A 144,179-nucleotide genomic window follows, 5' to 3' on the forward strand; every position below is an offset into this window, starting at 1 on the left:
GGGGACAGGCAGATACTCCTATAGTATCACAATCCCACTCCTCCCTGCTATCTTTCTGTTCTTAGAACTAATAGCATGTCGGAGGCAGTGTAGAATAGGACGATTGCCACGCGGGGGGAGCGGACTTCGCCCCCCCCCCGAAAAAAGTAGCGTCCGTCATTAGTCAAACGGAAGGCGTACAGTGAAGAAGTAAAATGGATAGTGAACAGTGAGGAGTCGAAAGGATGGAGAGGCCTCAGTGAGTCATTAGTCAGTGGTCATGGGGAGAGTGAGGCCACAGTTGGGCTGTCAGTGCAGTTGGAAGGAAAGGATTGCCATGAAGTCATAGAAGGATAGGCTTGCCATGAAGCCATACAGGACAGACTTACCGAGAAGTCATCTAGATGGAGAAGAAGCAAAACGGATACATCACCAAATTAGGCTTGATATATCTACAGTAGACACCAGATCAAAGGAATACGTCGTAATTACACTCATAGTGTTGAAGGTACAGTCAAGTGAACCAGTGAGGGATGAATTTCATGTATAATTGTTAAATGTCCGGTAAAGAAGAATTCAAATTTAATGCCGAGTTTCTTTCAGTTGCAATGTCATAATTTTATATTCTCATCTGTTTTATCGCAGCAGTTTTTACTATTTTTATCGAAATTATTTCAAGCATATATTTTGTTCTATCAAATTAATTTATCGTTTTATTTCAAGGGCAGAATTAGATAGCCTCAAATTGAATGGGGAAACCGAACGCCAATCTCCTTTTGCCAGAACTTATATGGTATGTTGTCAAAAGTAAGCTTATTACCCCACACCCTAGAGATATTCAAGATTCTCATTCTATTATTGCTGCACTGAGTTGTAGTTGGCGCCCACCAAATAACGTGTGTGTAAGTAATCAGGTAAGAACTAAGTGTGAGTACAAGGTCCGACGATTGTGTATTTTATTTAATGAATATTAATTTTCATATTTTTCAATTTAAATGCATTTGTATATATTCAAAGTAAGTAGGAGATGTAGGAATTCCTCACTACCTATATACGCGGAGTAAACTGAGTTAACTCGAATACATTTTCTGAACACCTTATAGAGTTAACTCTTTGCTGCTGTGAACGGATAGAGTGAACTCTGAGTTTACTCGGAGTTAGAGAGTAGTATTTTGGGAACGCAACCTTAAGGGATAGATTTCCAAGTTCTTTGAAATGAAATGAAATGTCGTATGGCTTTTAGTGCCGGGATATCCCAGGACGGGTTCGGCTCGCCAGGTGCAGGTCTTTCTTCTTTATCTGTTTACCCTCCAGGGTCGGTTTTTCCCTCGGACTCAGAGAGGGATACCACCTCTACCGCCTCAAGGGCAGTGTCCTGGAGCTTCAGATTCTAGGTTGGGGATACAACTGGGGAGGATGACCAGCACCTCGCCCAGGCGGCCTCACCTGCTATACTAAACAGGGTCCTTTCGGAGGATGGGAAGATTGGAAGGGATAGACAAGGAAGAGGGAAGGGAGTGGCCGTGGCCTTAAGTTAGGTACCATCCCGGCATTTGCCTGGAGGAGAAGTGGGGAACCACGGAAAACCACTTCCAGGATGGCTGAGGTGGGAGTCGAACCTACCTCTACCCGCCTCTGTGGTGTAGTGGTTAGTGTGATTAGCTGCCACCCCCGGAGGCCCGGGTTCGATTCCCGGCTCTGCCACGAAATTTGAAAATTGGTACGAGGGCTGTGACGGGGTCCACTCAGCCTCGGGAGGTTAACCGAGTATAGGACCACAAGGCCTCTTTTCAGCATAGCAGGTGCGGCCGCCTGGGGGAGGTACTGGTCATCCTCCCCAGTTGTATCCCCGGACCCAGAGTCTGAAGCTCCAGGACACTGCTCTTGCGGTGGTAGAGGTGGGATCCCTCGCTGAGTCCGAGGGAAAAACCGACCCTGGAGGGTAAATAGATTCTAAGAAGATGAAAGTAAAGAATCAGCTGATAAGAAAACAGGGCTTGTACAAATTGTCTCTTTTTTAATAATTCCTATTAGTCCTAGTTTGAACCGGATAAAATGGAATAAAAATGTAATGTTTTCTCTACAAAGTAGGGGGTCGACGGCTCTCCGTCTCCGCGAGAGGCTGGTGTGACCCTTGCAACTCAAGGGAGCATTCATGTTCAAAATCCTGCAATACAATACCGATCACTGTTACGGTATCATGCTTTTATCAACATAATACGCTAATTTAAGCTGCATGACACCAAAAATACAGATAATAATGTTCAGCTCTCAAAACTTGCCCGGCAGGTGAAGTCTTATCGGACCCTCGAAGTGGCCGATAAATTACGCGCCGGGTAACTACGATTTATGATGCCGATAGCGCTATACGGGAGTGGTCGACCGGAAATATCCTTTACGCGGTGGGCAAGGTAAGCGCTACTTTACCCGTAGTTGGTAGAACCAACTCTACATTTGTTATGGGTTCTTGACTGTTATAGTGGGCATGAACTATGCAGCGCAGGAAGTCTGTGGGGAAGGGAAGGGGTGTGTGTGACAAGTAAAGGGCATTGCTTGTTTTTTAATATATATTTTGTAGAAGTGAAAGCGCAAAAGATTCCCTTGTGTATTGGTTTCATGTATTTACACATGCTGAGTTGTGAATTGGAACTGTCCGTCGAGAATCGTGTTCGTCTTCATTTGACTCTCTGGCAGGTTTGGAGCGAGACTTGCCCAGCCTGGTGTTTGTAAGTACGAAGAATTACTGCTAGTGTATGTGACCTTCTCTTAACTTGCACCAGCCTTCAAGCTGGCGGTAAATATCCCACTTTCGTCATGAGCTGGACTGTATGTGGCTTACAAAGCTCGAAAATGTGCTTATAGTACTGATGGGCTGCGAATGGACTCGCGAAGACTCGAGTCTGGGATCGTAAAACTCGAGGTACTCGAGTCCGGACTCGAGGCCGAGGACGCTGGCAGCGTTATCTGCGAGCCGTGTATGGAAACAACACGATGCTTAATACTGTAGGTAGGCCAAGGACAAGTATTGGGTCCGTTTCCCAATAATGCACAGTGATATAATGTACAAACTGATGTTGCGATGCGGTACTTAACATCACTTTAAAGAAGTGTGTACACAGTCACCCTTTGAAACAGTCGTTATTCCCGAAGCATACACACAGTACCTTACCGAAAATATAAGTTCGATATTATACGGCAGAACAAAATACCGGAGTTGGAAACAATATAATCGTTATTCTTGGATACCTCACCAAATGCCCAGAGCATTCCTTCAATCAATTGAACGTTGTGGACGTTTAACTAAGGCATTCGTTGTTCTACTGCACTACAATATATTGCAACCGTTAGGGCTTTAATCGTCGCACCAAATTAAGTATGAACCAGCTCTGAACACAACAGGCGACAAAATGAAACTGGCCCCGTTAGTTGGACAACAAATGAGGCTTACTCTGGGTATAATTAGGGCAATATTATTTAACTTGGTTTCACAAACAGATGTACAGATGGAACATTTGTATGAGAACCGCCAGAAGTCACTTACCAGGCTTGAAGTCTCATCCTCCCTACTTTCATAAGATCACCGGCTGAATTCGGAGAGCAATATGGGTAATGGAATGTTCGATAAAGAAATAAAATAGGCACTATCTAAAATGCCGCCTCTGTGGTGTAGTGGTTAGCGTGATTAGCTGCCACCCCCGGAGGTCCGGGTTCGATTCCCGGCTCTGCCACGAAATTTGAAAAGTGGTACGAGGGCTGGAACGGGGTCCACTCAGCCTCGGGAGGTCAACTGAGTAGAGGCGGGTTCGATTCCCACCTCAGCCATCCTCGAAGTGGTTTTCCGTGGTTTCCCACTTCACCTCCAGGCAAATGCCGGGATGGTACCTATCTTAAGGCCACGGCCGCCTCCTTCCCTCATCCTTGCCTATCCCTTCCAATCTTCCCATCCCCCTACTAGGCCCCTGTTCACTATAGCAGGTGAGGCCGCCTGGGCGAAGTACTGGTCATACTCCCCAGTTGTATCCCCGATCAAGAGTCTGAAGCTCCAGGACACTGCCCTTGAGGCGGTAGAGGTGGGATCCCTCGCTCAGTCCGAGGGAAAAGCCGAACCTGGAGGGTAAACAGATGATGATGATGATGATGATGACTATCTAAAATAATGAAAGTAGGATTCTATAATATGAGAGGAATATGCTAATATTCTATCTCAACATATGAGCAAGAAACAATTAAACTGACACAATTATATACATTATATGCCTCCTTTCCTTGAAATTATCCAGGCATAATTAATTCTTGTCGTACACCAATTCATTCGATCAACATACTGCACCCGTCCACCTCCCGAGTCCCAGACTAGCATTTATCTCAGGGGTGTCGGTTCATTATTTAAATCATCAAATATAAATATAACGGCATAATAGAACACGGGGATGAACGGAGCAACTTAAAATTAAAATGGGGAAGGCTCGATTGTAACTTGAATTTAAGGACTCCATGATAGGACTAGGAAGTGACTGTTACTTTATAAAGGGCATTATCTAACTACAATAAAAAGATTATGAGAGTGGTTTCCTTTGAAATAATTTGCCAGAAGGAGCGGTTTATTACGCCATTTGACGTATAAAACTTTGATACACGTGGCAACAATATTTGAATTTACACACATGTTACATATATAAATCACTTGCCATACCGCAAGTGGTATCAATATCTTGCTGCGTTGCTTCTGAAATAAAATGACATTTTGGAGGTATAATTTACGGATCGATTCCATTTGAATCGAACCGTTACTCAAGGATATAGCTTCCTTCTATCGGGAGCCCGAGCATAACCCATGTTACGGTCGGCTTCCCGATTTAACTAAGATGATGTACTCCGGCTATATACATTTTTCCGAGACCGGTACTCGGACTGGGTAATGTTTCTCGTGAAGTGCGAAAACTGGATTCCACGGACAGTCCCTATCTTACGATATCCAGCTGATGCCATACCAATGAATTAGCATTTACATTTTATTTACATGTGATCTGAATTGTCACCAGTTAGCCTCAGTAGACTACTGCCACAGATGAGATAACGAGGAGCGGAGGGAAATACCGTGCCAGTGACCCCCCTCGCATCGCGAGCGAAGTAAACAAACACGCAAGTATGACTGTAACATCGTCCCGTACGGAAACCGTACAATAACGCGGTAAAAAAAAATGATTCTAATATTATCACTCTCATTATTCAACATACGAATAGAGGGATATCGTCACCAAATAATTTAATCCACGCTCGTCACAATCTTCATGAAATTATTATTATTATTATTATTATTATTATTATTATTATTATTATTATTATTATTATTATTATTCCTCAACGGTTCCTGGCACTGTCACGTTGATTAATATCGTCATTATTATGCGGGATGCAAACACCAAGTGGTTATTACTGTTATTATTATTATTATATCCCTCTCGTGGTTATTATTATTATTAATGAATAGGTGACCCAAGATATTATTATTATTCACGTCACTTAAAAAGGTTATTATTATTAATGGACCGGTCACTTCCGCCAAATTATATATTAAGATATCGGTCGCAATTACAAACATTCACTGATCAACCAACGACATCATTACAGTTATTATTATGACAATTATTATTAATCCGACCGCGGTGATTTAACATCGTCCTTACATTGTTATTATTATTATCGGTTGCATATTCTCAATTAGATTCCCGTTTAACATCGTTATCAACGCTCAATTAATTAAGGCGGTCCAATCCTTTATCTGCAATATTTATTATTATTATTATCACGACATCATGATTGTCCTCACTCGTTATTACAATGAATACAATATACGACCATTTCTGTGGAATCTGAACTCTCATTATCCTTAGATCCGTTGTATCTCAACGAATAACTGTGCCGTCTATTTATTTCGTACATGCTGTCACGGGTTCGAATTCTACCCGCTGCGTAACTCAGTATTTCTCTGTGACACTGCCCGTACATTTTACACTCATATCAATATCCTAAGTGTCTCTCGTACGGAATTTATTTTCCTCTCTATCTCAATATTCCTCGATTCATTTATTTATTCCTCACAGAATTATCAACTGACTTATTTATTCATTTCGGACATCGTACGACCTTTTATTATCTGACTGCAAATTCTTTCACATTTTCTATCTCATTTGGATCTATGCCTTAGTTCATTCTCCACAAATAATCGTAACATCTTGAAATTATATTTACCAAAATTTGACAATCATGGTCTCGTAGTATTAGCACTACATGTTCCGGCTAATGAATCGCAACTTCAAAACGCGACATTTATACGTAACAAAAAAATATTGGACCGTAATTTAAACCACACGTTCATTAACATGTACGGATTATTAACACCGATCTACATTTCAATATTATTAATCGATCAAATTAAATTATCACGCACTTTAATTCCAAATTAAAACGACCTCCCGTCATTAAATGATTCCCAATAAACTCAACACTTGATCACATAAATTATTATTATCCCCGAACCATATAAAAAAAATATCTTCTTTAAAAAAATAGTTATATTATTTATTTATTATTATTATTAATATTTAAAAAAAAATAATAATTTCGCCTGTAATACGGTAGTCCGCTCTTATTATGTTTAACGCATAACCCCTTGTACAAAGTCAACTTATTCTGGCACTAATCACTCCAGATATGATTTACTTGGAAATATTATATTAATCGCATCTCACAAATTTAACAACTTCACTTTGAAAATATGACCATATTAATTTCAACTAAACACACTTGGTATGGCGAAGCTGGATTTTCCTTCCATGTCATTAAATGGCCCGTTAAAATTGACAAAACATAAAAGCACATATCGGGTCTTATTTAACTAGCATAATCAAAATCAAATGTAAAGAAAATTATCGACTAAAAAGAAATTAATGAATGCATGCATGACTTAACGTACTACACTATATATACAAATTTACATCTCCAACAAACTGAATACATAAAAGACCCGATTATTTACATTATTATGATTTACTACTGTCCGTGCTACAAATTTAGGATGGGGTCGTTAAGCGACCCATCTTGTTACAGAAGGTAACCAAGTATAATCAAATTATTCCCATTTTTCCCATCACGATAACATTTCCCAAATATATTTTACAGTTTAGTACTCATCTTAGTTATCGGTATTCCATTGCAGCTTTGCAGACGAGAGGCTTCATCCAGCCCCTCTCTGCGTTTTACTCCTCCATCCTTGATGGCGTAGTTTCACAAAAGATTTCCTGGCACATTATCATTTTATACTCATATCTTGACTACCACAAACCTTCACCATTTACTACGTTAACACAACAAATTTCTATCCTAGACCCAAGAATTTAATATATTTACACTATTTAATCTTCGTCCACCTACCGCACAATGGACCTGGACACGTACGACGAGGTGTCAACTATTTCGCCCGTCGCGATACGCCCGATTTATACGGCATTCTTGACGTGTTCATTACATCGGTTCGGTATAGCTAAGTACAGGCTACTACTTCCTTAAAGTACTGTTCGTCACACAGTCTATTATGTACGTACTTATGGTGATATATTTTATACTACTCTCTTGCAGGGTAATTACTTTACGTCACTGATTATTCATAAATAACAAACACTATCCTACGTTAACTATTTCCAGATTTAACATGTTGCTTGAGCGCGATCACACTTTACAAACACTGGCGGATGCTCGCGCCATTAAATGACTGTACGTCCGTAGAATTCTAAGTTACCGGCGACCAACAGTTCAACTCCCGATATTCAATTCACGTGTGCTGGCGACCGTCAATTCAGCTCCAACGATTCAAGACAAGTGGCTGGCGACCGTCAATTCAGCTCCAACGATTCAAGACAAGTGGCTGGCGACCGTCAATTCAGCTCCAACGATTCAAGACAAGTGCTGGCGAGCGTCAATTCAGCTCCAACGATTCAAGACAAGTGTTTGGCGACCGTCAATTCAGCTCCGTATATATGGATGAAGCCTTTTTCCCGCGGATTTGTTGACGTCATGCCCCTTAGGGAGGGGGTGGATTTTTAATATCGGTACTTGCACTCCGAATTGGAAGTTAAAATTTACATCAAATTAATCCACTCCGCTAGCATATCTGCTGGATAAAATATGAACTCCTGGTGATCACAGATTTAGGAGATATGGGTGGATTTCGCTCCTCACATTTCGCGCCTTCGTAAGCGTCTCTGACAACGTGGTCTTCTTTCAGCCAATGAGATTCAAGCTGTCCGGTTTCCAAGAAATCCAGCCTTCAATTTAATTAATTTGCCAATAAGTATTGATTATTTTTCCATGCGTGACATCTAATAAATTCATTACATTCATCCGCGTACTCATATTAATTTATTACTGAATACTTTTGTAATTACGAAAATATCTCATCCCTCATTCCTTAAGATGGTATCACTGAGTCTCCCATCAAATTTTTACTATTGGCCGGCAAGCGGTCACGTGATTTAAATCTCCACCTGCTCGAACTTAGGCTAGCGAACGTACACTCAGCCGCTGTAATTTTCCATGAGGTCATGGAATTTCCGTCCTACCAAAAATATCCCAAGGTCTTACTCATGTGGTGGGTTTTCTTTGTATGACTCTCCCCCCTTCCTCTTTCTGACCAAGACTTATTTGTGGACTCTGTATTTCCTTGTACGCCAACTAATGATATTCCCTGCTGTGAAGTAGCTAAAAGTTGTCGGGTTGAGCTAATCCGTCAGGCTCCAGTCTGTCGTCCTTCCTTCGCTCTGATTTCAACATTACCTAAACGAAATATTTTCAAATACACTCCTCTGTATTTCAATAAATGTCTCATATTATTTTACCGATCAAATCATGATTGATTATGGGCCTAAGTCACTCGGGTTCATCTTCCTCTTGCCCAGGTAAAAAAAATCTAGTGAGCATCATGAGATTTTTTTATGATGTGTCCATATCATCACTATCATGATTTGACATCGGATCCTCTGTTCTGCGACGGCTGTTGATTTCGTCTCTCAACATCTGGTTCCTGACCCTTAACTCCTCGTTCTGTCTTTCGATTTGATGGATCGTATTGACAAATTCCTGCACGTCGCTGTCTATCTCTCCACACTCTGGACATGGCCTTGCTTCAATTGGTGTATGGATTACTTGGACTTCTTCTTCCCTTCCGTCATCTTCTTCATCCTCTTCTTCGACATCATCTTCTTCCGTCTCGTCATCTGCTTCCTCTCGTTCATCCTCTGCTTCTAGTCACATCTCTTTGTTTCCTTGTCCCGAATCGAACGTCGGTGCAGTCGGGTTCAAGTCGCTGCCCCCTTTCCTTGCTCTTTGGAACTGCAAGCTCTCCGCTCCTGTCGCTTCCTCATCACGGCCCCGACCATGGATCGCCTCCTTCCATTTTCTCTTGTTCAGCTCTTCTATATACCGCCTAGACTCTTGGTATCTGTCATCCTTCTCCTGACGAGATCCTCCCTGGTAATATCTCGGGTTCCCTTGATTCCTAGCTGGATACGGCCTGTAATTACTTCTCTGGCATCCACGGTATCCCCTGTCAGCTCGAAAATTCCCTTGGTTTGTTTGCCGGTTGCCTTCCGCAAAATTCCTTGGTCTCGTCCATTGTCGCGGCTTCCACTCCGTATTATATGCTCGACGAGGTTCCGGATCCGTACTAGTTCCCTGGTTCTTCGTACTAGTGGTCTTCGGTTCGATTGTCCGTTCGATATTATTCACCTGTTGGTCCCTGCTCCTAATTTGTCTTGGGTTCGAATGATGCGTTGTGAGGTCTAATTGACGTAATAAAGCCTCCGCATCGACAGCTGTCTGGACATTTGACGCTATCATCATTCGTTGGACCTCGAATGGCAATTGCTTTCCAATGGCGCTAATCAATTCTGTTTCGCTCATTGGATTATCAAGCTCCCGTAGCTTGTGAAATTGTGCCACAAAGTAATCAGAGAATTTCGTTGGTGAAGATGTTGCATATCGTCTGGAGTATACTTCCAGCCTTAACTCCTGCTGTTCCTGAATACTCCAGAACTTTTGGAGAAAAGCCCGCCGAAATCCTTCAAAATCTTCAAAAGTATACAAGAAAGCCCTGAACCATACAGCTGGTGCTCCGTCTAGGAATTTCTCGACTGTTCGCAGTTGTCGCTCTACTGGTATTTTATTCTCACTTATATAACTGGCGATTTCCCGGATGAAACCTTTCGGGGTGACATGCCCACGGGCATCGAACTTTGGTGGCTTGTCATCAGACATCTTAATGACGTGTACCACCGATGTCGGGATAGCACTTGATGACGTAGACGACCCATCTCTGTTTTCAAACTTGAAACCGTGTGTATCAGCATGGGATAGGCCCCCTTTCTTATGAATCCCCTGGTTATCATGGGGTTCGTATTCGCGATATTGGAGGTTAAAATCTTGGCTAGACGCTGATGGTTCCAACCTAGCCTTCAACATCTCCAAGTCTTTTCGCATGTCATCCATTCCGTCGGGATTACAACTTGACATTTCTTTTGTGCCGGAATTTTGCCCATTATACGCCTTGCATTGTTCTAATAGGCGAACTTCCGTATCGGCAAATGATTGGCCCTGTTCAATTAAGTCTTCCGTCCGCTGGAATAACGCTAAGTTTGCGTCTTCGCACTTAGTTATTCTCTGGCTACGGTCTTCTAAATTTATAGTTAGTTCTTCGACTTTGTTTTTCAGTCCTGCTACGATGACAAGTGTACGTGCGGCTTCCCCACGTAACTCGTTCATGCCCTTGTCATGCTTGTCCAAGGTGCCAGCTATCTGCGCGCATTTTTCTTCTACTTGTCCCCGGACGATGTCATTCTCCTTCCTACACTCATCCCGAATTTCCTCTATGTGTGATTCTATGTCTTTTCTGTCAGTTAATCGTAGAGCGGCGAGTTCCTTGACACTAGCGTTCAATTTTTCCTTAATTTCTGCGCGTTCCATTTGAGCCTCATCTCTAACGCGGTCAACCTTTTCATTAACGATGGTAATGTACGCATCCATGTGCACTTTTAATTCGTCTTTCGCGAAGTGACATGCTTCCTGGACTTGAGTTAATTGGTCCCTAAGTTCCTGTCCCATCGCTACGCTCGCGGCCTGAACTGCATCTATTTGTGCCTTGAGTTCTGTTTTATTAACTTCGCACGCAGCCTGTACTTGGTCTATTTTGTTCTCTAATGAAGCACTATTAACCTTCATTTGTTGAATAATTTCCTGTCTATCAGAAACACTATCGGCCTGTACTTGATCTATTTTATTCTCTACCGAAACACTATTAGTCTGTAATTGATCTAACCTTCGTTCCATTGGACCAATACTTGCAGCCAATGCTTGCATCAAGTCCTCTAACGTGAGAGTTTTCACCTCTCCCTGTCCTTCTACCACTATGTCCTGGGATCGCTCCCTACCGTCGTCAGACATTATAACTTTTCTTGAGAAAGCAAAAGGGCCGATCGGCCTCTCGCCTTGCTGCACACGAAGGAATACGCTATTGGGTCTAGGCCCTATCCTATGACATTATACCCCTACACTAACTTTCATTTAACAAAAAAAAATTTTGACTATAAAACTTGTTTACATTTCCAGGTCATTCAACTTGAATGCTGGCTTGCGCCTAAGATTTCACAATAAACCGCTCCAATATAACAACAACAACAACATTAAAAACAACGATGAAGTTGGAAATCTCCTGCCCTGAAATACGTTAATTTTAAATTTATACCATCTCAACCTCTTTTTAAATAACAACTTGAACTGGTGCTCAGTAATATTTTTACCATTTCAAGCCTTCCTAAACAGCTGTTTATAATATTCATCTCATGTCCAATGACATTTAAATGGAGTCCTGAATAACAAAAAAAAATATTAAATTCCATATGGGAAAAGAGAAACATCAAATCTTCGAGCTTATTGAATTTTGAATCATTGCCAAACTTGAAGAGATTAGCAATGGATTATAATAATACACTAGTCAAATCTAGCTCCGTTCGAAACTAACCTTACTCTAGCATGATATTACGTTACAAGTGAACACACACTTGACCGTGATGCGGTCATCAATTAATAAAAATCAAAAATTTAAAAATATAAAATTTTGAAAAAAAGTATAAAAATATAAAAATTGATTAGCAATAAAATTGGCCTCTCTGCCGTTCTTAAAGCAACACTTTGCCGTTCTTAAAGCCCCACTTTGGGCCAGCCATTTTGCACCCGTCCACCTCCCGAGTCCCAGACTAGCATTTATCTCAGGGGTGTCGGTTCATTATTTAAATCATCAAATATAAATATAACGGCATAATAGAACACGGGGATGAACGGAGCAACTTAAAATTAAAATGGGGAAGGCTCGATTGTAACTTGAATTTAAGGACTCCATGATAGGACTAGGAAGTGACTGTTACTTTATAAAGGGCATTATCTAACTACAATAAAAAGATTATGAGAGTGGTTTCCTTTGAAATAATTTGCCAGAAGGAGCGGTTTATTACGCCATTTGACGTATAAAACTTTGATACACGTGGCAACAATATTTGAATTTACACACATGTTACATATATAAATCACTTGCCATACCGCAAGTGGTATCAATATCTTGCTGCGTTGCTTCTGAAATAAAATGACATTTTGGAGGTATAATTTACGGATCGATTCCATTTGAATCGAACCGTTACTCAAGGATATAGCTTCCTTCTATCGGGAGCCCGAGCATAACCCATGTTACGGTCGGCTTCCCGATTTAACTAAGATGATGTACTCCGGCTATATACATTTTTCCGAGACCGGTACTCGGACTGGGTAATGTTTCTCGTGAAGTGCGAAAACTGGATTCCACGGACAGTCCCTATCTTACGATATCCAGCTGATGCCATACCAATGAATTAGCATTTACATTTTATTTACATGTGATCTGAATTGTCACCAGTTAGCCTCAGTAGACTACTGCCACAGATGAGATAACGAGGAGCGGAGGGAAATACCGTGCCAGTGACCCCCCTCGCATCGCGAGCGAAGTAAACAAACACGCAAGTATGACTGTAACATCGTCCCGTACGGAAACCGTACAATAACGCGGTAAAAAAAAATGATTCTAATATTATCACTCTCATTATTCAACATATGAATAGAGGGATATCGTCACCAAATAATTTAATCCACGCTCGTCACAATCTTCATGAAATTATTATTATTATTATTATTATTATTATTATTATTATTATTATTATTATTATTATTATTATTATTATTATTATTATTATTATTATTCCTCAACGGTTCCTGGCACTGTCACGTTGATTAATATCGTCATTATTATGCGGGATGCAAACACCAAGTGGTTATTACTGTTATTATTATTATTATATCCCTCTCGTGGTTATTATTATTATTAATGAATAGGTGACCCAAGATATTATTATTATTCACGTCACTTAAAAAGGTTATTATTATTAATGGACCGGTCACTTCCGCCAAATTATATATTAAGATATCGGTCGCAATTACAAACATTCACTGATCAACCAACGACATCATTACAGTTATTATTATGACAATTATTATTAATCCGACCGCGGTGATTTAACATCGTCCTTACATTGTTATTATTATTATCGGTTGCATATTCTCAATTAGATTCCCGTTTAACATCGTTATCAACGCTCAATTAATTAAGGCGGTCCAATCCTTTATCTGCAATATTTATTATTATTATTATCACGACATCATGATTGTCCTCACTCGTTATTACAATGAATACAATATACGACCATTTCTGTGGAATCTGAACTCCCATTATCCTTAGATCCGTTGTATCTCAACGAATAACTGTGCCGTCTATTTATTTCGTACATGCTGTCACGGGTTCGAATTCTACCCGCTGCGTAACTCAGTATTTCTCTGTGACACTGCCCGTACATTTTACACTCATATCAATATCCTAAGTGTCTCTCGTACGGAATTTATTTTCCTCTCTATCTCAATATTCCTCGATTCATTTATTTATTCCTCACAGAATTATCAACTGACTTATTTATTCATTTCGGACATCGTACGACCTTTTATTATCTGACTGCAAATTCTTTCACATTTTCTATCTCATTTGGATCTATGCCTTAGTTCATTCTCCACAAATAATCGTAACATCTTGAAATTATATTTACCAAAATTTGACAATCATGGTCTCGTAATATTAGCACTACATGTTCCGGCTAATGAATCGCAACTTCAAAACGCGACATTTATACGTAACAAAAAAATATTGGACCGTAATTTAAACCACACGTTCATTAACATGTACGGATTATTAACACCGATCTACATTTCAATATTATTAATCGATCAAATTAAATTATCACGCACTTTAATTCCAAATTAAAACGACCTCCCGTCATTAAATGATTCCCAATAAACTCAACACTTGATCACATAAATTATTATTATCCCCGAACCATATAAAAAAAATATCTTCTTTAAAAGAATAGTTATATTATTTATTTATTATTATTATTAATATTTAAAAAAATAATAATTTCGCCTGTAATACGGTAGTCCGCTCTTATTATGTTTAACGCATAACCCCTTGTACAAAGTCAACTTATTCTGGCACTAATCACTCCAGATATGATTTACTTGGAAATATTATATTAATCGCATCTCACAAATTTAACAACTTCACTTTGAAAATATGACCATATTAATTTCAACTAAACACACTTGGTATGGCGAAGCTGGATTTTCCTTCCATGTCATTAAATGGCCCGTTAAAATTGACAAAACATAAAAGCACATATCGGGTCTTATTTAACTAGCATTATCAAAATCAAATGTAAAGAAAATTATCGACTAAAAAGAAATTAATGAATGCATGCATGACTTAACGTACTACACTATATATACAAATTTACATCTCCAACAAACTGAATACATAAAAGACCCGATTATTTACATTATTATGATTTACTACTGTCCGTGCTACAAATTTAGGATGGGGTCGTTAAGCGACCCATCTTGTTACAGAAGGTAACCAAGTATAATCAAATTATTCCCATTTTTCCCATCACGATAACATTTCCCAAATATATTTTACAGTTTAGTACTCATCTTAGTTATCGGTATTCCATTGCAGCTTTGCAGACGAGAGGCTTCATCCAGCCCCTCTCTGCGTTTTACTCCTCCATCCTTGATGGCGTAGTTTCACAAAAGATTTCCTGGCACATTATCATTTTATACTCATATCTTGACTACCACAAACCTTCACCATTTACTACGTTAACACAACAAATTTCTATCCTAGACCCAAGAATTTAATATATTTACACTATTTAATCTTCGTCCACCTACCGCACAATGGACCTGGACACGTACGACGAGGTGTCAACTATTTCGCCCGTCGCGATACGCCCGATTTATACGGCATTCTTGACGTGTTCATTACATCGGTTCGGTATAGCTAAGTACAGGCTACTACTTCCTTAAAGTACTGTTCGTCACACAGTCTATTATGTACGTACTTATGGTGATATATTTTATACTACTCTCTTGCAGGGTAATTACTTTACGTCACTGATTATTCATAAATAACAAACACTATCCTACGTTAACTATTTCCAGATTTAACATGTTGCTTGAGCGCGATCACACTTTACAAACACTGGCGGATGCTCGCGCCATTAAATGACTGTACGTCCGTAGAATTCTAAGTTACCGGCGACCAACAGTTCAACTCGCGATATTCAATTCACGTGTGCTGGCGACCGTCAATTCAGCTCCAACGATTCAAGACAAGTGGCTGGCGACCGTCAATTCAGCTCCAACGATTCAAGACAAGTGGCTGGCGACCGTCAATTCAGCTCCAACGATTCAAGACAAGTGCTGGCGAGCGTCAATTCAGCTCCAACGATTCAAGACAAGTGTTTGGCGACCGTCAATTCAGCTCCGTATATATGGATGAAGCCTTTTTCCCGCGGATTTGTTGACGTCATGCCCCTTAGGGAGGGGGTGGATTTTTAATATCGGTACTTGCACTCCGAATTGGAAGTTAAAATTTACATCAAATTAATCCACTCCGCTAGCATATCTGCTGGATAAAATATGAACTCCTGGTGATCACAGATTTAGGAGATATGGGTGGATTTCGCTCCTCACATTTCGCGCCTTCGTAAGCGTCTCTGACAACGTGGTCTTCTTTCAGCCAATGAGATTCAAGCTGTCCGGTTTCCAAGAAATCCAGCCTTCAATTTAATTAATTTGCCAATAAGTATTGATTATTTTTCCATGCGTGACATCTAATAAATTCATTACATTCATCCGCGTACTCATATTAATTTATTACTGAATACTTTTGTAATTACGAAAATATCTCATCCCTCATTCCTTAAGATGGTATCACTGAGTCTCCCATCAAATTTTTACTATTGGCCGGCAAGCGGTCACGTGATTTAAATCTCCACCTGCTCGAACTTAGGCTAGCGAACGTACACTCAGCCGCTGTAATTTTCCATGAGGTCATGGAATTTCCGTCCTACCAAAAATATCCCAAGGTCTTACTCATGTGGTGGGTTTTCTTTGTATGACTCTCCCCCCTTCCTCTTTCTGACCAAGACTTATTTGTGGACTCTGTATTTCCTTGTACGCCAACTAATGATATTCCCTGCTGTGAAGTAGCTAAAAGTTGTCGGGTTGAGCTAATCCGTCAGGCTCCAGTCTGTCGTCCTTCCTTCGCTCTGATTTCAACATTACCTAAACGAAATATTTTCAAATACACTCCTCTGTATTTCAATAAATGTCTCATATTATTTTACCGATCAAATCATGATTGATTATGGGCCTAAGTCACTCGGGTTCAATACACTGATATATGAGTTTATTTATTTATAAAAAATGAATATTGAATGGTATCCTTTAATTGTTAAACTCTCATCACAAATGGATATTAAATATGGTTCCAGTACCGGGGATCGAACTCGAGCTTCCTGAGTAAGAACCAGGTATCCTTTATTTACTAGTCATGATTTGGATAGAAAGAAAAAAAATATAACACAATATAAGCACATCTGTTATACACACGAGATTTCATTGCCGAGTATCGAACATGTGATCCATTTGACCACGACAAATGTATATTTACATTGAACACTTACGATGAACATACACGCTGAACATATATGTGCGTATCCTGGGTTTACCTAACAGATTATATTTTTTTTAAATCAGTCAAAGCTGGAATCAAACCCATCACCACAGTATACTTTGGGAAATAATAAAACACACAGAAACATACATATAAAAAATATCAAATATATTTACACAACACATCTTGAAGATATGGCTTAACCAAGCCATAATATCTGGTTAAATCTTCGCTCCAGCATCATTCGAACCAACAGGCTTCGGCTTCCAAGGTAAAAATTTTTGAACTCCAATCAGAGGCTAATTTAATATCTAGCATGAGAAGGGATCTATCCTTCACAAAATCCGGAAATTATCCGTGTTACTCGCAACGTATAATTAGAATAGGATTGAGACTACTTTGGTGAATGAAAAGAGCTTGGCCCGTTAACATCGCTTTGCTGGAGACTGCAAAGTTTGCTCGGCCAACGGTCGACCGGCATATACCTGTCAATCACAATAACAGCTGTAACTAGTCCTGGGTTGCGGATACCATAAATCGTCCGTCACTCTTCCTTTCGTTTTCCTTACATATCGTCTCGGCTTATTGTCAAGTATGCACTCACTTGAAAGCCATTATTTCTTATTACTCGTTATCTGGCTATATATTCAGCCCAATTTAATATCTCACAACAGCTATAATTATTTATTCTTCCTTATCACTCCAACAACATAACATGTTACAGCTTCGCTCTCTCATGTCTTGCCATCGTATCTCAATCCGTTCATTTAATTCACAGAGAAGACTCCATTATTTCAGGCTATTTAATTCTTCTCACAATTTCATATATAATTATAAATTAATTACACCACGGTTTGGATCAACTCCAATGATTATCTAATATTATCCGGGATTACAAATACCTGGATCGCAAACGTATAAGTTATATCCAAACTACTCTGAAGATCTTTACCAGACGAAGAAATATAAATCTAGCTAACTTGCCGTTCTTCCCAAAGATAGTTCATATAAGCTAAGAACTTTGAAGTCTATATAATAATTCATGCAAATGAATTTTTGTTAAATATCAATGATTATCTTAAAAATCACTTGATGATCCTAACTAATAATAATAAATTTTTCCCAGTCATACGCGCATAATGTTCCCTACATATTTAATATATAATTATGACATTATAACATTTACAAATATTGTTATTACTGGCATGTATCTCTCGTGTTTAGGACATATAAAAGTATGTACTTAACACTTGGTGAGTAAGGCTTGCTGTCATCCAGGGTACATCTTAGATCTTTACACGAACATGATGAATATTCTTGTTCCTGGTAGTCCTCGATCCCTCTTCATACGACGATCCATGACTCGTGCTGTTGTTTTCTCAGTTGAATTGCTGGACGATCTTTGCAAAGCTGATCGCAGGCACTCAGGCGCGACTCTTGTAGGTTCCGAGTCTTGGGTTCGACGACCACTCACGAACATACAGAAAAATGGATAATGAGTTATCAAATACTGTTTTATGCACTTTCAAAGGGGGGCCTACTTGTAACAAGATCCACTCTTAAGTTGAAATAGATTAACGCAAGTAGTGATAAGTTGTAAAATTACTGCTCATTCCCTGGCCGTCACACAGACTATCACAACGAATGTCCCTGAAGGATGCGAATATTAATTTGTCAAGAACAGTTATTTATTTTTTGCTAAAATGTCACTCGTTCTTAAATACTCAGGAGCGGTGATAATTAACTCTCGTATATTAATTGACTGTCTCACCACGCCAAATAATCTGAAGCGTTGCCCTCCGTTGGTGATTGCACCATAAGTCATAACTAACTATCTTCCACGATTGTGATGTTAAAATGCCAAATTAAGGCTTCTATTCGGCAATTATGTACATTAACTTGTACTACACGGCTTATTCCGTAAAAATATTAAATCACATTGATGTGTTTCTTCAATGGCACAACACTTGGTACACTGATATCCAAGTAACTGATATCCAGGTCCGCTTCTAATATGTTGAGCTGCAACTACACAGACGACAACCAGGTAACGTGTTACCACTGCAGCTACACGGATGAGAATGAGATACAGTATCTGGGTCCAGGCTATATTTATAACCTCCGGAAAAATGGTCAGGGGGGAGATGAATTATGTTCCTGTTGAAAATGACGGTCCGGTAATCGGAGTCTTTGAACGACGTGATAACAGTCGAATAAAAGCTTATGACCTCTACTTTCTACTGAACATAGTGAAACCAAAGCGATCAGTAGGTTATTCATAATTTCCAAAGCGTCCTTTTGGAAAATCATGCGTCATGTTTCATCATGCAATATCTCCCACTTTTTTCCACATGTTGTCAGATTTCAGTAGTCGCCTTTGATCTGCGTACTACTGTATGATAGGCGTCATTACTGATTCATATTTAAAGTATTGTATTTATATGCATTGACAGTCAGCATAAAATACATTGGTTCGAATGGGACCTGATTTATAAATTTAGAAAAATTATTTCATATAGAAGTATTCTTTTTCTTCCTCTTTTTCGTAAATTATGGTGAAGTGATACTAATGAATGCGGTGTTGAATTTATAGTTAACACACCTTAATTCGGCCCAGTCTCCAATAACCTCCATCTCCGTGCGCAGCGTTATCATCCCTTCTCGCTCGCTCGCTCGGAAAGAGAGCGCGGTTTCAAGGTTAGCAATACTGCGTTGCCCTCTTCTCATTACAGCGTAGGAAAACGATCCTTCCGGACTGGCGCGTCGCGGATCATACCCCGGTTTGACATACAGAATGCTAACTACTGCATTATATGTCACAGGATGTTGCGGAAAACGGCATATATAATTAGCCAGACCTCCTAACATGTCCATAGCATGATGATGAACGGTCACAATATATATATATTACGCCGTATTTACAAGAATGGTCCGCCTCTATGGCGTAGCGTGATTAGCTGCCACCCCTGGAGGCCCGGGTTCGATTCCCGGCTCTGCCACGAAATTTGAAAAGTGGTACGAGGGCTGGAACGGGGTCCACTCAGCCTCGGGAGGTCAACTGAGTAGAGGTGGGTTCGATTCCCACCTCAGCCATCCTGGAAGTGGTTTTCCGTGGTTTCCCACTTCTCCTCCAGGCGAATGCCGGGATGGTACCTTCCAATCTTCCCATCCCTCCACAAGGCCCCTGTTCAGCATAGCAGATGAGGCTGCCTGGGCGAGGTACTGGTCATACTCCCCAGTTGTATCCCCCGACCAAGAGTTTGAAGCTCCAGGACACTGCCCTTGAGGCGGTAGAGGTGGGATCCCTCGCTAAGTCCGAGGGAAAAACCGAACCTGGAGGGTAAACAGATGATGATGATGATGATGATTTACAAGAATGTATAGGCCTACACAACAAAACCATATTGTAACGTAAACTAAGGAACGTGTGAACACAGGTGCTTAGGAACCACAGTCCGGCTCCATGGCTAAATGGTTAGCGTTCTGGCCGTTGGTCACAGGGGTCACGGGTTCGATACGCGGCAGGGTAGCGAATTTTAATCATCATTGGTTAATTTTGCCGACACGGGGGCTGGTTGTGTGTGTTGTCATCATCATTTCATCCTCATTATGACGCGTAGGGTGTCAAATCGAAAGACCTGCATCTGGCGAGCCGAAAATGTCCTCGGACACTCCCGGCACTAAAAGCCATACGCCATTTCATTTTACCGGCGCACAGTATGAAATTGTAGAGATCAGGCAGGACAAAAGTACATTTTTGTTTAATCTATTTATATTATAAAGGGCTTGTACGCTCGTGACTATACAAAGAATATCTGACCGCAAAGCTTTTAAAGCTGTGTGTGGTATATCTGACCTCTACAATATTGTGTGAACATTGCGCCCCTTACCGAACCTTGCGTCTCGCACTGGCAATTGTCTGCTGTGTGTTCAGATGAATATACGTAACTAGCGACTGTGTTAAGATATTTTAAATGTGAAATAGGGATACAGCTAGATTGTAATCTTCCTTTCTTAATCTGTTTACCCTCCAGGTTTGGTTTCTCCCTCGGACTCAGCCAGAGATCCCACCTCCACCGCCTCAAGGGCAGTGTTCTGGAGCGTGAGACATTGGGTCTGGGGATACAACTGAGAAGAATGACCAGTACCTTGCCCAGGCGGCCTCACCTGCTATGCTGAACAGGGGCCTTGGTGGGGGATGGGAAGATTGGAAGGGATAGACAAGGAAGAGGGAAGGAAGCCTACAATGAATAGTTAAATTATGTTCCTAATCTTCACTCCGTATCCCAAGTTACCAAAGGCTAACCTACTGGGCGATATAATGTAAATATGCAAACTCATATCCTCATCCCGAGGTGGTGCAGCTCCTTTCGGGAAAACCCTCATTGCAGGTGAGCTGCATGTACCATTTCAATCACATACCAGCCTTCCCGACATTCTAAAATTTCTGGCGGTACCGGGAATCGAACGCAGGCTTCCAAGGATGGGAGTTAATGACACTACACGTTACTCTACAGAGGCTCTGTAATGAGCAAGCCCAAGTAAATATAGACGAAGGAGAAAAGGAAGAATGTCATTGTGTGACAAACTAAACGAATGACATTTCGAAACAAATATGTCACGATCTTACACTCCCGTGTTTCACGGTATGGTCATCATTTACGTAGCTGTTGTAATAGTACTTCATGACTGGGGCATTTCTCCCGACTGCTCGGCAACAGGTCGCAGTTACGGTTCGTGACGTCACGGTGGAGACTCGAGTACTTCGCACGGGTTACTCGGCGAGGCTTGGACTCGCCAGACTCGATTCTCGCGAGTCCAAGCGTCACTCGCGCGCATCACTATCTTATAGAAGCTTCCCTCTTTATCTGTTAAATTTCTTTGCTGTTTAGATTGTATCTTACCTCCTTTTGTGTTCAAAAATCTTTTAGGGTAAATATCGTAATATTTTATTGAGATCTGCATCTGGTTTTCGCCTCCCTTGAAGGTTACGAAAACGGAATTTGTACCTTCGTGCCCTTTTCTGTTACACGCTGGCCGTGTCAATTGCTTAGTATTGTAAGATTCATTTTGTATTCTAGCCGTTGTTTCTCTCGATCTTTCAAAAGGCAATCTGTTCCTAGTTTTTATATTGTTATTCTGATCATGGTTTATAGATTAAATAAGGTACAGGTAATCTGTTTATTTTTGTTGTATGTGGGGGAATACAGTTTTTAGTGTTAACAAAAGCCCCGGTTTGTTAAAGATAAATTTCCTTCTCCTGTAAATGTTTTCTTCCAGTTCTCTCTGTACCCTTTTCCTTTGAAATATTCACAAACTAGAGTTGGTAAGATTATGTTTTGTTAAAACATATCTAAATTAAAGATTTCCTGGCTGGACTATTTCATGACTTGCGTTGGCCCAGTATTTGTACTGCGTACTCTGCTTTTCTGCTTTACTGGGATATCTTGTGAAATTTCTCTGATTTGTCTCTAACCACTAAATCATTAATATTCGCTCGCCATAACATTACGGAAAATGAAACTTCACAGTTCTGTAATTACTTTAAGCACTGTTTTATTAGAAATCGTATCTGACATGTTGAACTCCGCTGCACAGTGATTTTTTTCAAGTTGCTTTACGTCGCACCGACGCAGTTAAGTCTTACGGCGACGATGGGACAGGAAAGGGATAGGAATGAGAAGGAAGCGAGCATGACCTTAATTAAGGTACAGCCCCAGAATTTTCCTGGTGTGAAAATGAGAAACCAAGGAAAACCATTTTCCGGGCTGCCGACAGTGGGGTTCGAACCCACTATATCCCGAATACTGGATACTGGCCGCACTTAAGCGACTGCAGCTATCGAGCTTGGTCACAGTGATGTAAACACGGATAGACAGAGAGATCACAATTCAATGAATACCAAACTTAACGTCCGCCTCTGTGGTGTAGTGGTTAGTGTGATTAGCTGCCACCCCCAGAGGCCCGGGTTCGATTCCCGGCTCTGCCACGAAATTTGAAAAGTGGTACGAGGGCTGTAACGGGGTCCACTCAGCCTCGGGAGTTCAACTGAGTAGAGGGGGGTTCGATTCCCTCCTCAGCCATCTTGGAAGTGGTTTTCCGTGGTTTCCCACTTCTCCTCCAGGCAAATGCCGGGATGGTACCTAACTTAAGGCCACGGCCACTTCCTTCCCTCTTCCTTGTCTATCCCTTCCAAACTTCCCATCCCCCGACAAGGCCCCTGTTCAGCATAGCAGGTGATGCCGCCTGGGCGAGGTACTGGTCATCCTCCCCAGTTGTATCCTCCGAGCTAGAGTCTGAAGCTCCAGGACCCTGCCCTTGAGGCGGTAGAGGTGGGATCCCTCGCTGATTCCGAGGGAAAAACCGACCCTGGAGGGAAAACCGATTACGAACGAACGAACCAAACTTAACCCTGTTCAGTTGTTTCTCCGCCTGATTGCAACACTGTGGTTTCGTACCTACATACATACATTCCCACCTCAAGTAAGTAATCTGTTGCTATCACAATACTGACTGAATTATAGGATGCACTTAAATGTAGCTAAGAATACTATAGTACAGAGTTTTTAAAGATCAGATGACCAGGCCTCGAAAAAAAAATCTTCTGACCTAGTTCTGAAAACATACAAATAATACGAATACAGTGTGATGCATAGACCCTTAGTACATATTTTGGCTTTTATTTAGAGTTACAAACTTTGTGTACAGGCTATCCCTAGAAAATTACAGCAAATGGCGGCAATATAACTGAATCTTTACTAAGGAACAGTGTGCGCATTATGTCAACACATATGTCTTGTGTTTTGAGCACTGAAATACCAATTTCTCACTGGATGGATCAAAATTTACTAATGATAAGCCATTCATGTTAATGAACACCAAATTATTAAGGCTGTCCGACCCCATTGATGAACTCAATCCGTTATTTATTTAAAAGCTCTCGCACAAGAAACATTCAACGCCCGTAACACTGAGATAATACGAAGCAACTGGCGTAAAGTCGGAAATCTGTCTTTGTTTTGCTCAAAAGATCGCCTACTTTATTCCCTTGCCAAGCACTTTCAATTCGTATCACTCGTGAAGAGTGCTTTGATTTACTTTTTCAAAGTTATGGTAGAACCCACAAGTTGGATCTTGAAATGCTGCGACAATGTTTCAATCTATCTTCCAAATACCCTGGTGTGGAGCACATTTCGGTGCTATGTTCACTCTTGAGAAAATTGTCCTCTATAGAAAGCATCGCATGTTTTCGGTATATAACGATTGGAAACAAAAACTTCAGACCTTTCTGATGAACTCAATCTCGATTTCGAAAGACGATCCAGTATAAAACGGACAGCCTCTTACAAAAACAATAACAACTTTTTTGCCAAAGCGTTTAAAGTCATTAAACTTCAGAAATTTATTTATAATAGTGCATTACATAATCCACCTAAATTTCATGAAAAGCGGACAGTGCGTTTCCGTGTAATGGTACTACAAAGTTGTTGTTTACAACAAAAAAAAGGCAAGAAAACATTTACTTTTTGCATTCCGCCCAATATAACTTTCATAAGAAACATAATAAGAATATGTAAATAGCATAAAGAACGTAGAATAAAACACGCTTTACGATGGTGTGATTATATTTTATAATGGTGGACTGGTTCAAATTTTATTAGCATTTAAACTCGACCACAAATACTTTCTGCGTCGACAGTAGGTGTTTTGTTCCATCTTGCACCATCTTCCATGTTCCGTCTTCATTGTCAACTTGAGGAAAAGAACTGGTGTTACTATTCTGCCCTTGTAATTGCACACTCGTAATTCAACGGAATTAAATATGTTCTTGACATTCAAGTTAAATCTGAAATGTTGAACTTGTACGGTAACAGATTTATTATAATTTGTTTTTAATCCATCCGTCCATCCATCTCGGATCAGGTAAAAATTGGGAATACCAGCGTCAGAAAAACCTTGACGCCAGACTCGTATTTTCAGCCGCAATGGCGACCTGGCGCCCGGGATTTTTTGAAACCTGCAGATGACTCATTTTTCGGAGCAAGCAAATTTGCCTGGCATGTGGTGCCTGTACGGCAGTATTATGCAACAACTTGATACAACAAATGAATATTCAATTAATACTTCTGAAAATGAAATCACTCACATACCTGAAAGATGATCTATTATCCCCCTTTTTAAGTGTTTGTGATTATTGGAAAACAAATACAAAGTTTCCAAAGCTGCGAAAACTAGCTGTAAAATATTTATAGATACCTCCAGCAACAGTATTTTCTGAGCGACAATTTAGCACAGCAGAACTCATACGTGACAGAAAATGAAGTAGAATCGACTCCGGAAGAATAAGAATGCTTGTATTTTGAACCAAAACTTACAATACTATTGTTATTATTTTAAAAATAGTGTCGAATACTTTTTTTATCATTTGGCTTGTGGAATGATGCGCAATTAAGTACATACCCCAATCATTATATTAAAAAAAATTATGAAAATTAAAGTCAGTCAGTCAGTCAGGCCATTCTATACGGTCGATTTTCTTCATTTTTCTTTTAACTGAAAGGTATTCATGCACAGATTTGTCATCGGGTACTATGAATCACTTAACTTCTGCCTTCCTCAAATTATTTCACTTTTTCAATTTGTTGTCTCTTTGAAGTAATCATAGCTTTGGTTCTAATTGAGGTACGGAGTTCGTTTTGGCCTAAGAACACTCAGTGGATTAAGCTCTTTCATATCAGCTCTTAACTATTCAAATTGGTTGATTCTGAGGAAAGTTTTGAGAACACATTCAATTTGACGTCTCATTTCTTCAACATTTTTTCTAATTGAAGCAATCGTATCCTTCGTTCTAATTGAGGTACGCAGTTCTTTTTGGTCTAAAAACACTCGGTGGATGAAGCGCTTTCCTTTGAGGTAATAACTACTTAAATTGGTAGATTCTGACAAAAGTTATGGGTACATTATTTGTCTCCATGACGGAAGACCTTTGAAGGACTTTTTAACAGTTCGGCGCGTAGTGTTGTTCCAAGGAACGTTTAATTCAATTTGTTTGTGAGATGTATTTTCAAGTGTTTTGTTGGCATAATATTATTCTATTACCAGAGCAGATCGTGTGCTTTATTTCATTAACTCGAAATTTTGCAAATACATCCGTGAGGATAGTAACGAACAACACCATACTTTGTACATTGCGGGCGGAGCCAGCAGGAAACTGCTAGTATGTTTTAATTTAATTTACAATTATACAGATATTGAATTGTTAACATAAAAATGCCTGCTTAATAAATAAATAATCTTGTATTTAGAAATTTGTATTATACTATTTTATTTCAAGAATGAATATCGGAGTATCGAGACACAGAACGTGTATTCGTATCGAGTATCGACAAAACTGTGAATCAGTGGTGGAGTGTGAGACTCCAGATCCCAAAATCACGGGTTGAAATCTGGTAGTGGTTTCAAGGAGGAAATAGTTATTTACGAAATTGCCTCGGAAAGTGTTTTACTTTACGAGTTAGATGTTTTGAAATGAGTGACGTAAACTTATCACTTTAGTGGATGTTGCGTACAATATTTTATTTCGCATTAGCATGTACTTCAATCGTTAGGTGCATTTGAACCATTCATTTAAAAGCAAAATAAAACCATTATATTTATTAACACACATCGTTTTCGCATAAATTGCATAAAATACATTACTTGATATTTAATGATATAATTACTTCCAATGATTAAGATACCGGGTTGGTGGATGGTATAAATAGTGATAAAACAATTTAAATTACCATATTAAATCTATATAAATAAAGTTGTAGGGGGTCCGCTGTCTATAATTTAGTTTATTTTGCCAAATTTATCCGTTTTAGGTCAACTCAAGATCTTATCCGTGGTTTTTAGTTTTCGTGTCTGCCTGTCCGTCTGTTTGTCTGTCCGGCTATTCCACCATTACGGCGAAAGAGCTGAATAGATCTCGTCCAAACTTCATACTGTATTTACAGTATGCTCATCCAGGAGCAGGTTTAGTTATGCATAGGCCTATGATTTAAAAATTCAATGAATAGAGTATAGACTGGGGGTTTATAGGAAGACCAGAACAGGTTTTTTTCAATGTTCTCTTATGCTATTGATTGTCTGTCAAATGGGCACTATATGTGAAACGTCCCTTCATTTTGAACAACTTCTGTTATGGACATAATTTTGCTTACTCTTCAAATGACGGAGAAAATTCGTATTTTCTGCGGGTTTCTATCTCTGATTGAGTGATGGACACTCGCGCAGACCGACAACGAACCTACCGGTTACCATGCCAACGCCTCTGGCTACTTTCCAGCAGGGAAGTAATCTATATATATAAAAGCAAGTCGGGCTGGAGCGATGTATATATAAATATTTAAAAATGAAAAAAGACGTGAATTAATGAGGCACTTCCAGAATTCTCAGAAATTTGAAACTTGGTACGAGGGAAACTGATGACCCCAGGATCCCTAGAAAAATTGGAAATTCTCAAAATTCCCTGAAGGGGGCACGCTAGGGGGCTCAAATTTTGGGCTCAGCATAAGAACACAGTCGTATAGTATATCCAAAACGATAACCTATAGGTTTCGTGGGCTTAAAAATTTTCGGGAATTTCCTCATTTTTATCCCCTATCCCCCCAAATCAAGATGGCGGCACAACCTGCCAGACGAGGTAGACAATTGAAATTTGGTGAAATTATAGCTTTTGGTCCCTAACCGACGGGAAAATTCCAAGATGTTAAAATTTTTCACTTTTTACCCCCAAAAGATATCGAAATATGGAGGCAATTTTAATGACTGTGCAGACATTCCTTTTGAGCTATTTTTTGGCTAAACGGTAATTCGTATCACAAAACGGATGGCACAATGTCCCTTCAATTCGGAGTGATCTACAACTTTGGTCCTGTGACATTTTGTCGTATCTCTCTCCCTTATACGTTAAATTTGGCCGTATTTCTGGATTGTTCGTAAATTTGGTGATTTTTACAAGTATATTTCATTGTTTGACACACTTATAAGAATGATAGCATCATCGCGTTAGGTGCGCACATTGGCACGACTAAGGGACATATGTGTACCAAATTTCATGATTCTAGCTTATACATAAGTAGGCAAAATGTAATGTAAAATGTAAAAAATGCACCCAAATTTCACCCTATTCAAAATTTGAACTCAATTTACCCCCTTAATTTGGGAGATACGAGATTATGGTTTAGAAACAAACATTTAGAGCGATAAATGAGGCGTCTGATGGCGCAAACAGTTTCTTAATATCATAAACCGGTTAGGTGATATGAATCTCGAAGTGGAAGTCTGCACTTTTCAACGTGCTCATGCTTATCCGTCATCTATATATATAAAAGCAAGTCGGGCTGGAGCGATGTACGTATATATAAATATTTAAAAATGAAAAAAGACGTGAATTAATGAGGCACTTCCAGAAATCTCAGAAATTTGAAACTTGGTACGAGGGAAACTGATGACCCCAGGATCCCTAGAAAAATCGGAAATTCTCAAAATTCCCTGAAGGGGGCACGCTGGGGGGGCTCAAATTTTGGGCTCAGCATAAGAACACAGTCGTATAGTATATCCAAAACGATAACCTATAGGTTTCGTGGGCTTAAAAATTTTCGGGAATTTCCTCATTTTTATCCCCTATCCCCCCAAATCAAGATGGCGGCACAACCTGCCAGACGAGGTAGACAATTGAAATTTGGTGAAATTATAGCTTTTGGTCCCTAACCGACGGGAAAATTCCAAGATGTTAAAATTTTTCACTTTTTACCCCCAAAAGATATCGAAATATGGAGGCAATTTTAATGACTGTGCAGACATTCCTTTTGAGCTATTTTTTGGCTAAACGGTAATTCGTATCACAAAACGGATGGCACAATGTCCCTTCAATTCGGAGTGATCTACAACTTTGGTCCTGTGACATTTTGTCGTATCTCTCTCCCTTATACGTTAAATTTGGCCGTATTTCTGGATTGTTCGTAAATTTGGTGATTTTTACAAGTATATTTCATTGTTTGACACACTTATAAGAATGATAGCATCATCGCGTTAGGTGCGCACATTGGCACGACTAAGGGACATATGTGTACCAAATTTCATGATTCTAGCTTATACATAAGTAGGCAAAATGTAATGTAAAATGTAAAAAATGCACCCAAATTTCACCCTATTCAAAATTTGAACTCAATTTACCACCTTAATATGGGAGATACGAGGATATGGTTAAGAAACAAACATTTAGAGCGATAAATGAGGCGTCTGATGGCGCAAACCGTTTCTTAATATCATAAACCGTTTAGGAGATATGAATCTCGAAGTGGAAGTCTGCACTTTTCAACGTGCTCATGCTTATCCGTCATCTATATATATAAAAGCAAGTCGGGCTGGAGCGATGTATATATAAATATTTAAAAATGAAAAAAGACGTGAATTAATGAGGCACTTCCAGAAATCTCAGAAATTTGAAACTTGGTACGAGGGAAACTGATGACCCCAGGATCCCTAGAAAACTTGGAAATTCTCAAAATTCCCTGAAGGGGGCACGCTGGGGGGCTCAAATTTTGGGCTCAGCATAAGAACACAGTCGTATAGTATATCCAAAACGATAACCTATAGGTTTCGTGGGCTTAAAAATTTTCGGGAATTTCCTCATTTTTATCCCCTATCCCCCCAAATCAAGATGGCGGCACAACCTGCCAGACGAGGTAGACAATTGAAATTTGGTGAAATTATAGCTTTTGGTCCCTAACCGACGGGAAAATTCCAAGATGTTAAAATTTTTCACTTTTTACCCCCATAAGATATCGAAATATGGAGGCAATTTTAATGACTGTGCAGACATTCCTTTTGAGCTATTTTTTGGCTAAACGGTAATTCGTATCACAAAACGGATGGCACAATGTCCCTTCAATTCGGAGTGATCTACAACTTTGGTCCTGTGACATTTTGTCGTATCTCTCTCCCTTATACGTTAAATTTGGCCGTATTTCTGGATTGTTCGTAAATTTGGTGATTTTTACAAGTATATTTCATTGTTTGACACACTTATAAGAATGATAGCATAATCGCGCTAGGTGCGCACATTGGCACGACTAAGGGACATATGTGTACCAAATTTCATGATTCTAGCTTATACATAAGTAGGCAAAATGTAATGTAAAATGTAAAAAATGCACCCAAATTTCACCCTATTCAAAATTTGAACTCAATTTACCACCTTAATATGGGAGATACGAGGATATGGTTAAGAAACAAACATTTAGAGCGATAAATGAGGCGTCTGATGGCGCAAACCGTTTCTTAATATCATAAACCGTTTAGGAGATATGAATCTCGAAGTGGAAGTCTGCACTTTTCAACGTGCTCATGCTTATCCGTCATCTATATAAATAAAATCGTAACGACCGTGTGTCTGTACATTGATTATTTTGGCGAAATTTCCGTACAGTTATCCGTTTCAGGTGTAATAATGACCATCTGCATCATTTTTAGCTTTGGTGTCTGTTTGTCTGTTTATTTGTTTGTCTGTTTGTCTGTTTGTCTGTCCTTCTATAACTTGAAAACTACTAAATATATATTTCCACCAAACTTCATATTTAGAATCCACCTGTCCTTGGGTAGGTTTTAGCGCAAATATCGTTTCTAAATCCCTAAACTGAGTGGGGATTTTTACGAAACCGAAACCGTGATTTTGCACTCCCTCAAAATACACACAACCAAACTTAATGGAAATCTATCTGCCTTAATGGAAATTAATTTCTAAACCTTTTCTTCTCATGTGCATCATTTCAATCACTTGCAGGAAAGATAGTATGATCAAACTCTACACGAACATTGGCCCACCCAGTACCCATATGTGAGCCAAATGCTATGTCACATAATTATCCGAAAAGTAATGCAATGTAAGATAATCTTACACAAATTTCAACCTATTCAACGTTTCTGATTCAATCTGACCCATGAATAGATTAGATGCGAGAAAATACCATAGGACCAGCCATTTAGATCGCTAAATACTGCGCCTTACGGTACAATCCTTTGTCGATATGACGTACCGTTTAGCAGCAGTTAAACTGTAAATGAAGGTCTGCAATATTGTAAACATTCATATACTTTCGTATGTCCATCTGTATATATTCATTGATGTCGATTTGTAGCGATCGAGAAAGGATAAGTCTGCTATTGTAATCAGTACTCCCTACACCGACTTTGACTGCTGGCAGTAGGAATAGGGTCCTTTTCCAACTCCTGTGTAACTGGCATTAGTAAGGAGGGCCTACCATTTTAATGAATAATTCACTTTTCGATTTGTCTTGCAGAAGGCAAGGGATCATGCAGTTTTGCTCGAAAGTCCCCTACTCTATTGTGTTTGGCCCTAGGCCAGGGTGCCCGCCATTATAAACAAATGTTCCAATCTAAAATTTGACTAGCATTAGGCATAGTGGCCTGCTATTTTCATGGAAACTCACTAATTCTGTGTGACTGGCAGTAAGCTGGCTAGCAGCAGTAAAAAGGGACTGTCATTATAATGATAACTGCACAACTCAATTTTGACTGGTGGTAGGAAAGTTGCCTGGTATTATAATAAAAACTCCTCAACTGTAACCTGTCTGAAAGTAGGAAATGGGTCTGCCATTGTAACTAAAACTCCCCAAATCGATTGTGACCGCGCAGTAGGCATTAGGGCCTGCAATTATAATGTAAACTTGCCAACTCGATTGTGAATGGCAGTAGGCAAGTGAGCCTGCCGTTATCATCACAACTCCGCAACCTTCACTTTACATTGGAAACAACGTATGTGGACCTCCCCATGCTATTTCTCGGATAAGGCTAAGAGACATGCAATTTTAAAACAATCTCATTTGTTGCACGCACAGTATTTACGTCGATATCCGTATACAATGTAGAATACCGTAGCGAAGCACGGGTACATTTGCTAGTTAACAATAACATTTTCGTTATTATTCCGTTAAACTCGGGTTGTTCGTTGGATATAATGCGAGAGAGACGTCAAGCTGCCATTCTGCGGGGTATTGCGGAATACCGTTTTACGTTACAATCGTCTTCGAATAACACTAAGGGTGGTTGTTAATATTTAATAGTACGCGGAGTGTTGCCCATTACTTCACACCTTAAGGTGTTTCATGGCATTTGCTATCCATTTTACTGTATTTCTCTTTTACTTCCGTTTTCTGCTTTGATTTCTTACCTCTTTCTTGCCTCTTTAGGCTTATGTAATAACACCATAAGTCGTCCTCTTATCTAAAAATCCCTCTGCCTAAACTTCTTCTCTGTTACCGCTTTCTAAAATCCGTAACTAATTTCATCACAATTTAGTGAGGGACATTTCATTTTTCCACTTGGTATTTACATATTTGTCCTATCCGGCTGACCTCAGTTATTATCCTTTCTTCAATTAATGTCACCAGTCTTAACTTTATTACTTTCTTCCTTAATTTCTCCGTATGTATGCGAGTGCTAATTCCGAAAACTGGACACTCTTTCCTTTGAGGAAAAATTCCAAGGTGTTCAATTGTGTAACTTTCTGGCCACGAAATATGTCGAAATATGGAGGCAATTTTAATGATGGAGCAGACTTTCGTTTCGGGGTAATTGGTGGCTAAACGGTAAGTCGTATCACAAAACAGATAGCATATTCGCCATTCAGTTCGCAGAAATCTACAACTTTGTTCCTTTGACTTTTTGTCGTATCTCGATCACTTATACGTTAGATAGAGCTGCATTTATCGATTATAATCAAATCCTGCAACTCGATTGTGACTGGTATTAGGAAAAGAGGCTTTCTTTATAATGAAAACTCCCGAACTCGATTCTGAATGGCAGTCGACAAATGAACCTGCCGTTATGGCAGAAACTCCCGAACTCGATTGTGAATGGCAGTAGGAAACGTTGCCTGCCATTTTTATCAAAACTCCCGAACGTGCACCTTACATCTGAAACAACATATGGGGTCCTCCCAGTGGCGTTTCTCGGATAACGCTATAAAAACTGAAATGTAATAAGCCTGTAAACTAATCTTTCTCACAGCATGTACAGCAGTTTACGTACTGTAGAAATCCGTATACATTGTGGAATACCATAGCGAAGCACGGGTACATTTGCTAGTAAAAAAATCTAACTATTCCTTATACAAAACTTTCGGTTAAACTATATTATATTATATATTAAGGTGTATAGTTTGTTTGCTTTTCCAACTTTTCAACAATCCACGTACAGTTGACCATGAGAGAAGCACCGTTTCCAAAGATCGAGACCTAAAACTTTAAGGGATTGTCCTTCTGCCTTGGTGATTCACATAGCGAAACTCAAGAAAACTGAGCACTTCAGACGTCTAAATTGAAACGATATATTCGAATGGATGATTCGAATCCGAGGAATGAATATTATTTCGTCCGCGGCATGCCCTGAAAGTCTTGTTCCGTTGCAATGGGAAGGAGGATTCTTCATATTCCTGAGAAGTATAATCGGTGCCATAATCATTTGTTCCAAAATGTTCGAGTGTACTGCAGGTGACTCCAAGTTGTTCAAAAGCTCTGTCGTGTAGTTGATAACCTCATTCCTATTACAAGTCGTGTCGACAGACTTGTACATTTACAGACGACGGCGACGACGAAAATGTTTTCATTCCCCACCCGAAGGGCGGGGCGGGCCCCCTAGATCGTTACGCGATCTCTCGGGCCAAGAGAGGTGAAGATAACTGAGTGATGTAAATGAAGAACGTGGGTAATCGATTTGACAGATTGAATGAGGGGGGGAATGACTGCAGTGACAGGAAGAAGAGAGGGTTTGCTTGGGAGTGAAGTTTTAGAGCGGGGTACCAGGATGCAAATGGAGGGTTAGGAGATGCAGCGACGTTGTGATATTGAGGGTGGAAGATGTTAAGGATCGTAGGATTTCAAGCATCGAAGGTGGATAGCGGATGTAACTAGGGGGGGGGGGGAAGGGTGGACTGACGAATTGGTGAGGTTGAAAAGAAGTGGCTGGCCGGGTGCGACGATGAGAATTGTTGTTGGGATGGCGAAGAAGTTGGGGTGGAGAGATGGAGTGTTTCACTTTATGGCGATGACGATAGATGTAAACTCCGTTGTTAATTAGGTGCTGGGCATCGGCGGCGCTCGGGACGTGTAGACGAACCATATAGGTTGGGCCAGATGCGTTCTTAATTCGGAAGACGCGACGGACTGGGACGCCTTCAGCTTGGAGGTGACGGAGAATGACCCGGTCTGAGAGGGCAGGATCCACACCGCGGATCACACAGCTGGAAATAGTGTGACGAGTTAAAGGAGGCTGCGTCAGCGATGGTGGTGCGGAGGCTGTTAGTTCATCGGCAGGTAGAGATTACGAAGGCGGTGCTGCGGTTGTAGACCCTGATGATTCAGCTAGTAGGTATTGATGCGGGGGTTGTTCAGAAATGGGGGAGAGATGGAGGGAAGAACTCATGAGTGGGGTAGGATAGCAGGTGGCAACAGTTGTAATTGGAACAGAGGAAGAAAAATGGGTGTATGTTGTGGTGGTCGTAGTAACGACAGTGGTGATGGTGGTGGTGGTGGTGGTGGTGGTGATGGGAGGAGGGGAGAACGGGAACAATAATGGTTGTTGGGATTGCTGTGGTGTGGTTGTTGCGTCGTCAACATCCGGAAGAATTGGTTCCACTCGGTGGTGTTGGCCGTTGAGGTAGACTCCGTTGGCGAGGATGTGTTGAAGGTGGCCTGGCCTGTAGAGTTGAACAAAAACACGACGTATGGGAACGTTGTCTTGCAGTATTCGGGAGACGCTGTCAGCTGCGACGCCTTTCCGTTGGAGTTGTGTTAGGATGGAGTGGTCTTGGGGAGCAGGGTCAACGTCAAGGATCACACAGTTACCCATGATGTTGGGGAGGCCGACTTCCCACTTGGTGTCTGGCCGATATGCTTTATTGGGTCGGCCGGATGCGATGTTAGAGTTGCGGCGTCACCCGACCGAATCAAAATAATTTGGGATGTGGTAAGGAGTACACAGTCCAGACGGTGAAAAAACCTTGTGTGGCTCGTATCCTGAGATGTGTATTCTCACATTTACAGAACACCGAGCAATTTTTGTAAGAGTTGCGTGTTGACATTGACAGCTTCATTCCTTGGAGCAAGAATTGCTCTTTGGCACAGCCATGCGTGACCGGTCAAATGCTGTGCCTACGTATTATCTGCGCACTTTTTAGCGATAGATTTACACCCTAGTGCTGAATCGGTCGACTTCGGTTATCTTCGAGATTCGAATTGGCAACCTTTGAAACACAAACTAAGAAACGCTTATCATCACTGTGCGACATCTGGCGTACACTTTAAGTACTCGTACTGTTGTTGTTTACACAGCAAAGCCAAACTATAGAATTCGTGCTAGGAACAAGTTTCGCATCGGGAAATGTTATATAATATTATATATTGTGTGTGTGACACAGTTGTTGGCGTAAGATAATAAAGGTTTAGAAAATTCATATCGATCGATCATATTATCGATTCAATGCAGATTTCATTTTCATTCAGTTGGCAGTATTAACGGAACCGCCAGTGCTATCTTCTTACTCCTCAACCGAGTACAAAAATCTATCACTAAAAAGTGCGCGTACTATATGTAGATTTGACTGGGCATCGCACACAAACACACAGACAAATGCTCCTCCTCTACTATTGGGCATCAGTTTCTTGACTGAGAATCGTGTTCCTTTGTAGAGGGAAGGTAGTTTCATATTCCTGAGAAGGATAATCAGTGCCACAATCGTCCGGTCCAAGATGTTCGAGGGTACTCCAGGTGATTCAAAGATGTTAAAAAGCTCTGTCGTGTAGTTGACTGCCTCATCCGTATTCAGGGGCGTAGGCAAGAGGGAGGGATGGTGGGGGGGGGGGTCACTGAGGCTTAGATCCCCCAATCGAAATTTGACAAAAAGGAAATAAACAGAACCTGACAATAAACAATAAACTAAAAAAAACCATTTTGAGACTTAATTGTAGAACCAACAGATCTGTTGAATGTATTTTCTAGGAATCATCGAAAATTGTATTTTAGATTGTAAAGTGAACATACTGTATAACTGTTTACCTTGATCGTATTGTTCTTGTTCTATATATAACAATCAAAGAATTGTTTAACCACGTAATCGATAGCTTTATCGACATAATTATCTTGTATCAGTGTCCTTATAATGACAAGTCTTGTATGCGCGCACCACACATGCACAAGCACTTTCATAGTGTTCTATCATCAAACTATAAACCCCCTCCCCCTCCACGGCCGATCCTAGGTACGCTACTGTCCGTATTACATGTCGTGTTGATAGATCTGTAAATTTGTAGAACTCCGGGTAATTCTTGTAAAAGTTGCTTGTTGACGTTGGCAGCTTCAATTTTTTGGTGAATTGCTGTGCGCCCATATGTTTAAAATTTCAGATTTCTGCGTGCCGTAGATTTGTCTGGGCAATCGCATACGTACACACAAACACTTCCGAATATTAACGGAATGAATATGGCTCCTGGTGTCGGGAACCGAAAACGGCTTCCTACGCCATGGACTTAAAATGGCTCCTTGACTTGTATTGCCTATCTTATTTACGTTGCTTAGCGACAGATAATCTATGCATTTAATCCTGGTGACAGCACGTTGCCTTGCCTTATCAAAATAAATCTATATGAAAACTCAACTGACAGACTCGATTACTCTACTTTTTCGAAGCCCGTACATACACAAATGACACATTGCCACTACACAGTACCTGTAACTCAAACTAGTCATCACTAGCTTAAAGCCCGTGAGATCAGTGTTGCCAAATCCAAACATAATTTCGATTAATTTACTCAAAAGTAAATGTGTTAGTACGGAAGCCATGCTTTTCTGTATACATAAAATCCCTAATTCTGTCTGACATTTACAGCTATATTAAGAAAACGAGAAAGTTCCAACAACTGAAACTGGTACAATTATAGATTGTTATGACTTCTTTCTTTCTTTCTTTCTTTCTTTCTTTCTTTCTTTCTTTCTTTCTTTCTTTCTTTCTTTCTCTCTTTCTTAATTTGTTTGCCATCAGACTCAGCGAGGGATCCCACCTCTACCACCTCAAGGGCAGTGTCCTGGAGCGTGAGACTTTGGATCGGGGGATACAACTGGGAAGGAGTGCCAGTACCTGCCCAGGCGGCCTCACCTGCTATGCCGAACAGAGGGAAGGAAGCGACCGGGGACTAAGTTAGGTACCATTCCGGTATTTGCCTGGAGGAGAAGTGAGAAACCACGAAAAACTACTTCCAGGATGGCTGAGGTGGGAATCGAACCCACCTCAACTCAGTTGACTTCCAGAAGCTGAGTTGATCCCGTTCCAGCCCTCACACCACTTTCGAAATTTCGTGGCAGAGCCGAGAATCGAACGCGGGCCTCAGGAGGTAGCAGCTAATCACTGAAATGAAATGGCGTATGGCTTTTAGTGCCGGGAGTGTCCGAGGACATGTTCGGCTCGCCAGATGCAGGTCTTTTGATTTGACACCCGTAGGTGACCTGCGCGTCGTGATGAGGATGAAATGAGGATGAAGACGACACATACACCCAGCCCCCGTGCCAGCGAAATTAACCAATTAAGGTTAAAATTCCCGACCCAGCCGGGAATCGAACCCGGGACCCCTGTGACCAAAGGCCAGCTCGCTAACCATTTAGCCATGGAGCCGGACAGCTAATCACTAACCACTACAACACAGAGGCGGACGTCATGTGTTCTTTTCAAGAAAAATACAATGAACATCTCATGACCACGACTTTTGTACTTTTTTATAGAAAAATACATTTCTATCGGCGAAGTCGCCGCATATTCGAAATTGTGACGTAGATACACAGCTATATCTGTCGGCATGATGTCGAACTGGCTTCTGTTGCCTTCCACAGATATATTTGAGAAACTGAAATAGGAGTCCGCCTCTGTGGTGTAGTGGTTAGCGTGATTAGCTGCCACCCCCGGAGGCCCGGGTTCGATTCCCGGCTCTGCCACGAAATTTGAAAAGTGGTACGAGGGCTGGAACGGGGTCCACTCAGCCTCGGGAGGTCAACTGAGTAGAGGTGGGTTCGATTCCCACCTCAGCCATCCTGGAAGTGGTTTTCCGTGGTTTCCCACTTCTCCTCCAGGCGAATGCCGGGATGGTACCTAACTTAAGGCCACGGCCGCTTCCTTCCCTCTTCCTTGTCTATCCCTTCCAATCTTCCCATCCCTCCACAAGGCCCCTGTTCAGCATAGCAGGTGAGGCCGCCTGGGCGAGGTACTGGTCATACTCCCCAGTTGTATCCCCCGACCAAGAGTCTGAAGCTCCAGGACACTGCCATTGAGGCGGTAGAGGTGGAATCCCTCGCTAAGTCCGAGGGAAAAACCGAACCTGGAGGGTAAACAGATGATGATGATGATGATGATGATGAAATAGGAACCAGTTATGGGGTAGAAGAATGTATAATAATGCATTGATGACCATCAATTGTTCAGTGAAACTATCTTTCAGCGAAATAACATTTAATTTTTTCATGCTGGAGTTTAACTCTATCGATAAGCACGAGATTGTGCAGCTCACCAGGTTGCCATGGTCGTTAGCGCATGAAGTCTATGTGATCTGACAGCGTGGTTGTGCGGTTCGAGTCCAGTTCGGTGAAAATCGTATTTTTACCATCAGAATGTTGGCCGGCCGGGTAGGGGAGGTGAGGTGGTATTATAGAATTATTTCTGATCACTAGAATGTGAGCCTAAAGCTTGGATTAAATTCCAAACCTCTCCACAGTGCACATATGAAGTGAGGGCATCTGACGCTGTTCATTGTGACTCGGTTTGGATAGTTCTGCCGGGCTAGCCTCAGACAGTTGAGGCGCTGGCCTTCTGAACCCAGTTTGGCAGGTTCGATCCTGACTCAGTCCGGTGGTATTTGCAGGTGCTCAAATATGTCAGACTCGTTTCGGTAGATTTACTGGCACGTAAAAGAACTCCTGCGGGACAAAATTATGGCACCTCTGCGTCACCGAAAAACGTAAAACAAGTTAGCAAATAACATTATTATTATTATTATTATTATTATTATTATTATTATTGTTATTATTATTATTATTATTATTATTATTATTATTATTACTGGACAGTTGTATGTAGCTTTCTCAAGAGTATGCAGATCCACAGACTTCGAGCGACAACTGCACTGTCTCCCGGATGCAAGCTCACAGCCGCGCGCCCCTGACCGTACGACCAACTCACCCGGTTATGTCCCGCTTCTCTACGAGGTCAGGTATGAGGTGAGATGAATCTGTTGTGGCGGGTTTTATGACCGGATGCTCTTCCTGACGTCAACCTCATCAGAGAAGTTAAAGAGATGAAATGAATGACGAGATATATGATAGTAGGAAGGGAGAGGGTGAAACCCAGTGACGACACATAGCCTGCATAGCACCAAGGGGTCTGCTCAAGGCTTTACGTCGCCATCCGACGGAAGAATCACCATCAACAGCATCATATGCCCTCACTCCACAGGAACACTGTGGAGAGGTTTGGAATTTAATCCAGGATTCGAACCGGTTATCCACGGTGTCAGACTGTTTAGACTTCAACGCCTTAACTATCATGGCTCCCAGGCGGGCTCGTTAAAATCCTCCTTTCAAAGCAATATATTATCTGCACCCAACTTATCTTAAAATCGAGAGCAGCTTAAGGAAAATTAAAGCGCAATGGATGATAGTTCTACGTGGTTACATCTGTCTATAAAGTGAGGACGAAGGATGGCCTAATTCGGAATATTTCCATTTAGTTTCGTATTACAGTATCTGAATTCGTTTTAAAAATCGGAAGATAATAGACTATTACGCGGGAAACCGAAGTCTAAAACAAAGATTTTTTGAAAGAAGTGTGACTAGGAATAAAATCCACAGAGAAGTTTGGTTACAGGAGCACATTTGGACGTGTGCACTTACCACACAGCAATGGCTCCGTAAGGCATGTCGCCTGCCAGGCGCGGCACCTGCCATAGGAAGAGTACATGGCCGATGTGCACATGCAGGCATGCTGGAAGTTTCAAGTGTAGAACCCGGAAAATTTAACATGCGGTAGTTTAACTTTAATTAATCAGTTAGATACCGATCAATTAAAAGATAACAGAGATCCCAGTTCCAGATTATGGGTGTTCACATGCAGTTGTGTTTTCTCTCTCTTTCTCTCACACACACATACACAGAGAGAGAGAACACCAGTTTGCTCCTATGCGACCATCACACACACAGAGAGAGAGAGAGAGAGGGAAGGGGGGAGGAGAAGCTGACAGACAATAGAAGATATTAAATGAGCTTCGCAGAAAATTCAAAACCGAGTATGTTTGGAGTTATAGAAGAATCCATGGCGCAACAGCCCCGAAGGGCGCTTTGGACTACCAATGACCGCTGCTCAGCCCGAAAGCCTTCAGATTACCAAGTGTCGTGTGGTCAGCACGACGATTCCTCTCGGCCGTTATTCTTGACTTTCTAGACCGGGGCCGTTATCTCACCGTCAGATAGCTCCTCAATTGTAATCACATAGGCTGACTAGACCTCGAACCAAACCTCAAGTTTAGGAAAATCCCTGACCTGGTCTGAAATCGAACCTGTGGCCTCGAGGCAGGCACGCTACCCCTACACTGCGGGGCCGGTTGTTTGAAGTTACAGAAAGTATAAAACATGATACTCGCACATGAGCAAACTTGTGAGCTTTAAACAAACACACGTGGAAACTTAAATGGGCTAATCTTGACTTAGAATATTTCCACGTATCTAAAACAAAGAATTACCTCTCAACAGAAAAGTTAGCCATTGATTCAGTTTAGAAGAACTTCCTAGATTTGGAAAGAAAAACTTACGGGGATGGACCTTAGTAATTGAACGGTGAACCCTTTTTGCACCACAGCCCTTGACATAAAGTCATACACCGTGTATGAGTAAGTGACTTTCCCTTTCCAGAGGTTAGAAGCTGGTATAAAATCCCTGCTCTACTGATAAAGCTATGAACTCCCTAACTCAACTTATAAATCTGTGAATATTTGGCATTTTTTCCGTCCCACATTACGACCAACATAATGAATGTTAAGTGGATAGTGATAAAAAATGTGGACTTGCAGGTATATCCAGCATACTTGGTGTGGTTAAAAATATGATGTGATATAAAAATATTTTAACCCATTAACGCCTAGCGTTGCCATATGGCAACTATTTTTGCACCTTTTTATTTTAATGCTGTAGGCAGCAAGAAATAATCTGGAAGATTGTGGTGTCATCCGACAGTTAGAGAAGAGTTTGTAGAATCTAGTAATCACGTTTATTTCATTTTAAAATATATTGTTGTGACACAAAGACTGGTGGACTCTTGGTTATTTTAAGATTCCTGCGAAATGGCTGCCGGCTTCACGTACGAAGGATATAAAATCTACGAGTGAAGTTCTTTCATTGGATTATGTTTACAGTAGGGTTGTGCACACTTCATTATATATGCTGTAAGTATTTGAAACAGTATGGGCGCACAATGCCGTAGTAGTGCTTGTTGAATCTTTAGCGTTGCCATATGGCAACGCTAGGCGTTTATACTCAGTAAAATTCCTGCAGCTGTCAGATCATAATACTTCACACTGATTCATACATCTTCATTGCAGGAAGGGATTTTCCCTTTTAGAAGCACTGGATATACTACTGACTGAAGATCTCGATGGTGATATTTTTGTAGAACCGCCCTATGTAAATGTACTTACAGATGAGGGCTCCTGGTGATGAAGATGATGGTGGGCTGATTGATAATCTCTCTCTAGACAGTTATGCGTCAGTGCTGAAATGAAGCTTGTAAATAATGAAAGAATCGGGATTAGTTGCGATGGTGAAGGTGTGTTACCAGAGGACGAAGTGCCTTTTCTGTCTACTGATGCAAGATCTGTTTCAATAACCGACGCTGCGAAAGAGCGGATAACTGATAGAGGAAATAATAAATCAAATAACAAACCAAGACAGACCGATGGGGCTGATTTCAATATTGGGCGACTGTTGACATTTCGGGTGCCTAGTTATAGCAAGTGAAAATCCATGACTGTTGTTGACATTTTTGAATTGTTTACAGATATCCAGCTGATCGAACATTCAGTTCGAGAGTCTAAAATGTATGGAGTGTTTTTAAATTGTACGAACCCACAAATAACTTCTGATGAAATTCGTTGCTTTATCGCCATACTTTTCATTTCTGGATATAATAGGTTGCCCTCCAAGCGTTCTTTTTGAGACACGCAGGATGATATGAAGACAGTGAAAGATTGTCATTCTTTATCTCTGTGGCTAACGCGCAAGTGTTGGGGGTGGGCTTTTATATGCCTCCGAAAGTATAGACTAATAGTTTGTAACTGCATCTGAAGTTCTTTGATTCTTCATTTTCTTATTTTTGATTTCATTCTATTGTTCCAGTGAGTGTTTTATTTTGACAGGCAACGAACTGTACATATGTGTCTATATACTGTAAACAAATATTTTCTCCTTTGTTCAATAATTCTTTTCTTTTGCCATGATGTGAATAAAAACTGATATTCCATATTATTACAATAAATAATGCTAAGATATTTTAACACTGTTATTGCACGAAAAAAAAACCACTTTGCAACCTAAATTCGACTTTCAAAACTCATTGTTTAAAAATAGGTAGTGCAAGCGCCTAGCGTTGCCATATGGTAACGTCAAATATCTTATGACCTAGCGATTCCAAAATTCTGAAACTTGTTTTATTAGTTTATTTTGGTCTCAAAAATGCGGCAAAACACAATAAGTAAGCAAATATCAGAAAAAAATTCATTCAGGCACTAATGGGTTAAATATAACCTTTTTAACTTCTCTGATTTGTACTTCTTTTCTCCAGTTAACCTCATTTTCTTCAATTATTAACGTTCTAGCCTCTTTTAAGAGTTTTTCTTGCCAGTCATCATTACTATGGCTTATAGAAATGAGAATTAATTTTGATGTAGTCTCTAACTGCTTTCATGCAGAATGGTACGTTTCTGTTATGGAATATATCCTGCTCTTCTCATCGCAGATTGCCCTCATCTTTATTTATTTCGGAGGCACCTGTGTACCATTTATTTCCATATACATTTTATAATTTTGGGAGGTTATTACCTTGGCGAATGTTATTATATCAGGATGTGGAGAACAGGAGAGGGAATGCATTTTTCTGTGAAATTATGATTCACAAGCAATAGTTGTGTTTGTGGTTGCTGTAGACTGTTCTCCCCAAACGAACACGGGGGAGGGGGTTAAGATGATATGACACTTCTAACTGATAGTTATCGACAAGGTAATCACAACATTCTTTGCATTATCCTGCTTCTCTTCACATAGATCAAACACGAAATTTCACTCACTTCTTCAGGAGCTAAATATGGAAGACCAAAAATGTGAGTAAGATGTTTTGACCTTGTAAGCGTTTGCTGAAACTATACCAGCAAGCTTGTGACAGATGAAATCTGCATCCAGTTACTTTGACTGTTTCCGCCTCAGTAGCGTAACAAACAAACAAACAAACAAACCCCATGGCACTACAGCCCTTGAAGGGCCTTGGCCTACCAAGCGACCACTGCTCAGCACGAAGGCCTGCAGATTACGAGGTGTCATGTGGTCAGCACGACGAATCCTCTCGGCCGTTATTCTTGGCTTTCTAGACCGAGGCCGCCATCTCACCGTCAGATAGCTCCTCAATTCTAATCACGTAGGCTGAGTGGACCTCGAACCAGCCCTCAGGTCCAGGTAAAAATCCCTGACCTGGCCGGGAATCGAACCCGGGGCCTCCGGGTAAGAGGCAGGCATGCTACCCCTACACCACAGGGCCGGCTCTCAGTAGCGTAACGGTTACTGTTATTAACTGCCGTCGATTCCTGGTACTGCCAGAAATAGATTGGCAGGAGTGTTGGTATGTACACGCAGCTCACTTCCATTGGGGGTGTGCCTAAAAAGATCTGCACCTCCTCAAGACGAAGACACGGGTTTTCTTTTACTTTGACTGTTTCACTCCAAACCATTGCAATAGCATTACGAATTGCCACCTCGAAATCTACAACGATATCTTTAGGTTGAGATACTGAACCCAGATTTTTATACTCCATAAGTGTTTTTCTGAAAATTAAGGTGCATGTATGCTACTTTTTGTCCGGTAATATACATAATATGACCGGAATACAGTGTCCATTTTCCAGAAAATGAAATGTGAGCAGTTGTGTGAAGAGCCTAACACAGAAGTTAAACGAGCCGTCGATGTACAGTATAGGCCTATCAATGTACTAGCACAAATACATTTCAGGTTTGTTGCGCAGGGAAACGCGATATTATTTTTACTGTCATTAATAAGAACAAACGATTCATCGTTTGAAGTTCTTAACTGGAATTTGTTAATACTTTTATACGCTTCTGCCTTGGATGTCGGAAGACGCGGACGAAAATTACGACACACACTACATACTGCATCGCGCAATTATTTCTTGTCTGTAAAATGTAAAAAATTTGCAGCACCATACCCATTTTCATGGATAACTTGAGAAATATTCACATTATGTTCTTGTATTTCAATAAACACTTTTCGCTTACAAGCAACGCAAACTTTTAGCCGCAATATATTAGTCTCATTTCCTTCGTGGTTGTGATTAGCTTGCATTAATTTATTAAAGCGGTTTTGTGTAGTTATCAATAGAGGGCGGATTTTGGCATATTTGCATGTTTTATTTGTTTCAAGATATAATATGCTCATAAGAAATAAAGGTGATTCATACCATTTGAAATCGAATGTCTAAGTTTCATAGTGCAAATAAATAATGTTTTACGATACCCCAAGTAGCAGAGAGGAGACATCCTAGATGCTTGGCAGTGACCAACCTACCTGCCCCAAAAAATATCCTTACTTATACAGAAGAATTAAAACAGAAGCAGCCTGAAACTAAATAATGCCACCCTTTTTGGTCCTATGGTCACTAGCAGGATCTAACCAGTCCAGACCAATATCCTGTAGCTCTAACCTATCTGTACCGTTCATATTTCATGTTATTCAGTATCTGCGGATAATGCGCCGACGTTGGCAAGCCTGTTTAATGCACTGCGAGCTCGCCGGAGCTGCCACTATATTCGATTTATAACCTACACTTTCATTTCTTCGTTGTATGAAGATCAGTAACCACTAGAAATCATGCCGAAAGAAAAAGCAGTTAAAAGTATTCTGCTTCAGTAGTTGATATTTGGAGAACCAAACTTAAACATAGAGGAAAAACAAGTATTTTGCAGAGTATGCAATAGTGCATATATAAGTGCATATTTTGCCATTTTTCCTACAAGTCTTATTGGTACATCGCCATTTTATAAATGTGCGCACTTTTGAATTTATATCCATCAATTATGAACAAATCTTGGCCTCGACAGCAGGCCCTATTAGGATTTGAATGTTGTACAAAACTGCTGTCAGTTTTCTCAGAGCAGAGGATGTTGCCCTACAACATGTCGATCGCGGTGTACCGCTAGATCATTAGAACTGATTTAGTAGATCGCAACCTTTGAGGAGAGAAGAAACCTCGTGACGAGGAGTAATGCTGAAAAACATTTCGAACGGAACAGTCCGCCTCTGTGGTTTAGTGGTTCGTGTGATTAGCTGCCATACCCGGAGGCCCGGTTTCGATTCCCACGAAATTTCAAATGTGGTACGAGGACTGGAACGGTGTCCACTCAGCCTCGGGAGGTCAGCTGAGTGGAGGGAGGTTCTATTACCACCTCAGCCATCCTCGAAGTGGTTTTTCGTGGTTTCCCATTTCTCCTCCAGGCAAATGCCGAGATGCTACTTAACTTGAGGCCACGGCCGCTTCCTTCTCTCTTCCTTGTCTATCCATTCCGATCCGCCCCCCTCTACAAGGCCTGTGTTTAGCATGGCAGGTGAGGCCGCCTGGGCGAGGTACTGGTCATCCTCCCCAGTTTCATCTCCGACTGTAAGCCTCACGCTACAGGACACTGCCCTTGAGGCGGTAGAGGTGGGATCCCTCGCGGAGTCCGAGGGAATAACCAACCCTGCATGGTAAACGGATTAAGAAAGAAAGAAAGAAAGAAAGAAAGAAAGAAAGAAAGAAAGAAAGAAAGAAAGAAAGAACATTCAAACGTAAATGCAGTGTTTTCGCCGCTCAGATTTAAGGAAAGAGAAAATAATGGAATTGGGTTCTAGCCTATACAGCAGAAGATGGTTTCTAAACCAATAAATAAACCCTCACATACTAAAACTGCTTCCTACCGTGTTTCAAAGGGCTTAGCAAAAAGTACAAATCTAATTGAAAATGGGGAACTTTGAAGAAGTGTTCCATAAAGCACCTGATGATTTGTTTTACAGCGTTAAGAACAAATTCGAAATAATACTGTAACTGCCATTCAGTCCCTGAAATGTTTGCAAGATCTGTCGCGAAATGAGTTGAAAATATTTTGCAATTTTTTAAATGTTATATCGTTTGAAAATGTGCGAAATTCTGAGTAGAGTACCGAAGCATCTACGTTACCGTTCCCTGCCCTACTACATATCTTCATCTCATGTTAATTATAGCACTGCCTATGAACTGGGTTATGAATACGACAAAGGGGTACTTCTTTACATGTACTTCTTGAATTATCGGACAGCTGAACATTATCACCTTATGTACTATCTATATATACCAAGTGGCTCTCGAACGCCGTACTTTCTACTTATAAATGCCCCGCATGCACAAATGATGAACGGGATGTCTACCAACTGATTTTCAAAGGGGAACTACTGCCAGCGGGCAGGTTACGTCAGAATATAAAGAGATAAGAAACCGAGTGTCGCTCGCAGCATGTTACTCAGCGCTGCCGGTCTAATGCACCCCTTGCATTAGTAAACATCGTTTTCGACTGCATAGTTCTAGGCTGGTGTATGGTACAGCCGCACTATATTTGCTGTCTGCATATCAGCAATGGCTAGTGTGTTCAGCAGCGACGAATACACAGACATTATTTTAATCTGGACAATCTGATCGGAATGCAACACAGGCTCCAAACATACGTATGCCTTCAACACACGTGATTCACCGAATAGTATTAGTTCTTGTTTCATACAAGTAACTCTTCCATCGAGTTGAATGTCTACAGGTGTATAAATTAATAAGTTATTAGATTTCCTTTTCTGCATCTTTTGCGTGTCTACAAACTGTAGCGGGGATTAGGGGGTGGGGTAAACATTACATCTTTATTCCACTTTAGCCAGATGGAACTAGGAATTATTTTTAAAAAAGCTGATTGTACAAACCTTGTTATCTTATAGTCTAATTCCTTCGTTTATTTTCTTTAATTATTAACATAATTATTGACGGAATTACGCACTAAATGATGTTCGTCATGGCTAACCAATTTGTATAGCACTACGGCAAGTAGTGGAGACTTTGCATGTGCTGTGAGGAAGGGTAGTAGGGGTACATATTTTTTTGCCGAGGCCGTGGCCACTAAGTTATAATTTACCCACTTGCCGCGCGCATTCATCAGTCTGGCAGTCTCTTTAGTGTCTGTTAGTTTCTTAGTGAGTATTCAAATACTGAATGATTTTTAATTGCATAATCATGCCGTACTTCTATGTAATTATACCGGGTGAGGTGGCCGTGGGGTTACGGGCGCGCAGTTCTGATCTTGCACTCGGGAGATAGTAGTTTAGAATCCCACTGTCAGTAGCCCTGAAGATGGTTTTCCGTGGTTTCCCATTTTCACACCAGGCAAGTGCTGGAGCTGTACCTTATTTATGGCCACGGTCGCTTCCTTTCCACGCGTAGCCCTTTCCTGACTCATCGTCGCCATAAATCCTATTTATGTCGGTGCGACTTAAAGCAAATTGTATATATATATTCACTTGTAATCGTATTTCAACGGGAGATAATACCAACGTTCCTAAATTATTTCTTTGTGTTATGTTATTTATTAAGTAAGTGCCCCGTAGTATGTTTGTGAGACCTGGTGAAAATGTTATTATATAGCATTGAATCAAAATCTTTTAAAAAAACTATTTTTACGAATAATCCACGGAGCAGATCAGTTACATTTACATATAAAATAACATAATACAAACGAAATAAATTAGTCAGGTGAAAGTAAAGTTGGTATTCTCTCGCATTGAAATTACAATTAAATATATCCTTTTTACAATTGACTTTACGTTGCACCGACACAGATAGAACTTATGGGAAGGAAGTGGCCGTGGCCTTAATTAAGGTACAGCCTCAGCATTTGCCTGGTATGAAAATGAGAAATCACGGACAACCATCTTCAAGGCTGTCGACAGTGGGATTAGAAACCACTATCTCCCGAGTGCAAGCTCAAAGCTGCGCGCCCGAAACCCCACGGCCAGCTCGTCCGGTACAATTACACAGATGTACGGCATGATTAGCAATTAAAATAATTTAGTATTTGAATACACACTAAGAAACTAACAGACAATAAAGAGACTGCCAGACTGACGAATGCGTGAGGCAAGCGGGTGAATTATAATTCAGTGGCCACGACCACGGCAAAAAATATGTACCCCTACTACCTTTCCTCATAGCACATGCAAAATCTCTACTACTTGCCGTAGCGCTATACAATAAAGGAAAGATTTAACATATAAGACAATAAGGCTTGTACAAATAGCTTTTTTAAAATAATTCCTAGTTCCAGATGGCTAAAGTGGAATAAAATGTAATATTTACTCTACAAAGTGGGGGTGGGAGCGACTGTCCCTTCTCACCCCAGCCCCTAACCGCCGCTACTGTTTGTAGACACGCCAAAGATGCAGTAAATGAAATCTAATAACTTATTACTTTATACACGTGTAGACGTTCAACTCGATAAAAGAGTTGATTGTATGAAACAAAAACTAATACTGTTCGGCGAAATATGTGTGTAGGAGGCGTACGTCTGTTTGGAGTTTCTGTTGCACTCCGACCAGGTTGTCCAGATTAAAATAATGTCTGTGTATTCACCGCTACTGATCACACTAGCCATTGCCGATATGCAGACAGCAAATATATTGCGGCTGTACCATACACCAGCCTAGAACTATGCGGTCGAAAACGATATTTACTAATCCAAGGGGTGCATTATACCCGTAGCGCTGAGTAACATGCTGCGAGCGACACTCAGTTTCTTATCTCTTCATAGTCTGACGTAACCTGCCCGCTGGCGGTAATTCCTCCTGTGAAAATCAGTTTGTAGACATCCCGTTCATCATTTGTGCATGTGGGGCATTTATAAGTAGAAAGTACGGCGTTCGTGAGCCACCTGGAATAAAAAAGAGTTACGTCTGTACATTGCTCAGAATTTGAAAAAGAATGGTATTTCTGTATCGGTCATGTCCACAGTAAGAAGAAAATGCACTTTTACCTTTCAATAATGTCTGTCTGTCTGTCTGTCTGTCTGTCTGTCTGTCTTCTGTCTGTCTGTCTGTCTGTCTGTCTGTCTGTCTGTCTGTCTGTCTGTCTGTCTGTCTGTCTGTCTGTCTGTCTGTCTGTCTGTCTGTACACGCATCACGAGAGAACGGCTGAAGATAATTGGATTAAAATCGGTATGTAAAGTCGGAGGATGAACCACTACAATCTAGGCTGTAAATCATTTTATTCACTCTGAGTGAAATGGTAGTTTAGGGGAAGGCCTAAAATTTTATTCTCAAATATTTATATTATTAGTGATCCTATCGATAAATACTACGTAAATAAAGTTATATAGAATTAAATTTCCGATTATTTATGTCTTAGACATTTTGACCGTGCCGGCTATGATAACACAGATATTCATGAATTTGTATTTTTGTTGCTAAGTCCTTATCAAGCCAAGCCACGAGAAAATGGGTTAACAGAATTTAATAAAAATTGGTATATAGAGTAGGGGAATAAGAAAATACAGTCTAAGCTATAAACAATTTTATTCACTCTGGAAGAAATTGTAGTTTAAGGGAAGGCGCCTTAAATTTTTTTAAAAATACCTATGTTGTTTGTCTTATCGAAAAGTACTACATAACAAAAGTTATGGAGAATATAATTTCCGATCATTTATATTTTATTCAGTTTTAATGTAACGACTATGATAAGAGTAGTATTTCATAGTCGGAAGAAAACTAAATGTGAAGGCCTACAATATCGAAAGCGCATAATATTGATCAACAATAACATTAAATCGACAATTGTTTGTTGTATGTTCTTTGTCTCTTATGCTGCCACTCAACTCCGATTGATGGGATTGTTGCTGCGTACTGAGTATAACAGCCCGACTGAATACTGGCGAGAAATAGCTGGGGAGTTAGAAAAAGTTCTTCTTTAGCATGCCATTCCTCTGGTTCATACATTTTCTGATACTGCTCGTACGTAACACACTGGTTCATCATAGTATTCCAGCAATTCGATCCCTACTCTGACGCACTGTTTTGAATGAGCAGTGCGCACACTTAGGCCTAAGGCAGAGGCTCACTTAGTAGTAGTAGTAGTAGTAGTAGTAGTAGTAGCAGTAGTAGTAGTAGTATGACATGGTCTAGAATTACAGTTTAGGCCTATTCCAAATTATAGCACCACAATTCACTAAATAACTCAAAATTCAATCCTGAAAACAGCCGTTTTTTAAGAAAAGCTTCTTCCTCTTCACTTTTATTCAATTCTGCCTTCATTTGATACCAAATTAGCAGTGAAGAAGGGGTTTATCCTCTGGCTTGGAGGAAAAATTTGTCTCCAAGTCAGATAGATTTGTCCACCCCCAGAGATTTTCCGACTCATCGGGTACTCCTACGAAACACATTAGTAAAACGGCATACGGTAGATTTTGCCCTGGGACTCTCCACTATTTGACCTCCCCCCCCCCCCCCCCCATCCGGAAAAAGACGAAGAGTGTTCACGGATCACGGCTGTCTGCAGCTTGGTCATTCCAGCTGTGGAACTTTGGACTGTTAGATTGGCAGCGTAGTAATGTTCTTTAAAAGTTAGAAAATGTGTGGTTTTTCATTTGATAGAGTATTTCATATGAAAGCATTGCTTTTAATCGCGGCATTACTTCTGACGTCATTGTAATGACCTATGTTCATTTCAGTTGGGAAAATCACTAAGACAGACTTTCTGAGGATGTAAAAAGGCAGGCGGAGAGTGAGTGTCTGCCATTATAATGAACACTCTCCAACCTGATTGTGACTGATGGGAGGCAAGTGGGCCTACCTTTACAATGAAAATTCCCTAACCCAGACTTCATATCAGAAAAGACGTTTGGTGACTTCCCCGTCGCGTTTCTAGAGTAACGTTAAGAGCTATGCAATTTAATACAATCTTGCTCACAACGTGTACACTACCTAACCTAGAATTCTGTCTACAATGTAGAATTCCGTAGCGAAGCACGGATACATCAGCTAGTATTACAATATACTGTGTAGCAAACAAGCAACCTTCATTTCTTTAGCCTTATGATTACGAGTCCCATGACCTAGTTTAAGTGGAATCCAAGGCACAGAGGCGCATCAATCATTTTCAAAATCGAACATACGTTGGACAGGATTCAGGTAGCCCTACCTGCCACACTCTTTGTAACACACACACATGTATGTGATAAATACTACTGACTGATATGAAACACCTAATCATGACAAAACATGTGACCATAACGATTTTACTCCTTCCTTTTGACGAACATTTAACTCATGAACGAGTGACCGAGAACAAAAATGTAAGTTCCCTAAATGTTATCTCACTCTTCGTTTGTTTTCTCTTGTCCCGCGATAAGCTGGCAATTAGTTATCAAACAATGTTCTTACAAAACAGTGGAATAAGTACTCGCTTACTTGAGTCTCCAAGACAGTTCGACATACAGCTATGTTCAAATAAACAGTTGTGCAAAACGTGTTAGCGAATATTATGAAATCCAAAGAGTGAATAGTTTTTAAAGTGTAAGTATCAATTACCTTGTTATATATTGTACTAGTAAGATGCCCGTGCTTCGCTACGGTATTATACTGAAATTTATAATTGAATGCTAAACGTTTTATATATAATCCGCCGAAATTCGCGATCTGACTCGTTTTCTGAAAGATTACGTCAATGATCCTCCCATTTTTCAATCTTTCTTTCCAGCAATCGACTTCGTACTTCCCGGGCTAGGTCCACGTATTCCACCCGGTCAGTTGGGTCCCTAAATCACTGCCATCTTTCCCTGTAAGCATTTTTAATATGGATCAAATCCTTGAGGAGATCCGGCGTGGTGTCATCTTGGGTGCCTTGGTGGTACTGAATACGTGGCCGGACTGCATTCGTAGTCATTACCTGGCCAGGACCCTTTTTCCAGCGCAGTCCGCACATTTTGACGACGCTCCAGAACATGATTATTATTATTATTATTATTATTATTATTATTATTATTATTATTATTATTATTATTATTATTATTGATGTTCTGGACACCACAGCAAGATGCAAGACCGCTACTTGGCGGTAAATTACATCTGCTGACAATGTGACCAGCACCATTGTCGTGCGTAGGCAAGTGCGCGGGATTTCTGGTGATACGAATGATATACTCCCGTGCATTATTGACTTTATTATAGAGGCGAACAATTGCACGGTTAATGTCATTCCTATCGTTTATTTCAAATGTGTTTAAATTTTTATTTATATGCTAGGAGAATCTACTGTAATATAACTTTAAGTTCTCCAAAGGAAAAGATGGCTCTGGAAAACGAACCCAGGAAAGATTAAAAATGATCGGTTCATGATCAGATTAAGTACATTATGAACAGTAAAATCAATTGGTCTCAACTACTTTTTTACCCCGCCGCCGTTAAGTTGATTCCCCCCCCAAGAATAAAGAAGGCGTGTTTCTTTATGTTTAAAGGAGATTCCAAATACCAATGTTCACGTCTGTTACCTTCGGTTATGAGATATGAGTATCCCCATAAAAATAATTCACTTTTTTCACTTCCTCTCACACTCCACCCCCACCCCCAGTGAATTTTGAGGCAAAAAGTACGTGTTTCTTTAATAGTAAAAGATCTTCTAAATACCAATTATCACGACTCTAACATCTTCAGTTTTTAAGATATGTGTCCTCATAAAAGGAATTCAACTCCTTTTCACCCCCGCCTCCCAATATGATTTCCCCACAAAACGCATTTTTCTTTGTTTTTAAAGGAGATACAAATACCAATTTCCACGTCTGTAACAACTTTAGTTTTTATTAGATGTACGTATCCACATACAATTAATTCAATTAATTTTTCAACTCTTTCACCTCCGCCCCCCTTCATTGGATTTTCCGAGAATACGTCTTTCTTAACTTTTAAAACAGATTCCAAATACCAATGTTCATGTCTGCAAAATCTTTCTATTTTGATATAATACAGTAGTATCTTCATACAAATATTTCAACTAATTTTTCAATTTCCCTCCCTCCTTTAAGTGGATTTCCGAAAACAAAAGCTACGTATTTCTTTATTTCTAAAGGAGTTTCAAATGCCAAATTTCACGTCTGTAACATCTTCTATTCTTGATATATCAGTATCCTAATTAAAATAATTCAACCCCTTTTTCATTAAATTTTATCCCCACCCCAGCCAAGTAGTTTCCCGAAAACAAAAAATACATGTTTCTTTATTTGTAATAGATATAAAAATACCATTTTTCACTTCTGTAACATGTTACGTTTTTGAGATATACTGTAGAAATGCTCATTTAAAAATGTCACCCCTTTTTTTTAGTTCCCCTTAAGTGGAGTTTTCCAAAAACATATCACCTAGGTTTATTTACTTTTACAGGAGATTCCAAAATACCAATTTTTACGTCTGTAACATTTTACGTTTCTGAGATGCACTGTAGTTATAATCTTTCTAAAACTTCACCCCAATTTGACACTTCCGTTTAATCCCCATTCATTGGATTTTCCAAAAAACAAAAAATACGTATTTCCTTGTTTATAAATGAGATCCCAAATACCAATTTACGGTGTGTAATATCTTCAGTTTCTGAGATATAAGTATCCTCATTAAAGGCATTTAACCGCTTCTTCACCCTTTTTGGGATATTCCGAAAACAAATAATACTTGTTTCTTTATTTTTAAAGGAGATTCTTAATACCAACTTTTACATCTGTAAACTTTTAAAGTTTTGAGACATAGGTACACTCATTTTAAAAAATCACCCCCCTCTTCACCCCCAGTTAATTAGATTTTCCAAAAACAAATAATACGCGTTTCTTTATTTTTATAGGAGATCCCAAATACAAATGTTCGGGTCTGTAATATCTTCAGTTTCTGAGATATAAGTATCCTGATTAAAGCCATTCAACCCCTTTTTCACCCTTTCTACCCCTCCTATTGGGATTTTCAGAAAACAAAAAATACATGTTTCTTTATTTTTAAAGGAGATTCAAAATACCAATTTTTACATCTGTAAATATTTAAAGTTTTGTGATATAGATACACTCATTTTAAAAATTCACTCCCCCGTTCACCCCCTATTAATTAGATTTTCCCAAAACAAAAAATGCGTGTTTCTTTATTTTTAAAGGAGATCCCAAATATAAATTTTTAGGTCTGTAATGTCTTCAGTTTCTGAGACTTAAGTATCCTCATTAAAGACATTCAACCCGTTTTTCACGCCTCCTATTGGGATTTTCCGAAAACAAAAATACGTGTTTCTTTATTTTTAGAGGAGATTCTAAATACCAATTTTTAGATCTGTAAACTTTTAAAGTTTTGAGATATAGATACACCCATTTCAAAAATTCACCCCCCTTTTCACCCCCTTAACGTCGGAATATCCAAAAATCCTCTGACCAATTTTATTGCGTACTAGCTGTTACCCACGACTTCGCTCGCGTGGATTTTGTAACTTGAAAAAAAAGTAATCGTTTCCCGATAATGCACTAAGAATTAACTGAAAATCTTTAACGTATAAAAACTCGCCGAGAAGTTTAGTTCCATTTACCCCAGAACCTCTTTCTAAACCACATTTGTGGTATTGCCTTTTGGGCCTAAGATGACCAGGCTACTGACAGCTAAATCTGGAACATGCGTCATACATGTGAGAAACAGTCCTGTCTAAAGTCGAAAACAAAAAAGCACGGTACGTGTTTATTTATTTTTAAAAGAAGATTCCAAATACCTCTTTCCACGTCTGTACTATCTCCATTATATGATATATAAGTATTCCCATAAAAAAATCATCCCCTTTCCCTTTATCAGTCCCCCCCCCCCCACCTAAGTGGATTTTCCGAAAACAAAAAAATACGCGTTTCTTTGCTTTTAAAAGAGATTCCAAATACCAGTTTTCACGTCTGTAATATCTTCAGCTTTTGAGATATATGAATCCTTATAAAAAGAATTCAACTCCATTTTCACTTCTTTTCACGCCGTTAGGTGGCTTTTGCAAAAACAAAAAACACATTTCCTATATTTTTAAAGGAGATTCCAAATACTAATTTTCACGTCGGTAATATGTTAAGCTTTTTGAGATATAGTCCTATTGTAGATATACTCATTTTTAAAATCCAGCCAATTTTCAATTCTTTTCACCCCCTTAAGTGGATTTTCCGAAAATAAAAATACGTGTTTGCTATTAAAGGAAATTCCAAGTACCAATTTTCAATTTTTGAGATATAGGTATCCTAATTATAGGATTCAACCCCTTTTTCAGCACTTTTCAACCCCCCACACCCACCTTAGAGAAAACGTGTGTTACATTGTTTTTAAAGGTGATTCCAAATACTAGTTCTTACGAATGTAACATGTTAAGTTTTGGAGATTATACTCACTTTAAAAATTCATCCCATTTTTCACTTCTTTTCACTCTCTTAAGTGGATGTTTCGAAAACAAAATACATGTTTCTTTATTTTTAATGGAGATACCATGTACCAATTTTCACGTCTGTAACATCTTCAGCTTTTGATATATAAGTGACCTCATAAAGAGGATTCAACCCGTTTGTCACTTTTTACCCCCTTAGGCGGATTTTCCGAAATATAATAATATGTGTTCCTTTATATTTAAATGAGACTCCAAATACCAATTTTTACGTCCTTAAACGGTTAAGCTTTTGAGATACAGATATACTCATTTTAAAATTTACCCACTTTTCACCCCCTTAGCGGCGGAAAATCGAAAAATCCTTCCTTAGTGAGCACCTACACTGTAATATAAATGTATCCCCAACATTTCAATTCTTTATGTCTAGTAGTTTTGGCTCGGCGATGACGAATCAGTCAGTCAGTCAATCAGTCAGTCAGTCAGTCAGTCAGTCAGTCAGTCAGTCAGTCAGTCAGTCAGTCAGTCAGTCATTCAGGACATGTTGTTTTATATATACATACTGCATATAGATTTTGAGTGATAGATAACTTACTTTTAAATAAACCGTCACACTTGCCACTTAATACATTTAATAAATACATTTTATCTGTGATAATCACGCTCATAAAAACATGCATCCGGCTCCATGGCTAAATGGTTAGCGTGCTGGCCTTTGGTCACAGGGGTCCCGGGTTCGATTCCCGGCAGGGTCGGGAGTATTAACCGTAATTGGTTAATTTCGCTTACACGGGGGCTGGGTGTATGTGTCGTCTTCATCATCATTTCATCCATATCACGACGCGCAGGTCACTTACGGGTGTCAAATCGAAAGACCTGCATCTGGCGAGCCGAACTTGTCCTCAGACACTCCCGGCACTAAAAGCCATACGTCATTTCATTTCATAAAAATATGCTATTTAACTGGAAATATTACTTACTTATAATCATCTACGATTAGAATTTGTATCTTTCATCAGCATGCTATACTTCAAATAGGCGTTGTAGCAAATGGCTCGTATCGAGAACTTGTACAGTTGTTAAGTAGAGAGCAGAAATGTGCGGGTGTCCATCTCTTTGGCATTTCCCGACACGACGTAATAGCAGAAATCTATTTGAAGTATCCACGAACTTTCTTTAACAAAAAAGGAAGATAACGAAATGTTTAGCCCATTACCGGTTACAATTACTTTTCATGAAGTCCTAAAGGAATAATGATGATGGTAATAATAATAATAATAATAATAATAATAATAATAATAATAATAATAATAATAATAATTTTAATACATACATTGTCATTAAAGACTGTTATGCCTTTCAGCGTTCAGTCTGTAAGCCTCTGTGAATGTACTAAACGTCGCCACAATCCTCTATTTGCAACTATTGCTGTGGTCTCATTTAGTTCTATACCTCTTATCTTTAAATCGTTAGAAACTGAGTCTAACCATCGTCGTCTTGGTCTTCCTCTATTTCTCTTACCCTCCATAACAGAGTCCATTATTCTCCTAGGTAACCTATCCTCCTCCATCCGCCTCACATGACCCCTCCACCGAAGCCGCTTTATGCGTACAGCTTCACCCATCGAGTTCATTCCTAACTTAGATTTTATCTCCTCATTCCGAGTTCCCTCCTGCCATTGTTCCCACCTGTTTGTACCAGCAATCATTCTTGCTACTTTCATGTCTGTTACTTCTAACTTATGAATAAGATATCCTGAGTCCACCCAGCTTTCGCTCCCGTAAAGCAAAGTTGGTCTGAAAACAGACCGATGTAAAGATAGTTTCGTCTGGGAGCTGACTTCCTTCTTACAGAATACTGTTGATCGCAACTGCGAGAGCTCACTACATTAGCTTTACTAAACCTTGATTCAATCGCAATTACTATATTACCATCCTGGGAGAACACACAACCTAAATACTTGAAACTATCGACCTGTTCTAGCTCTGTATCACCAATCTGACATTCAATTCTGTTGAATTTCTTACCTACTGACATCAATTTAAGTCTTCGAAAGGCTAATTTTCATACCATACTCATTGCACCTATTTTCAAGTTCCAAGATGTTAGACTGCAGGCTTTCGGCACAGTCTGCCATTAAGACCAAGTCATCAGCATACGCCAGACTGCTTACTACATTTCCACCTAACTGAATCCCTCCTTGCCATTTTATACCTTTCAGCAGATGAGCCATGTAAACTATGAACAGCAAAGGTGAAAGATTATAGCCTTGCGTAACCCCTGTAAGTACCCTGAACCAAGAACTCATTTTACCATCAATTCTCACTAAAGCCCAATTGTCAACATAAATGCCTTTGATTGATTTTAATAATCTACCTTTAATTCCATAGTCCCCCAGTATGGCGAACATCTTTTCCCTCGGTACGCTATCATATGCTTTCTCTAGATCTACGAAACATAAAAACAACTGCCTATTCCTCTCACAGCATTTTTCAATTATCTGTTGCATACTGAAAATCTGATCCTGACAGCCCCTCTATGGTCCGAAACCACACTGGTTTTCATCCAACTTCCTCTCAACTACTGATCGCACCCTCCCTTCCAAGATGCCAGTGCATACCTTGCCTGGTACACTAATCAATGAGATACCTCGATAGTTGTTGCAATCCTTCCTGTTCCCTTGCTTATAGATAGGTGCAATTACTGCTTTTGTCCAATCTGAAGGTACCTTACCAACACTCCATGCTAATCTTACTACTCTATGAAGCCATTTCATCCCTGCCTTCCCACTATACTTCACCATTTCAGGTCTAATTTAATCTATTCCTGCTGCTTTATGACAATGGAGTTTATTTACCATCCTTTCCACTTCCTCAAGTATAATTTCACCAACACCATTTTCTTCCTCCCCATGAGCTTGGCTGTTCGCAACACCACCAGGAAGATTTCCTTTTATGTTGAAAAGCTGTTCAAAATATTCCCTCCACCTCTCCGGTGATAATCTCGAAAAATGTAGAAGCCCCATGAAACCCTTACAGTTTTTACAGAAATTGAACCTGTAACTTATTTTGAGAAAATATTATTATATTTTGCAAGCTTTAATGAATAAACGATTGAGAAACTGTACTTTTTTCGCTTCGAAATTAATATACATCCACGGGAGGAATAAAATGGTATATAACTAAAAGGGTGCGTTCATCTCATCAACTGAAGAAATGCGAGGACACTGATTTTCTTTTACTTCATCTATTTTTGAAACCAATCAGTCTCTATGTTCCTGGAAATATATGCATGCCTTCTTCATTTTACGTAAGGAAATAATTCCCATACTATATGTTGTGTACCGATCGTTGACGGGTTAGTTATTGTAACTACAGTCGTACTACCATCTAGCGGAGACAGCAGAAGAAAGAAGCACACCTCATTTAACAACAATACTCAATAAGTATAAAGGTATCGTTGATATGTTTTACGAGCTTAGTACATTGTTGGCCATCATACTTTCTTTTCTTCCCGCTCTGCGATAGTAGGGCTCAAGGTTTGTGATTTGGTCTCAAATACATTTAACGATGTAAACATATATGGATGAGAATCTTGAATATCTCTAGGGTGTGAGGTAATAAGCTTACTTTGACAGCATAACATGTAGGTTCTGGGAAAAGGACTTTGTCGTTTGGTTTCCCAAACAAAATTTGAGGTTATATGATCTACCATTGAAATAAAACAATTAATTTTATTTGATACTAAACAAAATATATCCTTTAAATTCATAATTTAAACGGCAAGGTTTGCTGCGATAATTTAGATGATAACATAACTCTGACATTACAACTGAAAGAAACTCTAAGCATTAAATTTGAAATCCTCTTGACCGGACATTTAAAAGTTGTACAAGAATTGTATCCCTCACTGTTTCACTTGACTGTACCTTGAACACATTGAGTGTTATTACGACGTATTCCTTTGAATTGGCATCAGCTGTAGATATCTCAAACCTAATTTGGTGAAGTATCCTTTTAGTTTCACAAACGAGATAGAGCATGGCTTGAAATTAAATTCACACTTCACATTAAACTTTACAAGTAATTCACTGATAACTGTTAGTCTGCATTACGATGACTCAATATTCTGTTGTTACCGAACTGACACAAGAACTCGACCGAACAGATACACGAAACACACTCCGAACATTTAATCCATTTGGTCACTGACGACTAATATCCATGTCACTGCTCTACCTTCAACTGACTGACTGACCAACTGTGGCCTCACTCTCCAAATGACTATCCATCGACCAAGGCTCCATCCAATTGACTGTTCACCATCCGTCTCACTGACCGACTCACTGAGAGTCCACCTCCGTCTGACTCTTGACTACCATCTGACTAGCTGCTATAGGATACTCCTCTATACTGTATATAGACACTAGTTGTCACATGGTATAACACCCACGTCATCTCTAAAACAGCCCATTATGTCACTTCCACCCATCTCCAAAGTATTACAGGTTGTGATGAAATAGCCTCAGGCAAAGTAGAAACTCCCTAAATTCTCTCATCGTTCTAAATGCATACAATGTCAGAGCGATGAATCGACAGTTAGTGCAACAGTATTGCACCATATGTTGTAATGTATTTAAACTAGTTTCACAACACCCTTGCGGCAGCAACTCTCACTCTACATTATTTTAATGCTAACATACTCACACACACACATATATATATACTAATATTATCAAGAGGAAAAATGTGTATATTTGTAACGGATAGACTCAAAAACTACTGAAACGATTTTAAAAAATTATTTCACCTACAGAAAGCTACATTGCCACTGAGTAATATGGGCTGTATTTCATTTTCAAAACAATTCTAGGGGGGTGGGCGACGGGGGGGGGAGATATAAAAATAACAGGCTAATATAGACTAAATATCGAATTTTTTGTACAAGGACGAGACAAAGCTCATTTTAAGTCCCTTGATGAAAGAACAAAACTCGGTGAGCCCTACGGGCCCAAAAACCACGTTTTAAGTCCCTAAAACCAACCGTTATGGAGATATTGCTAGCACACTACCGCTGCTATAGGAATCGGATAAAAGAAATTAACTGCCGTAACCATGGCAACGTCAGCTCCAGGATTCTAGAACAGCGAGATTATGCATGTGCGTTTGGGCATAGCTGCCAACCAAAATTGGTACACATATGACTTAGTACCAGGAGACAAACCTCGTGGGGGTAAGACACCCTAACACCCTTACGGGCAGGGGGTGAGGGGGTAAGGTATAAAAATAATCTAGAATAGTACCGAATCCATAGTTTTCGTGGTCGCTGAAATGAATAGTGACACTCCGAATTTTTTAAAGTTCATGTTCAGCCCACTTTGGGGTGGGTGTGAGGGGGAAGTGAGATATAAAAATAATCAAGAATAGTGTCGAATCTACATTTTTGGGGTCACTGAGATGAATGGTGACAATCCAGATTTTTTATCTCTTAGGAGTGGGGGGCGAGAGGGAGACAGTCTCATTGACAGTTGAAACCCTGTACATCGTACCTATAGTGCGACGGCTAAATACATATAGTTCTCATTATTAATTTTTGACAGGATCAAATACTTCCCAGTCGATTCGAGCTTCCATAGGGACAAAGTTTTACTCGAAAATCAAATAAATAAAAACTTGAAAACAAACACATCTAAATAATTTTAAAACGATATAATAGATCGTAACATATCAATCTGCCCGCCTCTGTGGTGTAGTGGTTAGCGTGATTAGCTGCCACCCCCGGAGGCCCGGGTTCGATTCCCGGCTCTGCCACGAAATTTGAAAAGTGGTACGAGGGCTGGAACGGGGTCCACTCAGCCTCGGGAGGTCAACTGAGTAGAGGTGGGTTCGATTCCCACCTCAGCCATCCTGGAAGTGGTTTTCCGTGGTTTCCCACTTCTCCTCCAGGCGAATGCCGGGATGGTAGCTAACTTAAGGCCACGGCCGCTTCCTTCCCTCTTCCTTGCCTATCCCTTCCAATCTTCCCACCCCTCCATAAGGCCCCTGTTCAGCATAGCAGGTGAGGCCGCCTGGGCGAGGTACTGGTCATACTCCCCAGTTGTATCCCCGACCAAGAGTCTGAAGCTCCAGGACACTGCCCTTGAGGCGGTAGAGGTGAGATCCCTCGCTAAGTCCGAGGGAAAAACCGAACCTGGAGGGTAAACAGATGATGATGATGATGATGACATATCAATCTGCAAGTCAAAAAGGAATTCTATAAAAATTCACTTCACACCTAAGTAATGGGTAATACAAATCTTAAAGGTAAGCATTCAGAAACTGGGTACCACAGCTAGTACACAATAAATTAAATACAAAGAAGCAAGCGATAATTAATTAATACATAGCGAAATCAGATTATAGAATTGAATCAAACAACAATAATAGTTACAATAATAGTAGTAATAATACTAATACGGATAAAATAATAATAATAATAATAATAATAATAATAATAATAATAATAATAATAATAATAATAATAATAATAATAATACAGATAAAATCTTGTAACGGGATTTGAACCATTACAGGTTGTGCACTTACCTTACAGATTCTCCTTACTTCTATCTACATCCACTACCTTTACCCGTCGACTTCTTGCTGACCGTCATCTTGGCCGATAAGCTGACTCCCCCGCCCCCATTACGTCAGTTTCTTATAGTTTATCTCTCGTACCTTCTCGAAGAATCTTACGATTACATAAATATGTTGTTATTCCATCTGGATGCACGAGCACACCACTATTTGTTGGACAGAGTTGGCTCTCTGGTCCACCGAATTCTACCTTCCCTCACATGAGGGATAATCGAGGAACACTATGTGTAACTTTCATTTTTCATTAATCATTTCCGACGGAAATTGGGGGAGTTGATCATATTCTGTAGCCACTATTCTACCTTTTATTGTGCGATCTTGTCACGGTTAAATGAAGAAAAGTAAATCTTCTTCTTCTTCTTCTTCTTCTTAATATGTTTATCCTCCAGGTTCGGTTGTTCCCTCGGACTCAGCGAGGGATCCCACCTCTACCGCCTCAAGGGCAGTGTCCTGGAACTTCAGACTTTGGGTCGGGGATACAGCTAGGGAGAATGACCAGTACCTCGCCCAGGCGGCCTCACCTGCTATTCTGAACAGGGGCCTTGTGCAGGGATGGGAAGATTGGATGGGATAGGCAAGGAAGAGGGAAGGAAGCGGCCGTGGCCTTAAGTTAGGTACCATCCCGGCATTTGTCTGGAGGAGAAGTGGGAAACCACGGAAAACCACTTCCAGGATTGCTGAGGAGGGAATCGAACCCACCTATACTCAGTTGACCTACCGAGGGTGAGTGGACCCGTTCCAGCCCTCGTACCACTTTTCAAATTTCGTGGCAGAGCCGGGAATCGAACCCGGACCTCCGGGGGTGGCAGCTAATCACGCTAACCACTACACCACAGAGGCGGACAATAGTAAATCTGTTTGGTTATATATCCCTGAACACTTAATAATAATCATGCAAATATGGAAATCTTCGTGTGTGTGCACTTGTGGAATTGTCCATCGAGTGATTAAAATTTTGTAATCGTGTTTCTCGGACTCCTACATTCCTTCCTTACCGGTATTCAACTTATTCGTCTACTATGTATACACTGTTAGGTGTCCGTCTACATAGGTTAGATCATTTGGATTGCTTTTATTGTATCTGAAATTATCATTAAGTTTACTTATGTAAATTTGTTATAAACTGTCACTTGGTTAAAACATTTCCCGCCGGGCTGAGTGGCTCAGACGGTTAAGGCGCTGGCCTTCTAACCCCAACTTGGCAGGTTCGATCCTGGCTCAGTCCGGTGGTATTTGAAGGTGCTCAAATACGACAGCCCCGTGTCGGTAGATTTACTGGCACGTAAAAGAAATCCTGCGGGACTAAATTCCGGCACCTCGGCTTCTCCGAAGACCGTGAAAGTAGTTAGTGGAACGTAAAGCAATAGTATTATTATTATTATTATTATCATTATTATTATTATTATTATTATTATTATTATTATTATTATTATTATTATTATTATTAAAACATTTCCCCTTAGAAATAGGTTACCTTGGCAGCGATAGTATAGATTTGCTTATTCGTCTTTCTACGTATGCTAATTTGATGTTAAATCATTTACCAGTTTTTCTTGTCTAAATTAATTTTGTATTCTTTACTTCCTCCCCGGAGGAATATACCTATTAGCTTCTTTCGAAACCTATGTATTACTTAGGCCAAGCATTTAACCTAAAATTGGGGCAACGTTCCACTTGGAGTTTATATTAAGAAACCAAGCAACTCTAAACTACAGATTGAACATTTTTCTGATGTCCTGTTGGTCAGGAATTGTATCTAGCAAGTGTGTTGCAGTGAAAGTAATTGTTATATCTGAAAGTGTTCTTACCCTTGATGCGCGTTATATTCCACGGTCACGGATTCCTCTAATGATCTGGGGCCTATGAATTTGACATTCCACTTCGCATGTTTAAGTTATGTTATCGTAGTAGAAAGTTCGTTCTGTCATTCCATTGAAAATATGAGTGAAGGACGTTTCCATTTAGGCATAAGTTTTAAGCAATAACCCCTTCTTTGGGAATTTGTGGTTGAACTCTCACTTCATGAACGTACGAGTTCTTTGCCCATTTCTACTATTTGGTTACCATTAGTATTGCGCATTTATGTTAGGGTTCCTAACCCTTACTTTTGCTTCCCACCACGTTTATCATGGTGTAGCAAACCTCGTGCGGTCTAATGAGAGAGAGAGAGAGAGAGAGAGAGAATCCACAGCCTGTTTCCATCTAGCGGCGAGGATGGAAATGTGCCGGCTGCCGAAGCCCGTCGCACTCCTCTGGGGCAATGATTAATGAATGATTAATGAAATGAAATGATATTGGAAAGTGTTGCTGGAATGAAAGATGGCAGGAAAAATCGGAGTACCCGAAGAAATACCTGTCCTGCCTCCACTTTGTCCAACACAAACCTCACATGGAGTGACCGGGATTTGAACCACGACATCCAGCGGTGAGAGGCCGGCGCGCTGCCGCCTGAGCCACAAGTAATACTACTGTATACCCCATTTGTGTTGTACCCGTTCCGAGACAGGAACTCCTGAGCTATAAAGTACCAAACGTTACACAGCCTAAACTTTCACCCACCCACACCCTTGTGATTCGCTTTTCCCTCATTTTCAAGTGATCGTTACTTCAAATTCTTCTTCTCATTTCGCCACTCATTTTCTACAACTTCCTGATCAATAGATGCTAATGACACAGCGGTTTTCCTCCTTATAAAAACGAATCACAGCCACCATCATTCCCAGTTCCATAGTTCACTAAATGGTCACGAAAATAGGGAATAGGTCTGTAGGGCCTATGGTTACTAGGGCATTACAGCAAGTTCGATAATAGTTATTTACGCAACGGCCACAAAAAGTGATCTTTTACGTTACGAGGCCAACGGCCGTAGCCGTGTTGAAATATCGCATCCCGTTAGGTCTCCGAAGTTAAGTAACATCAGGCGTAGTCAAGATTTGGATGGGTTGCCTCGCGCTGTTGGTGGGGGGTAAGGGAATGGAGGAGTGGAAAGGTTGCTGATGATCATGATGCTTGTTGTTTTAAGGGGCCTAACATCGAAGGTCATCGGCCCGGAGTGGAAAGGAACTGGTCACCCTACCGTACGTAAACTCCGACTCAGGTACACCTCTGCGGAGGTTCGGACCTGCCTTCGGGCATAATACACCCTTACCTTACTTAGGCCTACGTTACGAGTGAGATGTTTACGTCCGAGCCGGAATTTCGAACCAGTAACGTAAACCTATCATTTTCGTGGCTGTTGGGTACAATATTTTAATTCATACTATGGTGAAGGAACTTATTTTAAATTAAATATTTAATTATAAATACTTTTGTCCAACTCCTTGGCTGAATGGTCAGCATCGAGGCCTTCGGTTCAGAGGGTCCCTGATTCGATTCCCGGGTCGGGGATTTTAATTGCATGTGATTAATTCTTGTGGCTCGGGGACTGGCTGTTTGTGTTTGTCCCAGCACCCTTCTCTTCATATTCAGACAACACACCACACTACCAGCCACCACAGAAACACGCAATAGTGATTACATCCCTCCACATAGGGTTGGCGTCAGAAAGGGCATCCGGACGTAAAACAGGGCCAAATCTACATGTGTGGCACAGTTCGCACCCGCAACCCCACAAGGTGTGGGAAAAGCTGTAGAAGAAGAATTATAAATATTTGTTGACATGTCATGAGGTGTTTGACTGATGTAGTGACTTTTTGTTTTGTTGTGAGAATGTTGCTAACAAGGGAACTGTCCATACTGTCATATCCAAATCGACAATGAAATTTGGTAGAGGGGATGAGGGGTCCATAGAAAGCAATGTACAAAAATGCGGCTGTCATTTCGATCTGTATGGTCCTGAAATCGATACGGAAATGTCTAATAGAATTGGAAGCGTTAGCGTAAAGCTCGACATGGTCAGCCCTGGTGACCAGCTGAAGCAACCGGGTTACCTTGAGCTTTCTGCGCTAGCCAGTTGACACATGTTCCTTTGAAAGAGCATTAATGAATCCGGCTAATGTTCTAGAGTATGCTTTACGTTATTTCCGTGAAAAAGGTTTATCCTCTTCCCGTGAAATAACTTCGGAAGAAAGGGAGATAGGTCAACATGTGATCGAACTAATTGAAAATCATCCCATGGGTGCAAGCATCGTTTCGGAGCCGTATCTGGAGAGAAGTAGTGACCGTGAAAGTGACAGTGGAAGCAGCGACACCTCATCTGCATTACCTGAAAGAGAAGGCAGCATACCATTGCCAGGAACAAGACGTGTTACGGATCCGATTTTGATCCCCGAGTCTGATTCCCGTCAATCCAGTGAAGAGATACCGCAGTCACCTAGCAAATCTTCTAGTTCAAGCTATGCTTCTAGTCCACAGAAGAAAGTGAAACAAATTGTAGATCTTGTGTACAAGAGAAAAGGGGTAAATTTTATGGTTAAATAGGGTGGGGGTGGGGGACCGCCTTTCATTAATGACTGTTCGCAAAAGTTGTTGTAAAGTGACGTCACTACGACAACTGTACAGGTGGAAGAACCAATTAGAATCTACATCAGTAAGCCCCATTGAACACAGGAAATTGATGCATACAAAATTATTACAGAAGCAAGAATACTGGAGCGGAATGTATGCGATGAAGATCTGCGACTGTGGGCCTTGGAAATTTCAAGAGAGATTTCAATGGGGCGAACTAATTTCAGCGCATGTGCTAGATGGATGAGTCACTTTAAGAAAAAGTACAAAATAAAAAGGAGAAAAATACGAAATTTGTAACCCGTACGTATCTGCAAGAAGAAGTCGAAAAGATATAGTCACAAGGAAATTTGTGCAAGCAGCTACAGAGCGAGTTATAGACGATCACCAAGCTCGATAGCTGCAGTCGCTTAAGTGCGGCCAGTATAGCTCGAACCCCACTGTCGGCAGCCCTGAAGATGGTTTTCCGTGGTTTCCCATGTTCACACCAGGCAAATGCTGGGACTGTACCTTACTTAAGGCCACGGCGGCTTCCTTCCCACTCCTAGCCCTTTCCTGTCCCATCGTCACCATAAGACCTATCTGTATCGGTGCGACGTGAAGAAACTTGTAAAACAATTATAATACTGATCAGAGTGGTTTAGTGCGCGAAATTAAAGTAAAAAGGGCTCTATCGTTTGTTGGTGAGAAACGTACAGAAACAGTTTATGGCCAGTACTCTTTTCTCGAAATTATTCATTGTACTACAGGAGGCAACTGGAACTTTCGCTCCGAGAGTTTCCAAATAAATGTTTCATGTCAGAAATATAATTTTAACAGCCACGAAATGAGGGAAAATGGGAAAAAAGGAATTAAAGTATTGGTTTAAAGAATCCTTTTTCCCATTTGCGGAAGAGAAGTGTTTGCTACTGCTAAATTCCTGTACTACTTATAGTGATAAGACCTGTCTTGAAGACATTCCTCCAGGCATCAGTGCCAGAGGTGGTGTTACTTAGTATTGACAGACTTGGGCTGGTTGCAAGAAGGCAGCTTTCTGAAAGAAGAGCTTTATATTTAGTTCTGTATGCTTGTGTTTGCAATATATTATGTTTCTTTACTCTTCAATATGTTGATTATCATTTACCTACTCCTAACAGCGTATATGGATTACTGCCTGGCAAAAACCAGTGTGGTACAAAACTTTCTTTGATGTGCATTAGTAGTATAATGGGAGAGTTCGGCCGCCACCTCCACCTCAGGCTCCCAGTGGCCACCTCCACCTCCACCTCAGCCAGAGGCCTCCCAGTGGCCACCTCCACCTCCACCTCAGCCAGAGGCCTCCCAGATGCCTCCTCCACCTCCCGCGGGAAATTTGAATTTGTAAACAAAGCCACGTGCTTTTTGACAGACAACAACGCATCGCAAACCTCAGTACTGCCATCTTGACGGGCCTAAACCTCAGTAGTGCCAACTTAACCTAACTAGCGCGAGGTAAACAAAGCCACGTGCTTTTTGACAACCACGTGCTTTTTGACAGATTTGTAAACAAAGCCACGTGCTTTTTGACAGCTGTCATCGACAACAACGCATCGCAAACCTCAGTACTACCATCTTGACGGGCCTAAACCCCAGTAGTGCCAACTTAACCTAACTAGCATGAGGTAAACAAAGCCACGTGCTTTTTGACAGATTTGTAAACAAAGCCACGTGCTTTTTGACAGACAACAACGCATCGCTAACCTCAGTACTGCCATCTTGACGGGAATAAACCTCGGTGGTACCAACTTAACCTAACTAGCGTGTAGTAAACAAAGCCACGTGCTTTTTGACAGCCACGTGCTTTTTGACAGCTGTCATCCGCCATCTTTAAACTACAGAGCGCTGTGCTGCCCTCTTTCCTCACCTGTCATCGGCAGTGCTGCCATCTTGGCGGGCCTAAACCTTAGTGCTACCAACTTAACCTCACTAGCTCGAGATAAACAAATCCACGTGCTTTTTGACAGCCACGTGCTTTTTTGACAGCTGTCATCCGCCATCTTTAATCCATAGAGCACAGTGCTGCCCTCTTTAGCTACTTACCTTTGAAATGTGGTGGCGGATAATTTGAAAAAATGTTTTTTTTGACAGCAGCCATCTTTGAGCGCCGTGCTACACTCTTTAGCTAGTTACCTTTGAAATGTGGTGGCAGGCAATTCCACATGACAGCAGTCATCTTTAATCAAGAGAGCACCGTGCTGCCCTCTATGTGGTGGCGGCAAATTGAAAAATTCTACATGCTCTTGTTTGGAAACAAACTCACGCGCTTTTTTGACAGCCGTCATCCGCCATCTTTAATCAACAGAGCACAGTGCTGTACTCTTTAGCTAGATACCTTTGAAATGTGGTGGAGGCAATTTGAAAAATTCTATGTGCTCTTGTTGGGAAACAAAGCCACGTGCTTTTTTTTGACAGCTGTCATCCGCCATCTTTAATCAATAGAGCACTGTGCTGCTATCATGCGGGCAATTTCGTTAGCTGTCATCCGCCATCTTTAATCCAGAGAGAACAGTGCTGCACTCTATGTGGTGGCGGTAAATTCCATGTGCTTTACAAACCTATGTGCTTTTCTGACAGCTGTCATCCGCCATCTTTAATCTAGAGAGAACAGTGCTGCACTCTATGTGGTGGCGGCAAATTCCACGTGCTTTACAAACCTATGCGCTTTTCTGTCATCCACCATCTTTAATCTAGAGAGAACAGTGCTGCACTCTATGCGGTGGCGGCAAATTCTACGTGCTTTACAAACCTATGCGCTTTTCTGTCATCCACCATCTTTAATCTGGGGAGAACAGTGCTGCACTCTATGTGGTGGCGGCAAATTCTACGTGCTCTTATTTGGAAACAAATTCTACTCGCTCTTCAGCTGTCATCCACCATCTTTAATCAAGAGAGCACCGTGCTGCCCTCTTTGTGGTGGCGGATAATTTGAAAAAATTCTTTTCGACAAGCAGCCATCTTTAATCCAGAGAGAACAGTGCTGCCCTCTTTAGCTACTTACCTTTGAGGCGGTTAATTTGAAAAATTATTTTCGACAAGCTGCCATCTTTAATCCAGAGAGAACAGTGCTGCCCTCTTTAGCTACTTACCTTTGAGGCGGTTAATTTGAAAAATTCTAGCTGCCATCTTTAATGAAAAGGGCATCGTGGTGCTATCTTGCGGGTAATATTTTACGTCACAGCTGTCATCCACCATCTTGCATTGCTAACCTTAGTGCTGCCCTCTTTAGCTACTTACCTTTGACAAGCTGTCACCCGCCATATTGCATCGCAAACCTCAGTGCTGCACTCTATGTGGTGGCGGATAACTTGAAAAAATCTTTTTGACAAGCAGCCATCTTTAATCAACAGAGCACCGTGCTGACATCTTTAGCTACCGCCATCTTACATCGCTTACCTCGCTGCTGTACTCTATGTGGTGGCGGTTAATTCGAACAAGTTTAATCACGCATCGGGTAAGCTAGAGTAAGCACGTGCTGCAGTGATGACGTTATCATGCATGTTTAGACTTGTCCGTTTTCTTAAGAGTAAGTCGATGTAAAGGAATGTGGTAGCGGTAAATTCGAACGAGTTTAAACATGCATCGGGAAAGCTAGAGTAAGCACGTGCTGTTGTGATGACGTCATTGTGCATGTTTATACCTGATCGTTTTTCTTAAGAGTAAGTCGGAGTAAAGCAATGCAATAAGTACAACATTTTTGAATGCGATCAAATATTTATTTACAAATGTACTACAACAGTGTTCGTTTTTTACTGCTGACAAGGTTGGTGTGCTTCTTAACAACGTATGCTTCCGAAATGCCTCCTGCAACATTCAAATTAAACAAAGCATTTAGAAGTATATTATACTAAGTATGTTATGCTTCACAGAGAAGATCATGTACTTCTTACCTTGCTGTTATTCCTTTTCGGAATCATCATCATCATCATGAAGTACTAGAGAAAGTTCATTCATACACTGTGTACAGTGTTCAATCCTCGGATTTGGTCCATCCCAATCATCATCACCATTTTCTCCTCGATGCTTGTAATGTCGTTCACAAGTTCTGCATAAAGCTACTTCGATTGACATCTTACTGTGTAGAGGAAGGATGTCCCAAAAATTATGTACGTAAGAGGCAGCGTACGTATATAAAAATCCTGGTGGTAAGTATTGAATAAGATGTTTCGGCATCGACGATCTACGTTTATAGAACATTTTAATAGCCTCACTCACTCGTGAAACATAAATAAGATGTTGCGTATGAGCATGCAAACAGCATGCACATTTACAGTTTTGTTCCATAGCGTACGATGTCGAAGCACACACTAATGAAAATGATAAAGATCTATTCTTATTTATAGTCTCGTAACAATATTCGTTACCGGATGGTAAGTAACATCACTCATATGAATAATAAGACAATAGGCTGCTGTGTTAGCAGGAATGTTTTCAGATGTTTCAAATTCTAAACGAATATCAACTGGAGATTCTTTTATAGATTCTTCATGATAAGAGCAGTCTATAACTACAATCGGTGCTTTATTTTTAAATTCTTGAGGTGTAAATAGCGGACGATCTTCTTTCTGATAACACGATGATTGAAATTTACAAAACATGTCATAGAGCATCCCAAACTTATTTTTCTCAAAGTTAATGTCGATGTTTTCGTAGGGATACGTAATTCCATTGAGGTATAGTCTAACGTGTCTTAATTTGCAGTGATCAAACAGTGAGCTATCTTTTTCGTGATTGAATTTACGATTAGTTTGAAATCCAAAAATAATGTACAAGGGCTTCTCAATAAAACGTGATGTTTTAACAGCCCAGCTATGCTTGTTTGTAGGTGGTAACACAGGATATTCATGCAGCTCCCAACTTCTAAAACGTATAGGTAATGGTGTATCATTTTCTACAATCTTGAGCAATCGAAGTTTTTCACGATCAGATAAGGTTACATGTGGGATCCGCCACAGTATACGATGCAGTGTTATTTTCGATTCTACAGGTGTTTCTACTGCTTTAAGAGAATTGTAATCACTTCGATCACGGATTAGAATAAGCTCTTGTTTTACGTTGATTATAATACGTGTAAAGTCTTCTGCGAATCCAAAAATATGTTTCAGTGATAACATACCCGTAAAAGTTCCATCCTCATTAATCATCCAGTTGTTAGTAGCTTTTGGACACCATCCAGCCATCCGCAAAAGATTACTTTCTTCATCACAGAAAGAAGGGTAGAGTTTCATTGCGCTTGTAATACCAACATTCTTCGTTCGATCTATTTCAACATTATTTACTTCATATCGCGCTTCAGAAAAGAGAAAAGCTAGAGCATGGTTGTTTAGTTGTGAAGTGCTTGGTCCACCTCCATCAGACTTTTCTAATCGTCCTTCAATATAGAGGTAGCTTTCGTGTGGTAAGGTGTAAACATCTTGTTGATTAATAATAAAATGAATTTCATCATTGTTATTTAATCCAAACGTAAAAGGTTGATAGGAATGAAGCTACACCTTCACGACTTTCTACTGTATTCGTAATGTCTAGCATTTCTTCCATTCTGTTGTAGTAGTGTATATCCTAAATCTTGGAGTATCTGCTTATGGGTATCTGTTAACTCGATGAGTCTCTGCACACATGTAGTATGCCTTCGGAATGTACACCGTGTTTTATAGATGGTTTTCATACTGGTTTAAGATGTAGTTTGTAAGCTACGTACGCGTGCTGATCTAAATGAATAAGCTGATTATGTTTATTTACAAGTCTAAGAGTAATGTTGCTAATGTGTTTTACAGACACAGGATGATAAAGAACTACTGCTGGTTTCTCACAAATAGTATATCCACGTTCCTCTGTAACAATAAAGTCGTGCACGACGTGCGAAGGTTGTAGATTACTATTCAAGTCTGTAATAATATTACAAGTAATGTTCACATTATAATCATCGAAGAGTTTTATAGGTTGATCAGACTCGTAACGTACGTTCGGTAGGAGCTCCCTCGATGAAAATCCAAGCAGTGGACCAATCGAATCAGGTTGTGATTTGAAGTCAATCTTAAATGATGATTCAATAACACATTTGTGCGTAATGTTGCTTATAGTGATTGAGAACTTGTAATTATGATTACTAAAACTATCTTCCCCAAACTGATCAATTAACGTACTTTCAATATAGTCGTGAATATCATCTACTGTATAACTACCTGAGGGTAGTGTTAGCACATACTCATCGTAATAGAACTTGTTTAAACCATCACGCACATTATAGATTTTATTGTAGCTTTCAAACGATACTAGTCCAAGACTATGCGGCTGATAACCAAGTTCGATTGGCGGATTAAAATAGATGGTTGTTTCAGGTCCTTCTCCACGTACAGCAAACGTTCTTTCACTGTTCGTCATCACGTAGACACTAATACACTTTCTCTACTGTCTGGGTTTGATATAAGAACATAAGACATAATCGTCCGCACATGCGTGTATTAAAGTTTTGCACACGGTTTTTATTGTAAACAATGTCTGCACTGCTTCCGAAATAACGTATGAGCTCAAAAGGAGGAGGTAAATCTCCATAGCTATCAAAATACCATACTTTAGATTTATACATAAGCAACGTAATGAGTTCCAGGTCCACGACTGTCGTCCAAGTTAATTACGGCACTTTCACGTTCACGTGGACGTGCTGGTAGTTGATCACGCATATACACTCCTCGAAAATAATGAATTCCTAGTTGTTTAGCAAACGTAAAAACTTCATCATGCGTTAGAGCTCGATATGGCAGTGCATTCAGTAGACGTTTTTTGGAGAAATGTAGATACCAAGCCCTTTCTTGTATGGCGCTAGCTTCATGTTCACACCTTTGCCTCGTAACGCAATTGCCTCCATCGTCTTGTTATGACGTTCACTCTCTTTCAACTGTTGTTTCGCTTCTTCTACAGCTTTGACAGTTCTCGCTACAGCGCTAGCACCACCTAGCAATGACCCTAAAGCTGCTAAGCCAGCAAACAGCGCAGGAAGAAATCCTCCTCGTTTTGGTACAGGAATAATTCGCGCACGTTTACTAAATATTGCTCTGCACTTTGGAGAAATTCTCGCTCTTGCTGCGCGTAACGCCTTAGTAATAGCTACACGAGGATTGTATTCCCCTCGAATAGCTTTTTGCGCAGCCTTTATAACATCTTTCCATCCAACAGTTTTTACTTTCTTCTTCTTCTTCATGTCGTTTGGATATCGTTGTTTCACCATGCTGGACACGACTTTACTAGTCAAGAGCAAATCATAAACTAACCGTTGCCTCTTGTTTCGTTTAATATATATATTACTATTACGTACTTTATGATTCAGTTATCATGAAGATTATAAAGCAGCAAGACACGCTACCTGTTACCGACATTGTACCACATCTCTTATCTAGTTCTAGTACAACTACAAGAAAACGTCATGGAACGTTGTTTCCTTTTACTGTTCGATGTATTATATCAGGTCCGTCGGGATGTGGTAAAACAAATCTTTTACTCACACTTATTACTTCTGTAAATGGTATACGCTTCGAGAATATTTACGTTTTCGCAAAGTCACTCTATCAGCCGCTATATACTATTCTACAAACTGTAATGCACGATCTAGTTAAAGATGGAATAAGATATTTTAAATTTAATTCACATGAGCAAGTACCATCACCAGACGATGTGCTTCCTAATTCTCTAATGATCTTTGATGATGTCGCAACAGAACAGCAAAACGTTATTCGTGCATTCTTTAGTATGGGTCGACATAAATATGTTGATTGCATCTATTTGTGCCAAACCTATTCTCGTGTGCCCAAGCAGTTGATACGCGACAACGCAAATGTTATTGTGCTTTTTCGGCAAGATGAGCGCAACATGCGACATGTGTATAACGATCATGTTAACACTGATATGACATTCGATGACTTTAAACGTATGTGTGCTAAATGTTGGTCATTACACCGTTACAGCTTTTTAGTTATTGATAAAGAAAGTGATGTACAGCATGGACGATATCGCATGGGTTTCGATCATTTTATATGCATTAACACAGAATTACAGTAACTACTTGATTAAAAACCACCATCATGTTAACATCTAGCAAGGAGATCACAAAACATATCATCCAAGCTCGAAACAATATTCGACGGAAATTTAAAGAGCTTAAACGTATTCAAGCAGACACGGATTTATTTTTAAAAACACAACTAAGTACACCACTCAAAGAAATTTTTAATTCTACTTCATTACCGCAGTCTACTCCAAGTTTTGCTTCTATGCAAACATCATATCATAAAGAGAAGCATGAAGAAGAAAAGCATGAAGAAGATACGGAAGAGAAGAAGCAGGACGTAGATCAAGAAGAGGAAGATAAGGAAGAAGAAGAAGAAGAACTTAATGATGCATCACCATCTAAGCGTGTTGAGTTTTTAACTACAGATGTTATTGCAGAAACACCTACTACATCGACGCAAAATCTACCATCTTTGTCTGAGGTGATGATTACACCAGAGTATCGCAATCAGTTTAGAACTTTTATTCAAGATACCTATGGATCTCTCTTTGCACCTTATATAGAAAAACTTTTTACAGGACAAACTGACACTACCTATGGTATTCGCTACGAAGATGACTGTTTCCGGATAGGAAATTCAAATGTTAAGATTAATAGCAACAAACTCATTGTAAAAGGTGTTACCTATAAACCTACGAAAGGACTCTTAGAACTTCTTTTCTCACGAATACCTGACAAGGATATAATTTTACAAGATGATCTTAAAAAGTATAAAGCAATACTTTTTGCTACTGATGCAACACGACGTAATTACAAGAGAACAGAAGCTGTAAATGCGAATAAGAGTTACAAGTATCGTGAGTTTATTTCTAAGCTGTTTCCGACTGCACGTAGTCTAGACGTTATCTACAAGCCTTTGTTGCCGTATGTGGATGTAAGATACTGGAATGACCCAAACTTACTCGTTGAACGATTACAACTTTTAAGAGCATCGCAAGAGGCTGGTCACACGGGTCACGGATCAGAAATTCTAGAAATAGAAAGAGAACTACGTTATGCCGGTATTATTTTGTAATGGCTCGTCAAGAGAAGATCTCACCTGTAAAGGTAAACATCGCACATGAGTTACATAAACCAGCACGTCGCACCTACTGTCGCAGACGCGTTATTACACGAGGAAAAGATGATCTCTGGCAAGCAGACTTAGTAGAAATGATTCCATATGCTTCTAGTAATAAGGGCTATAAGTATCTACTTACTGTTATCGATGTGTACTCAAAGTTTGCTTTTGCACAGCCCGTGCGTTCTAAAACAGCAGCTCAAGTTAAAGAAGCATTTAAACATATTGTTGAAGAATCGAAACGCTGCCCAAGGCTTCTTCAAACTGATCAAGGTAAAGAGTTTTACAACAAGGATTTTTCTTCTTACCTCAAGTTACTTGGCATTCAACACTACTCTACGTTCAGTAATCTCAAGGCAAGTGTTGTAGAACGCTTTAATCGTACACTCAAAACAATGATGTGGCGAGAATTTACAGCGCAAGGTTCATATCGTTGGATTGATCTGCTACCTAGACTTTTATCTACCTACAACGATACACCTCATCGCACTATCGGAACAAAGCCACGTCTTGTTACAAAGAATACACCTCGTCTAGATGCTATTCATCTTGTAATCAAAACAGCTGATCCACGTCGCTATCGCTTTAAAGAAGGTGATTTCGTTCGCACCAGCAAACACAAGTCTATCTTTGCAAAAGGATACACACCTAACTGGAGCACTGAAATTTTTCAAATCAGAAGTGTTAAGCTTACTAATCCAGTTACGTATTTACTTCGCGATCTCAGAGGACAGCCTATTGAAGGAGGATTCTACATCGAAGAACTGCAGAAAACAAAATATCCTGATCACTATTTAGTTGAACGTGTTATTCGACGTCGTGGTAATAAACTGTATGTTAAATGGCTTGGTTTTAATAACAGCTTTAATTCATGGATTAATAAAGAGGATGTACTTTAAATCTTATGTGTGTGTTTTCTTTTAATCCTCTACGTTTCCTTTCTTCTAAGTCACTAGGACATGCTGTAGGATTAAACAACACCTGTAATATGTTTTGACAATTCATATTTATTTTAGACTATATACATACATTTTTATCCTTTGTTTATTTTACGGTCTTTGTCACTCAGTTTTCGTTTTATTGCACCAACAACGACAAGTGCTGCTATATTCTTCTGAGCAGCTAAAGCACTAGGTAATAACAAATACACACACACACAGCATAACTTTACGAAGCAGATTTTAACAGCTACACGACATGCAGGCAGCATGTAACTACGTATCAGGCGAATGTGTTCTAGGGCCGCAGGGGAGATGAAGCACGAAGAAAAGAAGATCAATCACTCTATTGATGAGTCCACGCCCAACATGCTTCCTCATCTTTCTCCCAGCACGTTTCTTCACCTTTTCCTTGTTTACTCTCTCTACAGCCATGATAAGTGTTTATAAGCGAAGACAACTCGTTAGTTTTAGGTCCGTGATACAGTTTAATTAGTTGACATGTACGGCACTGTCTCACAGAAGGTCTTCTAGCTAAACTCACGTGTTCATGATGTAAACTACACGTTTGAAGCTCTGACAAAACAGGATCTTGAGTCCACTCACGAGGCACCTTATCCCAAATCTTCTTTACAGCATTCGCAGCTACATTGACCAAAAATGCCTTTGGTAATGCATTTAACTCTTCTTCAGTAAAAGTGTTTAGTTTCTTTTTGCATGCATAAAACTTTACGATCGCCTTTTCAACTGCGTTACACTTAGTATCTGTTAGAAATGACATGATGTCTTTACTCTACAAATGTTTCTTTTACACTAAGGTTATTTCGACACTGCACTTTACATATGTTGTTCACTTCCCGGCATGCACTGCGACACAACCAATCAAAGAGCATGCATACATGTTGTAAAGACTGTTTAGTTGTTTCTCTACTATGCTCTTTCGGAAGAGTTTTAAATGATGGGCACCCCAATTCATGCATGTCGATAACTTCACATGATGATGGTAGAAAATCACGCAACCATTCTTTCTTTTCACAACCCTTTAAAAGAACAAGATCTGCTCTTGACAAATGTGCATTCATCATTAAAGGTAGAAAACGATAAGGTATTCCTTTTTCTTCCCACTTCAAACCTAAATTGTTTTCAATCCACTGAGTCTGCTTTTTATCTTCATCTGTTTGCAAACAGTAAGGGAACGGTGGACTAAATACTAAACTAACAAGTTTTGGTGCCCACAACACACAGCAATCTAACACAGCCACCTCTTTAAACACAAACTTGTTTCCGTTTACTTTAAAGCCTTGCACATCAACTATTAATGTTTTCGTCATGTTTGCACTCCACACTCTATCACTGTTTCCCGAAGACTAAAGCTTTTAGTCAACGAACGGGTTTAAACATGCATGATAACGTCATCACTGCAGCACGTGCTTACTCTAGCTTACCCGATGCGTGATTAAACTTGTTCGAATTAACCGCCACCACATAGAGTGCAGCAGCGAGGTAAGCGATGTAAGATGGCGGTAGCTAAAGATGTCAGCACGGTGCTCTGTTGATTAAAGATGGCTGCTTGTCAAAAAGATTTTTTCAAGTTATCCGCCACCACATAGAGTGCAGCACTGAGGTTTGCGATGCAATATGGCGGGTGACAGCTTGTCAAAGGTAAGTAGCTAAAGAGGGCAGCACTAAGGTTAGCAATGCAAGATGGTGGATGACAGCTGTGACGTAAAATATTACCCGCAAGATAGCACCACGATGCCCTTTTCATTAAAGATGGCAGCTAGAATTTTTCAAATTAACCGCCTCAAAGGTAAGTAGCTAAAGAGGGCAGCACTGTTCTCTCTGGATTAAAGATGGCAGCTTGTCGAAAATAATTTTTCAAATTAACCGCCTCAAAGGTAAGTAGCTAAAGAGGGCAGCACTGTTCTCTCTGGATTAAAGATGGCTGCTTGTCGAAAAGAATTTTTTCAAATTATCCGCCACCACAAAGAGGGCAGCACGGTGCTCTCTTGATTAAAGATGGTGGATGACAGCTGAAGAGCGAGTAGAATTTGTTTCCAAATAAGAGCACGTAGAATTTGCCCCCACCACATAGAGTGCAGCACTGTTCTCTCTAGATTAAAGATGGTGGATGACAGAAAAGCGCATAGGTTTGTAAAGCACGTAGAATTTGCCGCCACCGCATAGAGTGCAGCACTGTTCTCTCTAGATTAAAGATGGTGGATGACAGAAAAGCGCATAGGTTTGTAAAGCACGTGGAATTTGCCGCCACCACATAGAGTGCAGCACTGTTCTCTCTAGATTAAAGATGGCGGATGACAGCTGTCAGAAAAGCACATAGGTTTGTAAAGCACATGGAATTTACCGCCACCACATAGAGTGCAGCACTGTTCTCTCTGGATTAAAGATGGCGGATGACAGCTAACGAAATTGCCCGCATGATAGCAGCACAGTGCTCTATTGATTAAAGATGGCGGATGACAGCTGTCAAAGAAAAGCACGTGGCTTTGTTTCCCAACAAGAGCACATAGAATTTTTCAAATTGCCGCCACCACATTTCAAAGGTATCTAGCTAAAGAGTACAGCACTGTGCTCTGTTGATTAAAGATGGCGGATGACGGCTGTCAAAAAAGCGCGTGAGTTTGTTTCCAAACAAGAGCATGTAGAATTTTTCAATTTGCCGCCACCACATAGAGGGCAGCACGGTGCTCTCTTGATTAAAGATGACTGCTGTCATGTGGAATTTGCCTGCCACCACATTTCAAAGGTAACTAGCTAAAGAGTGTAGCACGGCGCTCAAAGATGGCTGCTGTCAAAAAAGCATTTTTTCAAATTATCCGCCACCACATTTCAAAGGTAAGTAGCTAAAGAGGGCAGCACTGTGCTCTATGGATTAAAGATGGCGGATGACAGCTGTCAAAAAAGCACGTGGCTGTCAAAAAGCACGTGGATTTGTTTATCTCGAGCTAGTGAGGTTAAGTTGGTAGCACTAAGGTTTAGGCCCGCCAAGATGGCAGCACTGCCGATGACAGGTGAGGAAAGAGGGCAGCACAGCGCTCTGTAGTTTAAAGATGGCGGATGACAGCTGTCAAAAAGCACGTGGCTGTCAAAAAGCACGTGGCTTTGTTTACTACACGCTAGTTAGGTTAAGTTGGTACCACCGAGGTTTATTCCCGTCAAGATGGCAGTACTGAGGTTAGCGATGCGTTGTTGTCTGTCAAAAAGCACGTGGCTTTGTTTACAAATCTGTCAAAAAGCACGTGGCTTTGTTTACCTCATGCTAGTTAGGTTAAGTTGGCACTACTGGGGTTTAGGCCCGTCAAGATGGTAGTACTGAGGTTTGCGATGCGTTGTTGTCGATGACAGCTGTCAAAAAGCACGTGGCTTTGTTTACAAATCTGTCAAAAAGCACGTGGTTGTCAAAAAGCACGTGGCTTTGTTTACCTCGCGCTAGTTAGGTTAAGTTGGCACTACTGAGGTTTAGGCCCGTCAAGATGGCAGTACTGAGGTTTGCGATGCGTTGTTGTCTGTCAAAAAGCACGTGGCTTTGTTTACAAATTCAAATTTCCCGCGGGAGGTGGAGGAGGCATCTGGGAGGCCTCTGGCTGAGGTGGAGGTGGAGGTGGCCACTGGGAGGCCTCTGGCTGAGGTGGAGGTGGAGGTGGCCACTGGGAGCCTGAGGTGGAGGTGGCGGCCGAACTCTCCCATTATACTACTTGCATTTTATATCTGCTTCTGTTAAGGCCTTTCTACTTCAGGTCGTCGTCCGTTTCCATCATCTCGGACGTGGCCAAAGAACATCTCAAACAAAGACCTTTGGGAGGCCACAAGTCAAAGTCCCGTACAGGAACAGAAAATGAGAAGAAATTGGAAATGGATGGGACACACCCTGAGAAGACAACAAGAAAATATCACAAGGCAGGGATTGAGCTGGAATCGACAAGGTACTCGCAGGCAAGGCAGACCGAGGATTACCTGGAAGAGAGCCATAGACAGGGAGATTGCTGGAGTTAACAAGACATGGAGTGAGGTGACAGCATTGGTGACAGATAGAACAAGCTGGATAAATTTCGTCGAGGCCCTATGTTCCACCTGGAATTAAAGGAACTAAGTCAAGTCATATTCCACGCACTTTTCACGACTTCTGCTTTATCTTCTTAAACCACGCTGATATCACCTCATATTATTTCCCTTTATCTTCTCGTTGAGTACAGTCATACCAGCTCAGTTCCCTCTGTGGATCAGTAGTGGAGTTTTCAATTCGTGGGTTCGATCTTGGCTGAGTCAGTCGATTTTCGTAGGAAGATCAAGAATATTGACACTCCATGTTATTATCGTTGATGTGTTAAAAATCTCTATTGCTGCACTTAGTGTCACCCGGCAAAATTAAATTAGCTCAACCAGAGGAACCCTCTGCCAGCACTGTGGTGTAGGGGTAGCGTGCCTGGCTCCCGGCCAGGTCAGGGATTTTTACCAGGACCTGAGGGCTGGTTCGAGGTCCACTCAGCCTACGTGAGTAGAATTGAGGAGCTATCTGACGGTGAGATAGCGGCCCGGTCTAGAAAGCCAAGAATAACGGCCGAGAGGATTCGTCGTGCTGACCACACGACACCTCGTAATCTGCAGGTCGTCCACCTGCATTGCACCACTTCAAGTCCGCAACTCGACAGCTGATGCCGTATTGTTATTGGAGGTTGCGCTCGCACGGTGGTCTGTCTGTTTGAATCCCATGCCAAGTCTCCTAGGTTCGAATGCGTGTTCCTTCCCACAAGGACTGTAGGAAGGACACTCTTATTAAATCCCCGGAAAACTCCTAAATTGAACCTGGATGCTCAGTTGAACCCACATAAACGTGGGATGTTAAGCTAAAATATTATTATTAATTGCTAGTAGAGCCCACCTTCTTGATCTAGCTGCGAATATGGGCTCTATTTGAGGCTCTGTTGCTAACTTACCACTTTTGTGTCTCGCAAGGGTAATCGAGGCACTACCTAATCCGGAAAGGTAGCAAACTTGAAATTAATGGTGGAGAGATCCTTTGTACGGACCACTCGACACCCAGTGGTCCTAATACCACAAAGAAATCGGTGAGCAAATTAAAGGTTCTTTTCTTTAACCATCTGCTTTATGTCGCACAAAGATAGGTCTTATGCCGACGATGGAATAGCAGAGGGCTGGTAGTTGGAAGGAAGTGACCGTGGCCTTAATTAAGGTGCAGCCCCACCATTTGCCTGGTGTGAAAATAGGAAACCAGGGAAAACCATCTTCAGGGCTGCCGACAGTGGGGTTATTTTTTTATTTTTTATTTTTTGCTATTTGCTTTACGTCACACCGACACAGATATGTCTTATGGCGACGATGGGATAGGAAAGGCCTGGGAATTGGAAGGAAGCGGCCTTGGCCTTAATTAAGGTGCAGCCCCGGCATTTGCCTGGTGTGAAAATGGGAAACCACGGAAAACCATCTTCAGGGCTGCCGACAGAGTGGTTCTAGCCCACTATCTCCCGATTACTGGATACTGGCCGCACTTAAGCGACTGCAGTTTCGAGGTCGGTGACAGTGGGGTTAGAACCCACTATCTCCCGAATGCAAGCTCACAGCTGAGCGACCCTAACCGCAAGGACAACTCCTTCGGTAAACTAGAGATTTTGGCAGTAATCGTGGTGGTGGTGGTGGTGGTGGTGGTTGCATATTCCCACACAAGTTCTTTGAAAACATTTTCTTAAACAATTGATGGAATCCGCCACCTGGGCGACAGTCCTAAATGCAGATTATTGATTGATTGATTGATTGATTTATTGATTGATTGATTGATTGAATGATTGATTGATTGAAAACTGAAAGACGATGCCTGTTTCTTCCCTTCTCAACCCCTCACAAGTAAGTACTTATCGTTTGTGTTCACAGGCACACGAAGTCAAGGACCTAAGGAGAATGGAAATGGAGACACTGCTACTTTTCCTCGTAACAGCACAGGTCGCTACGAATGTTGTTTCCTGTCATAATGTCAACATTGCCGCTATGTTCCCGGCGATTATGGAGCGAGAACGCATATCCATGCAGGAACCTTGTGACGATAACAGTGAAAAAAGAGAGTTCGACTTCATTATTGTTGGAGCAGGAGCAGCTGGCTGTGTTATCGCCAACAGACTGACGGAAGTAGAAGATTGGGAGGTCTTACTTCTGGAGGCTGGAGGAGAAGAAACTGTTATCATGGATATTCCTCGAGTAGCTACTTCATTACAAGAATCTGATATTAATTGGCATTATAAAACAATACCATCAGAAACGAAACATAAAGGTCATGTTGGAGGTCAGATAAAATATCCTAGTGGGAAAGTCGTTGGTGGGAGTACTGTCCTAAATCTGATGGTCTACGTCAGAGGTAATAAAAATGATTACGATAACTGGGAGAGAATGGGGAATCCAGGATGGAAATACGAAGATGTTTTTCCGTACTTTAAGAAAGTGGAGAACATGCAAATTCCACAATTCCAAGACAGTGAATATCATTCAACCAAAGGCAATATCAAGATTAATTACCCTCCATACAGGACTGAAATGAGTTCAACCATCTTAAGGGCTGGGAAGGAAATGGGACAGCCAGAAGTAGATTATAACGGTGAACATCAGACAGGATTTGCACGTTTACAAACAACTACAGCAAATGGATCCCGCTGGACGGCTAGTAAAGGATATTTACATCCTATCCGCAAGAGGCGTAATTTACACCTGAAGAAAAGAGCCTTGGTGACAAAGATTCTTATCAATGAAGATACTAAGACTGCATACGGTGTCAACTTCATTAAAGGGAATAAAAATTACACTGTTTATGCTAGAAAAGAAGTGATTATATCCGCCGGTGCTATCAACTCACCTCAACTTTTAATGCTTTCTGGTGTCGGACCAAAGGAACATTTAGAGGAACTTGGGATCAAAGTCATTCAGGACTCCAAAGTGGGATATAATCTCATGGACCATGCAGGACTTGGTGCCCTTATATTCACAGTGAATGAAAGTAAAGCGCTTCCATCAACAGAGGCCATAACAAATATCCAGAACTATTATGATTATTTCGTTTCCAGTAGTGGACCTTTAACTTCAAGTAACTTCATGGAAGTTGCTTCCTTCCAGGAAATGGAAGGAACTGCTTTCCATTCACCTGGATGGCCTAATGTTGAAAACTTGTTCATATCATCTATACCACTCAACAAGACACTCTTGGCCTCAGTTCTTGGCTTAAGCCCTGATGTATTTCAAAATCAAACACCACCCAGAGGAAATCAGTCAGCATTTCATGTTTACGTCTTTGCATTGAGACCTAAAAGTAGAGGGAGGATCAGACTAAAAGATAATAATATTTTTACTTCACCACTTATAGATCCGAATATCTTCGATGAAGAAGAAGACATTCTGCTCACGACTGCAGCAATTAGAAAAATTATTGAATTTACTCAGGCTCCAGCATTGCAAAAGATGGGCGCTACGCTGGACGATACACCGGTGGCTCCTTGTCAGCACCTAACCTTTGCATCCGACGAATATTGGCGATGTGCTTTGCTTCAAACGGCTACTACTACATATCATCAATGTGGTACATGTAAGATGGGACCTGCGACCGACGAAACTGCCGTTGTTGATCCCGAATTGAAAGTTTATGGAATTAGAAATCTTCGTGTAATCGATGCATCCATCTTTCCGCGAATAACGTCGGGACACATACAAGGTCCTACGTACATGGTAGCAGAGAAAGGAGCTGATCTCATAAAGAAGCAATATCTTATAACTAGTGACTCTGATCAAATCTTCTCGAATAAAATGTAGATATCATTGATTAACTTTAAAATATACGAGACATCTGAGAACTGCTCGTGTACACTGTTAACTCTGACAACCACTTGTTTTGTAACAACATCCTTCACCACAGCAGGACTTTTAGAAATTCGCCCTCGAGTAATTTTTCTCTCATGAATTGGCCCGGTGTTAGGGCCCTACGCTCATCCAGGCTCCAGCCGTCTTGATATAGAAGCTTGCTACCAAGAGCTGTGACGTCACAAGGGTGGTGCTATGTCCACTCCATCACCGATCACTAACCGCGTGTAATTCCTATGTTGCTGATACGGTTCTTTATCATAATATGACAAAGGGATGAAATAATAGAGTTATACATGCATTTATTTGAATAAATGCTATCAAAATTGCTTGCGTGCTAGTGATAAGCTATATGCACCGGTACATTGCACGTTATTAAAACAAGTCGAATTAAGGCTTCTCTCTTGTATAAAATGATGATCAATAGGTGATTTACTGTATCTTAAATTCCATTATCTTACGCTTGTTTGACCATACGGAGTTGTTCATTATTTTTGACTAATTGTTACCAAATATTTCCCAAGATTGGCAGTTTCTAGAGACGACAGTCATTAACTCCAGGTTATATACCATACCGTAATTAAAAATTACATTTTGTATTAGTCTAACTGTGATCTTTATCATAGTTGTCTTCTTCCCTTATTAAGTTGCATATCCTTCATTACACTAATATATCGCCGGTGACACCTTTCCTGCCTTCCACCTTCATGGTTAGATGCACATTTTCACCAAGTTAATTAATAGTGCATTATTGAGTATATCGTCCTTATGTTCAACCTATTTGTTCCAATCCATAATTTTATGTTAAGCTATATTGCACTATTTATATTACTTATGTTGTACTGCATTTTATTGTATTGTGATGATGAATTCTAGGAGATAAAATACTAGAGAGTGGATTATGTACAATAAATGAGGCTTCATGTCCCTGCGTATTTAACCCTTAAATAAAAAATCTTGTAACCAAAACTGGCAGTTTTTTATTTTGAAATATTTAGGCTACAACACCGGTATGATTTCCACTCGTTCGAAGATCACCTTCAAAATAACGTAGGTAAGAATGTACGAAGGGAGGGGTAGTCTCAAAACACTTGAATTTCTCATTTTGAATGATTGCGCAAGAAAATGAAGAATAATATTGAAGATTCCAACAAGCATATATCTGACAGGGGCTACCGGGGCTATCGGCGATAGCCCAAGAAAATTACATTGAAAATAACACTTTATTCCAGTTTCAACAAGGCATTCAAACAATCATGACATTCATGCGCATTTTTCTTTATCGACAGAAATCATTATAGTGAACGCGGCAACGCTATAGATGCCGCGACCAGAGAGCGGCAGCCTTATGCCCCTTTCCCCTCACTCCTCATCCCACACTCGTTCGGTGCAGGCTCAGCAATGAAAGCCCGCCAGTTGCCGCTACTGCTACCGATTTCTTACCTAGTTAACCCTTTCAGGACTCCAAGCACTTCAGGGAATAAAAGGAGATAAAACTGCATTTTCTGTATAATTTAGAGTATGAAAATGAAGTACTTGCTTATAAAACATTGACTGTCATTTTCACATTCCCGGAAGCGCTTGGGCCATATTTGACCCAAATGTCGGTAAGGGTAAACATGTACAAAATTTTTCAATTTTTTACAATGCAATTTATATATCTGCATTTAATTTTTTGCTGAATAATTGAAGTAAATTTTGTAGAGTATACAGAAACAGTGTTGCCAATTTGTGAAACAGAGAAAACATTAAAAAAACGTTCGTATACTTAGTTTCCATAGCATTCTTGACCTGTTTGTAGCACGTACTCATACACGGTAGAGTAGGTTCTGGAACTTCAGCTTCAACTTGAAATTGAATTAGGATAAGTTTTCTCATTATCGTTGAAGTAAAGATCGGCCCTGATTTCTTAACGTGAACACTTGTTCCAAATGACCAATCTTCATCATTATTCCGTTTCCTCTGGTGTATCTGGTGTATCTGGAACGTGGTGTTAGGAATGGAAGGTTCAATTTCCACTTCTTCTCCAACAACATCCGCGTCCTCTTCCAGAAAAAGGCACTCTTCATCATCCAGGGCCACATCTCCTTCATCACCACTTGAATCAACGAAGAGGTACTAGAAAATCTCATCGTCCTTTATAATAAAATATAAAGATTTTCCTTCTGGAAGACATCTGCAATAAATTGAAAATAAGCTACATTGTTGAGAAAAATATTTTTTCACTCAAAATGATTAAAATTGTGACTTACCTATGTAAAAGTAGAATGAACCGGGAATTCGTCAGAGACAGCACTTTTCTTCTGAAAGCTAAATAACGATTGTCACTCTGATTTTGGAGTCAATTCGTATGTTATTGTCACATGTACAGGGGTCATTGTTTCACGGGCAGTCAACTTCACCCCCTCCAGGTTTGCTGTGCACTGGGGTCCATCGGTATAGGGGTCTACATGATTGAAATCACGTCTTGTGGCTCAAGTCCAACTATAGGACAAATTACGGGCAACGACTGGACAATTGTTGCATAATCTTGGTTTTATTTTGTTTCTCTACAAACACTCAAGACATCTGGACTTTCATTGTTTCCTTATATCTTTATTCCTACCGATATTTGGGTCACCCATGACTCATAAAGTTTATCGGATTATACTGGATAATCGATAAAGGCAAAAAATAGTTTTTTCCGAAACAGATAACAATTAGGTCAATCAATCAATCAATCAATCAACCAATCAATCAATCAATCAATCAATAAATTAATTAATCAATCAATCAGTCAATCAATCGATCGAACAATCAATCACTACTGATCTGCATTTAGGGCATTCGGCCAGGTGGCAGATTCCCTGTCTGTTGTTTTCTTAGCTTTTTCTGAAATGATTGGAAAGAAATAGGAAATTTATTGAACTTCTATCTTAGTAAGTTATACGTATCCCCTAACTCCCCTTCCCATAAATGAATATTTGTCCCTATTTCTCCTCTTCAATTCTAACTTTTATCTTGATATTGAACCATATCATAATATGCTTCAATTTATTTATTACAACACTGTGGCATAATTTTATTTAAGTGCTCAATATAGTCGCGGGGAGTGACGGAGGGAACTATGGATGGCCGTGTCATAGGCTATGAGAACCCCGCAGCGCTCCGATAAGAATGAATTCCTCTAGTTGGACTTAAGCTGCAAGCCGTGATTTCAGTCATGTAGACCCCTATACCGGCGGACCCCAGTGCACAGCAAACCTAGAAGGGGTGAAATTTAAACGAAGGTGTACCGAACAATTGTCACAGGTTGATAAACTTCTATTTTCCAGGGCTGTAATCATCTGAATTTCAATCAATTAACCCGCCACTATGCTAAATTCCACAGATCTGATACCACACATAATTAAGATTAGAATTATCGAGTAACAGGAGCCGATAATATTATTTACTTGTGCTAAACTGAGATATATGTGTATTTACGGGAGCGGCCGTTAACATCTGGCTAGCTCTTACAAAGGAAAAGGGACTGTTTGCCGGGGGTTACCCTCGGAGTTAGCGTCTCCTATGGCTATAAAATCTGCGGTGAGAAAGGAAGGGCCCTCATTGTCTCGTGCTCACTCAATCCTTCTGCTTTGAAACGACAAGTGTGACGTGTCGTTATCCGTGAGTCAACAAGACGATTTCACTGTGAAGTGTGTGTTAAACTGAAGTACAATCACCAAGAGTTAGCTCTCAAGAGCTAGTAACGATATAAAATTATGGGTAAGTATTATTTAACGAGTACGTGAATTGTATTATTAACGTGTGCGAGTCGTTTAAAATATAACCGCTTTCAAGGACTGATTGCAACCGGGCTAGTTCCCGTAATTTAGTGCCGCATAGATTGAATTTATATCTGCGCGGAGGCTATAGTCAAATAGTAGCCAATACTAAGGTTGTAATCGTGTATTCGAGCACGCTAAGCGGTGAAGTAGATGTTTCTAACGTAACGCAACAGTTCCAGATACAATCGACATCAAAGAGACAGCAACCATGCAGTATCCCGGAGTTGAGAAGAGGACCTTCATCCCTGTGCTGTGTACTGTCGTCATGGGCTAAGCACGCATGACATGGCCGTTATTTCATTCATCGCTGATGGAGAAGTTGCTGCCAAGTTAAGTATTTTTGGTTATATCAGCATGTGAAGTGATAGGTAGATGCACTAATTAGGGCATATTTAAGCAAATAAGTTAATCTTTAAATGTAAGCCAGAGTGGCATTTGTTCTGTTCATTTAAAATTAAATACTTTCAGGGCTGTATGCATGTTCAAGTCCCCGAGCTAAGTGATATACAGTTAGATGGAAATAAGGGTGAGAATAGGTTAGATATAGGTGTGCGTTATAGTTATTAGTATTTTATTCCTGTGTGTGTTGATTTTAGATAGAGTCGTATGGGCAGATTCTTCATAAAACCTAATGGGCTGTATTCCATCAGCGTCGTAATATTAAAGATGATTAGACTAGAGATAGCATATTATGACCGTCTAATGGCAAGTGAGTCAGCTATTGAGCCATTGAAGGTCATGTTAAAGAAATGAGTAACAGGAATTACTCGGAAATACGTCCAGCTGGGTCAATACCTAGAATAACTCGCCTATTCAGACAGGAAATTGGATGGATATAAGATGAGGAATGAAATTCCTAAGCTCAAAACCCCGTGGTCACCGCACACTTACAGTCACGAAATATTATCTTATATATGAGCAGAGATTAGCAGAATGAGTTTACATTCTCAACAGTATTAAGAAGTAAGTCGACTATATGATATTCAGGTCCAGCGATGTCATGGAGGAGGCCATGAATTGATGCCATATGTTAAAGGATCAAGACGGCGCTGAAGAGGTTAGGTCGATTATATACGTCATAAAGACAATGGTGAAGTGTTCCTTTGTACATCTTTTCAGTCAGATGGGATGACGTTATCTTGGAATTCACATTCGAACTGTCAAAACAGATGGAAGAGAGGTTACAAGTCAGTGAGTTGAGCCTAACGTATGGAATGCAGACCGATATTATTAGCGTAACAATGTTAATGAACTTTTGTTTTATGAATAATGGTATGGCATAAAAACACGGAGATTGAAGGTTGACCTGATAGTAATTAGCACGTCTTTAAAGGGAACGTCTACGTTCGCAGAACCTAAGAGAAATATTAGAGAACGTGATATATAATATAATATTACTGTGTCGAATAGCGATCTGAGGTTTTAATACTGAACAAGAAAAGTTTCGGAAATAACTGTGAGATATTGTAAAACGCCTGTGTCACTGAGTTAATTTTGTTTTTCTTAAGTTTCAGGTCCATGGACTCAAAAATGTATGAAGATTTTTCTAATGATGTAATGATGGAAATGAATATGAGTGCTTAAACATTCCGATATCCTAACAGGCCCGGGAGATAATGCCGAAGTGAGGGCCAAAACTATGACCAATGGAGCAAAGGACTAAGAGCGGTATCACATAATCTTCACTGATAAGTACCAAGATTTCATTTTCTTTACCCTATTTTCTTGTAGTTGCATAGCTGTAGAGTAGAATGTACTTTTCTTTCATAATGAAGTGACGTAAATTTAAACAACTTGAGTAACCTAATGCGACTATCATTTAGTGCCCGGTTACTTGTGATAACGGTTATGTCCGAGATTGTAATATTAAGATCATTTATTATACGCAAGATTTAGCTTGTAAATACGTGTCTTACCGCTAGTTACTCGGAATTTTCTTCACGTTTACGGTGAATGGAGGAATGCGGTGTCTTCATTAGTGAACCATACTTGTATTGCACGAATACTTCGTGAGGTGACTTTATTTTAATATTTATTTGTAGAAGGTCTTCTGCATGATAATACAATATGTGTTTATTGCGTAGTGGCGAATGTTTCATGAAATTAGTGTTGCGTTGATTGCGATACATTGGTGATGATAAAAGAGATTCTTCGGGAATGCTTGTGAATTCTCTTGGGTAAGTAATGTGTAAATATGTATGATGTGCTTGAATATGGTGAATAATAAGGACAGGGTCGTCCATAAAGTGTTTTATGATGAATTAATGTTGTTATGGTAAGTTTTTCGTTGAAAAATAGATTATGGGAGTGTGATAAATAATTATTTGAGATTTAGAGATGGATTTAAGCGCTCGTCATACAATTAAGAACCCAGAATAGGCAAGCAATTGTGTCGTTGTTATTTTTGGTGGTGTAAGATGTCCGAAGGTCGAGAGTAGGGATTGTTATATGATCATCGGAACACTGTTTCGCGACGGGATACGATGCAGATACCATTTAATTTGAGGAAATGGTCACTAATTAGACGTCTTCAACATTTAATAAGCATAATATGTGTGAAGTAGAAGGTCGTATTTATTGAATTATTGTCACCTGGTAGTAGATTGTATTCTTGCGTAATTGCTTATAGTATGTTTCCCGTAGATAGTGTGCCTTCAAGATTTTTCTTTCAGGAGGGCGTGCCGGTGGAAGCAGTTACTGTTAATCATTCTTTTGGATCATTGATGATTTTGTAGCGGTTAGATATTGGGTTTTATTTAGGTGGCTGATACGGATTCCTGGGACATGCTGTTGTTGACTGAGTTATGTCGTTATGAGATTCAATTATTATGTGGGTTTTCTACACTGTTTTTGCACTTCATGGATACTTATATTGAAACTGGTCACCATTAGTGAACTCAAGTTGGTTAGCAATTAGGCAATTTCTGAGATAATGGATAAAATGTAGGGTATTTTAAGATGAAATCTTGGATAAGTGACGGTAAATGCAAGTGTAGTATTTTGAAATGTTTTTAAAATTTTGAAATGTTTGAATGAAATTCTATTCGATCCTATTATTCATTGCGGGCGGACAATTAATGATAAATAATGATGATTTGCCTTCAGCAAGTTCTGCATTCGCGTCCATCAAGTTCGTATTTTCAATCAAGATTTAAATAATGATGGTTTATAAGTATTTAGCCAACATAGATTTTCGTTCGTCTATCTAGCTATTATCCATTCATCATGTAATGTATTATTATTGTATTAAGTTAGGTTTGATTTCATTAAATTGTAAAAAGGTCCTTCCAAGAAACTAACATTCGTTTTCTTATTTAAATGAGATATATTTAGCCTTGCGTAGTTTATTGAATACTATTATTACTACGATCATGAACGTCTTGCGTCAAATGCTAGTCAAACTGCATAAACAGTAGTTGAATGTCCATGCCCTGGGTGGAGAATTATGCGTCACGACTGACTTTAGCCGAGGCTCATCACAAAAACCTACGAACCTTCTATATCCCCGGGAAATGGACGGGTGTAATATGTTAGGATGTTTTTATTTGCATAACGCATGAATTTCAGCTGTGAGGAGACGCAACGGGAGATCATTCAACTTCGAGAGTAGAATAAGGTCTTTGTGTATGGTGGCAGGCAAATTCATGAATTTAGCGGTCGTCGAACGAGGATCATTTATATGTGAGGCTAGAGAATTACCAATAGTTATTTACGGGGCTGAGATTACAAGAGATAGGCGATGAAGACCACGATGTTATATATGGGGCTATGGTTTATTTGAGTTGGTAAGCCAGTCTGTTTTATACGAGAATATGTAAGGCTGTGAGCTATATTTTGCTGATGAGAATTGTATGCCATTGTGAAGCACTGAGAATGTCGGCCAGGCCCCGACGTGATATTGTTCTTACCCAGGTATAAAGGCTCCCTGGACTCAGCTGTAGGCTGAGGGCAGAGAGAGAAGTGAAAGTTATTTACAAATGATCCCATTAGCTGCGTGAACTGCCTGAACACAAAGCATAGCTATTTTGATGTTCGTTGCTAACCAGCTGATCTTCCCTGTCGTGTCCAATAAAAGCTGATGTGCTGTGTCTATGTGTGAGAGATGCAATGTTCCGTGCCCGGATATGTGAGGTTCTAGACCCGATATCTCAGTGAACTTCAGTGTTTATTCTGTGTGTGTTTTATTTTGCTGGTGTGGTCAATATATATATTGTGCTTTAATTGTTCTGTCAAGTGCATTTATTTCTGTGTTGTGACGTTGTCTTTTGTTGATTAACGGGGAGACTTAGCCCGGTGGCTAATTTTGGGAAGAAAGGTTCTGAACTTATCCGTGCTTATGGGTACGGGCCCATTTGTGTTCGAGTGATCGGAATGTATCCATTGTTGTGTGCGCTAGCGAGTAGTTGACTGTTCCAAGAGCTCTGTGTTATCTCAGTGATGAAGTAGTTAATAACTGTAGAAATTTACCAAATTTTGTGTATGTGTGTGATACATTTAGCTCCACAAATAATTGTGCTTAGTGTTTGTTTGTAGTAATCTGCGATTAGTGGCATTTATTTACAGTTTTCACCACTGAGTAGTTCCGTAGACGTTCGTTAGATTACAACCTGTAATTTAGGTCTGCGTGAAAGAAGAAATATTTCTTTCTTTTTAATATTATTATTAAAATATCAATAGGTTTGTGGATAAAATACTTACAAAGACGGGATATTAAAAAGAGTCGTAACTTCGGCAGCGGTTATATCTATTAGTGCAGGCATTTGACAGGGTATTTCAAATAGCAGTTCAGCGGTCCCACCTATCACGAAGGTACAAACTTCTTTTAATAACGCGATACTGTTGTACATTTTGTTTAAAGAAAGGATTTCGACAGAATAGACAGTATTTCACTGCCGAAATAGTTAACAGTCGTAATTGTTATTGATTATTGTCGCTCTTCTTATTCAAATACTAGCTGATGTACCCGTGCTTCGCAACGGAATTCTATAGTGTATACAGAATTCTAGGTTAGGTAGTGTACACGTTGTGAGCAAGATTGTAATAAATTGCACAGCTCTTAACGTTACCCTAGAAACGCGACGGGGAAATCACCAAAGGTCTTTTCTTATATGAAGACTGGGTTAGGGGAATTTTCACTGTAATTGCAGGCCCGCTTGCCTACCATCAGTCACAATCAGTTTGGGGAGTTCTCATTGTAATGGCAGACACTCACTCTCCACCTGCCTGTTTACATCCTCAGAAGAACTGTTTTAGTGGTTTTCCCAACTGAAATCAACATAGGTCATTACTCATTACAATGACGTCAGTAGGAATGGCAAGAGTAAAAGCATTGCTTTCGTATGAAATACCAGATCATATGAAAAACCACACATTTTCTCACTATTACGAATAGAACTACGCTGCCGATCTAACAATCCAAAGTTGCAAAGTTGTAATGACCAGACCGCAGACAACCATGATCCGTGAACACTCTTCATCTTTTTTCGGCAGCGTGGGGGTTGTCGGGTCGAATAGTGGAGTGTCCCAGGGCAAAACCTATGCCCTTTTACTCATCTGTTTCATAGGAGTGCCGGATGAGTGGGAAAATCTTAATTCACTACACTGGCGGCGGAAAATCTATCTGACTTAGAGGCAAATTTTCCTCCAAGGCAGAGGAGAAACCCCCTCTTCACTGCTAATTTTGAATAAATGATCGGAAATTGTATTCTCTATAACTTTTGTTATGTAATGCTTTTCGATAGGACCAATAACATAGGTATTTTAAAATAAATTTTGGGCGCCTTTCCCTATACTACAATATTCCATCCAGGGTGAATAAAATTGTTTATAATTTAGACTGTAGTTTCTTATTCCCCGACTCTATATACCGATTTTCGTTCAATTCTGTTAATCCATTTTCTCGTGGCTTGGCGCTGATATGGACTTAGCAACAAAAATACAAATTCATGAATATCTGTGTTATCATAGCCGGTACAGTAACAATGTATGACCAATGATCGGAAATTTAATTCTATATAACTTTAGTTATGTAATATTTATCGATAGGACCACTAATAATATAAATATTTGAGAATAAAATTTCAGGCCTTCCCCTAAACTACCATTTCACTTAGAGTGAATAAAATGATTTATAGCCTAGATTGTAGTGGCTCATCCCCCGACTTCAGATACCGATTTTCATTAAATTATCTTCAGCCGTTTTCTCGTGATGCGTGTACAGACAGACAGACAGACAGACAGACAGACAGACAGACAGACAGACAGACAGACAGACAGACAGACAGACAGACAGACAGACAGACAGAAATTACGGAAAATTAAAAAAGTGCATTTCCTTGTTACTGTGGACATGACCGATACAGAAATACCATTCTTTTCAAATTCTAAGCAATGTACAGACGAAACTCTTATTTGATATATATAGATTGGCGTTGTTGGCTCCAGTTGTGAACAAAGGTGTAATATATCAAGAAAATATAAATCAAAATCAACTGATTCTTGTATTCCGATCATTTGTAGTTCTGAGTAGGCAGTTAAAGTATCCGTAATGTATATTTCACACCCTCAGCATTTCAGTATTTATGAACGGTTAGCTAATAATCAAGTTCCTACATTCCAATAATTTCAATTCAAGTCCCTGGCGTAGTTTAGAGAGAAATACTTTTGAGAAATTATTGTAAACAACCTCATATTTTTCAGCATTTAAGGAAACTTTTATTCTCTGTCCCGCGGAGTAGGCAAAATAATAGTAATCCACCATCTGTAAAGATCATATAACCGCATTTCAGTTGAGAATTGTAGTGTAGATACGGTATATTTGATAGTATCTTGCCTGTTATATTCGTGTGCATTTTTGTGCAAACGGCAGGTTTCATTTCTATTACAGCATAGTAGGACAAAGTAGTACTAATATTAATCTGTATACGTGTTTAACGTGTAATCTTTGAGTACCTACCGGTAGTTCTTGCGAATATCTAAATTTAGGCCTAATTGGAATTTTCATTTCTATTTGTGCTTAGTAAGAAGCTAGGATACGTCTGAACGTAGTTTTAACTTTAATCTAGTGTAGTATAGTAACTTATTAGAAATTAGAGTGCCTATTCTAGAATTTTGAGCAGTTTAGCGAATTTCGAACTTTAATGGTAATTTTCTTTTCTGTTTTTGCTTGGTAATAACCTGTTGTAATTAGAATACGACTCAACGTAGTTTAAAATTATTGTAGTGTATTGTAGTATCTGTACTTAGTATGAACGTAGTTCAAAATTATTGTAGTGTATTATAGCATCTTATTAGAAAGTAGTGTGTTTATTATATTACTGTGAAATATTTATGTAGTACAGTGCCGTTTCTGTGGTATCTGTAGTAACCCTCTTAATAAAATTCTGTTGTTGTAATTAGGGTAGACTTAACTGCAGTTAAGAATTGTGTAATTATTGTGTATTATTCTCTGTTTCCAGCAATTAACAGCAATTTTCATCGTGTTAGCGTGTTGTAGGAATAAAAAAGTAGTACAATTAAGTACTACTTAATCTGACTTAGATTACTGTCGTGTGATCTTTGTGAACTAACCTAGACAATATTTATTTCCTTTCATTTTTATTTTGCACAGAATAAGTTATCTTATTTTTCCTTTTCTTTTCATTATTTAATAAAAAATGGCTAAGCAGTGTGAGTGTAGGAACTGTTGGTGTGGCCAGGCATTAAGGAGTATGAGGGAGGAGTTGGAGAGCTTGAGGGAGATAATTAGGATTCTCTCAGAGGACAGGAAGGAAAGTAGGCCTCCAAACAATGTACAGGATACAGTAGGTGTAACAGAGGGATGGGAAGGAAAGGGGGGAATTGTGGAAGACAGATAGTCTAATGTTTTAAGGGGAAGGAGATTGCAGGCTAAGGGCTCCATTCAGGATCAAAATTCAGGACAGGTGTCGGTGAGAAATCGGTACGAGTCACTGCAGGTAGAACAACCTAGGGAAGATGAGGAACAGGGAACTGTTGCCGAGAAGTGTGGAAGTAGGAGAAAGGAAAGAGGTAGGAAAGGGAAATGTGGAGTAGTGGATAGGAAAAGACAGGTGGAACATGGTCATGGGAGGGAGAAAAGTGAGGAGGAAGTAGATTCTGCAGCAGTGAGAGAAGATAGGTCTCACCAGGAGGGGAGGGGATCAAATGAGGTGGGTAGGGTTGAGGCTCTGGTCATGGGGGATTCTATCGTTAGACATGTCGGGAAAGTGTGTGGAGGAAAGGGTACCAAGGTAGAGTGTTATCAAGGAATTAGGTTAAGGCAGGTGTTGAGGAAAGTAGAAGAGGAGGAGGGAAAGGAGAAGGTGGTAGTGTTTCACGTTGGTGCTAACAACGTAAGAAAGCAGGTATAAGTACCAACATAGTTGGGGATGTGTGAGATCTGGTAAATGCAGCACGGGTGAAGTTTAAGGAAGCGGAGATATTTATCAGTGGAATACTGACTGGAAGGTGATTGGGGATTTAAATGTGACTATGAAGTGGATATGTGGGAAACTGGGAGTGAAATTTCTCGATCCTAATGGGTGGATAGGAGATAGGGATCTGCGCTCAGATGGCCTTCACTTAAACTGCATTGGTACATATAAGTTAGGTAATTTGTTTAGAAGGGTTATAGGGAGGTACATTTAGGGAAAGAGGATGGCCTAGGGAGCGTTGTTAAGGGAACATGGAACTGTAAATCAAGTAGGGATGACATGAAACGGTTAGTGCTCAACTGTAGAAGTACTGTAAAGAAAGGAATATAATTAATTTAATAGATATATACTTACCAGATATCGTAATAGGAGTTGAATCATGACTGAGAAATGATATAATGGATGCAGAAATTTTCTCACGGAACTGGAGGGTGTATCGTAGAGATAGGATATGAATGGTAGGAGGGGGAGTATTCATTCTCGTGAAAGTAGAATTTGTAAGCTACGAAAAAGTTAAAGACGACAAACACGACATTCTAGGGGTAAGACTCATCTCTAAAGATAATAGGCTACTTGATGTCTTTGGAGTGTACAGACCAGGAAAGGGTAGCGCAGATGGTGATTCTGAAATGATTTGTTAAGATAATCAGCTATTTGGGAATCGATAACGAAAGGAACTTGATTGTAGAGGGTGATCTCAATTTACCAAATGTCAACTGGGAAGGTAATACGAACGACAGGAAGCATGACCAACAAATGGCAAATACGTTAATATGGGAAGGGCTCCTGATTCAGAAAGTGATGGAACCAACTAGAGGGAAGAATATTCTGGATGTGGTGCTGGTAAAAACCAGATGAGCTCTATAGAGAAACCGAAGTAACAGATGGTATTAGTGATCACGAAGCTGTTTTTGTGGTAATTAAAAATAAATGTTAAAGAAAGGAAGAGATTAAAATTAGGACTGTTAGGCAGTACCATATGGCTGATAAAACAGGCACGAGGGAGTTTTTAATAAGTAACAACGATCGGTGGAAAACGGTAAATAAAAATGTAAACAGACTCTGGGATGGGTTTAAAGCAATTGTTGAGGAATGTGAAAATAGGTTTGTGCCTTTAAAGGTGGTAAGGAATGGTAAAGATCCACTATATTATAATAGGGAAGTAAAGAGACTAAGAAAGAGGTGCAGGTTGGAACGAAATCGAGTTAGAAATGGTTATGGAAGTAAGGAGAAATTGCCGGGCTGAGTGGCTCAGACGGTTAAGGCGCTGGCCTTCTAACCCCAACCTGGCAGGCTCGATCCTGGCCCAATCCGGTAGTATTTGAAGGTGCTCAAATACGACAGCCCCGTGTCGGTAGATTTACTGGCACGTAAAAGAACTCCTGCGGGACTAAATTCCGGCACCTCGGGGTCTCCGAAGACCTTAAAAAGTAGTTAGTGGGACGTAAAACAAATAACATTATTATTTATTAAGGAGAAATTGAAGGAACTTACTAGGAAATTGAATCTAGCAAAGAAGTCAGCTAAGGATAACATGACGGTAGGCATAATTGGTGGCCATACTAATTTTAGTGAAAAATGGAAGTGTATGTATAGGTACTTTAAGGCAGAAACAGGTTCCAAGAAGGACATTCCAGGAATCATTAATGAACAAGGGGAGTGTGTATACGAGGATCTTCAACAGGCAGAAGTTTTCAGCCAGCAATACATAAAGATTGTTGGTTACAAGGATAGTGTCCAGATAAAGGAGGTGACTAATACTAAGGAAGTATTAAAATTTACCTATGACAGCAATGACATTTACAGTAAGATACAAAATTTGAAAACTAGAAAAGCAGCTGGAATTGATATGGTTTCGGGGGATATACTAAAGACAATGGGTTGGGATATAGTACCATATCTGAAGTACTTATTTGATTATTGTTTGCATGAAGGAACTTTACCAAATGAATGGAGAGTTGCTATAGTATCCCCTGTATATAAAGGAGAGGGTGATAGACATAAAGCTGAAAATTACAGGCCAGTCAGTTTGACATGCATTGTATGTAAGCTTTGGGAAAGCAATCTTTCTGATTATATTAGACATGTTTGCAAAATTAATAACTGGTTTGATAGAAGGCAGTTTGGGTTTAGGAAAGGTTATTCCACTGAAGCCCAACTTGTAGGATTCCAGCAAGATATAGCAGATATCCTGGATTCAGGAGGTCAATTGGACTGTATTGCGATTGACCTGTCTAAGGCATTTGATAGGGTAGATCATGGGAGACTATTGGCAAAAATGCGTGCATTTGGACTTGACAAAGGAGTGACTGAATGGGTTGCTCTCTTTCTAGAAAATAGAACTCAGAGAATTAGAGTAGGTGAAGCTTTATCTGTCCCTGTAAAAATTAAGACGTGAATTCTTCAAGGCAGTATTATTGGACCTTTATGTATTCATATATATATATATCAATGATATGTGTAAAGAAGTGGAATCAGAGATAAGGCTTTCCGCAGATGATGTTATTCTGTACAGAGTAATAAATAAGTTACAAGATTGTGAGCAACTGCAACGTTCCTGTTAGGGATCATTGTATGTATCTAGGTGTTAATATAAGGAATGATCTTCATTGGGGTAATCACATAAATGGGATTGTAAATAAAGGGTACAGATCTCTGCACATTGTTATGAGAGTGTTTAGGGGTTGTAGTAAGGATGTAAAACAGACGGCATATAAGTCTCTGGTAAGACCCCAACTAGAGTATGGTTCCAGTGTATGGGACCCTCACGAGGATTACCTGATTCAAGAACTGAAAAAATCCAAAGAAAAGCAGCTCGGTTTGTTCTGGGTGATTTCCGATAAAAGAGTAGCGTTACAAGATGTTGCAAAGTTTGGACTGGGAAGAATTGAGAGAAAGAAGGAGAGATGCTCGACTAAGCGGTATGTTCCGAGCTGTCAGCGGAGAGATGGCGTGGAATGACATTAGTAGAAGAATAATTTTGAGTGGCGTTTATAAAAGTAGGAAGGATCACAATATGAAGGTAAAGTTGGAATTCAAGAGGACAAACTGGGGCAAATATTCATTTATAGGAAGGGGAGTTAGGGATTGGAATAACTTACCGAGGAATATGTTCAATAAATTTTCAATTTCTTTGAAATCATTTCGGAAAAGGCTAGGAAAACAACAGATAGGGAATCTACCACCTGGGCGACTGCCCTAAATGCACAACAGTATTGATTGATTGATTATTGTCAAGATCAAAATAATATATTTTGCTGTTTAGAGTGATAAAATGAGTGATAAGTGGAGATTTATTTCTCACAGGTATTTCATTTACTTTATTTACTGGACTTCTAGAAGGGTTTCAATTATAGTCTAAAACTACGAAAACTTGTGTATATTGATAATTTTTGGTAAGCTAGAGTCAGTTTTACAATAGAACATTTGTATTTAGAAAATATGACCACTGAAGAAATTCATGAACTTGTTGAGGGTGTAAATTATGGAAATGTATCAGAAATTAGTGATTTCTCAGACGATATTGATGACGATGAGCTCTTCCGTCTATGTGACAAAGTGTGTGGTACTGACAAAGCTCAGAATGTTGATACTATTAAGTGAAGTATATTTTCAGCAGTCTCCTTCATATATCCCTGAAATAACTACCAGTAGTATATCTGGTGTAAATTCGTCTTCACCAGGGACTACTATTACCTCAAATTTATCCAGTAGTGCTTCATTTGCTAAGACAATAAGTCCAAAACTAACAAACAGTGTCTCCAACGGAACAAATAAACGTAAAAATGAGTGGAGATTCAAAAAAATCGATTTTGAACCTCCAAAAATCACATGGGGCAATTATTTACCCTCGCCTCCAACAAATTTGGAAACTCCTCTCATATATTTTAAGACCTTTATTACAAATGACATTATAAAATACATTTCTATTCAAAGCAATTGTATTTTCATCAAAAACATGGAGAGGTAATCAACTGTACTGAAGTTGAAATTGAACAGCTTCTGGAGATTTTGCTCCATATGGGAATTGTAAAAATGGCAGCTAACAAAATTTACTGGTCATCATCATGTAGATACCCTCCTATTGCAGATATAATGAGTCGAAACAGGTTTCAAAAACTTATGAAATATTTTCATATAGTGGATAACACTAACCATAAAGCAAGCCCTGATCCAGAACACGATTTTTTTTTTTGCTAGTGGCTTTGTGTCGCTCCGGCACGGATAGGTCTTTATTTCGGTTGTAATTGTTTCATAATGTTTGTATTTTTATTTTTGTGCTTAGTATGAGTAAGAGTGAAAATTTCACCAAATAAAGTGTTTACATTTTTCAGATTTTTAATATTTTCCATCTGTTGTGTTGGTGATATGGTTCTCATTTCGTTTGACCGTCGAGTCCCATTGTTGTTCCTGAACAACATGATGATAAAAAATATTAAACAACACATTTTTGTGTTTAGTGCATTGTATCAATACAGAAAATACTGAACTAAATTTTTTCTATAGCTAAATTCATAATGCGGAAATGAAAACCGCCACACCATATATCTTCTTTATTTGTAAGTCTTTCTTTATTGACAATTTTTGTTATTTTCACAGCATTCCCGTGATTTTTTATTGGTCGTACATTCTTACATGATCATCTGCCTCTACATATTACTATTACTTTCTTACTTTCTTACTCAGCTTCTTTTCTTCGTTCCCAGAAGTCTCCCAAACCTATTCTATCTAGCATTCCTTTCCCCTTTATTACCGAGTAATAATCGTGTGGATGTTTCATTTTATGTTGGTATGCTAAATTTAAGATTTCTCTCCCGTTTCTTCCTTTTAATCTTAACCAATATTTTATTACCTTTTTAGTAGTAATACATAAATACGCTCTCAACCAACCGCTAGTCATCCCTGACTGGAGAGATGAGCTGGTAGTAATCAACCATACCGTCTTAGCGAGAATAAGCTGATATCAGTTTACTGACGATTCGTTATATATCACTGGCACATTATAAGTACATAGGAATGTTGTTCATTATGCCTTAATCTCTAAATACAAAGCCACAAGAGAACCACACCCAGTCAGACATTTCACCGCTAAATATTAGTGTCAACATTGATGAGCCAGGTGACTTTCCTGCTGGAAAGTTCTGTATGTCAGGCTGCGAGATGTCACCGCTATTTAGAGGTTCTGTGCTCATCACACTCGTTGAGTAACTGGCCAATATTGCATCGCGCTTGGCCAACCGCTGTTTTTCGTTAGATGGCAGTGACATCCTTGAACAATTGTGCCACCAGCTAGCCTGTTTTGTAGTGTTGTTAGTAGTTCGAAAACATTCCATGTAACATTCCTCTTCTACTGTAGAGGTGGCTGTCTAGTCGAGGCAGTAAACATGTGCTCGCAAGGTCATGTTCGATTTCATGTCGGAAATTCGCGAAATTTAAAAGCGATACTTCCAATCCTGAAGAGGCCCATAGCTTAAGCGTTCACCCAGCCTAGAACAGATTTGACCGGGCGAGTTAGCCGTGCGTTTAATACCGCGCAGCTGAGAGCTTGCAGCCGGGAGATAGTGAGTTCCAATTCCACTTTCGGCAGCCCTGAAGATGGTTTTCCATGGTTTGCCATGTTCACACCAGGCAAATAATGGGGATGTACCTTAATTAGAGCACGGCCGCTTCCCTCCCACTCCTAGGCCTTTCCTATCCCAATGTCGTCATAAGATCTATCTGTGTCGGTGCGACGTAAAACAAATTGTAAGAAAAAACAACATATTTGTTTTCCTACATGGAAGGTTTTCAGTAACCCAAAGATAGGAATGGTCAGTTTTAATGTACTCTTATTCATACACTACCTGCCCTGTCCTTCTAGTTTTTGGATCATGGCAGCAGTAACATCATCTAGTGGTGATGTCTGGCAGCAGAAGTGACAGAACACACCCCAACTAACTACAATATTCACCAAATGTAATGCTGATAAGTTTTATGAACTCAGGATACCATAGACCATCACATATTAAATCATTCGAGACCTAGATTTCCCACCGCTCTTTTATGATTCCGTTTACCTTCATACTTGAAGTGATCGTCCCTTCATGTTCTTCTACTCATTCGATAGTCATTTTATCTTCCTGGTCAATAGGAACTAATGACTAAGTGATCTTTCTGTTTACAAAAACCACAACTAGCACCATTGCCAGCAGCTTCGTTACCATGACGACTGAACTATACTTCCATATCAGCGATGCTTCATTTGTGGACTTGGTAATAAAAACCTAAATTCATGATTGTTTCTATTGTTATAGCTCGTACGGTGAAACCTACAACTTTAATTTTGAGCAGTTTTCTTATTTATTTATTTATTTATTTATTTATTTATTTATTTATTTATTTATTTAGCGTATGATGATAAAAAGGTATATACAAGTTATACACATAATAAAAGAGAGATATTGTCGCAGTGCCCTGGAAAGCACAGAAGCGGGCACACAAATTAGTGCTGGGAGAGGAGGCAGTCCTCCGGGTGATTGAATCGGTAGTAGCAATTGAAGCGCTCTACCGGTATTCTCCGGTACTACTGCGGAGATACGGAGGGTGGCGGAGGAAACGGAGCGAACGTGCTCTGCTCATTCAGACAAAACACTCCTTGCTGTCAGTTGCTGCGTGTGACGGGTGAACTTTCTGGCACCGTTAACTTCACTGTGTAGCTAATGCCACGAAAACCATCAGTTGTTTGGAATTTTTTCGATGCAGAAGGCGATCTGAAGAAATCTGCCAAGTGCAAATTATGTGCGCGTAGTTTTTTAACGGGAGGCGGCACATCTAATTTATTTGATCATTTAAAGAGGAGTCATAAGCAGTGTTTGGAACCAACAACTGAGCAAAGTAGCGAGGTGTACGCCCCAGGCAGTGAAGAGCATAAGCGGTTGAATCGGAGTTTTGGCTATGTTTGTTATATGCAACCGCTCGACATTGTCCGGGATGAAGGCTTCAGGAAGTTTGTTAACGATTTAAATCCAAGGTATGAACTACCATGTCGCCGAACTCTGTCTGAAGTAGGTGGAAAATGAACTCATATTACACCATTTATTGTATAGTATTGCAATTAATTGCCAGCTATTTCCGTGATCGATATCTACGTTATATTTATTTTTTCTTAGGGAATTCTAGGCGAAATATATGACGAAGTACGCAATAAGCTGAACATCGAACTGGCAGCAGCAAAACATGTCGCTTTAACGACGGACTGTTGGACATCTAATAGACAAGACCCGTACATAACTGTGACTGCCCATTTTATATCAGAAGCGTCAAATGCACTGATGTCCGCATGTCTGGCAACGGAAATTCTGGAAGGAAGTTATACCGCGGAGCATATCGCTAGCCGTTTGTCAGACATCATCAATTCTTGGCAGCTGTCTGGTAAAGTGCCAGCAATTACGACAGATAACGCTGCAAATATGGTAGCTGCGGTACGCAAATTGAATATCCGCCATGTTCCCTGTGTAGCGCACACACTTAATTTGGCCATAAGTGATGTGGTAAAGAGCACGTTCCCTTTTCGTACGCTTTTGGATACTTTCTCAAATATTGTCACGCATTTCAAGTAAGTATGCCCACAACAGAAGTAAAAGTAAGATTAGGGTTCTAAGTTTTGAAATGTTAAACTCAAGGTATCGCCGAACTATGGCTTATAAAAGTATATTTGCTCCACGCCTTCTCGCAACGCTGCTAGTTTTTGTTTCCTAATTTTTCTTCTAGGCAAAGTACTGTTGCAAGCCATAAATTAAAACATCAATAGTTAGAGTCCGGTAAGCAGCCACTCCGGCTTATTCAGTACTGTTCGACCCGATGGAACAGTCAGCTTGCCATGATGCGCCGTCTGCTCGAGCTAAAGGACCAACTCATAGTGGCTCAGTCGGAACTTGTGAATGCGCCGCAAGCGCCAACAGGTGAGAATTACGAATACAGTGTAATGTATTGAAAATTCTGTCTTTTTGTAACTTTTGAATATAATGTATAACCTCAACTTTTTCCAGCTGACGAATGGTTGACCTTAAAGGAGTGTGTAGCAATTCTAGACCCATTCGAAACGATGACTACCATGTTATCCGGAGAACTATACACCACGTGTTCTCACGTGATCCCCTGAGTGCAAGAAGTATTTATCTCTCTTTCTACGGAAGTAGAAAAACCAGCTACCACTGTCGGACAGATGGGCCTCGAAGCAAGTCTGGAAGCCGTAGCAACGCGACTTTTAGCATATGAAACTCGTTCTGTGACAAGGGTGGCAACTTTTCTTGATCCTGGGTACAAAAAGGATGGATTTCGAATACCAGATCATGCATAAGAAGCGCGAAAACAGGTTAGTGTTACTACTTTGAATGGAACAAAAGCACGATGTGTTCACCGTCTATATAGCCTATCCCTTTCACAAAACCAAGCATGTGATAATTTTTCAGGTTGAAGTCGAGCTAAGGACTACGATCCAAAGGCGTGATAGGCTACAAGCAGCAGCAGAATGTTCAGCATCGTTGGAAGAAAAGCCTGCTGCAGGAAGAAACGAAGGCAGACGTAATCTCTTAGCGTTTTTGGATGCAAAGCTGGCCCAGAAACGACGTGTCGCGACGCCTACGTCGAATACCACGATACTCCTAAGGCAGTACGTGGAATTAGAGCCAGAGCATAGGTTGACTGACCCTGTCAAGTACTGGGCTCAAATGGCGAACCAATCGAATCCGCTTCATGAAATAGCTGGATACTACCTTTGTATTCCAGCTACCTCTGTCCCAGCGGAGAGAATGTTTTCTGCTGCCGGACAAATAATCACAGCAAGAAGAAATGCTTTATCGCCAGAACGAGCAAACACTTCGCTTTTCTTACATGGAAACTCAAAATATTTCTTCAAGTAACGCATATAGCCTTGAACTTCGTTTCTTCTTGACTGAAACGTTTATTTATTTATTTATTTATTTATTTATTTATTTATTTATTTATTTATCTATCTATTTGGTGTATGACTGTGTCTCCGAAGTAATTGGGGGCATTTATTATGAGGCTGCCTTTTTATAATATACTTCTCTTTAATATACCAAAAAATTATGAATTATTGTTACATTAAATGATGTATCGGTATTATATGATATACGGTAGTTTCTTCATTCAAAACAACACTACTACATCTGTTGCTTAAAAACGGTACCATATGTAGCAGTCCAACGGCTTGGCCGCGTTAACACTCTACTTAAAATAGGTTATAGTAACACAAACTTCTTCGCTCCTACCGCTCCTTTCCTTGCATAACGGTTTTAGCGGAGGAAGCGGAGGCAACGGAGGTAATCGGAGGTACCGATTAATGTTGCGCGAACAACTGCTCCGCTCCTACCGCTCCTTTCCCAGCACTAACACAAATGCAATTTGTTGAACTGAATGTAACTACTCGCCACAGTCGCAGTTCGATGGAGTCCGCCAGCCCCATTTGGTGAGTAAAGCACCACATCTGCCTTGATCAGTCCTCACTAGATTGAGAATTCTCCACTGGAACACAGCTGACTGAACACGCGGGTTTTGAACAGTTCCATGGTATAAAATTGAAGCTTCCGGGCATCTGATATATTTAAACAGCTCCGAGGAAGGTAGTCTGCCGTGCGCCATGATGGTTGCCGAGATTTCAGTCCCTTTTTGTAGTTTTTAACGTATCTGCCTGTGGTTTGGAAAGCACTAATTGCTTATAATTTTCATCCATGTTTTCAGTAGCGATTCTGCTCTCCTTAGTGATGGTGGTGGTAGGTTGCTTAAAACAGGTACGTACTCAATGTTGGACAAATACAACTAGTAATGAGGCGCATTGTCTGATTTAGTTGGGTGTCTATTATTTTGGTATGAGCATTTTTTAGCCAGGTTGAGGAGTAGTATTCAGCAACGGAGTAAGAAAGAGCCACAGCAGTGGATCGAAGTACGGAAGCATTTGCTCCCGAAGAGGTGCCTATTAGTTTCTGGAGTATGTTTCCCATGTTTTAATCTTGTCAATAACATTTGACATTTGCTTATGACACAGTCCGGTGTGAAGTACTTCTTCTCAAATTCATCAGTGTCATACAGTCATTCCTTATTTGAAGCTCACTAGTCTTATCAGTAACGTGCTGAGCAATATAATATATTTCCAGGTCGTCGCCGAGGATTCAAGGAGCAAAGTATTATAAGCTACACGATGGGCTTCCGCAAGGGTCTGTGTTAGTTCCTTTTCTTTACAACTTGTTCAACTTGCTTTACGTCGCACCGACAGAGATAGGTATAATGGCGACGATAGGATAAGAAAGGCCTAGGAGTGGAAAGGAAGCGGCCGTGGCCTTAATTAAGGTAGAGCCACAGCATTTGCCTGGTGTGAAAATGGGAAACCACGGAAAATCATCTTGAGAACTGCCGACTGTGGGGTTCGAACCCACTATCTCTTCAATTTGTGTACACATTACTTACCAAAACCGAAGTCCAGGAAATTAATTTATGCTGCCGGTAATGTCGTTGCCTTGGTATGTCAAGATTGAAGTTTTCTTATGTAACTACTGTACATTATTATTATTAACGAAGAAACTTGACATGTTCTGTTTTGGACCACTTAATCTTGCTACGAACTATGCCACTGTACACTAATGAAAGCCTAATGCACATACCCTGGCTATCCCCAAAACTAATATGTTATTATTATTATTATTATTATTATTATTATTATTATTATTATTATTAAACAGAAATTCGTGCAATGTGCATAAGTTGGTAATCATTTTAACCTAGTCTCTGGTACAAACTCAGTTAGGGACACTAGTCTTTCCTCACATATCATGATGTGATAATGATAATGGATTTTATATATGCTAGCTGTGCCCACGCGTCTTGACGGGTTCATCAGAATGAAGGCACAGTTATGCTAAGAGGAATATTCGGGGGGGGGGAAGAATGCTAGTTTTCTGTTGCCTACTGTAGAGGCTAAAGGCAACATGGTAATAACCCACTCTTCTTTGCATTTCATTGCTCAAAACAGTAGGTACTGATACACACAAAGGATACGTAATATTATTTTTGCTGATGTAGCGAATTTTAGGCGCTAATGTGTGAGGACATTTCTATATTTGAGATACTTGGAGCCAGTCACTTAATCTAATGCTTCTTTGTACACCACAGTCGTCCTTCTGTTAGCATGAGCAAAAACGAAGAGTAATTTACTGCTTCTAACAAGGGTGCATGCGACGTACAGTTGACCGTGTGAGAAGCAGCTCGACGTGAAGTTAAGTCTTGCAACTTCCAGAGTCTCAGCTGTGACTTGTTAATAGTCATCGCGAAGCACGGCCTGATGGGGAAGTGGAAACGCATGAAATGAAATGGGTAGTTCGTAGGAATCAGTGGAATTATTGGTATGAACACAGATTCTCACTTGCCACAATCAGTTAGTACTACTGCCTCGATCACATGCCTGTGCAATGTCGTTAATTGTAGTCTAGTGCCATTGATTAGTTTGGGACTGTATAGGTTCCTGAGAAGCATTATGAGTGCTCCTATTTTCTGAGTTATAGTATGCGCCGGTAGTCCAGGGGCTATGACAAAACTGAGGAATTCAACCAGGATAATGCACCGCGTCATCCTTTGTTACATTGCTAATAGATAGGAGTATCTCGGTAAATCGTGTGCTGTCGGGATTGCCTCCAAGATCAACTCTCATATTTCGAGTGAGAGAGCGTTTGTGAATGAATGGCCATAAAGCTTATCTTTCCTGAGAGGCATTGACTTAATCTGATCTGGTTCCGTTTGCGACAACAGGCAAAATATATCGAAAGTTACCAGAGAAGAGGACTGTTACTCCACCAAAAAATATGTTGCAATCGCGAATATTTTGGAACATCGTGTCAACTGTCTCTATACATTTTTTGTGTACCATTGTGCACTCATCCTGTACAATCAGTACACAGCTCCGCAAAACCTTCGCCGTATTGATGGTTTTCGATATATTGCATACTGGTTCCTCAGTGTTGTCGAGATTAATGATTTATTTCCTTATCATCGGAGTCTTTGCATCTTTTAACAAAATGACACGCCTACCGCACGGCAAAACTGAGCATGAAATTGTTGAAAGATCGTCATGAAGGTTTCCCATGACCAGGAAACAACCCTGACCTAAACTCAGTGATTGAAGACATTGCTGCTATGTTAGGCGGTAAAGCTACTCAGTTGTAAGGAAGGTGTTTTCACCTTGAGAAGAAAGTACAGGTTTCCTTCCAGTACTAGGGGCAGTTTTAATACTCCTTGTTATTTTGAAATATCCCCACACCTCCCTTAGAGCAAAACAGCTTACGGAGGTGCTGGAATCATCTGGCGTCACCATTACTGATAAAACTGTCCGAAGAAAATTATGTGCAAATAGTTTTGCAGGGGAGGAGACCAAGAAAGAAGCCCTATCTTAATAAAACAATAAAAGGCCAAAGGGAGAAATGTTTGAAGTGTGGTATTGAACACAGGACCTGGACTGATTTGGACTGGTCCAAGATAATCTGGTGTGATGAGACCCATATTTCCATGGTATCAAATAGGTGCGCTGTCGACCTGGCAAAAATCTGTTACCAGAATGCACAATTGCTACTACTCAATAAAGCACCCAGTCAGTGTGATGGTTTAGCCATGCATGGCAAGACATGGTGTTGGTCGACTACACGTGGAAGACGGTACAATAAATGGCAAGAGATCCTTGATGCAAATCTGCTGCCTTCCATTAATGATTTAATGATTTATTTCCTTACCATCAGAGACAATGCATCTTTCAACAAGATGGTAAACCATGTCCCACACCAAAACTGAGCATGAAATGGTTGGAAGTTCATCACAAAAATCTTGCCATGGCCAGGAAAAATCACTGACCTAAACCCTATACAAAACTTGTGGTCCAGACTGAAAGTAATCGTTTCGCGCTAAAATTCCAACATTAAAAAGGAACTTGTGAAAACCATCATCCATGCTTAGTTCAGGATCATTACCATTAAAGATGTTCAAAGATTAGTTGATTCCATGTCTCGCAGAATCGAAGCAGTCATAAAAGGCAAGGGATTTCTTAAAAAATATTGATGAACTGTGACATTGTAGAAATTGTGCTCTATTTGTGACGTAAAACTGTTTCTTCTTATTATTATTCTGCCGCTTCACGAGTGCGAACTCTGTCGAATACGTGGATTTGGCCCTGTTTTACGGCCGGATGTCCTTCCTGACACCAAATTTAAAGCTGTTTCCTACCGTGTAATTAATGCTGTCCAGACATAAGGTGCATTATTCTGTATAACTTATATTTCACTCTAAAAATACAATCGCAGGCCACAATAGTAAGCATTAACTAAAGTTGTCACCTAAAACATGAAAAGTGTCCAGAATCACGTCCACTAGTTTGTTCATTGGTTTAGCGGTAGTATGCCTGCCTCTCACTCGGGGATCCCGGGTTCACAATTTTAAAAAATGCTTACTTGCCTCAGGCGGGTGATATAATAATAATAATAATAATAATAATAATAATAATAATAATAATAATAATAATAATAATAATAATAATAATAATAATCTCAATTCTCAATCCTAAGATTGGTTGGCAGCAATTCGTCTTCTCCACTCTTCTCTGTAATCCGCTAATCTCTTCATTTCCACACATGAGCCTGCTCTTACGTCATCTCTGATCTGTCTTGAATATTGCAGTCTAGGTCTTCCTCTTCCTCTTTTACCTTGAATCATTCCTTCCATGACAATAACTATAAAACCATTGTGCCTATAGAGACGGCCAATTAATTGGTCTCTTCTCTTTCTTATTGTTGCTAAAAAGGATCTGTTTTCACCTATTCGTCTAAGAACTTCTTCATTGGTGAGTTTTGCTGTCCATGAAATATTTTCCATCCTCCTCCAGCACCACATCTCAAACGCTTCCAGACGTTTCTTATCACCTGCACTAATAGTCCACGTTTCTGAACCATACAAGGCCACACTCCAGACAAAGCACTTACTAAATCTCTTCTTTGTCTCCACATTTAAATTCCTTGATATAAGTAGTATCCTTTTCTTGTAAAAAAGTAATCTTTGCTTGGGAATTTCTGCTCTTTATGTCGACTGAACTTTTGCCATCTGGAGTGATTTTACTTCCTAATTAGGTAAAGACATTTACTTGCCTTAGTTGTATATCATTTATTCTGATGTCGACTGCAATATGCTGGCGTTTGCATACCATAATTTCGGTCTTTTTGTATTAATTTCATGTTATACTTATCTCTCAATATCTTATTCATTCTTATTAATGCACTTTGTAGTTTCTCTTCGTTCTCCTCTATGACAACTATGTCATCAGCAAATCTTATCACTTTGATTTCTACTCCATTTATTTTTATCCCTTCCATATCCTCTTTACATTCCTCAATGCCTTTCTCAATATACAGGTTGAACAGTACTGGTGACAAAGTACATCCCTGTCGTACTCCTTTCTTTATATAAGCCTCCCATACTTCACCATTTATGTTTATGATGCCTCTTTGGTTGTTATAGAGTTCATATAATATTCGTCTATCTCTAAAATCTAGACCAACACTAGTCATATAATCTTCATTAACATATTCCAGTTCACATTATCAAAAGCTTTTTCTAAATCCACGAATGCAATAAACAAAGGTTTTCTAACGTCTAGCATTTTGTCTATAACCTGTCGCAACGTTAGAATAGCTTCTCGTGTGCCTCTATTTCGTCTAAATCCAAACTGATCTTCAGCCAAATGCGGTTCAATTTTATTGCTTATTCGGTTATGTATTATTCTTGTCAATATTTTTGACATGTGTGCCAATAGACTCAAGGTGCGATGTTCTTCACATTTTAGAGTTCCAGGTTTCTATGGTATAGGAATTATGAGAGACTTTTTAAAATCTTCTGGAATTTCTCCGGTTTCATATATTTCCGTAATCAGTTTAAAAATATAGCCGTGTGTTTCATCATCCAGTCTCTGAATCATTTCTCCAGTTATTTCATCGCATCCTGGCGCTTTATTAGGTTTCAATTCTTTCACAGCCTTAATAGATTCTTTTTTTGTTAAAGAGGGTCCCAGTTGATCACTTGTTGTCTTAATTTTCAAGGTCATTTATGTCAGTAGGATCTTCATATAATGTTTCTGTGTATCGCTTCCATCTTTCTCCCACTTCTTTGCCCTCAGACAACAGTTTCCCATTTTCACCTAATATGCTGTTACTACGGCCAGTGACTGTTCTAAATTGTTTCTTAATCAATTCATAAGCAGTTTCCGTCTTTCCTTTCTCTATTCTCTCTTCTATTTCTTTGCATTGTCTCATTATATATTCTTCCTTAGCCTTCTTTGCTTCTCTGTTGACTAGGTTTCGGAGTCTTTTATAGTTTCTGATTCCTTCTTCACTCGTTGAGTTTTAAAATTTCCTCCTTTCCTCTATGAGTTCAAGCACATAATCTGTGATCCATGGTTCTCGTGGTTGTTTCGTCGTTTTCCCTATTACCTGATTTTCAGCTTCTGTGATAGAATAATAATAATAATAATAAGAAGAAGAAGAAGAAGAAGAAGAAGAAGAAGAAGAAGAAGAAGAACAATAACTTCAAGCGCTATAGATTTTATGGGACGCTATGGTGTCGGAATTTAGTTCCACAGGATATTTTCAACTATCTGGAAACTAACAACAGTAGGCCAAGGACTGAATAATTGTGTCCCTAAGTTTAGCTAAAGAAGGTTACTCATTGAAGGTATTGAAGATATTATGTTGTTATGTTCACGGCCGGTGATTAGACCTAAAATTTACAAATAACATGAACTTTAAGAGACTCATTCAACTACTGCCGAATGGCGGACTTGAACTGCCATCAGATTTTCGAGTCGTTTTACAACTGACCGCCATTCCACTGAGCCATATTGGTTTAAATTATGATATACACTATAACTGTAATCTGAATAATCTTTCTGTAATTTCATCATGCTGATATATATGATGTCTCGAGAGACTGGCTTTGTACACATATTGAACTATCAGGCTAAATTCCACCCCTTGGGGTGTCACCTGTTGACAGGAACCAAGATGGTCCCTGGGGATCCAATTGAGAGCTGCAGCCATACAGTCCAGATATGCGAGTCTCCTGGGAGGTCCGCCCAGTTGAGGGTCTCTATATGATCCAGGACACGGTCAAGACCAGACAAGCAGCAAATGGCCCTAATATCACAAATTTCCCTTTGTCTCTGTACATCTTCAGACAGTTCATACAGGCCTGTGGCATTTGTATGCCCGTGAGAATAGAAGCGGAACAATGCCCATTACATGCATTATCCAATGGCAATGGGCTTTCATTAAAAGAAATAAAAAATTGAACTTAATATTATATTATTTCTTCGACTTCGACCATCTATGGCCCACATAAAATACCTACCTTCCTCTTGTTTCTGTCTCCTTTCTTGATTAACGGTCACTCCAGTACTTCTTCATCCTTTCACTGCGTTCTTTTCTTCTTTCATTCGTCCAGTCAGTAGCCCGCTTTCAGTATTGTTCCTGAAACCATGAACTTTCTGATCTTATTGCGAAATGTAAGCCTTTCTAGAATTTTTCTTCCGTCATCTTCATTTCTACTGAATCCTTTTTTCACTTCGGTGAACCAACTTATTTGTGTTTTGGGATTTTGGTCAAAATAGTCAAGTTATCAGTCTTTCTAGGTTTATTCGGACCAAGTGACCGTAAAAAGAAATTCCTTTTTCGAGGGCATCTGTTATTTTTTCAGTTTGGCTATAAATTTATTTACTAATAATTCTTCTCATCCAAGCCTTCCCAACTTTTCTTGGTCCAAAGTATCTTTCTTAGTAATTTCCTTTCCTTTTTCTCTAATTATTCGTCCTCCCGTTTTGTTCAAGACTAAATATTCAGTTGCATAAAGGCATTCTTGTTTTATGACAGAATTGTAATGTTGGATTTTTGTTTTAACTGAGTGACTTTTTTATTGTAAGAGTATATTGTTAATTGATAAGCCAATTCCATGTTTTGAGCTCTATTTTAGCTTTATTATTATTATTATTATTATTATTATTATCATCACTAGCATATGTACCCGTTCTTCGCAAGGGAACTGGTCATCAATTTCACGATTCCTTAATGAATGTATGCGAATTTACATGCCTGTATTCAAACGTTTGATCATCATCATCATCATCTGTTTACCCTCCAGGTTCGGTTTTTCCCTCGGACTTAGCGAGGGATCCCACCTCTACCGCCTCAAGGGCAGTGTCCTGGAGCTTCAGACTCTTGGTCGGGGGATACAACTGGGGAGCATGACCAGTACCTCGTCCAGGCGGCCTCACCTGCTATGCTGAACAGGGGCCTTGTGGAGGGATGGGAAGATTGGAAGGGATAGGCAAGGAAGAGAGAAGGAAGCGGCCGTGGCCTTAAATTAGGTACCATCCCGGCATTCACCTGGAGGAGAAGTGGGAAACCACGGAAAACCACTTCCAGGATGGCTGAGGTGGGAATCGAACCCACCTCTACGCAGTTGACCTCCCGAGGCTGAGTGGACCCCGTTCCAGCCCTCGTACCACTTTTCAAATTTCGTGGCAGAGCCGGGAATCGAACCCGGACCTCCGGGGGTGGCAGCTAATCACGCTAACCACTACACCACAGAGGCGGTTCAAATGTTTGATGCGGCATGTTAACCTGACATTATTCTACGAAAGCACGTGACAGTAAGGTGAAGAACGATAAAGCTGAACAAAGTGGAGACAGAATGGGGTGGATCACCGAGTTTATTGATCGATACAGTTCCTGGTCCGAAGTTGTGCGTAATTCTCTCCATTTCTCGGTTACATATTGTTGTTCATCTGAAACCGGGAGTTGCACTGTGACTGAAGACTCATGAAACCAATCATTGACGATAACCTCTCTTATTATCTGTTCTATCGAAAAGAGTAAAATGGCTCTAGAACTAAACCCTTTAACCTAACATGAAATGGCATGACAGCCTGTAAAACAGTCGATTAATGATATCCCTCTTGCTGTTCTCCTAACGAAAGGTGCACATGAGAACAACATTTTTAGAAATTGATTTGCATTAAGGCTGGTAGTTTTCCATACATTTTGGTCATGCATATTTTGTGGCAGGGTAAAATCACTGATAAAACTTCATATAAACCCTCAAACCAACCCGGGATTTAAAAAGAATATTGGTCCTAATACCTACACAAGGACAGATACAGAGTTTGTTGAAAGAAAATAATATGAGGGATTATTTCAAGGAACATGTTGAACAAGGAGTAAACGGAAAGGCTGAAGGAAACACAACAGATGAAGAGTAGACAGTCGTGAAGAATGAGATCAGTACGGCTGCTGAATGAAAGCTAGGAAGAATCAGTGGATAACTCGGGAGATATCAGACCTGATTAATGAACGGCGAAAATCCATGAATGGAAAATGAGAAGGGCAGAAAAAAATACATGCGATTAAAGAATGTAAATATAAAGTCCAGGTCAGCTGAAAGAGAAGTGGACGGATGTTATATGGTTGTAGGAAAGGTAGATGACCGAGCTCGATAGCTGCAGTCGCTTAAGTGCGGCCAGTATCCAGTATTCGGAAGACAGTGGGTTCGAGCACCACTGTCGGCAGTCCTGAAGATGGTTTTCCGTGGTTTCCCATTTTTACACCAGGCAAATGTACCTTAAATAAGGCCACAGCTTCTTCCTTCCCACTTCCAGCCCTTTTCTGTCCCATCGTCGCGATAAGACCGATCTGTGTCGGTGCGACTTGCAAAAAGATTTTTTAAAAAGGTAGATGCTGCATATAGGAAAATCAAGGAAACCGTTGGAGAAAGGAAAACTAGGTGTATGAATATTAAGAGCTCAGATGGAAAACCACTTCTATGGAAAGAAGACAAAGCAGAAAGATGGCAGGAACATATTAAACAATTGTATCAAGGAAAAGAAGTAGATAATAAGGTTCTAGGACAAGAAGAATCTGTTGATTCTGATGAAACGGAAGACCCGATTTTGAGGCCAGAATTCGACATAGCCTTGAGGGACCTAAATAGGAACAAGGCACCTGGAACTGATAGCATACCCTCAGAATCACTGACCGCCTTAGGAGAAACCAGCATAGGAAAGTTATTCCATTTGATGTGTAAGATGTATGATACAGGAGAAGTGCCATCCGATTTTAGACAGATTATTGTTACACTGATTCCCAAGAAATCAGGTGCTGACAAGCGTGAAAACTACCGCACCATTAGTATCTCACGCTTGCAAAATCTTAACACGTATTATTTACAGAATAATGCAAAGACAAGTTGAACCTGAGTTAGGAGAAGATCAGTTTGGCTGCGGAAGAAATGTAGGAACACGTGAAGTAATTCTTACTTTACGTCTCATCTTAGAAGATCGAATTAAGGAAGACAAGCCTACGTTCATGACATTTTTAGGTGTAGAAGAGGCATTTGATAATGTTGATTGGACCAAGGTATTTAAGATGCTGAAGGATCGGGATGAGATACGGCGGAAAAAGAACTAACTACAACCTATAAAAAAATCAGTCTGCAGCGATAAAAACCAAAGGCTACAGAAAAGCAGCAGCAGTCCAGAAAGGAGTGAGGCAAGGCTGGAGTTTGTCGCCTTCCTTCTCAATGTTTTTATCTAACAGGCAGTAAAGGTAATCGAAGGTAACTTTGGAAAGGGAATCGCAATCCAAGGAGAGGAAATCAAAACCCTGAGATTATGCTGATGATATTGTTACTTTATCTGAGTCTGCAGAAGATCTGTAGAAATTGCTGAATGGTATGGACAACAAAGTCTTGGAGAAGGAGTTCAAGATGAAAATAAATAAATTCAAATCAAAGATAATGGAGTGCAGTCGAATGATGCAGGAAATATTAAATTAGGAAATGAAAAGTTACTTGGGTAGTAGAACAACTAATCAAAACTAAGGAGGATATAAAATACAGACTAGCACAAGCAAGAAATGCCTTTTTTAAGGAAAAATGCCGGCCTGAGTGGCTCAGATGGTTGAGGCGCTGGCCTTCTGAGCCCCAACTTGGCAGGTTCGTTCCTGGCTCAGTCCGGTGGCATTTGAAAGTGCTCAAATACGTCAGCCGTGTGTCGGTAGATTTACTGGCACGTAAAATAACTCGTGCGGGTATAAATTCTGGCGCCTTGGAGTCTTCGAAAACCGTAAAAGTAGTTAGAGGGACGTTAAGCCAATAACATTATTATTTTAAAATATTGCTCACTTAGAACATTGATGGATTGGAAAGACGTTTTTGAAGATTTTCGTTTGGAGCGTGGAATCGTATGGAAGTGAAACATGGACAATAATTAGCTCAGAAAGAAAGAGAATAGAAGGTTTTGGTGTAATGGGTGTATCGAACCACAAATTAAGAGATAATGGATCGAATTATTGAGAGGAGAACGACCTGGCGAACTTTGACCAGAAGAAAAGACAGAATGATAAGGCACATCTTAAGACGCCTAGATCTTGTTCAGTTGGTTTTTGAAGGAAGTGTAGGTGGTTAAAACTGCAGAGGTAGACTAAGGTATGAATATGACAAACGGATTAGAATAAATGTAGGGTGTAGTAGTTATGTAGAAATGAAAAGGTTAACACAGGATAGGGTGGCATGGAGTACTGCATCAAACCAGTCTATGGACTGTTGACCCAAACAACAACAGCACCAGCAGCAACAACAATGTGTTGTGTGTATATATTATGGTATAATTTGTTTGGTATATGCGATATGATTCATATTTAATATCACTACGTTTGTGTATTTTATTAATACTATTACTGATATTATTGTAAGCCTGCCTAGTGGCCACGATCGTTAAGGCGTTGAAGTCTAAACGGTATGACACCGTGGTTACCCGGTTCGAGTCCTGTTGTTCGAAAAAATGTTCACCATCAGAATGTTGGCCGGCAATCACTAGATTGCGTGCCAAAAGCCTGGATTAAATTCCAAACCTCTCCGCAGTAGTCATATAGCGTGAGGGCGTATGACGCTGTTGATGGTGATCCGTCCGTCGGATGGAGACGTTAAGCCTTGAGCAGAACTCTTGGTGCTATTCGACAGGAGTAGGCTATGTGCCGGCACCGGGTTTCACCCGCTCCCTTCCTACTATCATATATCTCGTCATACATTTCATCTCATTAACTCCTCTGATGAGGCTGACGTCAGGAAGGGCATCCGGTCATAAAAAACCCGCCACTACAGATTCATCTCACCTCATACCCGGCCCCGTAGAGAAACGCGGCAAGGGTTGGACAAACAAACATTAGGCCTACTGATAACTTATTATTGTTAACATTTGTTTAATCTTACTGTCATTTTTTGCATCGATTTAAAGCAGTACTTAATATTAAGAGTGTACTATGTTAAGACTGGTTAAATGTAAGAAAGGGAGTACTGTACATCCCTAACTTGGCCAGAGAAATTTATTATTATTATTATTATTATTATTATTATTATTATTATTATTATTATTATTATTATTATTATTATTATTATTATTGTTGTTGTTATTGTCGGCCCAACAATAAGTTATTGAGATGGAAATCTGTAATTTCAGTTTTTGCTGGGTTTAGGCGTGCTCCCTACAAGGAAAATGTCTACAGATTAATTTCATACTTGAGTATTGTTGTCCATTAAATCTGTTCTTTACAAGCATGGCTCGGGTATTTTAATAAAACACTAATCGTCAGTGTTGACTTACTTCTTAAACAGTCGACCTGCAGTAACTACGTTAGCCTACACCAGCGCTGCTCAACGCAGCACCCGCGGGCACCATGTCGCCGGCGATGTCCTTTTATGGCACCCTTCGCAATTAATATCCAAACTCAATTTTAATTCATATTTGAAAACTATCCTTTTGCATATGAATAAATATTCTTACTTTTCGTCTTAAAATAACCGTCCTCGCGCTCAGAAAATTCGTTATATCCTTACTTCGAAATAGAAAGAGCTTTGAGCCAAGGCCGCACTATCTAGTTGGCCTTGTTTGAGCCCACTGATCTAGGCCTAACTGACTCGTGTCCGCAATTAGTAAAAGGATACTGCGTTAAGGGCAGCCTGTTCCAGTTACATACCGTATTTTCTTCAACTTGCAGCGAGTATGTAATGCCAAATTTTACATTAATTTTGTGAGTAAATATAATTTCATATATTTGTTAAATCTATATTATTATTATTATTATTATTATGATTATTATTATTATTATTATTATTATTATTATTATTATTATTATTATTATTATTATTATTATTAGAATTAGTCGTCGTAAGACAGGTCGTCGTCGTAGTGTCGAAGTAGTGGAATCATAACCTGGCGCCCGCGTACTCTTAGTTATCATGCGAATGTGCTCGAATACAAACGAACGTTCATATATCTTGCGTTCTTCACTGATTCTGTTGTACGAATGATCAAGCCCTTTTATGCACTAGAGATCCCTATTCATTTTCATGGTGCGAATACTTCCCTTACCTGCCAGCTCTTGAAGATTGCTTCATCCGCTCTTGCCCTTGAGGATGATTGTGTGGGCTAACTTTAGTTCTCACGAATTGGTGCCAAGTTCTCCTGTAGGCCTACTTCACTATCAACGACTCTGAGAGAAAGCGTTTGAGGTGGTCACACATGTTAAATAAGCTTCTTTCACGAATTAACACCTTCCCTATGGAATGCTCATTTGCAAATAATAGCATTGTCATTATAAATTTTTTAAATTCTTTAAAATTATTTAAGGAAAGACAAGGAATACAACTGATACCGGTAGGGAATCTGTCACCTGAACAACTGTCCTAAATCGGTGATTTGTTTGATTGATTGATTGATTGATTGATTGATTGATTGATTGATTGATTGATTGATTGATTGATTGATTGATTGATTGATTGATTGATTGATTGATTGATTGATTGATTGATTGATTGATTGATTGATTGATTGATTGATTGATTGATTGATTGATTGATTGTCCAGCAGAAACCACTGTAGCAGGTTCCTGGGAAGTCACAACCTGTGGGCACTATGTGTCAATCAGAGTGTCGCAGCTGAGTCTAATTTTGCACCGCGCTACTTACTGTCATCTTTCTTATCTGGCCTAGAAATTCAGTATAACATCCCCAAATTGGCTACTTATGGTTCATCTAAACTTGAAATGACAGTTTCTATTACCATACAAGCACATCGGTGAAGAATGGTGTTCTACGTAAGCACATGCATCGACTTAATACAGTATTAACAGAGAAAATACTTTCAAAGAGTTAATTTAATGTTTGAAATTCACTTATGCGGACAATCGGTTGAATAATATAAAGGGGCAATATCAAAAACTATCACATCTATGCCAATGAATTGGCTACCAGAACCGACCAGGACCAGTAGCCAAAAATATCGCATTGAGCAGATGATCTAGGGGTTTGCAACTCATCTCCAGGCTGTATGTGAATTTTCTGAATTTTTGTTACTTTAATGGATGGGACCTCTGATACTAAATGTTCACTGGTCCACGCTGCATGAGTCGCACGAATCGTAATATTTTAGCAGAGTTCGTTCATTAATCACCATCACCCAAATAACGCGTATTTCCTCTCATTCTAGAAATTAAACTTGTGTCTGTTGTGGTTCGATGTACAGGGATTTCTAGCGTATGGCCTGGCCGGGTACTGAACAGGTATGAGGAGCTAAGGTAACGGAATCTGGAGTATAGGTAAGTAGGAGTGTTTTCGGAAAGCATCTGGCACACTAAAATAGTCGCATGCAGCGTAGTCTGTCGTCGAGGCGCAATCAAGGTACCTATCTAGAGAAAGGAGAGCCGTGAGCAAAGGGACGTATGCCGAATGATTATCTGATGTATGAATTTTATGAACATTGCAACCTCATGCCTAGTTCATTATTTGTATCAATAAAAACTGTATCGCAGTAATCGAGATGTGGAATCAAAAGTTACTGGATGAGCTTTATTTTCAGGAACCAAGGAAATATATTTTTGAACCGCTTCAGGCGATGTAGGCTTTGATATATCTTTTTGCACACAATTGTCACATGCTGCGACCAGTTTAATGATTCGCATATAGCCACACCAAGGTTCGTAACCGTAACTGATTTACAATGTAGTATAATGGCACTGGACTCTTAGTGCTACAGAAGACTGCTACAACTAAATGTTTTCATTCCTCCCCTGAAAGGAGAGAGGGCCCTCCTAGACGGTAACGCTGTCTCTCAGACCAGGAGATTTGTAACGGAGGAGATGTGTGGAGAAGGTGAGAGCGTTGGCGGCCGTGGCTTATACTAGGAATTTGTCCCGGCATTCGCCTTAGTACAGAAGAATGGAAAACCACAGAAAACCATTCTCAGGACAGCCGACGGTGGGGACCAGCTCATCTCCGTCTCCCGAATGTAGAGGCGCAGAGCGACGGTAGAGCCATGGCCACCCTTCCTCTACTCGGTTGGCCGGTCAGATGGCCACTTGTAGACAGAGACACATTCTGCTACAGAAGAAACATCAAATTGTTTTAAGATATTTAAGTTTTTAGAAATGCTTTTTGAGGGAATTCATTTCAGTTAGACGCATGGTTACTTAAAAGCCTTACGTCTGTGTTAACGTGTAGTAGGGCCTACATCAGTTCTTGAGTGGTAGTAACTCTGCAGATCATCAGCATAAAGATGATACTTGCAGGGTGTAATCGGTTTGACAACATCGTGTACGAAAATTGCAAATGCATTGATACGCCACTTCACCATCGAAGAGGTACTCAGTTGTCCGGGGAAATCATGCAAAGTTTTAAACCTCGCAAAACAGAGCAAAGCATCTTATTTCTGTCACATCTTTCGAACTTGCAAATACAGTCTTATGCAACTGATCATAGAAATGAGGATGTGGGCGGAGAATATAATCTTGGGCACAGAACCTCCGACAATGATTCAACATCTATCGTACGGCAACCCTGATATAGGAAGAATAAAATAGGGAAAATACTCCATGGTAATCATCGACTTCCTGTGAGGAGAAGGACCCATCATAATAACAATAATAATGGTCCGGCTCCATAGCTAAATGGTTAGCGTGCTGGCCTTTGGTCACAGGGGTCCCGGGTTCGATTCCCGACAAGGTCGGGAAATTTAACCTTAATTGGTTAAATTCTCTGGCACGGGGGCTGAGTGTGTGTGTCGTCTTCATCATCATTTCATCCTCATCATGACGCGCAGGTCGCCTACGTGCGTCAAATCAAAAGACCTGCACCTGGCGAGCCGAATATGTCCTCGGACACTCCCGGCACTAAAAGCCATTTCATTTTTCAACAACAACAACAACAACAACAACAACAACAACAATAATAATAATAATAATAATAATAACATGACTGTCGATGAATTACAAGCTAGAGAAGGTAGAGGTCTCGGAAAGAAGAACCCTTAGACAAATTATGGGAGGTGTGTAAACTGAAAGCGGATGGAAACTTCGGAGCAACAAAGAAGTTTACCAGAAGGTGGAAAGAATCTCGCAGACCATGAAGAAAAGGAGACTGGCGTTCCTCGGACGCCTTTGAATACTACTGGGAAAAAAAAAAAGAAAAAAAGGAAAAAAGAGATCACATAGCATGGATTAAGGAAACGAAAAAGGATATGGAAAGATTAAACATCTCCGAAGTCCAACTGTTAGAAAGGAATACATTTAGGAACACAGTGAAACATCTGGAAGGGGTTCAAAGTGCAGGAAAACTAAGAAGACCGGAAGAGCCTGGACAGATGAACAACGGAAGCAGGCCAGCGAACGCATGAAGGAGAATCTGCCACCTGGGCAACCACCCAAAATGCAGATCATTGATTGATTGATTGATTGATTGATTGATTGATTGATTGATTGATTGATTGATTGATTGATTGATTGATTGATTGATTGATTGATTGATTGATTGATTGGACACACAGAAAACTCCGCGCGAAAAGAAAGAAATGAAATTGTAGCGTGATCCTAAGTTCTCCATTCGCTTGTAAAAAGTAAAATAATAATAATAATAATAATAATAATAATAATAATAATAATAATAATAATAATAATAATAATATGACCTACTGTAGGTCCAAGGGAAGGCTATGAGCCCAGTTTTTATGAATCCTCATAGTTGGATGAACAAGTAGGCTGGCAGTAAAGTAAATTCTTGTCCTCATCCTGAGGTGGAGCTCTTTTCAGGTACACTCCCAATGGAGATGAGCTGCAAGTACAATTTCAACCACATGCCAGCCCTCCTGCCATTCTGCCATTCTTTTTCTGCCACTACCGTAAATCGAATTCGGGCCCTGAGGAGGGCAGCTAATAACACGAATCGTTAGCGTGCTGGCTTTTGATCCAAAGTGTCCCGGATTCGATTCCGGGCCGGGCGGAGATTTTAACACTCATTGCATAATTCCGATGTCTCGGGGGCTGAGGGTGTGTGTGCCGTCTTTAGCATTTGAATTCATAATAGATAGGGCTCCGACTTCACAGACGCGCAGGGCGCCTATAAGGCCTCTAATTGAAAGACCTGCACCAGGCTTCTTCACAGGCCGCACGCCATTAAACAACTGATATTGTGAGCATAGCCACGGAACCTCCAGTTTTACGTGGAAAATCGAGCTCGGTAGCTGCATTCGCTTAAGTGCGGCCAGTATCCAGTATTCGGGAGATAGCGGGTTCGAATCCCACTGTCGGCAGCCCTAAAGATAGTTTTCCGTGGTTTCCCATTTTCACACCAGATAAATGCTGGGTCTTAAGGCCACTGCCGCTTCCTTCCCACTCCTAGCCCTTTCCTGTTCCATCGTCGCCATAAGACCTATCTGTGCCGGTGAGATGTAAAGCAACTTGTAAAAAAGATTTTTTTAATAAGTGAAATGCGACATCCTCTTCATCTCAAAAATTTTACAGGCACTGGTCGGGATTTCAACTATGGCCACTCTGAAGAGACAATTTTACAATTTATTGGCTTTGCGTCGCAACCGACACAGATAGGTCTTATGGCGACAATGGGACAGGAATGGGTAAGAAAATTGGAAACCACGGAAAACCACCTTCAGAGCTGCCGACAGGGGAGTTCGAATCCTTTATCTCCCTATTGCAAGCTTATAGCTGCGCGCCCTTAACCCCACGGTCACTCAGTACTCTGAAGAGAAGCCGATGACGTTGTCACTCAGCTACCACGCCGTAGCTGACCTTATCTCAGTTTCCAATCGCGACTTGCTCTATTTATACATCACACCATAGACAGTTCGTGAGTCACTCTTTATATTGCGTATTATGTTGCAGATCAGTGCAGCGGAAATAGCGCAACTACTGTATTGTGGTCACTTCAGTCTTTATGAGTCATGTTTTGTCATACCTCAGAGCTGAAGAAACATAAGAATAGTTATTTACTCATATTAACGTCATGGTTGTGACGTCATGTCTATATCGCCCTCAGTACGTACATGATGATTAATAATATTCCAATACATTCTCCAACGTGATTCTTTTGCTAACCACATTCGTAATTCAGGACATTTCCGTTTGATGACTTTCCATCTATGACATATTGTTTCATTATAATTCTCAAGCCCATTTTCATTTGCCGAGTTGAGTGGCTCAGACGGTTGAGGCGCTGGCCTTCTGACCCCAACTTGGCAGGTTCGTTCCTGGCTCAGTCCGTTGGTATTTGAAGGTACTCAAATACGTCGGCCTCGTGTCGGTAGATTTACTGGCACATAAAAGAACTCATACTGGACTATATTTCGGCACCTCGGCGTCTCCGAAAACCGTAAAAGTAGTTAGTGGGACGTAAAAATCCAATGACAGTATTATTATTATTATTATTATTATTATTATTATTATTATTATTATTATTATTATTATTATTATTATTGTGGTTTTTGTTGTTGTTGAGGGCAGGAAGGCGATCAGCAAACGAGACAGCATGCGGCACGCCGGAATCAATTGAAACGAAGCTGCAGTACCTATCAACCGATCTGGACCAATCTCTTTGATCTGGACACTTTTGCAATGAAGGCGAGTTCCCCCTTTTTTTTTTAACTTTGTTGTTTTCAACTAAAGCACTGATTGTTCCCACAGGTTGTTCCGCCATACTTCGTCCCTTCCGTAACTTTTCTGTATACGTTCCTCCAACATCGCTCGTCATTAAGACAGAGATTACGTCAATTTTGCTTGTCGATGGGATCCGAGCAAGCGTATTATGGACTCATAAACCACACCACGTCATGAGGCTACTTTTGGAGATCGTGTGAAACATTTTAAATTGCCTGAATAAGCTTCGATGAACAATCAAATGCCGATGGGGCAAAATTCATTTCGTTGGGAAATGGCAGACTCAACATCTTTCTTTCTTCCTTGAGTTAGTTAGCTTTCCATTATTAACATTTTACTAAGACATTAATTCAACTGTAGATTACATAATTTGTATTGAAGTAAAGCAGTAGTGGAAAGAGGGGTAGCTTGCAAGACAATTTAGTTTTATTTAAAGTTATTTGTTGATACTCTTACTTTGGTGAACCAAAACACGAGCATTTTTGTATAAAAGCAAGTCTGCTGTGGGGTAAAGGAATTGTAAAGAGACATACTACATTGGTGATACGTAGGATAGCCAGGGATGTCAAATATACGGCGGGAGATGTCCCACGATACCATTCGCCATGGCCTGCAGCAAAATATGAAGTTTATTTCAGGTGTTTTGCTAGTCTATTAATATGTTCTCAATGGTTTGTAGAAACCAAAGATAGATAGATAAATTGCATAATATAACGTCTCTTCTTTGGCAGGTATGTAATTACTCTAATACTCAACCAAATTGTGACACAAGTCCATGAACATTTTCCAGCCCTTCAAACCAAGCTTAGGCAGTGGGAGAATCAGATCTCTAGTAATGACCCAGTTCGCTTCCCGACATTAAGGAGTACAGTGAAAAGTATGAGAATATGTTTTAATATCAGCGGTTATGTGAATCTGATATCAGATCTCTGAAACAAATTCCATGAGAGAACCAAGAATTTTCAATAGGCCCTATTGGGCATCTTCATTTTCCTTGTCCTCTGTTCCCTTTACAGTTAATGATTTAAGTCAAGAACTGGAAGTTATTGATTTCCAGTGTGATTCATTCCTTCAGGAAACATTTAAAAATATTTTTCAGTGGGGGTAGAGGCCAAACGAGCAAGATTTTAGTTTTAAGGAAAAACGATAATGAAAATCCACAGCCTGTTTCCAGTCATTCGATCGCGTCAGGAATGGAATGAATGAAACCCTCATCTAGCGGCGACGATAGGAAATGTGCCAGCTGCCGAAGCCTGTTGCACTCCTCTGGGGCAATGATTAATGAATGATTAATGAAATGAAATGATATTGGAGTGTGTTGCTGGAATGAAAGATGACAAGGAAAACTGGAGTACCCGGAGAAAAACCTGTCCTACCTCCGCTTTGTCCAGCACAAATCTCACATGGAGTAACCGAGATTTGAACCACAGTATCCAGCGGTGAGAGGCCGGCGCGCTGCCGCCTGAGCCACGGAGGCTTTTAAGGAAAAACGATACCGGTATTTGAAAAGAATGTCCTTTCACGGTTCAGTACTGCAGCCCAAGGTGTGGCAAATAAAAAAGAAAGAGGAGGAGGTAAGAAGACCTAAACTGTTACTTTCTAGATTTCCAAATATCCTTCTCCCTTCTAGACAACCAGGACACTTACCAGAATTTTACTTAAAATACTTAAGTGAAAGTTACACTACAATAAGAATGAGTGCTGCTATGATACTTCAATTGTTCAGTAAGGCATATATTTGAAAACAGTTTTGCTTCCTCTCAGAACTGAACAAATCCTAATTAGGCTAATAGTTATGAAAGTAAGGAGAAATTGAAGGAACTTGCTAACAAATTGAATCTAGCAAAGAAATCAGCTAAGGATAACCTGATTGCAAGCATAAATGGCAATCATGAAAATATTTATTAAAAATGGAAGGGCATGTAAAGGTTCTTTAAGGCAGAAACAGGTTCCAAGGAGGACATTCCAGGAATCATCAATGAACAAAGGAAGTGTGCATTTACAGATGGCAGAAGTATTAGTCAGTAGTAGGTAAAGACTGTTTATAACAAGGATAATGGCCAGGTAGAGGAGGTGACTAATACTTATGAAGTATTTAAATTTACTTACAATAACATAGATATTTACAGTAAGATTAAGATATAAAATTTTAAAACTAGAAAAGCAGCTGGAATTGATAAGATTTCTGGAGATATACTAAATACAATGGGTTGGAATATAGTACCATATCTGACATACTGCATTTCATTACAGTTTGCATGTTGGAGCTATACCAAATAAATGGAGAGCTGCTGTAGTAGCCTCTGTGTACAAAGGAAAGGAAGATAAATACAGGCCAGTCAGCTTGACACATGTTGCATGTGACCTTTGGAACAGCATTCTTTCTGATTGAATGAATGAAAATGAAAACCTACAACCTGTTTTCCAGTCAATGACCTGTCGAGGGATGTAATGAATGAAGCATATATAAGCTGTTAGTACGATGGGGTCGCCACTTCCAAAGTTCTCTTTCTGATTATGTTTGTAAAATTTCTAACTGGTTTGATAGAAGGTAGTATAGGTTCAGGAAAAGTTATTCCACTAAAGCTCAGTCCATTTCTACTGCTGAGGAGCCCAAATGGTGGCCATGAATATTATAGAGTCAAGTCTATAAGATCTGACACTAAGGCATGGTTAGCCAGTTTGAGCCCTGTTGATGGAAAAAATTTCACCATCAGAATGTTGACTGTCAGGGTAGGAGAGATAGTGGTATACAATTTCTAATCACTATATTCTGTACCAGGAGCCTGGATTTGATTCAAAACCTCCCCACAGCATTAGTATAGAGTGAGGTCATTATTTACCGTTGATGGCAATTTGTCTATTAGATGGAGCATTAAGCTTTGAGCAGACCTCAGTGTTATTCAACAGGAATAAGCCATTTGTCAGCTTTATTTCAAGGTACTGTCAAAGTTGGGTTATTCTTCCATCTGCTTGAACATTGGAACATACAAATTTTTTCCTCTTGAAGTAAATGGTGGTGGATACTGATATATGAAAGACATAAATATTTTTTGAAAAACTGGTATGTTTTTCCACCATTTCATGTAGTACATTTCATTATACCTGAGATGAATCAATAACCCTTTAAGATTCAACTATTGAAACGATTATGCAAACACAGAGCAATTAGCTACACGGTTTGATCCGTGAAGCTGTGAGTTTACATTTGAGAGATGGTGGGTTTGAATCTCACTGTCAACAGCCCTGAAAATGGTTTTCTGTGGTTTTCCATTCGCTCTCCAGACAAATACTGGGGCTGTATCTTAATTATGGCATGGCTGTTGCCTTACCAGTCTCAGTCCTAGTCCTTTCCCTGCCATTCACCTTCAAAGTATTAGTGCGACATTAAACAACTAGCAGAAAAAACAAAAAACGATTATGGAAGTACTGTAATTCAGAAAATGTTCCAAAAAATACCAATTCTTTGATACATTGTCTACAAATTGGTTTTTGTATTGACTATTTAGAGCTCTGTATTGTTCAGTTTTTCCATTTTTCTGTTTAATCAGAATTTCTTGCGTGGTCTTCATTGTTTGCAATTGACTATTAACATCTTCTGCACAGAATACTCTAGGCCAGGGCCTCTCAGGCTGCATGCGCCCGGTGCATGCACTGTGCACGGTGCAAAAGACGACTTCGCTTGGTTGACCAGAGTGCAGACCCCCACTCCTCGATTTGGAGCAATAGCGCTGTCCCTCTCTTTCCCCACACCTGCCTCGCTTGCTCCCCATGTCTCCCTCTTCCTCGCTTGCTCCGTAGCGCTCCATATCCGAGCCGAGTTGAGCCAAGTTGAGCCGAGCTTAGCCGAGTGGAACCGATGCACAGTGCGCGGAGCTCTTGCGCCTTGATTTGCACGCGTGAGATTTTGGGCCTTTGAGTGGCCCTGCTCTAGACTTTAGGTGTGGTTATATGTTATCTGTAAAGAACTAATTTGTTGAGTTTGCAATTTCCTCACTACTTCTTTATCATTTAACCATCCACTGCTGAATGTAGGTCCCTTCCATATTTTTCAACCATTCCTATCTTCAGTCACTTGATTTAAACGCATTCCAGCTACCTGCTTGATGTCATCCAGCCATCCTTTCTGAGGTCTTCCAAAATTCCTTTTACATTGTCATGGCCTCCAGTGAACAAACCTTGAGGTCAGTCTGTCTAGATCTTGCTGGGGCTAAGTTCAACCCACTGCACATTTAGTTTGAAACACTCTGCAGGGTATCTTTCAGCATGTTCCCTGAGCATGTGTCTACTGATTGCTCATGAGATGAAAAGTAGTTTGCGAGCACTTGCCTTTATTAGACACAGTCTTGAGGCTGCAACTTGTTACTGGGAGAACTGGTCTCTAGGCTAATTGGTATTTCCTACTTGGTCAAAAAATATCCAAGCTTCCTAAATGCAGCCCAGCTCAACCATATTCTGTGAGGAATTTAGGCCAACTAGTATATCCCTACACTTCATGAATTCTCCACAACTTAACTGTATTCCATGCAAAAATGTCGTGAGTTTTATTTTTATTGTTATTTATTTTACAGTTGGCTTCCACGTCGCACCGACACAGTCTTATGGCGATGAAGGGATAGGAAAGGTCTAGGACTGGGAAGGAAGCGGCCGTGGCCTGGTGTGAAAATGGGAAACCATTGAAAACCATCTTCAGGGCTGCCGACAGTGGGGTTTGAACCCACTATGTCCCAGATGCAAGCTTACAATCACGCTCCCCTAATCGCACAACTAACTTGCCCGGCGAACAGTTTGATTTAGCTGACAAGGGAGATGTGTTTGTTTCAAACGTACCCCAGGAAGAAGTCTAATGGTGTTAAATCCATTGACCTGGTAGGCCTAGAGACAGACCATCAACAGTTTTAATTTAGTTACTTATGGGTGCTCAACGCAGTTGGATGTAGATCTTATTCATTAATATACAGTATATGTAACAGCAGGCTGAGTGACTCAGATAGTATAATACTAGTTTTCTGAGCCCAAGATAAGAGGTTTGATTATGGCTCCAATTTTTGGTATTTTTAAAATTGCTCAGATATGTCAGCCTCATGTTGTTGGATTTAATGGCATATAAAGGTACTTCTGCAGAATGATATTCTATCACATGAGCATATCTAAAAACCTTAAATATAGTTAGCAGGACATAAAACCAATAATATTATACTTACATGTGAGGAGCAAGTTAAGGTGTGAAACTACTGAATCCTTGTTCAGTTATCTGAGGTTAACAGTTTGGAATGTTATAAATATAAGGGAACCTTACTAGTATGTGGCTTCTTACATTTGCAAAATGGTCACTTATGTTGTGACCACTGACTCCCAATTAGGCTGAAGTGGTAACTGTGATATGCAGTGGTCAAATGTTTATTTATATACCTATTTATATAATTTATTGACTTATTTCTCAAGCTTAGATAACGATCAGACACTTTTGGACAGACAACTCTGTGCAGATCATATTCCTGAATTTTTCATTGCTATGACTCGTCAACTCACAGAGTTTTTCTGATGTTCCCACCTAATCATTACTATTTATGTTATAAAATTAATTTATTAACTTCTAATTTACAGTACTAGTCTCAATCCATGGATAATCTTCAGTTGTTTACATTAACAATTAAAATAGTACACACAATCATTAAAAACCACTTCTTGAGTTTGTCATAAATTAGGTCTTAAACTCTGATGACCATCCATGTTTCTGTTGAATTAAAACACTTCTTGAAGTTTTATAAATTCACTGTCCTAAAATCTAGTGAATTATTAGTTTCCAGTCCTGAAAACCTTGCACCTTGGAGGACACAATGGGCGTTGCATACCAGAAAAAGCAACGGGTGATCAGTTGCCTTTCTCCGCCTAGGTAGGCCCCTCCAGCATGACAGATCAATAGGCGAGCAGCGCACCGTAGCCTGTGCTATATAATGAGGTGGAATTGCAACACCACTCCGACTGCCGTAGCAGAAGGACGTACATGCCACTCGCTCTGCTTTCTCTCTCCTTGCCAGGCGCTCTGTACTTTTCAAGTATCAGCCAGGCACTTGTACTTATTAGTACATCTTCGAAGGAGCATTGTCTGGTCTGAGCTGTAGCACTTTTCAGTGCTCGCTCTTTCTTCTGTTTCAGGATTTCTTTCAGGAGGACCAGGATGGAGAAGCTCAACGTTCCAGTGAGACTGGCCGACTACGACTGCAAGGGAGCAGTTGGGAGAATTGTGCACGCGCTCTTCGGGACGGAGGCCCCCGATGTTAGACTCCCGGCGCTGGCGGTGTATAACCACTGGGGGGAGGAAAGCTACCGGGGGGACGCTCCGCACATACGACCTCCTCAACGCAATTGCGGAGTCTATCAGGGGGTCACTCATCCAGGACATCGGCGAGATCATCCCCGGCTGGGCGGTCATCATTCACCCCAGTAACGCAGCCAGCTTCAAGGCCTACGAGGAGCTTGCGTCCCAGCAGCACCAGGTGGTCCGTATGCCAGGAGTCAGGGAGCAGCTGGACGGCTCGGGCTACCAGGAGGCAGCCGCGCAGACGAAGCCGTGGACCGAGGACGACGGCGGCGCTCCCGAGCGCCGCAACGGCGTGACCCCTGTTGGAAAGCTCTACTTTACGAAGTACACGCAGACCAACAAGGCCACCAACCAGGATCGTCGACCACCTGCCAGGGCAAAGTGGACGTAGATGCAGGCCTACCAGGAAGGGCCTGTCACCCAGGCACAAACCAGGAACGCGCCCGTGATGGTGGAGAACAGCACAGCAGTGGAGAACGCCCCCTGGCATTCTGAGGCTGCTGCCCAGGCCCAGCCTGCCTGCATGTCTGTCGAGCTGCAGACCTCAATGTGCGCCTCTCAGGACAGGGAATGCAGTCGAGTGTTAGCACCGACCGTCGCCGCCGCCACCAACCCTGGGAAGGAAGAAGACGGCGACGCAGTGGAGCCACCAGCTACCCCGGGGTCACCAGGTTGGGAGGAGGGCCACCAGGAGGTGGCCTCTTCCCCCGCCGAGAAGCAAACCCCCGGGAAGAAGAAGAAGAAGAAAATGACGCTGGATCAAGAAGCAGAACGCGATGCCGGCCCACCAGGAGAAGGCCGCCCAGCTGAAACCCAGGACAGCAGTCCACCGAGGAGCCAATCAGAAGAGGACCTCAGCGGATGGCGGCAACCGGAGCCACCAGGAGAGGGCTGCCCTGCCGCAACCCAGGACTGCTCCCAGGACAGCAGTCTACCGAGGAGCCAATCAGGAGAGGACCTCAGCAGGCAGCAGCAGTCAGGTGAGAGTGAATAGTCCCCCTCAACAGCTCTTGCAGTGTTTCCACTGTCTGAGGTGGGGCCACCATCAGGTTAGCTGTGGGCTCCAAGTAAGGTGCAACCGTTGTGGTGGCAATCACCATTACGCTGCCTGCGCTACACTTAGGGAGGCGCCGGTTTGCGCCATCTGTGCAGGGGGCCACCCGGCCTCCCATTGCAGTTGCCCTGTATACCGGGCCATGGCACGGGCAAAGAGGAAGGAGGCCCGGCGCCATGTCCCACAACCATCCAGCAGGTCCCTGCCTCGGCGGACTTGGCCTCATTCTCAGGGATTGGAGACTGGGTACAAGGGACCTCAATGGGGTCGGGCGGTGCGGCAGGCACTAGTTGCTATTGCCGCATGGGTCGGCAACCGGCACGGCCCGCGCTAGTCACAGCAGGACAGAAGTCTGATCCCCTGAAAATAAGTGGAATGGCGAGGAATAGGCTTATGACTAGTGCATGATACCTATTCCCAACTAACACAATTACCTGGACCTCTCCAGAACTACATCCTTGCATGTGCTATCTACAAAATGTCAGGTTTTACATGTAGGCATCTTTCTATTTCTGCCTATGTGGTTTTGTCCTGAGCCTTATTACCTGATTACACCACTATTGATACCCACCACCACATCTGGCCTGGTAGCATGCTGAGCATGGGGACAGGCAGATACTCCTGTAGTATCACACTTCCTCTCCTCCCTGCTATCTTTCTCTTCTTAGAACTAATAGAATGTCGGAGGCCATATAGATTGAGTCGATGGTCACGCGGGGGGGAGCGGGCTTTGCCCCCCCCGATAAAAAATACCACTCCCTTCATAACGCCGAATGCAGTCTTCAGTGAAAAGTCGAGACCATCACATGCTCGTGGACTATAGCCTACAAGCCCGGAAAACAGTGACATGATTTGAACTCGGTGATGTTTTAGGGCACCAGATGTAAGGGAGAGAGTATGGAGAAGGCCCGGAGAACATCAATTCAGCCTGTACTTTCTCTGCAAGAACACAATTCAGTGGAGGCTCTGTGATGGTCTGGGCTAGGATTATCATAGATGCACACTCGGAGCCTTTGTTTGTTGAGATTGGGGAATCTGACAGCTTGCTGATTCAGTGAGGAGATTTCAGTAGATCACATTGTGCCTTTTGCACCTGTCATCAGCAAGACATCGCTTGCACGCACATTGCCATCTGTGTACGTGATTACCTGGATGAAGTTTGAGTTGAACACATGGCATGGCCTGCTTGTAGTCCCAACTAGAGATGGGAGTTACATATGGTAAAATGATACTGTATCCTATTCCATTAGTGTAAGCTGTTCCAGAAATATTATGTTCCTCTGGAGACCCTAATACAAAAGTAAATGTCTGAGCGAAACCAAGGGGAGGGTAGGAGTTTCTAGCAGCTCGCTTTAAGGGCGCACTCCTGCGCAGGTGCAAGTGATAATTTTGTAACTGTTTAGAGGCAGTACTGATATTCCTACCCTATTACATGCTGGCTGGTTACAGATATTCATCAGCTATTCGAAGTGCTTTTGCATTAGGCTTACAGGTGGTGGTACATACAGAAGCATAGTTCCTCAAAACTGTTATGCGTGGTCTTCTCACTTTGCATCTCGTTTTTCAAGTCATATTGTGGACAGAGAGCTAAAGGCCCGATACGATTGATGTGGACAAAAACTCAATTACAGGGAAACAGTTTCTTAGAAATGCGCTGTAAGAAGTACATAATAATAATAATGATGATGGTGGTGATGATGATGATAATAATCATTTAAAAAATTCAACTGGTTAATGTAGCTCTCATTAACGTGCATAGTATTCAAGTTTCAGGTCCTGAAAAGCCATCATAAGTGCCATCACATGTATCTGTCTCTCTTGAAATTGCGAGGCAGTGCAGAAACAGCTGTTACCATAATTTTCACCAGTACAAAGGAAAAAGAGTTATATACAGAGTAAGATGCTGGACAAGCCACTTGCACAGTTGTTTACCGCATATTCCCACTTTCATCCTATGGTGGAAGATGAAGATTTTGGAGACTTTTATACTGGATTTCCAGAGCGAGTTGGCTACACAGTTTACCTCATGTGGCTGTTAGCTTGTACTCGGGAGATGGTGTGTTCTAACCCCACTGTAGGCAGCCCTAAAGATGTTTTTTGGTGGTTTCCACATGTACACACCAAGCAAATGCTAGGACCATTCCTCAGTTGAGGGCAAGGTCGCTTCCATCCTTGTCCTGTCTATCCTATCCCATTGTCACCATAAGATCAGTCTGTGTCGGTGCGACGTAAAAAAGACCAAAGAAATGAAGAGTTCTGGACTAAACTCTGCTTACATCTTGCTGATAGAACTGTTTTCTCATTTCTTATTCTGGCAGCATCTGAAGTGCATATGACACCTGTTCATCAACACATTTTATAATGTCAGGTCAGAGTGTCTTGGACATTTAGGAATAAACAGAGATACCTAGCAATCACAGCAATTCTTATAAATGAAGGTTTAGAAGTATTCATTTTTGGAGTGTATATGGCCCATCACAAATATTTTCTGGAAGTACTCAAGATTGCAATTATTGTGCTGAAACTTTTCAAATGGGCTATTTAATCTAAGATAAATTGCCATATTTTTGTAATGTCAAAATATTTCAACTTTACCAAATTTCTAATGGACTAATATTAAAATTTTGTCTGAAATGCACAGTGTTTCTTTTTTTCTTTTCTTTTTCTTTTTTTTCCAGGGAAGTGTATATTTGGTTCTTCTTGATTATATGTTGATATTCAAATTATTTTCCTGTATACTGTTACTTCTTCTTTTCTATTATGCATCATTCCTAGTACAGTACATTTTTAACAGGTGAAATACAAAACAATTTTTTTAAATAATTGGGAACATTCTGAACAAGTGTAATGCACTGTGTTTAGACGACAAGGCGAGTTCACAAGTTCTGGCTTGTGATGATTCGAAAGCTTACACTGAACCATTGTTTCTTTGGCTGTCTTCATGGTTGACGGCTCTCAGGGTTCAATTCTAATACTATCTCTGCAGCTGAAGTGCCATTGCTCTGCAGTTCATGATCATAGGACCTAAGAAGAGTCCCTCCATTTTCTTAAGTACGGTACTGGAGCCACACCAAATGTCATCCTCGCATCCATATTTCTGACACAGTTCTCTTTAGCGGGTCTCATTGGCCATCAAAGCATCTTAATTTACATTCATTCATGTTTCTTTGTGACAGTCCAACACTTCATCCCATATATAATGCCACTGTACATACAGTCTTCCTGTAAATCTTTGATTTTATGAATAGTGGCATCTTCCAGTCGAAAAATACTCCCACAACCTGGCACCACTTCATCTAGGCAGTGTGAGACAATCTGAACAAATAACCAGTACCAAATACTTAAAATCATTGGTTTTATAGAGATCAATGCCATCAATGTTACTTGACGCATCGTTCTGCTGTCCACACTCCAAGATACACCATACTCTTCAGATTGTCTTGGGGCCATATTCAAGACAAGTTTCCCAGCATTGAATTAACTACTGTAATTCTTGCAGAGTTTCACTAGCAAACATGGTATCATCAGCATAAACCAGTGTCCAACAGTGCAGAGTCTGCAGTTCCACAGCTATGGTGTCCAGATAGAGGAAAACAGGAGTTGAGACAAAGCCAGTCCCTGATGAACTCCAATGTGGATGTTAAACGGTGCAGAGTTTCCACTCCTGACCATTAAACCTGTAGTCTCTGGCTGTCCTTAATGTGTTTTCCGTGGCATCTTGAGGAACGTTCATGATGTGATGGACAAGACAGTGTGTGGATTGCTGGACTTGATTTGGAGTTCTAAACTTCAGTATTTAATGTAGTGTTATCTTTATCCTTTTAAATCTATTCTTGTTATCAGACTGTTTATTTGGGAATTATACACTTAATAAAATAAAAATATTAATCTGTGATGTAAGAATGAATCATTCATAAAAGGAAAGTAGCATGAGTATGAAGATAGCTACATGTCAAATTATGATTGTTCCGACATTGCAGAGTATGGTTTGTAGGTTTGAAAGTGTTGGTGTGAAAGAATATTCTAATAATTCCAAGAAGGAAAATGCCATTATTGCCAGTGCAATTTCTATAAGGTAAAGTAAGGGTGTATTCTGTCCTAAGGTAGGTCCGAACCTCCGCAGAGGTATGCCTGAGCTGGAGTTTACGTACGGTAGGGTGGCCAGTTCCTTTCCGCTCCTCCATTCCCTTACCCCCACCAACAGCGCGTGGCAACCCATCCAAATCTTGACCACACCCAATGTTGCTTAACTTCGGAGATCTTATGGGATCCAGCGTTTCAACATGGCTATAAAATTTAAAATGAAGGTGAATGTTCTGTGAGTTCTAATTACAAAGTCAGTACTGCACAATGAGGGTTGCTTTGCCAAGGCAGTAACAGTGCGTTTGGTTCTCCCGGAAGTAAGAGTGTTTGATTCCCCATCGGGAAACTGAAAAATTTAGAAATAAGATTTTCACTTCCAGAGAGGCTTGTGATTCACTCACCTATATGAGAAATGAATACCAGATTAATTCCTGGTGGAAAGGCAGTCAGGCATAGAACTAACATCTGTCTCTTTTAGTGTCAAAGTTATGAACAGTAGAAGCCACTCCTCTAAGGCCCTATGGAGGTCTGTATTGAGATGGCCTTTCTTTTGCTTAGCTAGTATTGCACATCATCTAATTGTGTATTTGTTCATTGTATCTCAGGTCAGATTTTGAAAGCCCATATATTCAAATTTTGAACAGAGTTGGTACAGAAAAGTGATTGACTGTTCATAGAACCTTCTAAAGTGAAAGTTTGTTTTTCTTACACTAAATTTGTAAGCAAGGTAGTCCGGAAAACAAAACACTGAAGAAAATGGAAGATGCATTCTCAATTAATGGTTTCACAGACTGGAAGAAAGAAACAGAAAAACTTCAGTTCATTCGAATTCAGTTATAAGATGACTTAAGTTTTAAAGAAACTTTCTTCCTATTTGGACATCAGTTAAGTGGATGTTGAAGAGGAAATAAATATTAAATCCAAATGGTGATTTGTAAAACTTCAAGCACTATGCATCTCCTTGATAAACATATTCTGGTACTCGAAGGTAATAATTTGTTTCTGGGAACTTAAATCGAATTGTTAAACTGCTGATGTAAAGATGAACCTGAAATACAACAGAGGATGCAAAGAAATCGATCAATCTCCCTGAATGGTAAAATTCAAAATAAAATCCTCAGCCTACTGTTTAATATTATAATTAGAGATGAAAATTATAGGCACTAAAAACAGTTAAAATAGGCAGGCATATAGGCTCTTAAATTAGCCAAAATAGGCATGTAAAAAAGGCACTGACATGTAAAATAGGCAACAAAATGGGCATGAAAAATACTTATAATTTAATAACACACTCAATTCCAGGAATTTATTACAAGCAACTTTTCAATATTTTCTGGTAACAATCTTGTTCTCCTGTCAGGCAGAATGTTTTGTAATGAGAGGAAGATCTCTCAACATCACAGGAAGTGATTGGACAAAACTTCAATGAAGCCACTTCATCTGGTTTTAGTTCAACTGCTTCATCTACCTCACCTCATAGCATGCTGGCAACTTTTACCGTCGCTTTCTATCATCGATTCTTCTGCAGGACTCTTATGGAACTTTTTGCTGACAGCGGCTACCTTCCCAGAGTTTCAGTCAAAACTTCTCCTGACTTCTTCCACAACCCTAAATGACTACACCAGAGGATAGCCACTCTTCTCCAACTCGGTGATTGCTCCCGGCAGCTTGTTGAAGTTTGAATATGCTCCAGTTTATGCAGGGGGATATTAGCTCCCACCATTGCAGTGCACAGGTCTATAGAAAATTGTTGTTGGTCGCTGTTCACAGTGGACTGGTAGAAAAGCTGCAATGACACAGCTCTCTGTACTTGTGTCAAATGCATCGCAGTATTTCTATGTTGATCTATATGGTATCTTATCACATTTGATGTGAAAAATAATAAAATTGACTTAAATTACAATGTCCCTGAATCTTAAATTTCTACAGCTGGGCTAATTGGCAATAATGCTTAGTATAAATGTGCATTTGTTTCATTAAAAAAAAAGACTATTAGAGGTGATGTTTCTAGAAGTAAAAAAGTAGGAACAAGAAAATTCGTAATTTACATGGAAGTATGTCCTCAAAAATGTTCAGTTATAATCTGGCAGTTTCCTGTCGAGTTCATCAGGTGAAAAAATAATAAAAATGATATGAAACGATACCTGAGTAGCGTAGAGGAGAGATTCTCATGTTGCAGTGGTGGTTGTTACTCTGTGTACTTGTTGACTGTTGTGTTTCAGACATGAAGATAGAAATGTTTAAGCCAAAATAACACACAGTTTATTTGGGGGAAGAGGACCACCCTTTGAAATAATTCTTTTATTTCATTTTTTTAATTGTAAACATGAAAGTTATGCCTTCAAGACATTACAGGAGCAGTTTGGGTTAAAAATCAACTAAAGATTGGAAAAAGAGAGGGAATTTGATTTGAAAGTGAACCTATTTTTGTCCCTTCTCATTTGATACTGTGTAATTGCATAATTATTCAGGTATTTCTCTGAAGCCACTAATGTTGCTAGTTGTAAGGCTTAGTCAGGTGTTAATGTTTTGACCTGTGCGGGTATGCAAGGATATTCCTGTTACATTAGGAGGGATGTTCACTGCTGACACAGTTTTTGATACCAAGGAAGTGGCCGTGCAATATAGGTCACGTAGCTATCAACTTGCATGTGGGAGATAGTGGGTTCAAACCCTACTGTCGGAAGCCTTGAAGTTGGTTTTCTGTATAAGAATAAATTGACAATACAATATATCAAGTAAATGATATTACTTAATTCTTGGGACTTAGTGGCCATCTTTAGCCAAATAAAAATTAAACAAATCATGTGATAACTAAAACATATGTAAACCAGCTGGGCTGCATTTAGGAAGCTTGGATATACTGTATTTTGACCAAGTAGGAAATACCAATTAGCCTGGAGACCAGTTCTCACAGTAACAAGTTACAGCCTCAAGACTGTGTCTAACGAACGCAAGTGCTCGCAAACTACTTTTCATCTTATGAGCAATCAATAGACACATGCTAGGAGTTAGCTTGGAAACATACTGACAGACGTCCTGCGGAGTGTTACAAAACTAAAATTGCAGTGGATTGAACTTAACCCCAGCAAGATCTAGACAGATTGACCCCAAGCTTTGTTCACTGAAGATAGGAATGATTGAAAAATATGGAAGGGGCCTACGTTCAGCAGTGGATGGTTAAATGATAAAGAATGAAATAAATAGAATCTGCAGGTCAGCTAAGGAAGAATGGCTGAAAGAGAAGTGCAAGGATGCTGTATGGTTGTAGGAAAGGTAGATACTGCATACAGGAAAATCAAGGAAACCATTGGAGAAAGGAAAACTAGGTGTATGAATATTAAGAGCTCAGATGGAAAACCACTTCTATGGAAAGAAGATAAAGCAGAAAGATGACAGGAACATATTAAACAATTGTATCAAGAAAAAGAAGTAGATAATAAGGTTCTAGAACAAGAAGAATCTGTTGATGCTGATGAAATAGGAGACCCGATTTTGAGGTCAGAATTTGATATAGCCTTGAGGGACCTAAATAGGAACAAGGCACCTGGAATTTATGACATACCCTCAAATCACTGACCGCCTTAGGAGAAACCAGCATGGGGAAGTTATTCCATGTTATTCCATTTGGTGTGTAAGATGTATGATACAGGAGAAGTGCCATCCGATTTTAGACAGATTATTGTTACACTTCACTTATATCAACTACATATAAATTTAGTCTATCCGTTTCCCTCTTCAGATCCTCAATCCTACCACAATGATTCAAACTCCTAACAACCCATGCTCTGAGTCACAGAATGTCAGTATTCATCTTCCTGGTGACATGAAATGACGTATGGCTTTTAGTGCCGGGAGTGTCTGAGGACATGTTCGGCTCGCCAGGTGCAGGTCTTTTGATTTGACGCCGTAGGCGATCTGCACGTCGTCATGAGGATGAAATGACGATGAAGACGACACATACACCCAGCCCCCATGCCGGCGAAATTAACCTATGATGGTTAAAATTCCCGACCCTGCCAGAAATCAAACCCGGGACCTCTGTGACCAAAGGCCAGCACGCTAACCATTTCTACGGGAAGCTGTGGAAATATGTAAAAATCCTAACAATTTCAACAGGGACACTGGCTATCAATTAAGTATTACCTGGTTGCCAGCCATTAAGGATTTACGTAGGTAGTTCCCTTCCCTGTCCTTTTACTATTATTATTTCGTCTCGGTGTTTTCTGAATTCATACGTTCCTCATCGCCAGATGTTTCATTTCAGGCTTGTTCAATGTCATACACCTCTCAATGTCATATGTTACGTACACATGTTATGTGACCCTCTTAGACTGATTCTCATGGTTTGGTCAGCTTCCGCTTCAAACGCTAGCGCTGTGCCACGTCCGAGGAGCCATCTAGTGACGAATGAATGTACCATTTCCACTTCTATTATAACTTCTAAATTTAAAAAAAGTCATTGTTTAGGAAGCATTTCCTGTGGACAGTCGAGATTTCTGATGACACAGAGCACAGTTCTCTGCGAAACATAAAGAACTTCTCCTTATTTTCTTGAGACGGCATAAGCCCAAAAGCCTATACATGTCTAAAAGAGTTATGATTACAATAATGGTTACGATAAATTGATAATTTATATCGGTTAAGGTCTGAATAACTAATCATTCAGGGAAGAATCCAAGGAAAGGTGGCAATCCACCAAGGGAGAGTAGGAGAAGGAATATACAGGACTTCGTAACTCGGTCATTAATTATTGTTAAGAAGTTTTGATTGATGTGATAAATGTGATGTACGTTGAATACTAGAACAATGGACAAACTGAGGAATATGTAAATAATAAAATACAATTCTCATAACTCCTTTCGGTGGTTTCCCACTTTTTCACCAGACAAATGTTGGGGCTGTACGTTAAGGCCACGGTCGCTTCCTTCCCACTCCTAACCCTCTCCTATCCCATTGTCACCATAAGACATATCTGTGTCGGTGTGACGTAAAGCAGATTGTAAAATAAAAAGTTTTCAATCATTTATCAGGGCTTCTAGATGCAAACTGTAAAGTGTCCTTACGACCCAGGCGTCCTGTTCAAGTGCCCCGTTTACCACAGCAACATCGTGCAGCACGCCTTCTGTTTGCCCATACCCACGTCAACTGGCAACTTCGCCAATGGAGACCTGTGTTGTTCAAAAACGAGTTCAGATTTCCCCTGACACTGTGTGACGGACGTCAACATGTATGGAGATGCCATGGTGAGCAGTACATGCCAAGTGTTGTCCAGGAAGGCGATCAGTTTGGACAAGGTTCTGTGATGGTGTGGGGTGGCATCGGTATTGATGGCCATGCGGATCTTGTTGTTGCCCATGGTAATCTTACCACTGCGGGGTACATCGAGCAGATACTGCTACAGTTGGTTGCTACATACGGTGTTGGCCCTGAATTCGTACTCATGCACGACAATGCCAGGGCTCATGTAGCTTGCTTGCATCACCAGAGCTATCTTGCGAGAACTGGACATTCAAGAGATGGAATGGCCAGTAGTGAGTCCCGACCTTAAACTCATCGAGCATGTGTGGGATAGGCTTGACAGAAGTGTTCATGGATGTCCTGTTCCACCACAGACTCTCCAAGACCTCGAACAGGCTCTCATTGAAGAATGGGACCCAATACTGCAATGTGACCTCAGTTGACTTATATGGAGCATGCCACGTAGGTGCCAAGCTGTGGTAGATGCTCGTGGAGGACATACATCATACTGAAGCTCTCTAACTGTGATAAAAATCCACCCTGGAGGACTGTTATCACTTTGTTTTCACCTCTATTTGGACATTTCTGTTTGTGTTCTGAAATCCTTCGATGTTCTTTTGTATACTGCAACGGTAAAGAATAAAGGTTTAGTTGGTAACATACCTGGGTGTGAGGTATAGTTTTATGGAGCATAACATATGTTCAAAAACATGTTTCCCTAATTTTTTTGAAGTGTTTATATATTTTCCTGTGCAATTAACGAAAATATGACAAATAATTCCTGAAAGAATGGCATTTACACTGGCTTTATGGCAAATGTGTGAGAAGAGTTTAGTTCAATTAAAGAAACTTTTTAAAATAGTTTGTTGGGTCCACCTTTTCAATACACTTTTAATGATTGAAAATTATTTATTCATTCATCCAGGAAAATATGCATTCCCTTCATCAGTGAAGTTTCTTTAATAGATTTAGACAAATCAATACAGAATCAAATCGAATACCTATTATGGTCATGTTTATCAACAAAGAGTTTAGTTACTTTAATGACGAGTGAGGACTCTTCATTTTATATTGTCATCTTGTTCTTATCTTTGCCAACAGCTCCATGTTCACTTTCTTTTTCTAATTTATTACCATCATCCCCCGCATGAATATTATAAACATGTTGAACAGATGTGAATCTTTCAGTGGGCTCATCTTTCTCACCTCTGCAACTTGTGGATGACAGCCACAGGTGGTTTACTAAACTATTCTTCCATGGTACAAGTCCACAGCATTTTACTTCAGATTTAAGCTGCTTCTTAGAGCTCTTAGCTAAATGTCATTCATCAAACTGGTGTTCAGTACTTGGACAATTTGTTTGAAGGAGTTTTCTTATTTCCCTACGGCAGTCGGAGAGAAAGGGAGTAACATGCAACTTGCTGGTGAGTAATTGCAGCATTGCTTTACAAGCTGCTATTTCCATGTACCCTTCAACCATTACTATTTTGGTCACTTTAAAGTATATAATCTCATCAGTTTTCATGTCCATTAAATTGTATGTATGGTCTCATATTTGAGGTGGAAGACCATACTGCACAGGGCCCAGCTCTTCCCACAGTCCACATGAATGTACTCCATTAAGTTCAAAGGGAAGACCAAAAGAATGTACATTTCATAACTAATTTATTAATTACACTATATACACTGTACAATATATATAAGGAGGATGCTGTGGTCCACGCTGTAGCATACTGCTACAATCAGCCTCAACCCATCCTTATCCATGCTAGTAATGTCTTGTAACTGAAGCCATGTCAGAGAGCTGCATTCCCTCGCATCCTCCTCCACGGAGGGTGCAGGATCAACATTCTCCTTGATCAGTGCTGCCCTTCCTGGGACAAATGCAGACCTAGTGTTCAAACACTGTATTTCACAAATTTTGCACTAAAGCCAAGAGAATTGCATTGCCAGTCACCTAAAATCCATAGATTAGTGGCTCTTAATGATAGGATATAAACATGGTTTTGATCCATATTGAATTGTGATCACAATAATAACTAAACTTATGCCGTAATGGTTCACCTTTTCAATACTATATCGTGTAATGTTTACATTACATTTCTAATCTAGGAACTATGTGCACATAGTTCATCC

The 144,179-nt window shown here is 40.3% G+C and overlaps 1 protein-coding gene across 2 annotated transcripts; it reads left to right on the forward strand.

Moving 5' to 3' along the window:
* The first annotated feature begins 2,577 nt into the window (after positions 1-2,577).
* Positions 2,578-85,989, forward strand: LOC136877041 (glucose dehydrogenase [FAD, quinone]). 2 transcript variants are annotated; one of them, XM_067150844.2, is made up of 2 exons: positions 2,578-2,705; positions 83,068-85,989. In XM_067150844.2, the coding sequence occupies exon 2, from the start codon at positions 83,095-83,097 to the stop codon at positions 84,982-84,984; it is 1,890 nt and encodes a 629-aa protein (XP_067006945.2). In that variant the 5' UTR covers positions 2,578-2,705; positions 83,068-83,094; the 3' UTR covers positions 84,985-85,989. The 2 variants fall into 2 exon arrangements, with proteins under 2 accessions (XP_067006945.2, XP_067006946.2); XM_067150845.2 differs by lacking the exon at positions 2,578-2,705 and adding an exon at positions 52,062-52,157.
* The last annotated feature ends 58,190 nt before the right edge of the window (positions 85,990-144,179 follow it).

Source organism: Anabrus simplex, chromosome 7, assembly GCF_040414725.1.
Source record: "Anabrus simplex isolate iqAnaSimp1 chromosome 7, ASM4041472v1, whole genome shotgun sequence".
Classification (NCBI taxonomy): Eukaryota; Metazoa; Arthropoda; class Insecta; order Orthoptera; family Tettigoniidae; genus Anabrus; species Anabrus simplex.

What these genes read in the sequence shown, in the direction of transcription:
- LOC136877041 (XM_067150844.2), top strand. Translation starts at nt 83,095, where the DNA reads ATGGAAATGGAGACACTGCTACTTTTCCTCGTAACAGCACAGGTCGCT.